Below are 113,454 nucleotides of genomic sequence, written 5' to 3'. Positions count from 1 at the left end.
AGATGAATATTGATACATTTTATTTAGGGCAAATTACAACTTACCCACTTGTGGTTTGACTGAAATTTAAGTTGCTTACCTGTAGTTTAAAATTTGACATTTTACCTACTTGAGATTTGACCAAAATTTAAGTTGCCTACCTGTGATTTAAAATTTCATGATGAAAATGTTCTAATGGATATTTTTTAATCTTGTATTTTTATGTTTATTGTGTTTTTGGAGAAGAGAGACATAAAAGTGGAGCATAATTACATATTTAGCTTTGTTTTTAATAAATGTGGGTTATAGAAATTTAACTGAGCTCACCTCAGATGTGTAAAATGTCAAATTTCAAACCACAGGTAGGTAATTTAAATTTCGACCAAACCACGTGTGGGTAAATTGTGATTTGCCCTTTTATTTATTTTCACAACTCAATTGTTAAATTTGAATTGGTTCAATAGAGGGGTGATGACCACCCCTGAAGTTCAATCACAACAAATTGCGAAATAAATTTGTGGAAAAATTGGATTGATAACTGCTTCTTCATTGAAACCTTAGACCAATAAGGTGGCATTTGGATCCACGTTGCGTTTCTGCGTCTGCGTTCCTGCGTTTCACTTTTATTTTTATTTTTTTATTATTATTTTTTCTGCAGCACGCGTTTCAGGCAGACAAATGGCTACTGTTCATGAACAGTAGCCGTATATTTATGACTTTTTAGCATTTTTCTTCCGTAAACAGTGCATTCGTGCACTGTTTATGGACCCACAAACTTCATTTTCAACCACTTTTTTTTATTAAAAATGGGTCTTACAATACTATTCACACATTTAAAAATTATTTTATTACAGTATTTTTCAGTTTTTAGTTTTTAATTTTCAGTAATAAGTTCTATACAAAGGAACCCTGAGTGTCACCAAAAAGCCAGAGAGAGAGAGAGAGAGAGAGAGAGAGAGAGAGGACAAAAATGCATTACTAGGTTCAAGCTTCTTCTTCTTCTTATTTCGGTGGCACTTCGCCGCTAAAGCCTATATTCAAAAAAAGAAAAAGGAAAAAGAAAGAAGACCTATAGCTACTCCTCGAATTTTCTTTCCAAATACCATTAAATATCAACAAATTTAGTTAGTTGTCACGTTTCAAAACAATGCTGTAAACTAGCATCTCGAGTTTTAAAAACTCGATTTCCAAGATAAAACTCGAGTTTTTAAGTCTCGATTTGTAAGCGGTAGAAACTGATGTGGAAGAAAATACACGTGGAACTCGAGTCTCTTAGACTCGAGTTTCACTTCTTCTTTCTCGCTCGGTCAAAATTCCTGCAGATCAAACTCAAAGAATCGCCTACTGTTCTTCCTCTGTTCTTCGTCCCTGTTCTTCGTCGTCGTGCAGATCAGACTCAGATCGTCCAATCGCCCACTCAGATCTGTTCTTCGTCGTCGTGCAGGTCAGACTCAGATCGTTCCTTTCTTCGTGCAGGTTGTCGTCGTGTAAGTCATCGTCGTCTCCATCTTCTTCAGTTCCAGTTTTCTCCAGGTCGTCGTCTTCTTCTTTTTGATCCGGATCTTCTTTTCCTTCTCTTCTCCGCCTTTTCTCCTTCTGCATCTGGAAATTTGCTTCCATGGAACTCGAGTCTCTCGAACTCGAGTTCCACGTGGCTAAATTCTTCCACAACAGCAGTAGAACTCGAGTTTGAGACGCTCGATTTTTGTCATTGATCTCGAGTTTTCAAAACTCGAGACGCTAGTTTCCAAATTCCTTACAAACTCTCGTTAACTTATTATATTCTTTCTCCCTACTGCGTTAGCCTGCAAATTCCCCCGCTACTCCTCCCCAACCTCGCAGGCACTCACACAAACTCTCTCTCTGTTTTTGACTTTATTGGGATATTCTCAGTGGTCACACCGCGGTCAACATCGGCAAATCGAAGGTGGTCGTGTTCGGTGGACTTGTTGACAAGAAGTTTCTCAGCGATATTGTGGTCTACGATGTTGGTACTATATATATATATATATATTTTTTTTTTTTTGCCTTTTCTGATCTTGGCTTTGTTCTTAATCTGTGTTTTCCTTAGCATTCTTTTAAATTCTTTGGATTTAGCTTTCTGGGTATTTCTAATATTACTGTTTTGTTCACTTTTTTTTTTTTTTTTTTTGGCTTTTCTTAATTATATTTTATAGGTGATCATAGGTTATTTTTTAAGAAGATAAACAAAACAAAAAAATTAGTACAGCAAAAATGAAGCCAAACTCAAAAACAAAATCACATAGAAAATAAAACAATGATTAAAAAAAAAAAGGAACTCAGCTTTGAATCTGATTTTCCGGATTTGAACACTAGTATAACTGTGGAGACATGGACAATGGTGGGAAGCAAAGCACGAGGAGAGAAAGCTTGGTTGTTGTTATTCTATATGGTGTGTATGTGAGTTAAGGGAGATCACATATCGTTTGGGCTTGGGTTGAGCGAGGAGGTGGGGAGGTTGTCAAATCACCGGTCTACTAAATCCTGTTATGTGAAGGATGCTTCCGCCTGTTGTTTGACCGACAAGATGAGTGTAACCACCTGTTAACAAGTGTTAATAGGATAGTTGGTTATCAGTTGAATCTCGGGTTTGAAGGAATCTGATATTTCCTCTCATACTTTACCCATTTTCTCACAAGCCAAATAGATTAAGGAAAATGGGGTGGAGGGTAAGTTTAGAAGAGAGGGAGAAATTGGGTAAGAATTGAGAACAAATTGGTAGAGCATAAAAAGGGGTGGAGGGTAGGCTCCTGGGTTCAATATCCCACTTGTTGTGTGCGAAAACTTACCAATAAAAAAAGGGGAGAGTAGAGGAAGACCGTCTACATGTTTGTCACTACACAGAGAGAGAGAGAGAGAGAGAGAGAGAGAGAGAGAGAGAAGAGGATTGGGTTCATCAATCTTAAATATATAATTTTTTCGCTCAGATTTGTTTAATTACCTCACACGAGACATGCCTGAAACCCCAAAGAAATTAAAAGCTACCCCCTGATGCTGCTTGCCCTGGCCCTCCAAGTCAACCACAATCCTTTGGATTGGTCTGGGTCAGGCGGCATTGGTCACGCAGCTCGTGCTTGGGTGGGCTTGACTAGCCCTAATGTGGGTTTCAGACAGACAAATTGGATATAGACATGCATTAATTTTGGGCTTCTTGATTGTATTGCTCTTCTGGGGCACCCTGGCCCCTAGGGTATTATTGTTCCCGGGAGAGAATTAGTTATGGTTCCAAATTGAAGACTTAACCTGGGGCCTGTGGGTCTCTTTCATGAATTTTTATTCACCCAAGCTACGCTATGTTAATATAGTGACTGTATTTGGGGAGTGTGCATGTGTGTTTCAGAGAAAGAGACAGAGGAGACAATAACCTACATTAATTTAGCGCTGCTTGACTTTTTTTCCCAGACTTTTTTTTTGGTAGAAGGGGGGTGGTTTGAATGTGATTCCAGATTCTCAATCCTTGGATTTGATTTTCAGATAACAAACTTTGGTTTCAGCCAGAGTGCACTGGAAGTGGGTCTGAGGACCAGGTAGGTCCAAGCCCACGGGCATTTTACATTGCTGTTGCCATTGATTGTCACATGTTCATCTTTGGTGGGCGTTATGGTAGTAAAAGGTTTGTTCACATACTCTGCTTTATGTTTGCTGTCCACAGGTTTTGTGCTTTGTAGCTCAAAATTCAGTCTTGTTATTAATGCTGAGGATGGATTTTCAGGTTGGGTGACTTTTGGGTTCTAGATACAGGTAAGAATCTTACATAGCAGCTTCAGGAAAGCATAGTAATGATGGATGTGTCACAAAATTCATATACTAGTGCTTGTTTTACGACCCTTGACCTAAGAGGATTTATGGAAGTTATGTTTATTCCAGATGTATGGCAGTGGTCTGAGCTCACCAGTGTTGGTGACTTACCTTTGTCACGAGATTTTGCTGCAGCTTCAGCCATTGGGAACCGGAAAATTGTTATGTGAGCGTCAGTATTTATCTTTGCAGCATAATTTATCAAATAACTGGTGTAGATCTTAGGTACTTGACTTATCAAAAAACAAAAAAAGCGGAATGATTTTCTATGTCTTTTCAGATTTATTTTATGTTCTCTTCCTGAAAAATTTAAGGAGAGAATGTTTTATAATGGTGGAAACTAAAATTAGATTGGATGTGATTTGCTCTGTGAAATAGTATCACTAGAATGGATGGAGCTGTCGGTATATGGATCATTACCACTATTCTGTCTGCTCACATAGGGATTAGGTTTCATAATTGCTTAGAAACAATGTTTGGTGATGAGTCATTATTGAATTTAAAATTTTCATCTTGATTAAAATTTTGCATTCAAAAGTAGCCCTTTTTTTAGGGTGCAGAGAGATGTATGTTTGATATCATTGTTATCAACTTTTTCATTTCAGATACTTCTCATATCTCTGTTACTAAAGGCATCTATGCCGTGAATTATTATAAAAAATGTTTGAATTAATTACATTTTGATTTTTTGGGTGCTGCTGTCAGAACTATACTTATACTTATTTACTTGCTTGTGTTCTTTTAAGATGTTTGTAACTGACACGGCTGCTTGTTCTTGACTTAAATAGGAGGTGGTGGGCCAATTCTGGGTGATTTATGGGGCTTGAAGGGTCTTATTGAAGAAGTTTAATAGTTACTTTTTTTTTCTTCTTATTTTTTTTCCTTCCTTTTTTTTTCTAATCCTCTTTAGTAATCCAAGCGTATTCTAAAATTTTCATCAAGATCATTAGCTTTTCTTTGCATTGTGCTTGGCAAATCTCTTTTTCTTGATTTCATTATTTCATTTGGGTTGCATATTTCTTTGTTCTTAAAAAATTATTCCTCAAGTTCCAAATTGAGTTTATATCAACATTATATTCTTACTTTCTTAGTTCCTTTACAAAACATGTGGAGGATCACCTATCTTGAAAAGATACTGTGACTAAGGGCATGTTTGGTACATGTGTTTAAACACATGTTTTCAGATTTTAAATTACATTACACGTATTTTTACACACTTTTTCACCCACACGTATTTCCAAAAAAACTGAAAACTTTTGTTTAAACACACGTACCAAATGGGCCCTAAGGTACCAATCCATTATTGTGAATAGAATGATTGCAATGGATTGCAGTTATAATTACACAATGATATGGCATATTATGAATTTCTAAAAGTAATGTCATACACAGTTCTGATGTTAGACTCTTCCATTCACGTAGTAGATATAGATCCCAATCTATGTGATGGATTTTACCTGCCAATGCTACATGGAACATGATAGCACTGATGAGTGATATATATACACAAGAAATCCAATGTGGGGCTCTAATTTGGAAATATTCTCGAAGTTACAGAGGGATTTTTCTCTGGGGTGGTTTGGTGGATGAGCATAAACTTCATTTGGTAGGGTGGGTTAAGGTGTGTTATCCTTTTGTTGATGGTGGGTTGGGATTAGGAAAATTACTACCTTTAATAAAGCTCTCTTGGGTAAGTGGTTGTAGCGTTATTGGGTTGAGGAGACAAGATTATGGAGGCGTGTGATCGCATTGAAATTTGGGGAGGAATTGGGGGGGGGGGGGTGGTCTTCAAAGCACATGGGTGTGGTGATGTAGGACAAGGGGAAACAAGGTTTAATAGGGCTTTAGGAATGAAACAAAGGTGAAAATCCAGATTTAGGTTGCTATGAACAGGGCTGTGAATAGTAACCATGAAGTAAATAAAAGATAAATTCCTAAGAATCGCTCTTAGGTTCCTTGGCATCACACCTAGGAGTAGTCAGCATCACACAAACTTGGACTTGGACTCCTTTAGCTTTAATACTAAACCCAAATTAAATAACTAAACTTAAATAAAACCCAATGGACTAATAACACAGCCCATTCCAGAAAAAATAAAATTTCTAAAATACCCCTAACTCTTAATACTAATTAAAAGTCTTAGGATGCCTTTTATATGTTTTGCACGATTGTTGCCATGGTCCTCCATCATGTGGTTTATGGCGGGGCATTCGGAAAGGTTGGGAGAGTTTTAGCAACTTCCTTTCCTTTGAGATTGGTTTGGGGAGTAGAATCCGGTTCTGGCTTGATCATTGGTGTGCAGATCAATCATTGAAAGGAACTTTCCTGGAGCTATTTGAACTTGTTGCTTATAGGGAGGCATCTGTGGGAGATATGGTGGTGAGTCACACTTTGGAGGAAGGATGGAATTGGAATATATGGTTTCAATGTGGTTTTAATGAATGGGAGATGGAGTTGGTGGGGGCCTTTACTCGTACATTGGAGTTGCTAAGTCCTCCTATTGAGGGTGGAGATAAGATGAGGTTGTGTTTGGGGTCGAAGGGGGATTTTGATATAAAATCCTTTTATGGTGCATTGAGGGCATCAAGCTCTATTACTTTTCCTTGGAAGAGTATTTGGGGTGTGAAGGCTCCATGTTGTGTGTCCTTTTTTGTTTGGACAGCTGCATGGGGGAAGGTTCTCACAACGAACCATTTGAGGAAGAGGGGCTGCACTATTATGGATTGGTTTTGTCTGTGTAAATGTAATGGGGAGAGTGGATCATTTGCTTCTACACTGTGGTGAGGGTATTTTGGTTATGGAGCTTTGCACTTGGATCTTTTGGTATTTCTTGGGTTCTACCTAAAAGAGTTATTGACTTGCTAGTTGGTTGGAGGAATTGGTTGGGAAAGCATTCTTCAAATGTTTGGAATTTGGTACCACATTGTGTGATGTGAATTATTTGGAGGGAGAGCATATTTGAAGATTCGGTGCATTCTAGGGATAAGCTCTTAGAGTTTTTTGCAAGCACTTTGTTTGATTGGTCTTGTGCGTGGGGTTTTACTTCTTCGAAATCCATTCTGCTGTTCTTAGATTCACTTTTTCCTTGTACATAAGTTGTTTTGTTTTCCTTTGTTGCTTGTACATATTTCCTTCATTTACTTCATCTCTTTGATGGAGTAGCTTCTTTTTAATACAAATCTTTCATACCTATCAAAAAAAAAAAAAAAGTTTAAAGCAGTGGTTGGATCTCAGTGTACAAAGCCATCTACCAAAACATGCGTAAAATGAACGAATCTCTTCTATAGATTAATGGATGTATCATGTAAATTTGTTTATGATAAATACTATTCAGAAACTATTCTCTGAATTTAATTTGTGGAGAAGTCCATGATTATTTGACAATGAGGTGTATTTCTGTCTTCTAACAAGTACTTATAAGAAATCCTTGCCTGCATATGCTTTTTTTGAAGTGATATTTCTCAATCAGTTTTTGAGTGTTAGAGAATAATTAAAATAGTTCTATTAGAAGTTCTTTTGTAAACTAAGTTGAATTTGTGTCATTTCTTTGTTGTGGAAGGAAGAAAATGAAACACCTGGATGGACCCAGTTGAAGCTTCCAGGTCAAGCTCCTTCTTCTCACTGTAGTCATACTGTGACCTCTGGAGGGCACTATGTAACGACCTTCAGCGGCCTTTATATTCTCCTTGTTGATTTCTGTTCATGTGTTGTGTGTCAATGCTGAAACTTTTTGCCTTATAGTTCCTTAAATGTTACTGCTAAATTTTTTTCTTCGCAGCTTTTGTTATTCGGAGGGCATGGGACTGGTGGTTGGTTGAGTCGTTATGACGTTTATTACAGTGACTGCATTGTTTTAGATTGGGGTGAGTGCTTAAAAACTTTGTTGGTTGGATTCCTAGCAGATATGCGCTGGATGTGTCATCATGATGTTAATGAACGTTCTATATTGTTCATGCTATAGATATTCTGACTATTACCTGTATAAAGTTGTTTGTTCTATTTTTAAAACAGTTTTCTTTGAAGTGTGACATTTACATGTGAAATTACATTTTACCTTTTAAATTCAAAAATAAAAAATAGTGGTGTGAGAGAGGTTATTTTCAGAACTATAGATTAAAGGACATCAATGACAACATTTCTCTTTTTTTTTTTTCTTTTTTCCATGGACATGCATCTCACAAGATACCTAGTGGGCGCTGTTCAAATGTGTTGTAGCCAAAAATGATTTTGATTATGTGACAAAAATGCATGCATTGTTTGGTTTCATGGAAAAGCCCCAATGTTGTAACATAGATTTCTCATAACTTGTTTTAGAAATAAGCAACACACGTGTAATTTCAGCATTTCATCAGTGAAATTTTGCTAGCAGGGGTGAAACAAGCTGTAGAAATTACTGTTTCATATATAGTTGTTTGTTGAAAAATTTGTGTTTCTTTTTGGCAAATAAGTGTGCACAATGGAAGCGCTTACTGACTGGCAACGAGCCCCCTGCTCCTTGGGCATACCACTCTCTGACATCTATTGGTTCACTTCATCTGTTAATTGGTGGGTTTGATGGCAAATCAACCTATGGTAATCTGTGGTGGTTGGTCCCAGAAGGTACTGGTTTGCTTTGAAATACTTAATAAATATTGAGTCATTTAGTTGTTTGATAAATGATACCTTTTTTCTTTTCAGATTTTCACTTGGATAATTTCTGAACACCCAAATCGTTAATTTGATTCTTTTATGACAAAATCTTCTTGATGATACATCAGTTTGTCTCAAACATATCTTTTGTTTGGAGCATTTACAGAATGTTGTATGCAATATAATTTCCTCTATAGATTACATTCATTTTTCTGTCATAATGATTAGCTAGAGGGGATTTTGTTGAATTACCAAAAATATGTTATGCAAGTGATTGATTTTTATGAATCTTGATTATGTCTAGTAATTTATTTTTATGTAACACTACTGTTAGCATGCATGATGCACTGGCATGTTGGGTGAGTTGGTACTTCCCTAAGCCATAAGGCTTGGGGGGGTTTGAGGACCCGGGTTCAAGTGCTCCTGGGGTGGGGAGGGGATGGGGCTATTTAATTAAGTAAATATTTCTAATTAATCTCATGATGCACTGCTTAATTAAGAATCATATGCAAACTAAAGAAAGTATTTCTATAATATAATTAAAATAAAATATAAAAAATGGTTTGATCATATAATAATCTAAACCATGATTGTAGAAACACAACTATAAACTCAGCCTTATTGACTCAAGATATTTGTTTTAGGTGTGATGTGTTAATCATGCTTTGTTCAATTTTATTTATTAATAATGCTTAAGTCAACGTATTGACATTGATTAATGCCACAAACTTGAGGACTGTGTCATATACCTATCTATGCTGGACCATTATAGGAGCAGTTGGTGACCGAGGCTCTATGTCATTGTTGTATAAATGTTTTAGAAGCATCCCTTTAGTTCATAGAGGACTAATTATTAATGTGATTTGACCATTAGTCGTATTCGTGCAGGGAGTCTTTGGATTTGAATCCGATCATTGTGAACTACATTAAACATTTGGGGGGAGTGTAAGACAATGATGTTTGTTTGTTATATTTCGATAGTGGTAGTGTGTGGTTTGTATGATGAGCACCACATGGTGATTTATTTATTTTTAGTTATTTATATTTATTTTCTTCGAGTTAAGTTGACTAGCTTTTGAAGTCTGGTTTTATCAAATATTGTATAAAGAAAGTAAAATTTACTAGACATATATTATATATATTATGGCTATTATATTATACAGGTAATTATATTAACTGTAGGGATAGACCTAAAAGCAACACAATCAGCTCAGACTTGCTTCAAGTTTCTCTGACTCTTCTCTATAGATTGACAAAGATGTGAGCAGGACAACGTTTGCCAGCTGGACTCTACCAACGGAACATCTAAGTTTTTGAGGTTCTTTGCCATTGATGAATGGTTATGGGACCATTTTCAGTAGCATCTTTGTCTTGTTAAGAGTAGATTTTGCCATGTTATGGAGAAAGCTGTGTATAAAGGTATGATTCAAGTACCGGGTTGTAATATGGCTTAAGGCCTTTTGTACTTAAAATTGAGCTCCAGAATATTCCCATTGTGTTCAATATTTGCAAATATATATATATATATATATATATATATATATATATATATATATATATATATATAAATTATTCCATGCCACACAATTTTAAAATATTATCCTTGTTTGTCACAGCAATATAATTCACATTTAAAAAGATGAAAGAGCTCTACCTACAGTGTTTTTCGTTTGGCCAAATTTCGTTTTTTGTGGAGCCAAAACAGTTCGTTTGACTGAAGTGTGAAAACAAAATAAAAAGAAAAAGAAGGCAGGGGAAAGAGAGCAACAGTGTGAGAGAGTTCCAGAATAATGAGAAGGTTATAAATCTTATGATGATACAAAAGTTTGAATTTTGGGATAGTTGACTGTGTTTTGAGAGGCACATTGGCCAAAAGGTCACGATTTTAGTGGTTTGAGAGAAATGATTGTGTTTTGTGTTTCTAATTGTAGCTTTTGCTTTTGTGCTTTGTTGGCCAATGGTAAGTTTGAGCCCTTTGTGGGAGAAGGCTCGGTTGTGAGCAACGAGGTTGGTTTTGGAAAATTTGTGTTTAAATTTGTTGTTGTTTAATGTTTTCATTTGTTTATTCATTAGTAGCTTAGGATAAAAATTGTAAATTTAAATTTAGAAGTGTAAGTTTGATTGATAACTAAGGGTTCAATCATGTAAATATTGCACGTACAAGAACTATATAAATGTGAATCATAGAGGGGTTTAGGGAACTGTAAGGATTGCAATAGCAACCGCATCAACATGTGTAAAAGATTCTGTTTATTTTACACAAAAAATCTATTTTTTCTATTTTACACCATCACTTTTACAAAATACCCACATCGGTTTATCTATTTTACAAGATTTTTCAATAAAATATTTATTCTTCATTAATTTTTAGGTTAAAGCGTATCTCAGTATTTTATATTAACCTTAAGGAGTCTCCCAAAGGTATTTATTTTATATTGCACACACAAGACTAATGTATTGTATTTTGAAAAGCAAGTACATAAAATAGAAAAAAAAAGAAAAGAAAAGAAATTTTATGCTAAAATATACATGAATTTTTTTGTCAAAAAAAAAAAAAAAACCAAATTTTTATGCTAAAATGTACATGAATTTTTGGTCCACAACAACAGCTACAAGCAAATCAAAGCCCAAATGGGTCTTTAGGTATTTCAATAAGAATGGTCTTGTCGCCCACTTGGGAGGTCACAAGCCTATAGAGTGTCCAAGATATTGAAAAACCCCTATTTAATGTGACAGGTTGCTACATAGAGGGTAACATAGCTATTTAATAATTTAATTGTCATATGGTCATATGATATTGAAAATTTTCATTATTGTGTTTAAAAAACTAAAATAAAGCCGATCAACTAAACAAGATAGATTTAACACTAACAAGACTTAATTACCTAAACCTTCCGTCCAAATTTGTGTTCTTCTTTTGATTTGTTTAAGATGTTATTGTGTTGATGGTTTATTGCTTTTTAATTGATTGTAATGTGATATGAGTTTTATTTTTTATTTTTTTTATTTTATGTTTTAAATTATTGCTAGAGGTTATTGTAGAGACACGATTTTCAGACCAAACCCAAAATGTAAGGGATCTTGGCCTTGTGAACTCAGTACAATAAATTTGTAGAGAGTGAGTCAAAGAGTTAGGCTTTAGTGCATGGATAATAGTTAATATGGTTTTGTATGATGAGCCAACAAGAATCGAACCCGGTTTGTGCGAGAAAGTTTGTCCTCGGCACAGTCCGAGGAGCTCTGTTCTAATATATATTGGATGACAATGGTTACAGGAGTTGTTGAGATTGCTACAGTGCTTTCTCTTCTCCTTTTTTCATCCTCTTTTCATGAAGGGTCTCTTCCATTATATAGTTCATTTTAGATGATCTTAATCTTACACTTGTTGATCCTTTGAGCCACCACTTGAGTGCTTGTCCCATCAGACACCCTTTCTGGCCTTCTGTGAGTTGTGGTTGCCGACGTAACACTGTTCAGGTTTCTTTTCCACATAAATGCGGTCAGAAAGTTATCTTTAGGGCATTCAATGCGGTGTAGCAGCTTTCTCTTAGATATTTTTGAGTTCTTATCCTTCTTGTATGTTCATGATACTCGTCCCTATCATTAGAGCTTCTTAGAAGGTCACTTTGATCATTAGGATCTATATCTGATCTGCGTTTAGCTTATCCGAGAAGATATTCCTCCTCGGACTTGGACTACTCACGATCTCGGCCAAAGCCCCATGCTCTCAGCCGAAGCTCAAGACCCCACAGTTATTAACACATAAACTAGCACATCATTTTGTTAAAAACTTGTAATAGAAGGAGATGGTATCCCTGGCAGTAGTCTTGGAAAACACTAATTCATTCTTATGATCCAATATGAACAATAACAACGAGGAGTCCATCAGAAAGGTAGATCAAATAGGTCATTGTTCTAAAATTATTGCTGATAATGTTAATAACTATTCATGCATAACAAAAATTCATATATTTCAACTCATAATTAAAACTGTTAACCACAACAAAACATGTATACATATTAGGTTCAACATACTGCCTTACTGTAGATCCAAAAGACTAAATCATTACCCAATATTGTTCTAAATCACGGCTTACAGTTGAACAAGGTAAAGACTTTGAAATACATAGACTTTCCAAGTCAAACACATAAAGAAGTCTCTGGCCGTTCATCGTAAAGTAGATTGAGTTTGTTTTAATTCCCAAATCTGTTGCCGAAGAATACATGCAACCAGTGCCGTTATGTTGACTTAAGAAAATAGTTCGATCTCCTATACTTTTCACTTTAACCCACCTCTTCTCTTCAAAATCCATTCGGAAGACAAAGAATCCATAGACCTCTTCCATGCGAAATCCAAAAAACATCATGTGAACTAGAAAGAGTTCACCACAAGATTCAACGATAAAAGCATCAAATTTTGGAAGGTCCAATGGTGATGGCCAAGGAAGTTCCTCCATTATAATTCGTGTAAACTGGACTGTTCGACCCACAAATTCAACTGTATACAGAGTATATTCTAATGTCAAACAATAGATTGTTTTTCCAACCATTGCAAAGTTCCATAGATGAACATCTTCAGCAAATATACCAACTTGTTTGTTAAATTCAAGGTCACCCTTTTGGCAAACCAAAAGAGATTTGTCCAATCTATTGAAGAACAAGATATGACATTCAGGATCACTTGGAGACGACGATAGAATGCAGCCTTTGTAATCAGTGGATTCCAATGATGGAAGCTGAGCCTTTTCTAAAGAGATGGGATTCCAAAGATAACAATCCATTGAATCAGGATCAGGATCAACCAAAACCAACCATCCATGAGAACAAGCATATATTAGTTTGTTGCACATCTCAGGAATATTTTTTGTCTGATAATGATTTTTTGATACGTCAAAGAAAGTTTGCCTCTGTCCTTGCTTACAATCAAGGATTACAAGCCAAGGATACAATCGAGAAGCTGTGACAGGATAGGAATGCGTATTTTGTTTCTCTACTTTTGCTACTTCCATTTTGTTTGTGCTGTTAGCAATTAAAATCACATTTAGCATATGAGATACAAAATATAATAAACCACATTAATTTAGTATATGGGATACAAAATATAAATCAAATAAGCCACTACGGACACATTACAAAGCACAACTAAAGTTTGGTATCTCGTAATTCTAATGACTTATTTTTTTAAACGTGAGACAAAAAGATAAAATTTAAAATAACACAAAAAAAAAAAAAAACTAGAACTTCGGCCACCAATGTCAATCAAACCCAAAAATCAAGAGAGTAAGGACCCCAAATAATTGCAAATATGAAAAGGGAATAAATTTAATGGAGAAAAAATATTGTAAAGAGAGCGAAAGCAAGAAAAAGATAAAAAGATAACACAAAAAATACATAAGGCTCAACAACTTAGAACAGTGTAAAACCCTGAATGGTTATATTGTTTATATAATGAAGTACAAAAAACACATAAAAACCTAACGGTGTTTAAATGGAACAAAGGTTTATTAAAAGCACCGATTATGGAGGCAGAAAGTATTGGAGAGTAAGATTTGTTCTAGCAAGAACACAAATTAAATCAGTGCACTAGTTATCAATCTAAGGCATGATTAGAATCAGGTATCATAAATCAAATTCAATATAAGCAAAAAGAGATGACAAGTGTTAAAGAACATAAATTCATTAGAGTTCAAGGCAAATACAAAAATAGATCAAAACCTGGATCCGAGGGAAGTCCTTGAATGAGCAAGAGCAAACTCAGGCAGATGCACTACTACTTGAGAGGCAGAATATTTGATTGGCGTTTTTAAATTGAAGAAACTTTGTATTCCTAGTCCAAGTGCAATTCGTATTACTATTATTCAAGGGAAAGCCACCGCCTGTTCTAACTTCTAAGTGTATTATTAGGAGTCTAAACAGAGAACTAATAAGTTTAAGTGCATTATTAATTAGGAGTCTTATTATTATTCAGGGACAAGGAAAGCCACCGCCTGAATAGAACTGAGTTCCCAAATGCATTAGGAGTCTAAATAAATAGCTTATAAAAGCCGAATAGTGCATTAGAAGTCTCAGGTTGACGACAGAAACAATTCCTTTGATAAGGAAAAGCAATCGATTTTTGGTGGTGATGATGATTCTGAGCCAAGAAGCTTGAAAGCAATCAAGGTATCATCGACTTTTTATCTGTTTTTTATTTTTAAACGAAATCAAGGTATCATGTAGAACTTTTACTATCCAGTTTCTATTGAAATTTCAATTCGTAATATTGAAGTAAAGCTTTTGTATTTTGAGAATTCTAATTGATGTGCCTCACTCTAGGACCACACTTTTAATAGGAGGACTTGTTTTTAAATTTGCCTTTGCCTTCTTTTTTTTTTTTTTTGGTGGTAAAAAAAAGTTTTGTGGCAAATTTCACTAACCTACCATGAAATTTGGGTTAATGTCAATTAGGTCCAAGATATTTCAAAACAAACCAAATTAGTCCCTAAAACCGAGTTAGCCCCTAACCATTGTTAGACCCGTTAGTTTGTGCCCTATTCTCCCTCTCCTCTCTCTAATTTGCTCCTTTGTCAGTCATCCCTCTCTTCTCTTTCTCTCATCTTAATTATTCATATACAGAGATTCAAGACAGCCAAAACAAAAGATTATTCTCTTGTACAAAACCACATGAAACCAACGTAAAAATCCTATGATTTAGTTTTGAATTCATGAACATCCTATGCCAAAAATAAAAAGCTTGAGTGAGGGAAAGTGTCAATTTCACAAAACAATTAAGATCTAAAATTTTGTCATACCCATATTTCTCAAGCAGTATACTGATATGAACAGGCTAGAATGTGGGGCTGGAATGTATTCAATGGTGGTCGAGATGCAGATTTCCCATCATCTTCTAGTAGAAATAGAAGCTTATTTTTTACAAAATCACTGCCTCACCACAAAATTGTTACAAAGCCCACTACCACAAACAAATCTTACACACACTCACTGACTTAGACACATATACACACATTCATATACATGGAGCATGCATAACATTTATATGAGCTGTACATCCAAAGCCATTTTAAAATCAACCACAAAATCTCTTTTTTCCAAACCCTAAAACACCTAGTACTCTAGTTTACAAACCCAAATCAATATCACTAAATCCCTAAAGCCAATAGAAAACCCCCTAAATTAACCAATCACAAAACCAATGACAAAAGGAGATTTTGGCCATAAATGACCGGAGGAAATAAAGAAGAGTATAAGAAAGATAGAGAGGAGAAGGTAGCAATCAGTGGTTGTGGTGGCATCGTTGAGCTCAACTACCATCTGTGGTGGTGTGGGCTTCATGGAGCTATGACTAAGCTTGAGAGAGAGATAACCATCGTAGTGGTAGTTTGTGGCGGCTATGGCCTACTAGAAATAACCATGATATTTTGAGGGATTTGATCGGAGTTTAGGCCTCGTTTGGGAGGAGGGAATGGAATGGAACGAAAAGAATAATTTTAGAATATTTTTCCATTCCCTTGTTTGGAAGTTTTAATGGAGGGAATGGAAAACTCATTCTCTTGTTTGAGAGTTTAATGAGGAGGGAATATAATGGGTAGAAGAGAACACTCATTCCTCTATATTCCCTTAAAATCTCAAATTTTCATTCCCCCCGTAATTGGGAGGAATGAGAGGGAATGAAATTAGATTTAATGATTTTTTTAATAAAACTCCCCAAATACCCCTATATATTCAACCATTTATTTTAAAATAGGGGTCTAATAGTAATGTTGTCATAAAATGATTCCATTCCATCCCCTCCATGTTGCTCCCAAACAAGATTACTTACATTCCATTCATTTTCATTCCTTTATTTTAAAACATCCAATCAAGGTTATTTAATTTCATTCCATTCCATTCATTTCCTTTACTTAAATACATTCCACTCCACTCCATTTCTTTTCATTCCCTTATGATCGTTTCATTCCATTCCATTCCCTTATGAACTCCCAAACGGAGCCTTAGGGTTAAGGAGGGGATGAGAAAAGTTGAGATGAGAGGAGAGAGGGATAGAGAATCTGAGAGAGGGGAGAGAGAGGAGAGGCTTAAATTACTAACGAGGCTTAAACGCTGTTTTGGACCAAGTTGGGTTTAGGGATGAAGTTGGTTAGTTTTGAAATGTTTTGAACCTCCTTGGCATTAGCCCAAACCACAGGGTAGGTTAGTGAAATTTATCCAAAAGTTTATCTTAGTGGTTCAGAACTCCTTATGTAAATAGATATTGCCTCTTTTTTTTTATTTTTTTTATGAATGTGAACAGACATTGACTTGAAAATTTGTTTCCTTTTTATAAATATGTTTAGCTTTTAATGATTAGGCTACATTGGACAAGAAGAGCTTTATATGATACCATAAATTCAAATCGTTTTTACATAGATATAACTCTGTAACATAAATTCAAATCGCACGGTCCAGACCTTAATATACATGATTGTCGTGAGGAGAAGTTATTCAACATTTTCCCTTCTATTGTGAACCACTAAAACTTGGGCGTTGTCTTCTTCTTCTTCTTCTTCTTCTTCTTCTTTTTTTTCTCTCTCTCTCTCTAAAACCTGGATATGTTTATTGTTTATATATTGAAATTAAGCTAAAAATCTTGTAACTTAACTAATACATTGTAGTGTTTTTAATAGAGATGCTTATTGTTCAAATCCCCCATTCCTTTTTAATTATTGAATTATAAAAAAAAAAATTATTTTGGTTAGGTTCAACATACCTCCCCTCTCTCCCCTCCAAATAAAATCAACTTCTCTATAAGGAATCACGATGTTGCGGGAGGAAGGGGTACCTGAAGAGGTGATAGAGATATGTGATTAAAAGTGTTTTCATGAGCAATGGTGTGACAAAGCCTTAGTTAAATTACCAATTAAACTTTTGGAATATGGTAAATTTAATCATTTAACCAATACTTCTAACACTCCCACTTATGAGTGAGCCGAAACTACTTTTTGATAGATAAGGACTAACATGTGGGAATTTAAATGAGTCGTAGAGTGGAGGAGACAGATATCGAACTCAGGATTTCATACTTGAATACCATGTTAAATTACCGATTATCTCAAAACTTTTGGGATATGGTAAATTTAGTTACTTAGCCAATAATTCTAACAACCTTGAAGCTTGAGTTGAGGGCTCTCAAAGATGGGTACTACTTGCCTAGAAATTGAACTTGACTGTCTGACCACTATTGATATTATTCAACCAAGCAAGATCATTAATACTTTTTTGAGACTTATTATAAATGAGTGTATGTGTCTAATAGGAATGTGAATAAAGTAGGCTTAATCATTTCTATAGAGAGGCTAATGGATGCACGGATGTCTTTTATAATCTTGTGTGAACAAGTGTTAGTAAAGTTCATTAAATAATGATAAGAAGAATGAGTGGACAATAATAATATAACATAGTTGAGCTCATTCACATTGGACTTAGGCCCTTTAGGTTAAAGTGTATCTCAATATTTTATATTAACCTTCAGGAGTCTCTCTAAGGTATTTATCTTATATTGCACACACAAGGTTAATGTTGTGTATTTCGAAAAGCAAGTACGTAAAATAGAAAAAAAAAGAAAAGAAATTTTATGCTAAAATATACATGAATTTTTTTGTCAAAAAAAAAAAAAAAACCAAAATTTTATGCTAAAATGTACATGAATTTTTGGTCCACAACAATAGCTACAAGCAAATCAAAGCCCAAATGGGCCTTTAGGTATCTCAATAAGAATGGTCTTGTCGCCCTATTTAATGTGATAGGTTGCTACATAGAGGGTAACATAGCTATTTAATAACTTAATTGTCATATGGTTATATGCTATAAAATTTTCATTATTGTGTTTAAAAAACAAAAATAACTAAACAAGATAGGATTAACACTAACAAGACTTATCACCTAAACCTACGTCCAAATTTGTGCTCTTCTTTTGATTTGTTTCAGATGGTATTGTGTTGATGGTATATTGCTTTTTAATTGATTGTAATGTGATATGAGTTTTTTTTTTTTTTTTAATTGCCAAAGGTTATTAATACATAAATTAGCGCATCATTTTGTTAAAAACTTGTAATAGAAGGAGATGGTATCCCTAGCAGTAGTCTTTGAAAACACTAATTCATTCTTATGATCCAATATGAACAATGACAGTGAGGAGTCCATCAGGAAAGGTAGATCAAATAGGTCATTGTTCTAAAATTATTGCTGACAATGTTAATAATTATTCATGCATAACAAAAATTCATATATTACAACTCATAATTAGAACTATTAACCACAACAAACACATGTATACTTTAGGTTCAACATATGGCTTTACAGTAGGTCCAAAAGACTAAATCATTACCCAATATTGTACTAAATCACGGCTTACAGTAGAACAGGGTAAAGACTTTGAAATACATAGACTTTCCAAGTCAAACACGTAGAGAAGTCTCTGGGAGTTCATCGTAAAGTAGATTGAGTTTGTTTTAATTCCCAACTCTGTTGCCAAAGAATACATGCAACCAGTCTTATTATGCTGACTTAAGAAAATAGTTCGATCTCCTATGCTCTTCACTTTCACCCACCTCTTCTCTTCAAAATCCATTCGGAAGACAAAGAATCCATAGACCTCTTCCATGCGAAATCCAAAAAACATCATGTGAACTAGAAATAGTTCACCACAAGATTCAACATAAAAAGCTTCAAATCTTGGAAGGTCCAATGGTGATGGCCAAAGAAGTTCTTCCATTATAAGTCGGGTAAACTGGACTGTTCGACCCACAACTTCAGCTGTATACAAAGTATATCTTGATGCCAAACAATAGATTGTTTTTCCAACCATTGCAAAGTTCTTTAAATCAACATCTTCAGCAAATATAACAACTTGTTTGTTAAATTCAAAGTCACCCTTCTGACAAACCAAAAGAGAGTTTTCCAATCTATTGAAGAACAAGATATGACATTCAGGATCACTTGGAGACGATGATAGAATGCAGCCGCTGTAATTAACGGATTCCAATGATGGGAGTTGAGCCTTTTCTAAAGAGATGGGATTCCAAAGATAACAATCCATTGAATTAGGATCAACCAAAACCAACCATCCATGAGAACAACCGTATATTAGTTTGTTGCACATCTCAGGAATATTTTTTGTCTGATAATGATTTTTTGATAAGTCAAAGAAAGTTTGTCTCTGTCCTTGCTTACCATCAAGGATTACAAGCCAAGGATACAATCGAGAAGCTGTGACAGGATAGGAATGCGTATTTTGTTTCTCTACTTTTGCTACTTCCATTTTGTTTGTGCTGTCAGCAATTAAAATCACATTTAGTAAATGAAATACAAAATATAATAAACCACATTAATTTAGTATATGAAATACAAAATATAAATCAACTAAGCCACTACGGTCACATTACAAAGCACAACTAAAGTTTGGTATCTCGTAGTTTCTAATGACTTATTTTTTAAATGTGAGACAAAAAGATAAAATTTAAAATAACACAAAAAAAAAAAAAAACTAGAACTTCGGCCACCAATGTCAATCAAACCCAAAAATCAAGAGAGTAAGGATCCCAAATAATTGCAAATATGAAAAGGGAACATGTTAAAGTTAAAGGAGAAAAAAATATTGTAAAGAGAGTGGAAGCAAGAAAAAGAAAAAGAGATAACACAAAAAATACATAAGGCCCAACAACTTAGGACGGTGTAAAACCCTAATTGTTTATATAATGAAGTACATAAAATATAAAAACCTAACGGCGTTTAAATGGAACAAAGGTTTATGAAAAGCACCAATTATGGAGGCAGAAAGTATTGTTAAGTAAGATTTGTTTTAGCCAGAACACAAAATCAGTGCGCTAGTTATCAATCTAAGGCATGATTAGAATCAGGAATCATAAATCAAATTCAATATATATATGCAATTAGAGATGATAAGTGTTAAAGAACATAAATTCATTAGAGTTCAAAGCAAATACAAAACTAGATCAAAACCTGGATCCGAGGGAAGTCCTTGAACGAGGAAGAGCAAACTCAGGCAGATGCACTACCACTTGAGAGACAGAATATTTGATTGGCGTTTGCCTTTTGAGAGTTCTCTTATTTGGTGGTGGAATAGTTTTAAATTGAAGAAACTTTGTATATATAATAAACTTTGTATTCCAAGTCCAAGTGCAATTCGTATTACTATTATTCAAAGGAAAGCCACCGCCTGTTCTAACTTCTAAGTGCATTAGGAGTCTAAACAGAGAACTAATAAGTTTAAGTGCATTAGTAGGAGTCTTATTATTATTTCTTGTCCCACAGGGACAAGGAAAGCCACCGCCTGAATAGAACTAAGTTCCAAGTGCATTAGGAGTCTAAATAAATAGCTTATAAAAGCCGAATAGTGCATTAGAAGTCTCAGGTTGACGACAGAAACAATTCCTTTGATAAGGAAAAGCAATCGATTTTTGGTGGTGATGATGATTCTGAGCCAAGAAGCTTGAAAGCAATCAAGGTATCATCGACTTTTTATCTGTTTTTTTTTATTTTTAAACGAAATCAAGGTATCATGTACAACTTTTACTATCCAGTTTCTATTGAAATTTCAATTCGTAATATTGAAGTAAAGCTTTTGTATTTTGAGAATTCTAATTGATGTACCTCACTCTAGGACCACACTTTTAGTAGGAGGACTTGTTTTTAAATTTGCCTTTGCCTTCTTTTTCTTTTTTTCTATTTTTTTTGTCAAAATATTTTGTGTTCAATTTATTTTTATCTGAGAAACTCTTTACTTTGTGATAGTATATGAATTCGTTTTGTATAATTGTACTTTCAATATTGAGAAACCTTTACAAGGGTGATATTGTTTCTCTTTCCAATATATAGCCTTTACGTAAAGAAGGAAGAAATCGGCGGGAGTGGAACTACACATGGCCAAACAAATTGTAAGATGTTCTACCGAAGATCAAGAAAATCAAGAAAATAAAAAGGGATTACACAGATCCTGGTCTCATCTTCCACCTGAGCTTCTATGTTTAGTTTCCTCCTATGTTTTAGCTGGGGACTATACAACCTTTCGTGTTATATGCAAATCATGGCGATCAAGCACTTCTTTTCCTCGACCAGCGGTCTCAACCTTAACTGATTCTCCATGGTCTCTATCTCCATGTTTAATGTCTGTTGGCTCTCATAAATGCACATTCTTTCACCCTGCGTACCAAAAGCACGATGCATGCGAGATCGACATTCCAGAATTATTGGATGCACGTATTCGCTTCTCAAAGTATGGTTGGTTGCTCTTGACTGGATTTGGTTTTGACAATTTAAGTGTCTTTTTCTTCAATCCTTTCACAAAGGAAAAAGTAGAACTCCCTAAATACACAGATAGAGAATCATTCATTACCATGAGTTTTTCTTCTCCGCCTACTTCTTCCGACTGTTTTGTTATTGGAATTTGTAGGTGGGATGATTTTGGCTTCATTAAACGTGGAGAAAAACGTTGGACTTCCCATTCAATTATTAAAAGGCCAGACTTTACGCCATCAACATATTGCAATCCAATCTTACACAAAGGATTGTGCTATTGTTTGGGTGAGAATGGAGAATTAGGAGTATTTGATCCAAACGACAACCCAAGTAACTGGATTATTTATCATAATGATAAAATTCCCATTATTCAAGATAAGCTTGATTCAGTTCATCAAAGTTACTTGGTGGAAAGTGATGAAGGGAAGCTTTTAGCAATATTCATGGTTGAGGAGGGTGACACTAAGACACCAATTCATGTTTTTGAACTACCTAAGTTACAAGTAAATAAAACCATGATGAAACCACGCAAGATTGTCTGTCGTATTGTGAGAAGTTTGGGAAATAGAATCCTATATATCAGTTTTGGAGGGTCTTTCTTAGAACCTGTTGCGCCAAGAGGATTGGGTAACAAGATTTACTTGCCAATTATCAAAGACAAGAAAAACATATACTACTCTCTCAGAACTGGCAAGTATCATTCCATATTTGATGATTATTCTACCAAAAACATTCATGATGTAGAGGAACCGAGAAATTGCTGTTGGATTCAGGGCGGGCCAAAACTGACTTTAAACAAAGACTTTGAATGGTGATTAAGAGAATGCCTCCCTCTCTTGTGAGAGATTTATAATTGATTATAGAAGAATTAATAGACTGAGATGTACTAGTGTTGCTTTTCTTTTTTTCCTTCCCTGTTGTTTTAATCCAAGTTCTTTTAGTTACCGAAATGATTTCTCTTATTTGGAGCTTTGGATAAAATCTATAGTGGTTACTGTTAAGGTGTTAACTTTTGATTTTATCAATATATTCTTAAAGTGATATTTCTTGCCCGGATAAAAATGTGTTTTGTACTGACTCTGTACAGATTATTAAACTTTACAGAAAATTCATCACCGAAAAAAAATAACATTTGACAGATTAGATTTTGATAACAAAACCAAACTTTTGAATGTTAATTTTAAATAACTGTGCAATAAGCAATGAATTCTTACTTCTTATGACCACAACTCAATTTAACACACACAAACTTCCGTATACAAGGACTAGAATTTGTGAAAAAATTATTGAAAATGACGATTAAAATAATGAGTCGTTTGTTGGGTGTTGATCTACAAAGTTGGTAAAAATAAAATACAATGCCAATCATATCTTTCAGCTAGATCGGTTGGTCAGGCAAAATCTTATCATTGTTGAAGCTTGAGTCCTTTTTCATCTCCTTTGGAAGTTGAGGAACTTGATGCCATGGACAATGACAAAGAAGAAAAGAAGGACAATGCCAATATGGGCCACAACAACAGCTCCAAGGAAGTCATATTCAAAGCCATAACGGGACTTTAGGTAATACTTCACTGTCAGATAACCTTGTCCAGGTACCTCAATTGGAGTAGTCTGTTCACCCACTTGAGAGGTCACAAACCCATAGAGTGTCCAAGACATTGGAGAACACCAGTAATACCACCTCCACCATATTGGAATTATCTGCACAAGTCAACCATTAGAATTTAGAAATTCAATTTTATTTTGATATAATGGACTTGAAAATTGTATCATAATCTACTTTCTTTTATGCAAATTTGTATTATAATCTTGAATGGTAAATTTTGTATCGGGAGAACATCTCTTTCATTTAAATCCTCTCATTCCCTCTAATTTTGTAGTCAGATTTGTGACATAATATTTATTTGATTTGTATGGTTTTTTTTGGGATTTTTTAGTCACATATCTCTCATCTAGCGAAAAAATTGAATTTGGGGATTTACATGTAATAGGATCCTTTCCTATATTGGTAGCACAATCACATAAATATCACTAAACCATACTATTTCCTACCACGTGGAATGTATGCATAAGACATGATCTCCCATTGCTTTTGAATAAGCTGCTTTTGTTTATATAAATGTTCAATGCTAAAAATGATTCATAGAACTATTAAGATCCTCTCCATTTGAAAATACATTAGGCAATTTCATTGCATGCTTTATCTTGATCAATAATGTATTGTTGAAGCTATTAGAATAATTAAAAAAATGTATTCATTTGACTCCCACAAGGTTTCGCAACTCCCCATCAAGATGTGCAAATCATCATTCAGCCCCTGATGGAAACTTAAGGTCATTAAGGTCTTCTACACTCTATTAATTGTGACATAAGTGAAGCCAGGATTTGACCACCAAGAGGGCAAAATTTATCTGCCCAACACTCACATGCACGTTTAAAATTTAAATTTGAATCACTTTAGAAAATGCTTCTGTGTACTATACTCCTTAGGAGGATATATCATACTATATTCTGTGTTATTGTTTGGATATTACTTACTGGCCTTGGGATGAGAAAACCAGAGAAGAGGTTCCAGAAGCTTAGGATGAAGGACATAACAATGGCAGCAATTTGGGGGCCAGGAGTCAGAGGTACAACCATCATCCCATACAATGTGAAGTACATAAAGCACATCAAGATAAATATGTAAAACCACAAGAACTTTTCAAGTCGCCAATGGAATCCAATCATTGAGTAAAGGATAAGAGTGTAGGCAAAAGTTTGGATAGCAACATAGATTATCTCTACAGCCACCTGCAGGGCATAAGATATAAATGCAAATTATTTTTGCTGCAAGTCAAGAGTACTATTATTTTTTTCTCTCAATTATTTTCTTTACCTGAGCAAGTGCATAAGGCAAGGCTGAATACATTCCCGCTGCTCTTTCGCGGTAGAAAACTATCCTTTCAATTGCCACAACAGACTGCATTGCAGCAGTGTTGGTGCTTCCAAGGAAAAGAAGAGCAGCAGACATAGCCCCCAGCAGATTCAGCAGGTCTTGTTCCTTCTGCCTGTTGACATGATAATTTCACCATTAAACAAGCACAGAAATAGTATACTTAATTATAGGTCAATTGTATGATTTTCCAACTAAAAAGAAGTATATATATATATATATATATTTTATTGCTTGTGTAACTATGCAGAATTCTACAACATGACTAGCTAAGCTCAAGTTAATAACTTTCTTGGACCATAATCTTTCCTAAGTTCATGCTTAAAATCATATAATATAAATGTGTTGTTTAACTAATCATACACTAAGGGTTTATGATCCTGTGCAAGTGGACTACAATTTACTGTAAGAGTCATAACCATAACCTGGTAGTTGAATAAAATTATCTGGATAAAGATAGGAAAATTAGACTTTTAAGACTTACGTCTTATCTCCTTTTTTCCAGAAAATTAGTCCAAATATAACACCAATGACTATTGTCATGAGGAACCGGATGGCATTGTATCGTGGGTTTCTCCAATAAGACCAATATTGCTTCCAAAAGCAAGTTTGACATTGAGTGACAAATGATTGGGAATATTTGGTGGGGAAGTAAAGGTCCTTTGATCCTGGCTGTGGTGTGCTTAGCCCTTTGATGAGTTCTTGGTTCCTCCTGTAGAAGGAATCAATGTAGAAAAACTTAGTATAGTTGAAAAAGAATTTGAAAATTGTAAGAGGAAATAAGGAGCTGGAATTTTTTGAGAATATCTAATGTTCTCCTTACTTGAACAGTTCAGAATTGGCATAAATTTCTGCAAAATCCATATCAAGTTGACCCTCAACTGCTGGAGAACTGATTTCTAGCATCCATGTTGCAGGATTATATCCATCTTTGATCTTAGAAACATTTGGGATGGCCTGCAATTGTCATATATTAGTTTGTGACTAAAATTCCTAAGAGTTGCGGCATTGATATCCTGCAGTGGCCACACACATTAGTTTGTGATAAAAACTTCAGAGTTACTGCTATAAATTACTAATGATTCTCCAAGAATTGAGAAAAAAAAAAGTGCTATTCACCTCAAAGTATTCTACGAGCTTGTGAGAATGGTGACTGAGGGGTCCAGCAAAAATGACTTGTCCACCTCTCTTCATCAGCAGCAGCTGTGGACAATTTGATATATTTAGAAGTGTCATGTTGCTATAGGACAGTCAGACACACAGGTCTCAAATGCAAAAATGATGATATTGATCTATCCCATATACCTCATCGAAAGCTTCAAAAATGTCTATGCCTGGCTGGTGAATTGTGCAGACAACAGTTCTCCCTGTGTCCACTGTGTTTCTCACTGTACGCATTACAATTGCTGCAGCTCGAGCATCAAGGCCTGATGTCGGCTCATCCATGAATATGATGGAGGGATTAGCAACCAATTCTACAGCTATTGTGAGTCTCTTTCTCTGTTCAGTTGACAGGCCATCTATTCCTGGAAGACCAACTATAGAATTCCTCAATGGATTTAGCTCAACTAAGTCCATGACTTCCTTAACAAACATCTATAGCACAAAAAATGAAACTATGTTCAGTAATACCATTGAAAAAACTTTTAGTTCCTAGACATATATGGTGAATTGAAAATTGGAAGCTAAATATTATGAGTTATATATATACTATTAATAGACAGTCATTCATGTCAAGAAACAAAGTTTCGATGGGTTAAGAAACTCCAATTTTGTTCTTGTCTTGACACCAAAATATTGTAAGCTGAATTTAGATAAAGAAAATTGAAATAAATCTAAATGGCAGAAATGAATCATGAAAATGGCTCCAAGTTGTACAAATATGATTTTGTGAAGTTGTTTCTACCCACATGACCTATAAATATGTGGCACAGCCCAAAATAAGATGTTGTCTAATTATTTTGGGCTAATTAACTTTTGGAATTAGAATATTGTGGCCTGAGGCACAAGTTTGTATTTTTTTCTCTTAGGAAGGATAAATAACCTATTAAATGGAAAGATAAAATAGAATAAGCTCATATAGAAATGACTTGGTTGGAAAATTAAATTAGATTTTGGACAAAAAAAACATGCCTTTCGAGTTTCCTGCTTAACTTCCTTAGCAAGACGCATCCAGGCAGAGTACACAAGAGATTCATAGACAGTAACATTGGGTGAATGGATATATTCTGTTCACAATAACCGCTAACCCGAGCAAAAGTTGCTTGGTTCTTCAGGTAACCAGATATGCTGATACTTCCTTCAATTTACCGGCCAGTTTTTCTTCCTGCTAGAACATCCATCAATGTGGTCTTTCCAGCACCACTTACACCAACCAATGCTGTTAAAATACCAGGCCTGAAAGCACCACTAACATCTCGTAACAGTTGGAGACGACTTTCTTCAATTGCTTCACTCTTCATTTCCTGATGAAGAAACTAGTGTTCAGCATCTAGATTTCAAAAACTCAAAGGTTTAAACTTTTGAATTGGAAAGTATTTCAAGATGTTAGCTTCATGAGACACGAAATATTATGAGCCTAATTATTAGGTCAACCTCACTATAGAATTGTTTGATCTTATGTAGCATTTGAAATATATCTTGACAACTTAGGTTGATGAGCACCTCCTAGACATTCAAGATATCACTATCATTCAATTAATAGTCTAGCAGTCCACTTATGATGCACTCTAGGAAGAATGATTAAAAGGTATAAGTGATCAGTTTATTGGGTAAATAAACCTTTTATATTGACTATTTATGGAATCAGTTTCTCTTTTTTCATTTTCTTCCAACTGTAAAGTGATTCTGCAAAATGGAAAGAGATAAATGAGAAATAGGACTTACAGCTGGCATATTGACATAGTAATTTACATGATTAAATGCAAGTGACAAGGGCTGGAATGACAACACCATTCCTCTTCTGGTAGGTGCATTCTCTGCCGCACTAAGAATTGAGTTGTCTGGAGTGTTCTTCATTGCATCAATGCCTGTACTCATTCACACGTTATCATTATTAACAGCAGGCACCTTTTATTTTCTTAGAGCAACTATATAGATGATTTCATAAAGAAATAGAACTGCAAATTATGGAACCTTGAAATGAAGGAGCGGTTGAAGACGTACTCATTTCTATGCCCTTCATCTGAAGCTGTCCATTAGAGGACTGCTTTCCACTCTTTTTATTGTCATCCTCCTCAACAATAATGGATTTAGAATCACCCAAAGCTGCGTTTGATTTTCAAAGCAATGTCAGCTTAAAAATCTTATTTCTGTAACTGAACTGAAGATTAGTATGGTAAATGATTGCTTACAATTTAGAAATGTGAGTGCTATGATAAAACAGATGTTAAAAAGCACAGAAAACCCAAGGAGTGCCCCAACACAAATCCAGTACCAATAGTCTTCCTTAAACATGCCCCTGTTCCTGAGAAGAACCTTTCCGACGGTGGGTTCAGGAATACTTGGGTCAGGATTGGGCTGTAAAAAGGAAAAAGTGAAGATAATTAAAAGAAGGTATTTTAAAGGAACAAATGACTGTTTGCAAGTTTGCTTGAAGATCTTACTGCACTCCATCTTTTGTCAAGAAATTCATTGATGGCTATGGCATTCTGTCCATACATCATGGGAGAAATGTAGTAGCCCCTTATCATCCATGGTGCAATTTCATCTAAACAAGGAGAGGGAATTAGGTGTTTTCACTATTTCAAATATAATACCATTACATGAAGAGCTGATCATCTTTCAACATATCTACAGAATCTTCTATGTAGAAAACCTAGTAGAATTTATAGTTAACTCAAAAACATAAACAGCTAACCTTTGACAACAATGAACCCACCAAGGACAAAAACCAATAACAATGTAAAGGTACCAAGTGTATCTGACACAACTTGAACTCTTCCTAGTGCTCCAATAAACCGAAAGAGAGATAGGGCCATCTGATGGATGCTGAAGAATGCCAATAATTGGCGGAAAAACCTAATAGAATTCAAGATGTGTTAATAACATACATCATAAATTCACATAGCTCATAGAAGGAAAATAAGTGACATAACAAGAAAATATATGTGCATGAAGTTTATTCATCTCTATGAAAGAACATAAGTGTAGGCACATACCTACTAGAAGCACACTACAAGAAATCTGGGTTTAGGCGGCGTTTTTTTTAGCGACGTTTTTAAATCTGCCGCTATAAGTTGTATATTGCGACGTTTCTGACTAGCGTTGCTAAAGTGTGTACCGTTTGCGACGTTTTTTAAAAAACGTCGCTATAACTCATAACAATAGCGGCGTTTATTAAAACGTCGCAAAAAGTACAGTTTCAGCGGCATTTATTTGGCTTATAGCGACGTTTGTCTAAAACGCCGCTGTAGTTATTAATAACCCCGTGCCTGGCAAGAAAAGGTAAAGAAATAAATATATATAGCGACGTTTTGAAAACGTCGCTATATGTCCCCCCCAGAAATTTCATTCCTCCCGCACAAAGTTTCACCCAACTTTTCATTTCCCACTTTTTTTTCTATTTCTATTTTCTTTTCCTACTCTTTTTTTTCTTTCATGTCTTTCTTTTCTTTGTTCATTTGTGTACCACCTCACTCTCCACATAACTCATCTTCTCACTCTCCCCTCACGCCGCCGACACCACCGCCCTCGCCCTAGCCTAGCCGCCGATCTGCCCTAGCCACCACTCACCGCCGCCACCATGGCCGTCGTCGACCTCCACCGATTCAGACCTCGCATCATCTTATTACTTTCTTCAAACCCAGTTTTCTCAAAACACTGTTTTTCCCTCAAAGCCGCTCTCCTCCTCCACCACTTCCGCTGATAAAACCATCATCTCAGACAAGGAAAGGTACAATTTTTTTCAATAAAAAGAGTAAATTGATATCTTTTGGCCTTCTATTGATATTTATGTTGTATTGTTATTCAATATTTAAATAGCTATTATTTGTTTTGTTGTAAGATTTGATAGATTTGTTCAGTAGTTGACTTGGATAAGCTTTGTAGAAATACTCATTTGGAAAAGCTGATTATTTGTCAAATATTATAATAAAGGTTTAAGAATTTTACGTAGTTAGGAGTGTTTTATTTTTGCTAGTAGTTAGTTTGGAATATTTTTTTATTTATTTTAGTGAGGTGAAAATAAGTTGGATTTGACTATAAACGTAAGATAATTGAGAAAGTAAAATGTCAATTAAATTGCCCGGCCTTAAGCAAGACACTGCCAAGATAATTGGGAAATGTTGAAATGGCAATTGGACAAATATCACAAGCAACACTAGTCTTTATATCCCACTACCTTTGCTAGATTTTTCCTTGTCAAGATATGAGCATGGACTTTGTGTTAGGATTGCCACATACCTTTAGATGAGCATCAAAATGTTAAAGTTTGGTATATCTCTAGAGGCATTCCATGCTTGTTATTCTAATGTAAAATTGTACAAGTTACATGTGGATTGTGTGTGTAGGTGTGAATAGGCAAATCTTGGGTGGTGGATATTATTTTTCTAACCTTGCCTTCTATTAGGTTTAATCAGTACCCCACGAAGATGGGCTTGATTCTTACTGGCAAAGGTGATAAGGTATTGTACCATGTATACTATTTTGCTAACTATAATGCCATCTTTAAGGTAAGGATTGTAAGAAATTAATAATTACTAGTCAACTTTTATGTTTCTCCCTTGGTGAGAGTAGATTTTTTATTTTATTTTTTATGCTTTGCATCTTAATACTGTTAACTTATTGCATGTGAATGATGCTAGGTAATGCATCTCTGGTCCCTAGAAAGCAACAAATGTGTGGAAGAATATTTTGTTCCAGACACAGTTCCTCTAGTTGACTTTGATTTTGATGAGAGCAAGGTAACATTAATAAATCAATGTTTTGAATGTCTTTGTGTATGTGAAACTTGACCTGAATGCTACCATACTCCAGCAAATTAGTTTGAGGATTCATGTTGATGTGTTTATCATTTTTTTTATAACTATGTTAATGTGTTTAGCATGAAGTGTGAATTTCAATTTGTCAATGCTTTCTATGGCATTGCATCTTTTAAAAGGAGTGATAAGTAATGAATGTGTCTTCATCTAAAGAATACACAAAATTTGCTAGTGCAAATTTTCATTGAAAGTAATACAATAGACTTCCAAGTCCTGAATAAATTGGATGCTTTTGTGTGACCTGCTGTCACAAAATGCTTATTAGTTTGATGAGGATTTATCTTTACAGTTCATGACGTGATAAGTGTAACCCCCAAATGAGTGATATTTCAGCTCAAATTGATGAGGATTTAGCTTTACATTTTAGCTTTAAGTAGATAAGAGGACAAGTTAGACAAAATTAATAAAATAGCAAAAGCTGAATATATATTGCAACCAGCAAAAGCTGTGATGTCTACAAAATTACCTATTGTTCTGATCTTAAATTTTTCATCTCTCTCTCTCTCTCTCTCTCTCTCTCTTTTTAAATGTAAATAGGCAATAAAACTGCACATTGACAGCATTCCTAAAAGTGCTCGACCTCCCATCACATGCTTGGCTGTTGGGATGAAGAAGGTTGTCACTGCACATAATGGTAGGCACATCAAACTCTGGAAATTCAATAGTTGACTTGACCTGCTGGTTTTAATGCACTGGTGGTTTAAATGTTCAATTTGAGTAGTTTATAACAAGAGAAATGCTAGGGACACACTTTTACACAATTTTGTGCCACAACTTGCCACAGGGTGAGTTGTGATTGGTTTGAGTGTATTAGTGGGCCATGTGAGGACACATTCTAACCAATCACAACTCGCCATGTGGCAAGTTATGGTTAAAGTTATGCAAAAGTATGTGTCCTTAGCATTTCTCTTATAACAAACACGTTTTCATTTTCTTCTATGCACTTATAATGTTTTTGAACTAATTTGTGTCATTAATTTGTTTATCATAGAAAAATGGAGGCCGCTATTTCAGAGCAAAATTCTATGAATTTTATAATGAGTTTCCAACGAAAAAAGTGGAAGACAAAAGCTGTTTTAAATATTTTTTAATTTTTTTATATATTCGAGGTTGAAGATCTCATCTAATAATATTAAAACTTATGGGTTAAAGAGTCTTTTAGTTCTTCTTCAGTACTTTGTAGATGATGTAGTATTGCACGGACTGCTTGGTAACTCTAAACCTCTAGTCTTCTAGTAGCTTTGCTATCAACCACTGAAGCTTGCTGTCAAGCACTTAAAATTTATTTAACCCATATTTTAATGAGCGTGCAAACCAATGTCTACCCACTCTTGTAGTTTTTTTTTTTTTTTTTTTTTTCTCTTTTTAATTTTATAATTCTCAAATGGTTGACCATTAAATGGGGCATAAAAAAGAAAATATTTGGTTGTCAATTATGCTTAAAATTTAATGTTTTTTTTTTAAATTTTTAGAATTACGTTTTCTTAGAATTTAATATACCTATTTGCATTATGAAATTTATGACATATAATAAATATTTGAAATATAAATTTTTATATTTATTTGGATTATTTTTGTTAAATTTTCAATTTTTACTAATTTAATATATTTATTTATCTTGTAAATAATTATTAAATTAATTTGATAACATATTTATTAAATAAATTAACATACCTCATACTTGCTATATTTTTTTTTCAAGATCTCCCATGCAACACTAATAACCTAATGGACCACGAGATCATTGTCGCAATTAATGTGAGAACTGGTGTTTTCTTATCAAGCAAATTGAGTTTGGCTCAACTCCTTGAACAATAAAATTTTTGTCTCCCTCTAATAATTGGTAATAAGTACTGCATGCTTGGCCTTTAGAACCTCAGTAAAGTTTAATAAAAAATTCTATTAGGCACATTTTTTATATATTATTTGTTAAATTTGATGGAAATCCTAATGGTGTGAAAACTATTTAAATTTATGATGAGACTACTTTTTTTTATCTGTATGATAAAGCCCATTATTCTTGTAAGATAAGCGAATACACATTTATTGGAATTGTTATTATCCTTTGGCCATAAAATAAAATGAAAACTCATAATGACCCTCTTCATATCGGTAGCTCTACTAATTGATATCTCTGACTCTTAGGATATGTAGAAGATCCAATATGCTTTTGTTTACCTTTTTTTAGTTTTTTATTTAAAGTGATCCAATCTACAATCAAAGAGTCTAAATCAAGATCATGTGCAATCTCTCTCACCTTTATTTGCCTTCCACATCATGTAAGTATCCTCTTTTATTTTGTAGGTTAAATACTCATTTATTGTGATAAGTTTGGATTTTTTTTTTTTTTTTGGAAAGGTGTTTGCTTGGCTTGAGCATAGTAAGTAATTTTTGCTTAAAACTTTGTAGTTGAGATGTTGATAATTGTGTTGAGGTGGATTGTTGAGTTAGAGCAAGTGGGTGGCTTGCATGATGCTATAAGACGGTTTACATTCATATTAGAAGTGTTTATTATTTTTTGAAAATTTAGATGGATATTTTTAAGTTATATTTGTTTATTACTTTTTGGACTTCAATACTTGTAAGCATTTTATATTTGTAATTATGATAATTGTATTGGATGGATTGTTACGTTGGAGCAAGCGAGTGGCTTGCATGGTGTTATAAGGTGGTTTACATTCATATTGAGAGTTATTTAATTTTTTGAAAATTTGGATATTGTTGAGTTATGTTTGTTGATTACTTATTGGACTTCAATATTTATAAGCATTCTATATTATTATATTGATAATTGTATTGGGTGGATTGTTGTATTGGAGCAAGCGGGTGGCTTGCATGGTGTTATAAGGTCATTACAATTGATATTAAGAGTGTTTATTATATTTGGAAATTTGAATGGATATGGCTGAGTTATATTTGTTGATTTTTTTTTTCAATACTTGTAAACATTCTATATTTGTGATTAAAATAATTGTATTGGGTGGATTCAATTTCCATGGTTTTTGCAAGTTTGTAAAGATTTAAGACTTAGTCCATTTCTCCCCCAAAAGAAAAGACTTAGTCTATTTGTGTGAATAAGGATATAGATAGACTTGATATGATTTGTTTAGTATATTTAAGATTATGTGTAATCCTATTTGTATGTTTATGAAACTATGTGGTTTTGAATATGTTGTGCACTATATTTAAGTGTATGTGTAATTCTACCTCCATGATTTTTGCTTAAGTTTGTAGAGATTCAAGACTTAGTCCATTTATATGAATGATGATATAGATAGATTTGATATGGTTTGTTTATTATATTTAAGATTATGTGTAATCTTATTTGCATGTTTATGAAACTAAGTGGTTTTGAATATGTTGTGCATTATATCTAAGTGTATGTGTAATTCTACTTCCATAGTTTTTATTTAAGTTTGTAGAGTTTTAAGACTTAGTTCATTTGTGTGAATGAGGATATTGATAGACTTGATATGGTTTGTTTTTTATATTTAAGATTATATGTTATCTTATTTGCAAATTTATGAAACTAAGTGGCTTTGAATATGTTGTGCATTATATTTAAGTTTATGGTAATTCTACTTCCATAGTTTTTACTTAAGTTTGTAGAGTTTTAAGACTTAGTCCATTTGTGTGAATGAGGATATTGATAGACTTGATATGGCTGTTTAGTATATTTAAGATTACGTATAATCCTACTTGCATGTTTATGAAACTATGTGGTTCTGAATTTGTTGTGTAAATGAAGATATGGATAGAAATGTATTTGGTGTTAAAATTTTAAGGATTTCATGGGCTATTACATAGTTGTTTTGAACCACCACAATTATTTTGGAACTATTGTATATTGTTTATAATATTTTCATAGTTTGGGTTTTTTTTTTTTTTTTTTTTTTTTTTTTGTAGGTAGACAAGTAGTTTGTTAAACCACATTTATTTTGGTAGTATTGAACTTTGTTTATAATATTGTCATAGTTTAGGTGGTTCTTTTTTTTTTTTTTTTTTTGTGTAGGTAGACAATTGCTTTGTTCAATTCAAGATGATACATGCATTGGTATTAAACATATATATGTATATATGAATTTATGGTTAATATGTTAGTTTGGACATTTGTTATTGTGGAATATCAATGATCAATAGGTATATTTGGTCTATTACAATATTATGTTAGTAATTGTTGAATTTTAAGTAGGTTTATATAGTATTTTTAATAATTAAAAAATTTATAATGAGCAGGTTTTAGTGACGTTTTAAAAACGTCGCTAAAAAGTAATAGGAAATCCTTTTTAGCGACTTTTTTTAAAACGTCGCAAATTGTCAATCCTATATCGACGTTTTACAAACGTCACTAAATATATTTTCTTACATTATATACAAAAATATTTTATGATTTAGTGACGTTTTCTAAAACGTCGCTAAAAGTTTTTAGAAAACGTCACTAAAAGTTTTTGAACGCCACTAAATAGGAACACATGGCGACGTTTTTCGAAACGTCGCAATAGGCCTATAGTGACGGCTCTATTGCGACATTTTTGAACGTCGCAAAATAAAACGTCGCTATAGACTATTTGTGTCTATAGTGACGTTTTTTGGGTTTTTAGTGACGTTTTAAAAACGTCGCCTAAACCCAGATTTCTTGTAGTGGCAGGAGCAAACCCAATAGTGTAATATGTTAGGCAGGTCCATATTCCTGACTCCATCAGCGAGAGGGGAATCCTAAGGAGCCAAATTGGTAAGCCAAAAGCCCATGCTGGATGGAACAAGAAATCCCGCTGCTTAAAAAATACAGGAAGCCTAAACATAGTCAATGAAAGTTCTGCCATTCCATTGAACATGACATTAATGAGACTAAAGAACAATGCACCATAATATTTCCCTCCATCTTCTAATCGACCATGCTTCATTTCAGTTCTTAAGAACACTGTCATGACAATAATTGACATTATGGTAATCTGGGTTGTCTTGAATATATATATATATATATATATATATATATATATATATATATATATATTTCTTCATGATAACTCTTCCATTTCCAATCATTTATTTCTTCATCTGTTACTATTTCATCATCTTCTTTTATCTCTATCGTTGGTAGGCTGAGCCTCCTTCTTAACTATTCTGTTTATTATTCTGTGATCATTTGTTTAAACTAACCTTTACATCCCAGTTATCTGCTTCTTCTTGTTTCTATTCTTAGCCCCAAAGTTTGTTGCAGATGTGTACTGTTGAGACTTGTGAGTCCAGATTTGTGCTGTTTGTTAGCCCAGTAAGTCCCGGTATCTTCTTGGTTTTGGTTTGGTTAGCCCGTGTTAGCCGTGTGTCAAGCGTTTAGGGTGGTCCCCATTTTGGAAGATTGTGGCATTAAGAGGTTATGTTTGCACGAGATTAGGCAATTGTCTTGTTTGTATACCCTGTTTCAGATCTAAGGTTAGATCCAGAAGCTTGAGGATAAAGGTGAATAGGTTGTAATTGTTTGCTTAAGCTTTCAATCCAGAACAATGAATAGGTTGTTTAGAAGTTACTCTTCTACCAGTTCTAGATGTCCCCAACCATCATCCCTTCCAGAGATTCCATAAGAAGCTGGAATTATCAATTCAGAATCTTATCAGTTATCAGATGTAGATCTAGATATAGGAGATTGGAATATCCCTAAAGTCCCCACCAACTAGAGCTATAAGTCCTCATGGTCTTGGAAAAAAGCTTTCAAGACAGATTACCATGTTAAGACTATAGAACAAGTCTACAATATAAACAAGGAGTACGAGACGTGCTACTTGTTAAACCCATCCACCATAGTACCCCATAGGAAGCAAGGTCATAACTTCCTACACATAGGTTTAGTCCAGGTCGGAGTTAAACCTCTTATCAGAAAAGGGTTGAACAATTCAATCCTTATGGCCCTTAGAGATACTCGTCATGTTAGGTTTAATGATAGCCTCTTAGGAACCATATAAACCAATCTTAGCAGTGGACCAATTCATTTCAACTGTTTCCCTGATTTCACAATTCACATTCATGACAGTAATGTCATCAATGCTCTTACACTCAATATCAAGACCCATGGAACCCTCATGACGCAGGGAACTAGCTAGATAGCCTTGATATACAGAGTTTACTACAAGTGCCTGAGAACAAACATGAATGTCCAAGCACTTGACAAAAGGAAAATGGGTGAGACAACTCTCATCCAAACCACTGATCCTAGAGCCAAGATTTAGGTTCTCAAAACCCTGCAATGGTCCGAGGTCACATTCCCCACTAGCTGGACTCTAGAGAATGAAAATCATCCTCTACAGATCCAAAACCCAGCCCAGAATCCAGATCTAGATTTTGTCCAACAACTAGCTGATGGCACGATTAGGCTAAGTTTTGATAGAACCAGACTTAGTACCCCTTTGGACTATGAGTGTAGAACACCTCTGGATGAATCACGGTTTAGATCCCCAATAGATCTACACCAACCCATTAGGCACTCACCTATCCTTCTTAAAGATAGGCCTACATCTCAGTGTAGCTTAACTAGACCCTTGGCACCATTCCCAAAGTCTAGAAGAGATTTAGGTTTAGAACTCCAGGGAGTCATAACCAAATCTCAAGTTAGCATACCTTGCTACACAGCCAAACAAGACTCAGTTGTCGATGAGGAAGACAACAGAGAACAATCCCCTCCATCCTTATCTAGAACTAACATGGAACAACCATTTCAGCAAGAACCCCAGTATCCTCCAATAGATCACCAGCACATGGTTATCAAGAAAGAGTTCTCTCCTGATTTAGTAGCCTTAGGTGTAGAATTTGATTCTAAAGAAAACAGAGTCAAAAGAGAAGCCTATAGAGCCAACCACACCAGAGAATAAAAGATAGAAGTCTTGGAAGGATGGAAAACATTCATGAAAGAGCTATCCAACAATGTCCCTTTCTTTGAATACTTTGAAAACCATTTTGAATGGCACAAACAGTCTTGTGTCATCACCAAAGCTTGGACCAAAGAAAGGACCAACAAAGGAAGTTGTCTGGTCTAGTCATCCACCCCTAGAAACCATAACCTTTAAACACCGCAATGGTAATGTTGTAGCCTCCCCTTTCAAGGTCCCCACAATTGAGGAAAAACCTGTCAAGAAAGAGATAGAGCAAAACAACTACACCAACCAGTGTTTACATGTTATAGGAAAACAGCTTGATAAGATAGAAGATAGGATTGAGAACAAGGTTATCCTCCAGCCAGGACACCCTAGTAAACCTATCCAAACCTTAGAGAAACCTCTAGTCAAGCTACCAACAACCATACACACAAGCCTCAGACCTAAGGACAAGACAACCTTAGAATTGTCACCCAGAAGCTAGAAGAATTAGTGAAGAATGAACCAATTACCCCTTCACCAGTTTTAACTAGTAAGAATCCCCAGGCTAATGTCTTAAGTATAACCTCTAGTAGCCCGACAGCCATAGAGATTGTTACCCAAAAGATTGAGGAGCTAGCAAAGACGAAACCAATCATCCCTTCACCTAGAAAAACCCCACAGCTCAAGGTTTTAGACATTTGTGCAGCCTCTAGTAGTTCTAGTCAAGCCTCCCAAGAGTCTGACAAAGAAATAGAGCAACTAGAAAACCAGTTCTAGGGTTTACAGGTAAAAAGGCTTTATCAACCCAAAGTAAATCCAACCAGTCTAACCAAGAATTGGTACCCTAGACCAACACCTCTTAACCTCCAGTTCGAGGAAAGGAATATTAGCAACCAGTTCTCAGTATCCTCTGGTAAACTCTATGAATGAAACATAGATGGTTTATTAGAACAAATCCTAAACAAAATCCAGCATATGACTATGGTAGCCAATAATTACCTAGACAAAGGTCGTCCTTACAAGGAAGTCATAGAAATGATGGCTTTAGGATTTACAAGAAAACTTCTGCAATGGTGGAACAACTGCCTAACAGAAGAGTCTAAAGAAGACATCAAACATGTAGTCCAAAAAGATGAGGAAGGAACCCCCATCTTTGACAGCGTTGAAAGAGGAATTCCTGATGGAGTCAATACCCTGATCTATATGATCATGAAGCACTTCGTAGGAAAACCCAGCAACATCACATATAGGATTTACAAGCAATTGAGTAACCTTAGATGTAAAACCCTAGGAGACTACCGGTGGTATGAAGATGTCTTTACTACCCGAGTCATGCATAGAAGCAATTGTAACTCTCCATTTTGGAAGGAGAAGTTCATCGATGGCTTACTTACCTACACTCTTTGGCCAGAAGGTCAAAGAAACCCTTTGCAGCCCTTCAGGTGTCATAGATTATGATAACTTAACTTATGGAGATATCTCTAGTACCATCCAAAGTGAAGGAATGAAGATGTGCAGAGATTTGAAAATCCAAAGCCAAGTCAACAAAAACAAAGCCAAGTACGAAATAGGGCATTTTTGTACACAGTATGGCTTACCCTCAATTTTTTTATTCCAAAAGGAAATCTAAGTACAGAGGAAAGGAATCCTCTAAGAAATCCCATAGGAAGAAGACAACAACCAAGTATTATAGAAAACAGAAGTACAAGACTGATGATTTCTATAAGAAAGGAAAATCCAAGAGATCGGGAAAACCCATTCCACAAGCATCAGGAAAATGCTTTAATTGTGGAAAAAGAGGTCATTTTAGAAAAGAGTGTAGAGCTAAGGCCAAATCTCTTATTAACACCCTTGTTAATGACCAATCCAGTAAAAATGAGATCTTTACGTTGTTAGAACTTGACCACTTAGACAATGAGTCATCCAATAATTCTAGTGACCAAGAGATCCAACAATTGTACCAGACATCCTATGAAACCTCTAGAGCCTCCTCCAATACCTCTAGTGGCCCGGATGAACCTGTACCATGCAAAGACAGTTGTTGTAGGAACAAAACTATCAATGTTCTCACCAAGCAAGAAGAACTTCTTTTAGACCTTATAAAGGCAATAGAAGACTTAGTCATCAAAGCTCAAAAGCTTACCCAATTTCATCAAACCTTAGTAAAGGAAACTAGTAAACCTAAACTAAGGATCCAGCAACCCAAAGTAGATTTAGAGAAAATCTACAATAGGTTCACCAAGTCCAAGAAGGAAGTTACGGTCAATGACCTTTAAAAGGAAGCTAAGGAGACAAAATCAAAAATTAGAACCCTAAAGCAAGAACTAACCATTCTTAGGGTTGATCACAATCTCCTTAACCAAAGAGTCCAACAATTGGAAAATACTTCTCATCAAGGCAATGAGGAAGGTCCCTCATATCAGAACCCCTCTAATGAAGAAGATGATGAATCTGTTAACCCTACAGCTGATATGGCCCAAGAACCATCCAGTGAGAAGTTCTTAGATACCATCAGTAGGATTAACTTTCAGAAATGGCATTCCAAAGTCAGAATTGTCATTAGCAAAGACTTTGAATTCGAGGTCATAGCCTTAATTGATTCAGGTGATGATCTCAATTGCATTCAAGAAGGAATCATTCCCTCCAAGTACTTCAAGAAAACCATGGAGAGATTGACATCCGCAAGTGGCGGAAAAATGCAGATTGAATTCAAACTCTCAAAAGCCCATGTTTGTCAGGACAACATGTGTTTTAAAACCACATTTGTCCTTGTCAAGAATATGACAGATAGGGTCATACCCTTTTTTGTGTATATTGTACCCATTCACAGTAGATAGTGAAGGCCTCACTACCCACCCATTTTTCCAGCAAGTTAAATTTAAGTTTCTTAGAGACCCTGAACCTAGAGACATTAGCAGCCTCCAAGAAGTCTCTATCTCCAAAACCCTGAACTTGATTAGTGCCAAAACCCAACATCTTAAGCACTTATAGGATGAAATGAGATACAAGAAAGTTGAGGAACAACTAGCTTGTAAAAACATCCAAGGTATGATTAGAAATTTTGAAGAAAAACTTAAGCAGGAAGTCTGCTCTGATCTACCCACTGCTTTTTGGCATAGAAAGAGGCACGAGGTAGCCCTCCCCTATGTCAAAGGCTCGATGAAAAGGATATCCCTACCAAAGCACGACCTATCCATATGAACCAAGAACTCATGGATATTTGCAGAGCTAAAATAGAGGACCTCCTTAAGAAAGGAATCATTAGGAAATCTAGATCACCATGGTCTTGCCCAGCCTTTTATGTCCAAAAAAACGCTGAGATCAAAATAGGTGTCCCTAGACTAGTTATCAACTACAAGCCCCTAAACAAAGTCTTAGAATGGGTAAGATACCCAATCCCCAAAAACAAGACTTAGTCAATAGGCTTAGTAAAGCAGTGCTTTTCAGCAAGTTTGATATGAAGAGTGGCTTTTGGCAGATACAAATCAAAGAGTCTAATAGGTATAAAATAGCCTTCATCACACCCTTTGGACATTACGAATGGAATGTAATGCCCTTTGGTCTCAAGAATGCACCATCTAAATTCCAAAATATCATGAATGAGATTTTCAATCCATTCTTCAACCATGCCATTGTGTACATTGATGATGTACTCATCTTTTTAGAATCCTTGGAACAACACTAAAAACACCTAAGGGCATTCCTACATACCATCAAGCTCAATGGCCTTGTTGTTTCTACTCCAAAGATCAAACTTGTCCAAACTTCGATTCTTAGGCTTTGATATTCATCATGGAGTCATCAAACCCATAGATAGAGCTATTCAGTTTGCAGATAAGTTTCTAGATGAAATCCTAGAGAAAACCCAACTTCAAAGATTTCTAGGATCTCTCAATTACATCTCAGACTTCTATCAGAATTTCAGGCAGCAATGCAAACCCCTTTTTGATAGACTTCGCACAAACCCATCCCCTTGGACTCCAAACCACATAGCAGTTGTCCAAGAAATCAAAAAATATGTCAAGACACTTCCTTGTTTAGGAATTCCTTCAGTCAATTCCTTCAAAATTGTTCAAACTGATGCCTCTAACATAGGTTATGGTGGCATTTCTCCTCCAACAAATCAGTCCTAATTCCCCAGAACAGATAGTCTGTTTCCATTTAGGAATTTGGACCCCCACTCAGCTTAACTATAGCACTATTAAGAAAGAAATACTATCTATAGTACTATGCATTTCAAAATTTCAAAGTGATCTTTTGAACCAAAATTTTTTAATCAGGATTGATTGTAAATTTGCAAAACATGTTTTGGAAAAAGATGTTCAAAATATTGCATGAAAACAAATTTTTGCGAGATGGCAAGCCATCCTTTCAGTTTTTGACTTTGATTTAGAATTCATTAAAGGAAGCCAGAACAGCATTTCTTATTTCCTAACTCGTGAATTTTTACAGAGTCACAACCAGGATGTCCGAGAAGAAACCCGCACAATCCCAAACCCCAAAACTTCCTAAACAACAAACCCCTGTTGGTACCACCAGTTAGGCAGAGAACCCTGACAAACTCGTATCAATCACCCTAGCTAGTTAGTCCCATTCTTCCCTAGTCAGGCAAAGAACCCTGGCCAGTATACTCCAGCCTCACCATCAGCCATTGTTAATCGTTATTTGGTTTCTACAATCCCAAAACCAAATTATGAACGACAACCCTATGGTCAACCCAGTTACAGCTTAGCCTTAGCTTCTCCAGCACCTAAGGCGATCAACCCCTACATTGTAGAAGAACCTTTTGGCCCTATCCAAACCCAAAAGCCTTCTTTCTATCCAACCAAGAAAGGAAGATCTTCTTATGTTAAGAAATCTTTCCTCCAGCATATCTCTTATATTGAACCCCACTTAGTTCATATAACAGATCCTTTTACCTTAGCCATGGAAGTTCTGCCACAGGGATGGCATTTCTTACCAAAATATTCAGAGAAAAATATCAAGTTCTATAAGAGCATCCTCATCCAGGAAAAATCTGCTTAAATAGAAAATATCTTCAACAAAAGGAACCCTTCAGTAGTCCTCTATCACAAGTTCATCATCACAGGCTTCGTCAGTTGCAAAGATTGGGGCCAGCATCCCTCTTTGTTAAAAACCCTCAAGAATTATGAGTCTCCCACAGGTTCAAAACTCCATTATAGTTATTATGACTACATGGACGCCTTTGAGAAAGTTCTCTTCTTTCAGAACCAGAACTACGACCATTCATGGTTCTTGATGTTTAGCAAAGACTTCTTTGGTCAGATTCCCTTGTGGTTCCTGAAGTGGTGGGAGATGTTTGGGTCAATCCCTCAGATTTTCCCAAAACCCTTACTGGATGTCCTAAGATACTTTGACTCAAGATATAAGACTTTAAGTCATCGTTCCCAGTTTCTAGTAATTTTGCTTTTCACTCAAAGATTTAGGATCCACTGGATTAGTAAATGGGACTATAAAATTAATACCAATCTCTTGGACAGAGAATTTTCAGTAAAATGGTGGGATAGCCTTAAGATTGAACAAATCATCAATCAGGTCTATAAGGACTATCCTCCTCCAGTCCAAAAACCCATTGCTCACAGAGCAAGATCCCAGTCTAGCCTAGACTTTGTCCAGATCGTCAGAAAATCTAGCAAAGAATTAAAAGACCTTGCCCAGTAGCTTATTGTCTGATCAGAACAGCTAAAGTCAAAAGAAAAGGTTTCTCCTGCCTCCTCAGAAGCTTCAGTTAACTGAAATCCAATTGATCCCTTCCAGGATTCCCAAGATCCATATGATAGTTACAATTTGGATAGCGACTAATTTTGGATAGCAACTAATTTTGGATAGCAACAGTCACTATTCAGAACAGTTCCAGTCAGCACATATCAGCATTGGTGAACAGTCAAAATTTCGGACAAGTTACTATTCAATGAACAGTACCGGACAAAAGTAGCAGTATAAAGACAAAAGACAGAACACTATTCATGAACAGTTCATGAACAGTAATCAGCATCACTTTCCAGCACTACATTCCAAAATTGTTGATAGCTTTCGGTGGAAAAGATTTTCACTCACGGGTAAAAGCAATTCACCATTCTGGAATTTAAGCAAATTTCAGAAGAATCCGAAGCTCCCTTTGGCTATATAAGGCAGCCTTGTTTCCCTTTTGAAGCAGGTTTTAGGAAAAGCTCCAAAATTCCTCAGAGGTTCAATTGCAGTCCCAATTACCTCACTCAGCTTTGCCTCCTATTTACAACCCAGCACTTGTAATTAGATGGCACTTTACTACATTTGTATTACCTCAGCCGGATGTAAATATATATATTTAAAAGAGTTGCGCTTCATCAATAGCAAATCTATCACATTTCATATTAAGAAAAATTTCAGGAATATGTCAAAGAAAGCAGACATAAAGGGCAAGCAAACAAGACTTCATGAAAATTTTATAAACTAAAATTTCCAGCATTACCAGCTCATTGCGCTATTCAAACAGAATTTAGCAAAACCATAGAATTTTTATTTTATTATTTTTTCTTACATACAACAAAGCCATAGACATTGTCCTAGTGAGAGAGAGCAGGAAATGACACACACCCTGAGATCCTTGTCCCTCTTCCCAGCAAGTGTCTGCAGCAATATTGTTTTCCCTGATCCCGGAGGTCCCAAAAGCAGTGTCATTCTGGAGAAAAGCCACCAAACTAATCAACAAAACATATACAAGAATTTCAAAAGGTAAATAATGTATATAAAATTGCCCTGGCACTGTACATGAGAAGCAAAACTAAATAGTTAATTCTAATTCTCAAAAAAAAGAAAAAAAAAAAGAAGGTCTTTCTGCTACAGATTGTTTCATCAAATAGGTCAGGGAGACAAACTACATCATAAGTTTTACAATAATCCAATACCTTGATGGCTTCACTATTCCACTCACTTCACATAGAATCTTGACAGCCCGTTTCTTCGATGGCAAAAGCTTGATTAACCCAAGAACCGCCTAAAGATCACAACAAAACATTTATCAATACATATACCAATCTGTAAAACAAATAGAAGTAACATTTCTACTATGATGCTTCGATAAAAAAAAATTACTTTCTCAGTGATGCATTGACAACTTAACTGAATTTATATCTCAGTCTCAGACTATCACTGTCAATATGTAAATAAAAAATCTAATTAAAATCTACTCTGAATTTTCATTTTGACATACTTGAAAAAAAAAGAGCGGGATTATCTTTTGTCATTTTGCAAACCAGGCTATGAAATCAGTCTTAGAAACCAATTAACATGAGAGAGAGAGAGAGAGGTACTATATTTTTCTTAAAATTCAAGAAACTATTATAAGCCTTTGAAACTTTGACTACCCTACCACAAACCAAAATCCTCTCTATGGATCTGCACTAGATTTCCAAGCTAAAATTATAAAGAGATGACAGAAGCAGTAAAATTGGACTATGAAAAAAATATAAAACTCTGTTGTGGTAGAAAGCATACGTATAATTGGGGGGGGGGGGGGGGGGGGGGGAAAACCCAATATATGGAGAGAAATATACCTCAATTGAATTCAAAGATGAATTCAGCAGAGTTGGGAGTGCCCTGGTGCCAACATATGCATCTCCTTCAATTGATATATGCTCAAACCGGACTTCAATCTTCGGAATGTCAATTCCCACCCTGAAAGTTAACAATGATATAAAATCAAAATTAATAATAGAACTTGGATACAACCAATTAAGAAAGGCACATACTAACACAATACCATAAACATTAAAAAGAATCTTTACCTATCAGTCCTGCCCCTTATCCTACGAAGGAGCTTCTCATTATCTTCTTCAGCAACCTTGAGTACACTCTCAATGAGATGTTTCTTGTCCTGCACTCCAAGATTGGTAACATCAATCTCTTCATAACCAATTCTCCCATTATCCAAAACCTGCTTCAGCATTCCTTTCCTCAACGGCTCAACCTATAATACGTTGGAAGCCGCTCTAATGCCGCCCACATCAGCTCCTCTTCATCATCTTCCCTCCCACTCTTCTGAAACACATCACCTTGTCCTGCCCAAGCCTCACACAAGCTCGATGAGGCCCAGATTCTCTTGCTGCTGGATGACCGGAAACTCATCCTCTTGCTGCTCATGGACCTTACAAGTTCATCTCCAGCTACGGCAGCCGCCATAATGAAATACTATATTTATTTTTAGCTCTTTAAGCACCTGACTATTCCTCGAGTATATATGTGTAATATAATACTTAGCTTTTCTTTAATGCTCTACAAACTTTATGTTGCCATAGAAATTCAAAAGAGAACTAAAAAATAGTGTGTGAAGAAGTTCAAAGAAGTTTGTATGAGCTTATGAACATTTAAATCTTGAACAACAACATGGAAAGTTTTGAGCTTGGAAAGATGGGTGTGGAAGAATGTGATCAGGCTTGGTGAGTTTGGAGGTGGTTAATTTGGACATGGTTTATGTAGGAGAAGATGGGGAGTTGGAAGAGCCTGGTACTGACTACTGACAGAAATGAGTATTAAAGTGTTTGGAAAAGGATGAAAGAATTTGCATGACATTGTCCCAAGTTTTGTCCAGGTTTTAGGGAGTCTGAGTCTGAGTATTTAACTTTTCCAAGACCAAAGAGAAGTAAGACAAGAGTTCGAATATTTCCAATTTGGGTCGTCGTTTCCTATGAATCGTTGCCGGATTAAGTAGTGCAGGACATATAGAGATTCTCCTAGGAAAATATTCCCTTATTTTATCGCCACTATATTATACACTATCCACAATTGATGGCTTGATATAGACATTCGAGTGAAAATGAATTATCTATATTTAAAACATAAATGTGAAAGTGAAATTATTATTACCCATAATAAAAGGATGAAGAATTGAAAGGATAAAAAATGTAGTGTATTTTCTACCATGTGTATTGGGTAGATAGGAGGGAAAAGTGGAATGATAGATATTAAATTATTATTATGTCATTATTAAAAGTACAAGGATAGAAAAGTAAGGTTAATTTTGTAAAAAATGTTATGTTCATAACACTTTTATAATAAATTCTACGTTACAAACTGTTATTAGTTATAATTTAAACCTACAATTCAAATTACTCTCTATTCCTTTAAATTTAAGGGGGGGAAAAAAATTTAAGCATGAAGGTTGCGTTTGACATTAGCTTAAAAAACTAACTTTTTTTACTATTCAACTTATTTTTTCTACAATTCATGGGTTCTATTGCACTTTTTGGTACTATTCATAAATCATACTGTACTATTTCATCTACTTTTTAGTTTTATCTACAATTTTTTCAATAAAAAGTTTTCCATTTCAGCTAAATAAACTGTTTCCAAACGGACTAAAAATAGACTTTTTCTATAATACTTTGTTCCATTTAGCAGGGGTGGAACTATGTTGATATGAGGGGCCAGGTCCCCTACTCCTAACACAATTTCATATTTTATATGTACTATTATTGAAATTAATTTTTTTTAGAGTTTGGTCTCTCACAAAATATAAATTGGCCTCTCCTAAAATTAAGGGAGATTCTTTTAAGGAACTTAAAAAAAAAAAAAAAAAAAAAAAAAAAAAAAAAAAAAAAAACATTGTAGTATCTCATAAAAATAATAGCATTAAAAATAATTTTTATTTTATTTTAATTTATAAAAAACTCACTCAAATTTATTATTTTTGTGAAAAATAATACGAGACAAATCTTTAGTGGTTCTAATATATTTAAGGCACATAGATAAAGAAAATTTATTATCAAATTCAACATAAAATACTTATTTAGTATGAGTAATCTAGTATTGTCTAAAGAACATTAGGTCTTATCAACCCAGTTCTAAAAATGTGTTGTTTTGTGTTCAATACTTCAATATTATTAGTTTTGTAATTTTCTTTAGTACTCAAAGATCCCCCCCCCCCCCCCCCCCCCCCCAATTTCGAGTATTTTGTTAATACTTGGGACTTGAAAGAGAGTAAAGTCACAAGAAATGTCATTTGAAAAGAATATTGAGTTTTCTTTTTATAAATTTATTAAAATAAAATTATTTCTTAAAATGATTATTGATTGGTGTATAATTTTGGATCAAAATTTTGTTATATACTTTAGGAATCGAGTGTATTTTACAAATTTGTTAGTATTGTGAGTGATAAATGAAATTATTTTTTAAAAATAAAATTTAAATGTGTAAAAGGGTAAAAGATTCCATAAAACAAAATGATCTCATAACAAGTTAATAAAGGTAAAAACATATTATAGATGCTATATAAATACTCTTTTTAAATTTATTTATTTTTATATAAAACTAATAGATCTTTGAATTACTCAGTAATGTGAAATATAGTTTCTAATCAAATAAAAAATATGATGATGTCAAAAAATCTATATATATATATATAAAGAAATTGAGAACTAAGAAAGTATAAAATTTTTCACTCACATTTTCATACATGTGTCCATTTGTATAAGAAAAATGTTAGTGCCATAAAAAATATCACAATTTTTGCTACAATTCGTCATGTAGCTAATTGTGAGTGGTACAGATGTAAACCTCCCATGGACCCGTTATTTTTTCTCCACCACTTACAACTCGGCACGTGACGAGCTGTAAAAAAAGTTATGATATTTTTTTAAGGCACTAGCATTTCTTTTTGTATAACTTAAGTTTCATACAAAGTTCATTTTGGTATTACAAGTTTGACTATGCAACATTCATTTCATATATAATTAAGGGTATAATTTTGTTAACATTCTTCATATTTGGGTTAATGTTTGTCAGGTCTAAAATGTTTCAAAGCTAACCAACTTAACTTCTAATCATCATAAAAAGGAAGAGAAAAAAGAGTAATAGTTTAAGAGACCAAATTGATCAATTTTGAAATATTTTGAACTTAGCTGATATTAGCTCAAACCCAACATTGACTCCTGTAATTAAAGTTGGACTTCTCTGCATTCTATAAAAAAAAAGAAACTAAAATAAAATAAAAATGGGACTTCTCGGTTTATTTATTTTCCACATAAAAATATCATTAAAACTGTTTTTTATTTTAAGGACATTTTTTGTTCTTTTTCCTTTACAGACATACTACACACACATCGGAAAGTGGGGACCAAAGTTTTAACATCACACAGGTCACGACATACAAAGTCAGCAACTCTTGAAAGCTGTGTGAAGGCTTTAAACCTGACTAGGATTACACAACTGGACGAGGCTCTTGGTTTCTGTATCAATATATTTTGAGTCTTTCATTAACATTGATTCCATTTCTTTTCTTCAACCTATGCTTCTTCTCAGTTTTTGAATATGTTCTTAAACTTAAACCCCTTCAATTTCATCACCCACCCCTCTCATAGACATAGTTCTCAAATTTTCTTTAAATGTCTTTTGCTCACCTTCTACGCCTTTTCGGCGACACCCAATGCGTCCTCAAAGGCAGAGCAGTCCATGGCAAGATTATCACATCTGGGTTTTTCCTCGATGCATATACATATAACCATTTGATGTCGTTGTACCTAAAAATTAATCGTATAAATGATGCTTGCAAAGTGTTTGATACAATGCCTGAAAGAAATCTTGTTTCATGGACTGCTCTAATATCTTGGCATTCCAGAATGGGTATGCCAGAAGAAGCCTTGAATTGTTTCAGATTAATGGCTAAAGATGGTTGTGACCCCAATAATTATACATATGTCGGTGCTATATCTGCTTGTGCTAGTTTAGGTGATGCAAGAGCTGGTAAGGAGATTCATGGAAGGATTTATAGGCATGAGCAAGAGTTGAATGGTAAAGTTAGTAATTGTTTGGTTAATATGTATGGGAAATGTGGTTTGTTGAAATCTGCCCGGCTTGTGTTTGATGCGACTTTGAAGCCGGATTTAGTTTCTTGGACTTCAATACTTTCTTCTTATTGTCAATGTGGGGAGAATGTAGAGGGTTTAAAGATTTTCATGAGGTCACAGGAGGATGGAGTGGAAGTTAATGAATTTTCTTGCGCGAGTGTGTTGGGAGCTTGTGCTTCACTTGAGAACTTGAAGGTTGGGATGCAAGTGCATCCCCTTGTCATAAAGTGTGGACTTGGATTTGACAACTTTGTTGTGACAGCATTGATAAATCTTTATGCGAAGTGTGGTGAATTGGACTATGCTCATCAGGCATTTATGGAGGTGGATAAGCCACAGTTGCAGGCTTGGACTGCACTAATGGGAGGCTGTGCTCAACAAGGAAAAGCAATAGAAGCTATTGATCTTTTCCATAAGTTCCATTCTTTGGGTTTGAAACCTAGTGAAAGAACATTCTCATCAGTACTTGGAGCATTAGCAGATACAGTGGACGTTGAAGTTGGAACACAACTCCACTCTTTGATCATTAAAATGGGGTTCAATTCCTTTATATTCGTTGGCAATGCAATTCTGGATTTTTACTCAAAATGTGGGCTTCTTGAGGAATCATCAAAAACTTTTGAGGAAATGCATGAACATGATGTTATCTCGTGGAATGCGCTGATTTCCGGGCATGTTAGATATGGACATCATGGAGAAGCTATTGAGCTTCTAAAGGATATGTTGATTGAAGGATTTGAACCAAATCTTCATACATATCCTAGCATTTTTAGCATCTGTGGCGATATCCCAGCAATCGAGTGGGGTAAACAAACACATTGCCACATCCTAAAACCTGGGTTTGACTCAAATGTGGTTGTAGGGAGTGCTCTTATAGACATGTACGCTAAGTGTGGAAGACTAAGTGAAGCTAGGAAAGTTTTTGACATTCTAGTTACAAAAAACTTGGTTTCCTGGAATACCATACTTGTGGGATATGCCCAACATGGATTTGGGAGGGAAGCTTTAGAGATCTATAACATAATGCGTAGTAATGGGATCAAACCTAATGGTATTACTTTTCTTGGAGTCTTATCTGCTTGTGGGCATGTGGGACTGGTAGAGGAGGGATGGCACCACTTCAATTCGATGATCAAAGACCATGGCATTTCCCCAAGAACAGATCATTTAGCTTCTTTAGTCAGCCTCTTTGCCCGTAAAGGACAGACAAAAAGAGCTTTTGAACTCATAAGGAGTTTTCCTATGGAGTCTAATAAGGTGGTTTGGCGGTGTCTCTTGTCTGGCTGCAAAATTCACAAGGATGTAGCTCTGGGAAGATACGCTGCTGAGAAAATTTTGAGTATTGATCCAGAAGATACTTCAGCTCATATCATGCTTTCAAATATATATGCTGAGGCCAAGATGTGGGATGAAGCAGCACAAGTGCGAAAAATAATGAAGGAGAAGGTATTAAAGAAAGATACAGGATATAGCTGGGCTGAATTGAAGAACAGTATATATTACTTTTCTGCGACTCATTACACACAATTACAAGAAACAAATCTCCACGAGGTATTGGATGGGCTGACAGCCCAGTTGTTTGACACTGGATACATGCCTGATGCCATGTTTGTATTGCACTGTGGGGAATAAGCTAGGGATATTAGATGAAAAAAGTAATTGCTCATACATTATAGTCTTTTACATGTGAGAAAATAAGAGAAATGAATCCATGATCATCTGAGATGATCGATATTTCTATGAGATGATATTGAAAGAGGACTAAACAGTATAGAAAGAATTGAAAAGTAAAGTGATGTTGACTTCTTATAGTAACTTGTAAGAAAGACAGTCAATCTAAGGTCACATTACCACACATAAAGTTGTAATTGAACCAAGAAAAACATCAAAGACTGATGGTGTGGGAGGATCCCTTGGTGAGAGGTTAACAAACTCAAGGGCTTGAAGCCTTAGTTTCAGAGGGTAATCCGCGACACACCCAATTCTTGGGCCTGCTCCAGTTGACCATTTCAATGACAGCTGATGCCCTAGTTGATATGAACTTACTTCCTTTATTGACTTGATCCTCTGCAATATCTCTTTCTTTGGAAGACTTGTTCTGGTTCTCTGGAGATTACTGGATGAGGTTCTCTTATAACTGTGTGTTCGTATGCTTTTTGTTTGAGCATAGGTACATGATTCAGAGGGTCTGCTGTTAATCTCACTCTCCCTAGGAGCTTGGCAGGGTGGTTCATAATTTGTTAGTTCTCCAAGTTTACTCTCTTCTTGAACATTTTTTGTTGAATAACTTCCTTCATTAACTGATTTGCGGCTATTGTAGCTCTCATGATCTTCCGTAGGGGAAAATACCTGACTAAAATAGATAGAGCTCAGAGGAAATGTGGTAGAAGCAGTACATTAGGCATATGTTGGTTACATTGTACAAGTTTTGGATTATAAAAAGAAGTACAAAAGTGAACAATGGCAGAAAAAAGTTCATATATATCAAATTGTGACCCACAATATCCTAAAATTTTGAAAAGCTATTTTCATGTCTCCAAATGTTCTATCAACTGCAATTAAGTGTGCATTTGGGTAAGAATGAAAAATGAAAATTATATTACTATTCAGTTTATTTTTGCTACTATTCATGAGCCCACTACACTTTTTGACATTATTTATAGTTCCCACTGTACTATTTCAACCAACTTTTACCTTAATCTACAATACTTTCAGCAATAATTTTTCAGTTTTAGCAAAATAAGCGGTATTCAAACATACCCTAAATCAATGTAAAATTAGAAGAGGGGTAGCAGATTTGTGAAATGACATTATATATAAGTTGCATACCTGAACTTCATCAAGGTTGACCCCATTCTCATCAAGGAAGGCTAAGAAGCTGCCAAGGTTCTCCGCAGTTGGTCTGTAATGTCCACTGTATGCCGATACAGACTGGAAGTCATAAGGACATGTTCAGAATTTGGATGCAAGAAACAGAGACTTTTCAAGTTTATATACAAAGTACGTTGGTAAACTATCTCCTTTGTTAAAATAAAATTAAAAGAATAGATTCCTTATAAAATTATGTTTTATTATGTTACCCAAAAAGAATAGTGTTTTATTATCTGTAACTGGAAGCTTTTATTGATCCTACCAGAGTTAATATGCTGATGTGTGTAGAATATTTAGCACATAGATGGTACTTACCAGTGCGTTTCCTTTGATACCAAATGAATGGGTTTAATGTGTTAACTACTAGAAGAATTGATCCCCCCTCCCCCAACTGTTGAATTAAAAAAAAAAAAAAAATTAATAAAAAAGCTGAGAAGAATTGAAATGTGAGAGCTCTGGGATCTATATAATGGGACTTTGCCATATGCAAATTATGTTGATTTGACATATAGTAATCTAGAAGAATTTATGAGATCTGCCGCTGCCAGCATCAACTTGTCTTAAAGAGCTTGGGATTCTTACGCAATTAATTGCATAAATTTATAAACAAAAGATGGTCCTGTGAGCTCATTCAAACTAAACTGAACCTCACATCAGCTTTGAGTAAACCATATAATCAAGTAGTTAACTTAGTCTTGCATTTTGTTGACATCTATTATTAAAAGTAACATTTGAGCTAAACATTCATATAATTCAAAGTTCACCCTTAATAAGGGTAAAAAATAAGATCTTCTAAATTCAGAAGCAATTTTGAAAGATTAAAGTCATTAATACTTTTTTAATTCTTTGATAGGATTTGCTTGTATCTAAATTAAAATTCTACAATTATATGCTTCACTAGAGGATGATAGTGTTGCACTTTTCAGGTACAAGCAACTGTTTCAACTCCTCCAACCCCATACACCATGGGAAATGTGAAATTAAGATATGCAGTTCCCTTCCATAGCAATCATATATTTTTTGTGAAAGCATCTGTACTTAGTATCTACAGCAAGTTGGATTTGAGGGCTGTTTACTAAATAGAGGCCCAGAACGAACAAGATGTTAAGGTCTGGCTTGTTTGTTCTTGGATTCCATGTGCCTGGCCTACTTGTCTTTCTTTCAATAACAGTGGGGTCGTTGAGCATATTTTTCTTTGGTTTCAGTTTCTGGTGAGCCTGGAAGTGAGAGAGGAATCCCAAACAGGTTGGGTGTGTGCTTGGTTGTATATGTAATTGTTGGGCCTCTCCAATGATAGCTTAAGCTTTAGGTTGAATACTTTAATGTGTAGATTAGAGGTATGGAACATTTTTAGTTGTATGTCTCCATAATGAGAACATTGAATTATACAAAAATGTCATTAGAAAATGGCATTATGGAAACATTATAATAAATGCTTGCTACATGCATACCTTGAGCTTGCCACTTTCTGCCTCAAGTCTTCCAGCAGCCAAAGTGGCCCCTCCTGCAAGGAAGCTGGAATGATGAAATGATCCCTTCCTTTTCTGATGGGAAGGAGACAAAGCATTAGGCTTCAGATGATGCAAACTAAAGTGGCATCTTAGATCTGAGAATACGGTCAACAAATTGTGTGGTGTTTGTATCAGTTTTTACCTCACCAGCATAAAGTTTTTTGGAGGTACTCATAACAAAAATCCATTTTGAGCCTTGCAATTTTTGACTTGTATCAAGGAGACTTCCCGTTTGTTTATGCACCATCATCCCTTCAGCAATTACGTATTCATAGTATTCCCTTTCTTGCTTGTTCATGGTGCATATCCACAAACAGTGTGAGTGAAGTTAGGAAAGCTTAAGTAGAGCAGGTGTTAAAGAGCATCTAAAATCCAATTGAAGTTAATTCATTCCCATAAGCTTTCTAGTATGCAAAACACAAAGCTATTTTGTAGGTAGAGTTTTAGTGCTTCCTGCTTGTAGAAAATTAAGTAATAACCAGAAACGGCACTTATTTTATTTCTATCATGGTATTTCATGATACTCTGAAATGCATTAGACTCATTAATGGCTATTGATATAATTGATTTCCACGGAACATACAAAGTTGGTGTTCCAACCATAGTAATAATCCGACCCCATTCTGATCTTGGTTTATGATTTATGAACTGTGATACTAGGTTTCATATTAAAGGAGGAGCATACTGTTAAGAATCTAAGAAGAGCATCACAGAGCATTACTCAAAACCCAACTTCAAACTCCAACGGCTAGTGCTTCAACGGCTAGTTCCAGGACTTGAAGAAATGTCGCGGAACGGTGTCGTTATTTAACAGTTGTACGAGTATTTAAGTGAAACGATGCGTTTCATTTATGAGGAATTGGACTTACGAAAACGGTGCGTTTCATGTTGTGCATCAGCTCCAGGTGGTTAGGCAGTTTACAGTTAGTTAGTTAGCTCCTCATTTCCCTCCACATTTCACGGATCAATTCCGTGAATTTAGGAGTTGTTAATCAGGTGGTTACTGGTGCTTTGGATTATAAATACTGTACATGGAGTGTAATAGAAAGTTAAGCAATTCATTTCTTTTCTCTCAAATCAATCTTGTTTTCTCTCTCGCATCTCTCTCTGTCTTTTATCTCCTTCACTGTGTGTGTGTGTGTTCATTGCTTCACATTGAATCTTCCATAGTGTGAATGCCATTGTTGCATTCTTGAAAAGCTTGCCTATAAATTCTTTTCATGGTATCAGAGCATACGATCTTACCTTCAATGGCAGAAACTACCTCAACTTCAACCTCAACAACCATACCTTCAACTTCTACATCTAACTCCATCAATCTCACAAATCAACCACTGCTATTGCTGTCAAATATGTCCAATATGATGACAGTTAAACTGGATTCTTCCAATTACATCGTTTGGAAACATCAGATTTCCATGGTGCTAGAAACTTACTCCATGATTGAACTTCTTGATGAAGCTTCACTTTTCCTGAGAAATTTCTCAAGGACTTATCTGGTGCTACAACCTCAGTACTCAACCCAGATTATCTTATCTGGAAATCAAAGGAAAAGGCACTTCTTACCTTCATTAGCTCAACCCTCACTCCCTCAGTTCTGGCTATAACTGTTGGATGTACTTCAGCTCAAGAAGTCTGGAAGGTTCTTGAAAACAGATTCTCATCTATCTCAAGGTCACATGTGATGAATCTGAAGGGTGAGCTCCACAATGTGAAGAAAGGATCTGATACTGTGGATGCATATCTGCAGAAGATCAAGGTGATAAGAGACAAGCTTATGGCTGTTGGAGTATTCTTGGATGATGAAGAACTACTACATGTAGCAATTAAAGGTCTTCCAAAGGAGTTTAGTGCATTTAGGTCTGCAATTAGGACCAGAAGCACCAAGTTAAGCTTTGATGAGCTTGCTACTTTGCTAAATGCAGAAGAGGAATCACTGAATGAAGGAATGGAGGTCAAGGACTCCACCTTTGCAATGGCAGTTAACACTGCACCAAGGTTCAACAACTCGAGTGGGTTTCATAACCACAACCAGCCTTACAACAGAGGAAGAGGAAGGAATCACAATGGAAGAGGTAGAGGCAGAGGTCCATCACCCAATCAATTCAATCAATTCTCACCACATTCTCAGTTTTCTCAAAGCAGCTCCAATGTCAAATCAGAGAGGCCTATATGTCAGATATGTGGTAAGGCAGGTCATTTGGCATTAGACTGTTACCATAGGATGGATTATGCCTACCAAGGCAAACATCCACCCACAAAACTAGCTGCAATGGCAACTTCCTCAAACTCAATGATAACACAAGAACAACCATGGCTGGCAGACAGTGCAGCCACAGATCATGTCACCTCAAGCCTCAGTCATTTGAACTTCCCTAAGCCTTACACAGGTCAGGAACATCTCACAGTTGGCAATGGCCAAAATCTACCTATTACTCATATAGGTAACTCTTCAATTCCAACTTCCAATAATTCTATTCATCTTAGAAATGTGCTTAGGGTTCCCTCAATTGCTTCTAATCTTGCTTCAGTTCACAAAATTTGTCTTGATAATAACTGTGGGTGTTATTTTGATGCAAACACCTTGCTCATCCAGGCCTTGGCCACGGGGAAAACTCTTTACAAGGGCAAGAGTGAAGGTGGTGTGTACCCCATCTATCCTCACAAGGCCATTGATCTTTTGCTTCCCAATAAACTGTGTCATTCTGTTCAACTTTCCTCTTCAAACTGGCATCTGTGGCACAGCAGAACTGGTCACCCAAACTCTCAAGTCCTTAGGATTTTGTTACAAAATAATGGATTGTCTGTCAATAATAATGTTAGCTTTGTCAACTCTTGTGTACATTGTCTTCATGGCAAAATGCATAGATTACCCTTTCCTAGATCACAATTTGTTGCAAATTCTCCCTTTGAACTTGTACATACTGACCTTTGGGGTCCTGCACCTGTCAATTCAATAAATGGGTACAAATATTATGTGATTTTTGTTGATCATTTCACTCGTTTTACTTGGCTATATTTGCTTTCTGCAAAATCTGAAGTTCACACTAAGTTTGCTATATTTCTTGCTATGGTTAAGAATCAGTTTTCTACCACCATTAAAACTCTTAGATCAGATGGTGGAGGGGAGTACACTTCCAAATCTTTTGAGTCATTTCTCTCCTCAAATGGAATTCATCATCAAATCTCTTGTCCCTATACCCCACAACAGAATGGCCTAGTTGAAAGAAAACACAGACATCTAATTGAAACCACTATCACACTCCTATCTCAAGCTGACTTACCTACCTCATACTGGTCTTTTGCAGTTCAATCAGCTGTATCCCTTATCAATTTACTTCCCACAACTACCTTAGGTTTCAATTCCCCTTGGTACAGATTATATAGTCAACATCCTGACATTTCTTCCCTTAAAGTTTTTGGCTGTGCCTGCTATCCTTTTCTCAGACCATACACCAAGCACAAACTTAACCATAGAACCACTGAGTGTCTTTTCCTAGGATATTCTACCAATTCCAAGGGTTACTTGTGTCTTGATCTTAACACTCACCATCTTTACACTTGTAGACATGTGTTATTCAATGAGGTCAAATTTCCTTTTTCATCTAAACCATCCTCTTCTTCAGCTTCTTCTACCACTAAACCTGATGTTTGGTTCTCCAACATACTTTACTTACATGCCTCTAATCAACCTTCTGTTCTTGGTCCTTATCCCACCACCACTACAAACTCTAGTCATTCCTCCCCAAATTCTTCATCTCCCTCATCTCCTGCTTCAATCCATTCTGTTACTCTACCTCCATCTACTTCTCATACTCATACTATTCCTACACTTACTTCAACTTCACCCAATCCTCCTTCTTCACCTCCTGTCCAGTCTATTCCCATTAGCACCTGTTCTACTTCCTCTTTACCACCCACTGAATCTGCTTCTGTCATTCCTCCTGTGAATGTTCACCCAATGACCACAAGATCCAAGAATGGCATCTCTAAGCCAAAATTGTGTTACAAGGCTATGGTTGATTACACTCACACTGAGCCCCCTTCATATAAAATTGCTTGTAAATTTCCTCAGTGGATTCAGGCCATGGATGAAGAATTTTCAGCTTTACAAAGACAGAAAACTTGGTCTCTTGTCCCTGTAGTACCTGGCATTAACTTGGTAGGTTGCAAATGGGTGTATAAGCTTAAATTACACAGTGATGGCTCCATTGCTCGTTATAAAGCCAGGCTGGTTGCAAAGGGTTTCCATCAACAAGCAGGTGTGGACTACACTGAGACATTTAGTCCAGTTGTGAAACCTGCTACTGTCAGACTAGTTCTTTCCATTGCAGTCAATTTTCATTGGCCTCTTAGGCAGTTGGATGTCTCCAATGCCTTTCTCCATGGGTTTCTCAAAGAGGAGGTATATATGGAACAGCCTCCTGGTTATATTGATCCCCAATTTCCTCATCATGTCTGCAGATTGCATAAATCTTTGTATGGTTTGAAACAAGCCCCTCGTGCCTGGTTTGACAGATTTACCTCCCACTTGTTGCATCTTGGTTTTGAAGCTTCCATGGCTGACTCTTCCTTATTTGTGTTCTCCTATGATTCCACAGTCATCTATCTTCTGGTATATGTTGATGACATTATCATCACTGGCAATTCTCCTTCACAGATCACTCATCTTGTTACTGCACTAAGTAAGGCATTTGAGCTTAAGGACTTGGGTGCTCTCTCCTACTTCTTAGGCATTCAAATAGTGCCTTCAAAGTTTGGCCTCACTCTTTGCCAGTCAAAGTATGCCTCTGATGTCCTTCATAGGTTTCATATGGAGAATTCTAAACCTACCAAGACTCCTTGTTGTCCTAATATTCGCCTTACTCCTTTTGATGGTTCTGCTCTGGCTGACCCCTCTGAGTATAGAAGTATGGTGGGTGCTCTCCAGTACTTGACCTTCACTCGTCCCGATACGTCCTTTTGCTGTGCAACAATTATGCCAGTTTATGCATCATCCCACATCTATTCATTTGGAGGCTGCCAAACGTGTCCTTCGTTATGTGCGAGGCACCTTACACTTTGGGATTCACCTTACTCCTGGTCCACTTACCTTCTCTGCTTTCTCAGATGCAGATTGGGCTGGTGACCCCACTGACAGAAAGTCCACCACTGGTATTTTGATTTTCCTTGGTTCGATCCCCATCTCTTGGTCTTCCAAGAAACAATCCACAGTTTCTCGTTCTTCCACTGAGGCAGAGTATCGCGCCTTAGCTTCCACTGCTGCTGAAATGACTTGGCTTCGCGCTCTAATTAAGGATCTCAAACTGTTTCTCCATCATCTTCCCGTTCTTTGGTGTGACAACAACTCAGCGATAGCTTTAGCCTCTAATCCTGTTTTTCACTCCAGAACCAAGCACATCGAGGTTGATTACCACTATGTCAGGGGTTGTGTTCTTCGTCAAACTTTGGGGATCAAATTCATTTCTGGGCGAGACAATTTCGCTGATATTTTTACCAAACCGTTGCCTGGTCCCCATTATCTGGTTCTGCGCAGCAAACTCTTGGCAGATACTGCCTCGTGTTTGAGGGGGGATGTTAAGAATCTAAGAAGAGCATCATAGAGCATTACTCAAAACCCAACTTCAAACTCCAACGGCTAGTGCTTCAACGGCTAGTTCCAGGACTTGAAGAAATGTCGCGGAACGATGTCGTTATTTAACAGTTGTACGAGTATTTAAGTGAAACGATGCGTTTCATTTATGAGGAATTGGACTTACGAAAACGGTGCGTTTCATGTTGTGCATCAGCTCCAGGTGGTTAGGCAGTTTACAGTTAGTTAGTTAGCTCCTCATTTCCCTCCACATTTCACGGATCAATTCCGTGAATTTAGGAGTTGTTAATCAGGTGGTTACTGGTGCTTTGGATTATAAATACTGTACATGGAGTGTAATAGAAAGTTAAGCAATTCATTTTCTTTTCTCTCAAATCAATCTTGTTTTCTCTCTCGCATCTCTCTCTGTCTTTTATCTCCTTCACTGTGTGTGTGTGTGTTCATTGCTTCACATTGAATCTTCCATAGTGTGAATGCCATTGTTGCATTCTTCAAAAGCTTGCCTATAAATTCTTTTCACATACCAGTCCGAGATATTTAATGCATTCTTGTCGAAGCCTTGATCTTGGGCAATCTTTGAGATCAACATCTTTGCCATCTCCAACGTCCAACCTACACAAGGAATATATTAAGCTGTTTAGTGACACATTGATTTTATTGACACAAGAGATTCTTTCTTTTTGCATGGGACATCAAGGTATGAGAAAGTATATAATTATCTCCATTCTTGTGAGGTCTTTGTATGAGAGGTATTCTGCAATTTTGAAGATACCCCCTAGCATTGAGATAAAGCTTCAAGCCCTTGGCTTGAAACCTATCATGCTAGCCCACTAACATTCAATAATTTTTTGTTTTTGTTTTTCTAGCAAGAAGTTAACATTCAATAATATTCCAGACATTCTATTTTTGCAATGTACTTTGATACCATATCTTTTAACTATTTCCCCTTTCTATTTAGTTTTACTATTCTTGACAGCAATTAAATGGACATTGGATACATGATGAAATTACGGAGATGGAGATTGAGATGCATCTTTGCATATGAACATGTATTTTTAGAAATCAAGAATTACACTTTAAATACTAAAACAGTTTTTATTTTTTATTCTTTTTTTATTTACTGATTTAGTTACGTTTATCATGTACTTAGATGAAAATTAAAAGGAGAGAATGCTGTGAGTTACATGTGTGTCATGTTTCCATTTATAATCTTCAGATTGCTGTCTTTGTGCCTTTTCTTTTAAGTACTGATTTAATGTATTTGACTATTTTCTGCTTTTTATTGGATAAAGCTTTAGTCCTTGAAAAAAAAAACATCTATTGCATTGTATAATGATTTTATGAATGCTAGAAATTATTGAACATAGTAGATGACATAGTATTCATTTCTTATATGACATTTCCCAATAATTGGAGGCTTTTATTTAGAGGTGATGCATGACCACATCTTTGCGTATGCACTGGCATGCAAACAAGTAGTAACATAATGCACAGACGTGCAAAGGCTACATATAAAGGGTAAAAGAAAGGCTAAACTCGGTGGCTGCCAAATGAAAGATAAAATCCATATCAAATTAGGCTGTGATGAAAATGATTGCAGAGCTTTCTTTGATATTCCTTAATTTAAATCCCTCTCAAAAGGTTTTCTGAGATTTTGAGCTCCTGATCAGTCTTTGGGTAAGTGTAGTCTCCCATATCTAATTGAAAGAATAAATTGCAAAGGGCAGTTTAACCAATCCTTGAATGGTTTTGTTTACATCAATAATGATTTAGGCCATTGCAGAAAATGTGGGGTGATTTTAGGGATCTGAAACTTTGGCATTTGAAGAAAAAGAGGATCATGATGTAGATGCAAATGCATTGTCATATAGATCGCTTGGTCTTAGTGTTTGACATTGACATTGCAATCACGTCAGCATATAAACATTTTCCACAATAGATGAGATTACTGTTATAATCAACCCCATCTCTCCCATCATTTTCTCAGTGGAAGGCAACAACAATCAGATAAATGTGACCTTTCTTATAAAGAACCCTAGCAACTCTCATGGCAGAATGTAAAATTTACACAAACCAGACTAGAATGTAATGCTCTTGATGTTATTTGACAACCAACAATAAGAGTCATTGAAGGCATTAGCAGTTTCATAAGCAGTCTTAGTGACAGAATAGTTTTTATTGAGACTTTCACGTACATGTGTTCATACTTTCTTTTTTTATCACTTTAGTTGCATTTGGAGTCAAATGCTGAAGCCAAGGCATTAAGTGGAAATGTTTGACATTCGAAGCATCTAAAAGGAAACATTGTGCAGATATTTGTGGGCCCATATAGCACTAGAGGCAGAAAAAATCAAAGAATCAACCAAGAGAAGTTTTTGTACCAATGAAAAAATGGCTGCTCTGTATCACCTTTACCCCACTCTTCATAGTAAAAGTTGAGATTATGACCATAACGATGTCTTGGATCAATCTGCGGAACATAATAATAATAATAATAATAATAATAGTAGCAGTAGTAGTAGTTTTTTAGCTTAAAATAACAGGCTTACAGCTTCAATCCAATGTTGGAAAGCCAGTTTTTGTGCCTTAGCGTCTTGATACAACCCTTTTCCAACCTGCCAAAATTATCAAATTGCATGAAACCATTATTATTATTTATTAAAGCATGACACCATTATTTATTCCATTTTAATTGTAATGTTAATGTTTTCTATCATTTTGCGTGAATGATAAAATAAGAGGCCAAAAACAGAATAGTCATTGGAAATCATAACAAAATATGTTGCAAATACAATAATGAAGATGTTAATGATTGTGTAAGCTACATGCCTTAGAAGCAATCAAGCTGATCCTACTCCAGCGTGAGGCAGCTGTTTCTGCTTTGTGAAAATCGAAGAAGGAAACCGTGCTGTGATTCAGCCTTGCATAATCTATAGCTTGCGACCTCCAAATAGTCCCATAACTTCTCAGAAAAAACACAGTCACATTCTTAAAGTAAATGAAATGAAACATACATTGACACTTACCACAGCTCTTCAGCAACAACAGCTGAATCTGCTAGCCTGCGCCGGGTACGATAACTCCTGTAAACTTTTTGCAACCTCACTGCAGCTGTTGATACAAATGCTATTTTTCTGTCCTGTGAATCCATTGACATTGATGCAAGATCATGGTCATGGCAATCCACAGAAAGTGCCATTAGATAAAAAAGCAAAGTGTTTGAAAGAGATTGGAAGGAGCATAACCAACCTAAAAATGTTTTTGTCTAGCTTTTCTATCCAAGTGCATAATGTAATTTTTTTTTGTTGGTTGGATTTATGAGGTTAGATATAGAATTGATTGTATCATAAATAAGTGGTAGTACTGCAGGGACAACTAACACATTTGGTTGGATATTTGAAGAAGAGCCAAGAAAAGTGGTCTCCACTCTTCCACCTTGCTGGGTCATGTCAGCACGCACCAAACTATTGAAGTGCTCTCAAATCTAAGTCTATTAGCATACCATCAGTTCAAGATTGATGGATTTGGCTCGTCTCTTATCTCTTTTGAGACAGTAGTTAGCACTAAAATCGTGTTACATATGTAGTTCTTCATTGACATTTGAAAGAATATTTAGCTCGTCACATAAAGATGTTATTGTTACTATTTTATGCTGTGTATTAATTAATGATGATAATGAGTACATTATCAGCATGAAAATTCAGGTTGAGTTTTGAGATTGGCATTGCTTGCTTTTTGTTAGCGTATTTGTTTAATTTTTATTTCACATTTTCAATAATAATCTAAAGAAATAATAATAAAGTAAATTTATTTGTTTAAAGCCATATTTTGTTTCACATTTCAAAAAATAATTAATGGGAAATAGGAATGTTAGACTCACAATAAGCCCCCGTTTAGATACCAATAAAAAATAAAAATTATTTCATTATTCAGTTTATTTTTGTTACTATTTATAGGTTCCATTGCACTTTTTGGTACTATTAATGGGTCTATTATACTATTTTAGCTACTTTTTACCTTTATTCACAGTACTTTCAGTAATAAGTTTTTAGTTTTAGCAAAATAAACGGTATCTAAACAGGCCCTAAAAGTCACACCCTTGTAAACTCACCTTTCACCTTCTTTGGATTGAAATTCAATACAATACCGAAGATTGAGTTTAAACTTAAATTTTTTTTTTTTTAGAGAAAACTTTAAAGTTAAGAAGTTAATGGCCCGTTTGGTACATATATTTAAACAAATATTTTCAATTTTTAAATAACATTACATATATTTTTATATATTTTTTTACCTATACACATTTTCAAAAAATACAAATAACATTAATAAACTACCCTAAAACTTTTTTCCCAAGACCTTAGATTAGAAAAGTTTTTAATTTCTTAACTTTTCTGAGCCAAGGGTTGGAGCAACAAGTTGCTTTTTAATTTTGAATCTTGACAAGTTACTTTTCAATTGGATAGTGTTGCACTCATGCCGTACCTCCGGATCTCAATCCACCTTTTTCCTTTATCTGCATATGATATTTGGAACATAATGTTTAATCAACACAATCGTTATGAAATAAGCTATATATTTCCCACTAAAACACAGATTCTCTGTCCTTAAAGTAAATCATTTCTATTTCTTAATCCCCTGTTGCAAATTCTCTTGTGACTTCACAGCCCTGTAATTGTGAAAAGTTAGAAGAGTAATAAAGAGATAATACTTTGTCATCAAATAATAGGTGATAAATTGTTATTAATTTTAATTTGAACACATCATTTAAATTAATTTTTTTTCATTAATATTAACTAGTAATAAATCATTACTTAAAATTTATTTAAAAAATATTACGAAAATATTGTAATAATATTTTTCAATTTTTATTTTATATTTTATTTTTTCTATCTCTTTAATTTTTTTTTTCTTTCACACGTTTCTTTTATTTATTTATTATTCCTCTTTTTTTTTCCTCCACAGACGTAACTCTTTGAATACGTTTGGATCCAGCGTTTAGCTGCGTCCACGTTTTTTTTTTTTTTTTCAATGCGTGTTTGTTACTGTTCATTGGCCATGAACAGTGATTTTAGGCCAATGAACAGTAACTTTTGGAATGAACAGTGTTTTTTACCTCTTTAAAAATTATTTTGCTACAGTGTTTTCAGTTTTCAGCAATAAGTTTTATCCAAACGGACCCTTTATCTTCACTTTTACTTTTGCTTTTCTTTTCTACCATTGTCCAGTCTGTCCACTCTAGAACATATCAGTACCAGAAGCTCTCTCTCTCACTCTCGTTCTCACTCTCACACAGTCACACACACACAGATCGCCGGCAGATGTTCACGCATGCCTGTCCTCTTCCCCACCACCGCTTGTCCTCCTCCATACCACGGCTCGGATGGGTCAGATTTGCTTTGTCTTTGTTTTTTTTTTTTTTTTTTTTGATTTGATTAATTTTGAAATTGTGATGTGTGTTTGTATTTTGATTGAGATTGAGTTTAGAGATGTTTGAGAGAGAAAAGATCTGAAATGATTTTGTTGTTAGCCGTCGTAAATATTGAGTAAAAATTAAATATTTTAATCATTGTTTTAATTTTTTATTCCAAGATTATTTTGCTCATGAACAGTAATTTAGAGACTGTTGGAGTACTATTTTGTGGGTTTACTTTCTAAATTTGGGGTTTAAAGAGTTTGTTGGAGATAGTAAAAGTGAAACAAGCCCAATGTCTCTTTTCCCCACTTTGTACCCACTTTCTCGTCTCTTTTCCATTTCTAACTCAGAGGGCGTTGGGATTCAGCTGCTGCATTTCCACGTTTCAGTTTTCGCGTTTGGTTTTTTTTTTTTTTGCAGAGGGACATGTGTGCAGTGTGCATACTGTGCGCGTACTGTACAGCACTGTTCATATACTTTTTAATCAATTTTTTATTAAAAATAGTCCCACATCACTATTCACATATTTAAAAATTATTTTACTCCAGTGTTTTCAGTTTTCAGCAATAAATTCTATCCAAACAGAACCCAATGTCTAATCTAAAGCTTGTTCCTTTTTCAGCTATCAACAGGGCACGACTCAGAAGCTAGACTCAAAGAAAAAGCAAGAATGGCAGGGAAAACAGCCAACAAGTTCAAAGTTCAAACTTAAAATGCGTAGCATTTCTTTCCCCTTTTATTTAGCAAGCTAATGTTCAAATATCTAGATTTGTACACGCAGATACACAGAACATGTTCAAATCATTTTTATTCACACAAGCATGCATTTTTGAACATAAAAGCTCATACCTTTCTGTCAGTTTTGCTCATACATGCCTGTGCTTGAATACATTCTGTTTACACAGGCTCAGATTCACATTTATACATGAACACAGGACATACACACCACGGCCACACAACCCAGTAAACTCATTTTGAAATGTCCTCAAAACCCAACCCCTGAAAATACCCACTCGAAACAAACCCACAAATCAAAACACAAACACCTTTTGGCCATACCCAATAAAAATCCCACCTTTGAAATCCAAACCCAAATCTCCAAACACACTGACCAAAAAGGAGGGAGCTTTGAATAGAAAAATTAAGAAAAAAGAAAATAGAGAGGAAGAGGAGAAGACCACCACCTTTGGTCATGGTGGTTGGCGGTGGAGCCGTGGAGCTTTGGTTTAGACAACGGGTTTAGAGAGAGAAAAAGATCCGAGTGAGTTTAGTGTAAGATGTTGAGAGGAGAGAGCTTCAGCTAAGAGAAAGAGAAGCTTCTGTAGTTCTGTTGATTTTGAGAGAAGTGAAGGATGTGGGATTAGAGAGAAAGAGGGTGCTATGGGTTAGAGAAGATTATGTTAATTTGATGGGGGAGATTTTAATTTGAAGATATAAGAAGAGATTAAAAGAAATAAAATAAAGACTCAATTAAATCCAGTCCAACATGCCCACACACTTAAATAAATTTAAGCCCAATCCGTGTGTGTGTAAAGTAGGCCCAGTCTGAAATTTATTTAAGTGAGAGTTTAGATACACGTTTTGAGTTTGCCCTTTTTTTTTTTTGTTTTTTTTTTTTTTGGCACGACTACTTTTTCACTGTACCGGTTATGGTTACTGTTTATAAACAGTAGGTAATGTTCAGCACTGTGCGACGACAAAGTTACTGTTTATCTCTGTTTATACCATGTTCACACATTGTTCATGAGATCTACAAACACTTTATTTCAGAAAAAATATTAAAAATGAATCTCATAGCACTATTTATATATTTTAAAAAAATTATTTTGCTACAGTATTTTTAATTTTCAATAATAAATTTTATTCAAATGGAACTTAAGCATAGGCACTTAGCCCATCAAATTTCCCAAAGCTTTAGCCCAACACTTGCAAAACCTCAACTTAAGTCCAAACATTCAGCCCAACCCGTGGGTCCACAAGCCCAAACTCAACTTCTGAAAATTACAAACCAATCCCAAATCTTTTCAAAATTACCCCTTTGACCCAAGACTTTTCCAAATCACAACTTCAACCCAAAGTTTTCAAAATTGCATTTTAACCCTTCAACTTCACAAAATTACATTTCTTACCCTAATCTTCATGAAATCACAAAATGGCCCCAAAATTTCTCAATAATTGTACAAAGGCCCTTAAGGTCAAGAAAATGATTTTTCTCGTTTTACCAAAAAAAAAAAAAAAAAACTTCGAGATCAATAATTTGTCAAATGTATCTCCAAAAAAAAAAAAAAAAAAAAAAATTGTCAAATGACATTGTTTTTGCTCTTCTAAAAATTTAACTTTTGTGTTCATTGTTATTTCTTCGTGTCCACTTTTGCTTGAGGTAAAAATGTTTTGTAAAAAGGAATTGCAAGATTGCACTTGTGGATGCTATATTATGGCTATTCAATGAGGAAGTCTGTCAAATTTATCATTCAATTTATTTTCTTAGTAAATGCCATGTAATCACATGTTTAGTTATTATACATGCCATGCATCCGCATGTCACTTTAGGGTAGATTATCATGTCATACATTTACATGCCATCATATGATAAATACATGTCATTTCTCACATGTCATCTTAGGATGGATACATTCCATTTTTCACATGCTATCTTAGGATAGATACATGTCATCTTAGGATGGATGCATGCCATTTTTCACATGTCATCTTAGGATAGATTATTCATGTTATTTTTACATGCTTAATCATTATCTTATTTCACATGTACATGCATATCATTCTTTTTAAAACCACATGTTAAATATTTTAAGTTGTTCTTTAAATGGTGAGTTATAAGATTAATTTGAAACAAGGTACTATTCTTTTAAATAGGTGTTGTGAGGTGCCTAACACTTTCCCCAAACGTAATTGAATTTTTGAATTCATGTCTTCTAGTTCAAGACATCTTTTTATTTTCTGGTTTAGCTTAGGAACCCTAGGGTTTTCTTAGTTAAAATTAGGAAATAAATATAGTTAGACTTAGGTGACCAATCACGTATTAGAATTCTAATGGTTGGTGGTGAGTCCTGAAAATGAATATAAGTAAGAAAGTTCATTTGCTCAAACCCCACATTAGTGTTCTGTACGTTACACACATTGTGCATTTTGCATGTTGCCAGGTGAAAAACCCTTAATGGTTGGGGGATAATGTTGAACGTGGACCGAAACTCAAGTACGACAGATGGGTTGGGGTCGTGTTGGTGGGTTTTGTAATGTTTTATTTTTAAAAATTTTATAAATACTATTATTTTAATGAGTTGTTGATAATCTTTTAAATGAAATGGTATTTTTTGGTTGCTGTCCTCAAAGTAAAAATAGTATACGTCATGTATCTTTTTTTTTTTTTAGACTGAATATGCTAAGATGCGAACACATGTTCAAAATGTTTTGGACACGTATTTGAATCGTATCGTGTCCAGTGCAAAAAGGCACCAGACACAAACTATATCCTCTTAAAGTGCACACATAACGCGTTATAGATTTTTACTTTGACAATTGGCAGCAACTAAAAAATATATCTTCATTTAAAATAATATTAACAACTCATTAAAATAATAATAAAAAACAAAAACCACCACAAAAACACACTAACGCTAGAACAATATTTTTTTTTCTTGAAAATCGAAACTAGCATTCATATAGTATCAACAAATGAGCTATCGTTTTAATTAAAAAAGTTGTCAGCAATTGAAAAAACACAAAATAGATGTTTCTTAATACATTGCAATACAATCTATCAAAATGGAACTTGGCTATTTTGATTTGGTCAATGAAATAAAATATTTTGATATTGGTCAATAATTGTATACCGTATTAGTATGACCACTATTTTTATAGATGATATATATATATATAGGGCAATTATTGGTTTTACATTACACTATCTTTGTAAGATTTACATGGTAAATTAAACAAATTTGTATAACATTGTACACATTTGTTAAAAGTGTATAATGTTGTACGCATTTCTTTAGTCTACAATATAAAATTATAAATCTTATATTAATAGTAAAATATAACCAAATAATTTTCCTTTTCTTTTTCTTTTTCTTTGTCACATAAATTTATGTCTTTTACAAAATGGTCCAATTCATCACCGATGTTAAAAGAGTGTCCCAATCAGATGGGGAAAAAAAAAAAAATCCTACTCAAGTCAAAAGAGTCAAAACATCCCACCTAGCCTTGCGGTGCATTCTAACAGAATTCATGACTAACATACCTACACATCACTCTGCTGTTTATACTAAAAAAAAAAAAAAGAAACGTACCTACACGTCACAGCCACACATTTTGAATATAAGATAAGAAAAGAGTCTGCTGCTGCTAGAGAGAGTAAAAGAGAGTAAATGCATAGGGCTTGTTTGGTAGGAAAAATGAAAAAGTAGAAGAATAAAAAATGAAGAGTGGTTAGAAAAGTGAGAAGATAGAAGAGATTTTAATTTTAATTATTTGTGTTTGGTAGGAGAGATGAAAAATTAGAGAGATGAAAAACTTTTTTATTTGGTCGAGGAAAAAAATAAGATGATAGAAAATGTAGTTGGTATAAATTTAATCTCACATCCTTATTTCATTATATATGAAATAATTTTTTTGATAAATTATTACTTATTCTATCAATTAAATATTTAATAAAAATTAAAATATTATAAATTTTTTCTCATTATTATTATAATTTTTTTTATAAACCAATAAAAAAAAAGGAGAGCACAAAGATTGATAAAAAAAAATAAAAATAAAATAGAAGAAAGAGAGAGAAAATTGGAAAAGAACAAACCACAAAGAAAGAAAAAAACTAAAAGGACAAAAAAAGAGAAAAGAATAAGAAAATATCAATGTTGAGACATTACTCTTTAACATTACAAGAATGGGGCAAAAAAGTAACTAAATGCTGCATTAAATCAATTGTGTTTTCCTTCTAAAATTGAGAGAGAATTTTTTGGCGGACCTGAAGAGAAAATGTTTGGATTCCACAAAAAATTTTCCATCATTCCTCTCCTTATCAAACAATGCTAATTCCTATTTTCTGTCATTGTTCTCCATCTTTCATATTCCACCTTCAACCAAACACAACCTAATTCTAGTAAACTACGAGATACAACATAGCAGATATAGGTAAACTAAATCACATCACAAGAACACCATCAAACTTTGGCTCAAAAAGCAGGGTGAGAAATTCCACAAAAACTACAAAACACTCTACTTTAAAAAAAGTAACAAAAATATACTCGATATTCAATTTTACCCTATATATGTCCCATCTAATTCTGTAAGACAAATTAGAGGGAACATATAAAGGATATAATTGAATTTCGAGCAGATTTTTGTAACTTTGGTTAGAACAAAGTGTTCTGTAGTTTGATGGTGTTCTTTGTGATGTGACTTGGCTACCCTGTATCTTCTATGTTGTATTTGATAGTTTGCTAGAGTTGCTGTGTTTGGTTGGATGTGGAATATAGAGAATGAAAAATAAATGAGATAAATAAGAGTTAGTGTTGTTTAGTAAGTAGAGGAAGGATGAAATTTTTTTGATGGGGCCAGGCATTTTCTCCTTGGCCTACCAAAAACTTATCTCTCAATTTTGGAGATAAAACACAATTGATTTTGTTGCATCCATGTTAGTTACTTTTCTTTCCTGTCTTGTATCGATAAACAGTTTAACATTTGATATTTTTTTATTCTTTTTTCTTTTTCTTGACCTTTCCCTTTTTTTTTTTTTAATCTTTCTTTGTTGTTTGTTCTTTTCTAGTTTTCTCCTTCTTTCTTCAATTTATTTTCTTTATTTTAAGTTTTTATTTTTATTTTTTTTCCCATCTTTTGTGTGTGTTTAGTATCAATTTTTTGCTCTCATTTTTTGTCCTATTGGTTTATAAAAAAAATAATAATAGAGAAAAGATTTATAAAATTTTAATTTTTATAAAATATTTAATATTAAAATAAGTAATATTTTATTAAAAAAATCATTTCATATATAATGATGTGAGAGTAAATTTATACCAATTATATTTTCTATCATTCCATTGTGTGAGTATGAAATTTTTCTTTTTTCCCCTCAGGTTCAACTTTTAAATTTCAGCCACGTGTCCAATTGAAAAAAATAGATGGCGTTACACTTTTGGAAGGACATGTGGAATGGCGGCACTAAGTAGGTTTTGTGAGTCGTTCATCTGATCCAAGATTGGTAGTGTCAAAACTTTTATCTATTGAGCTTAATTTCCCGGTCAATAATACAATAGGGGCTGTTAAACAACATTGAAAAACAACGAATAGTAACAGAAATAAATAGCAATGAAATGAAATGAACACAGTTGAAGGATTATGAACAGTACTGAAATGAAACCAACACAGTGGAAGGATGAACAGGTACCTCTTAAAGGCGGAAATTTATTAGATACTCTAAGAGTATACTCCCTCCTTTTCACATGAGGGTGCCCATGGTGGGTGAGACCTACTCTTGTGTGAGAGAGAGGTAATATACTCTCAGATCATCCAATAATAACCCTTAACAGCAATGAGCAATGAACCGTAGAAAGTGGAAAAATGCTTGAATAGTGAAATGAAACGAAAGAGGAATGATTTTGGGAGAATGAAATACTAAAATGCATCCTCCATATTCCCATTAAAAAAAAAAAAAAAAACTTAGCCAAATAGGGTGCCGTATTACCAAGTCAGATTCCAATTAAAAAGACCGAGTTACCACCTGAAATTTTTTTCAAAACCCTGCCATTGATTCTCTTTCTTCTGTTCTCTCTCTTTCTCTAACCCAAACTCTCTCTCTTTCTCTCTCTCTCTCTAGGTGTTCACTTTGTGGTAATTTTCTTTTTGAAAATATCCACTAGCACTGATGGCCCTTATGATCTCTGCCTCCAAAATTTACTCAACGTATAGAGAAAGAAAATAGCAATTTGTGGGTTGGTTCAGATTAAGCCGAAATTTGAAGTTACTATGCTTATTTGTTATTCAATTGAACTTAGTGTTAGACTCAGTTGTGGTGTAAAAGAAAAGGTGGTTGCTAAGGAAGTTTTGACATTACTTTTGTCTTATTTTTACTGTTGGTAAATGGTATGATATAATAAGACCTAAATGTCGTTACTCTAAGCATGTTAGATGTTCTTAATTGTCTCTTCATCATCATTGTTGATGTTCTAAATATATTTTTTAATGACTGTTTTCATTTCTTTTTAGTGAATTTATTCATTTCATTTACTAAAAGGTTGGGCTTTAATTATTCCCAAAATGACTGGATGAAAAACTATTCTCTTTCTTCGTATTTGTTTTCGATATGATCAGATTTTTTTGGAAATTTGTAATGGCAAAGCTATTTATATATTTGTGTATTTGAAACTGTTCTCCAGACTTGTATCCATGAAGAGTTCATTCTAGTGTTGTGTTGTATAACTTCTCCAATTAACCAATTGGATATAATTACTGTATGCGCACAATTGTACCCGGATCTAAAAACGAGTGATGAGTTCAGGCTCACTGAGTCTTATACAATGAAATTTGTAGAGTATGGGTTTGAAACCTAGGATTGGGATGTTGGAAGTTGATTAACAAGCTAGAGTGCCACAATCTATGCAAGTAATAAACAATATGACAAAGGGACTTCCTTGGATGTAAGCCGAGAACGATTTGTATAAATCTTCTCTTTCTATGCCAGAGTTTACAATTCTTAGTTCTCTTTTTTTTTTAGCCCTTTTCTTTCTTCTCTCATCTTCTTATATACTTCTTCTTCTTCCCTGTTTCATCCACGTGTCATACAAATCTTCCCCTTAGATACTTGTCTCATTCACCACCTTCTTGAAGTCTTCAAATAGTAGCAGGAAGGCTGAACTCTACTGTTCAGAAATCATTTCCCCATTAATGCGGCCAGGGAGGTAGATACAGGGTCTTTAATATGGTGGTAGCAGCTTTTTCCTCAAATATTTCTTCCACGTTCCTGCTTCTAAAGGGTTCTTAGATCATACCTTTACCCATCAGTTCTTCCAGGATTCTGCCTCTAGGCCGTTTAGCAAGTCCCAGGGCTTTTGCTGGGCCTGTCCGAGGAGATACTCCTCCTCGGACAGCCCCTCGGACCACTATAGTGCGAACTGATCTGTGGGCCCAAAGACTCTGACCAAACAAACTTATACCAAACATTCAGGCCTAAAGCCCAAACGTTTATTCAAACAAATTTACCCCTCACAATAGCCCCTTAAAACTTTATTTTCCCTCTTATCCGAGGAGAGAAATAGAGTTTTGAACCAAACAACGCACCCCCCACACACTTTGCAAACCGTCACACGTGTTGGGGCCCTTTGTTCCCTGAAAACGTCTTTGACGCTTCGAAACCCAGAACGCACGCATTTATGACCGCAAGTTACATCCTATTCCCCACGTTCAACAGTGGGATACGTATCCGACGGCCCAAATTGACTCTGAAAATTTGAGCGGGAGAAATTTAATTTCAAGGCCGCCTCCCGCACGTCAAAATGCCTAGGAACCCGTACCTTCATTAATTCTTTCAGAAATTAATCGCATCTAAGTTTCAATCATTACCTTTTCTCTCCAGAAGCTCATGAAGAATCGTATAACCACCTCCCGTAAGTTTTCACTCTTCTTTTTTCATTCCTTCTCGGCTTCTGTCCTCAGCCACCATTTAAACCCCTTTCCTTCTTTAAACTTTCATTTTCGCTCCCACCAAATGGGTAGATTTAAGTGTTTAATAGATACTGACGCTGGTATGGAGGGTTTTAGGGCCAAATACCAAATTTTCGATGATGTAGGCTTAAGATATTGCCCAGTAGAAGCCGCAGGTAACGCTAGGAGAGAGGAGAGAGGAAAAAGTCATCATTTCCATGATTGCCTTCATAGAAGGTGGGATGACTCTCCTCATGAAAAACGTGACCAGTGAATACCTTCGCAACCATAGAATATGCCCAGATCAATGCACACCAAACGTGTTTAGAGTCTTAGGTAGTGTCGATACTCTAAATGAGCAAATGGATCTGAACCTCACATGGCACGACGTTGCCTATATGTACGAGTGCCATAAACTAAAAAACGTAGGATATTACATCAAATTCAGGTCTAGCATCGTTAGACTGATTTCCTGTCTTCCCAAATCCAACAAAGGCATGAAAGACGACTATCGCATCGCCTCAGGAAACTGGTTTGACGGTCCTCACTAACTAGTCGAATGGGGAGAGTCAGGTGTGACTCCTTAGGAGTTAGATTTCCTAACCCATAATTCAATCCCGTTGCCTTTATCGCTTTTAATTTTATTGCACATTATTGCTTTTTGCCTTAATGTTTATCACTAGTCTGACCATGCTCGTCTTCTCGGATGTTTCTTCTCGCAGATAAACAACACGTGCGCCCACGTCTCAGCCTTTGCAACGTTGCTAATTTGACCATGTCCTTCACTCCGAAGTCTTCGTTAGTGAAGACCTACAAGTGAGAGCTGCCCACCTGATACTAGGATACGACCCTATATCAGTGGACTTCCAAGAGATCAACAACGTGATCATTGCGAGAGACAAACGACACAGGAGGATAGACATGGCACGACCCAGCTTCCTTTCCAACCGCGAACTCCCCGACGATCCCTCCATCATCCTATATACTCACCCTATCGCAGCGATTCTTCTCTCGGCACATTCCCAGACAACTGCCGTCCGAGAAGAGCAAGCGTCCTCGCAACAATCGTTGGATGAGGAGATAGACCAATTTCAACTCGAGGACGTTGAAAGACCTTGAGGAGATCCACTTGTCATTCTCTCGGACGAGGAACACGTGCCCGCCGAAACTTCAGGCATACAAGGTCTGTTAATTGCCCAGCCTGACTCCAGCTCCGAAGAAGAAGAAGACATGGACGCTCTACGGCAGTTGATGCACAAGAGGGGCGTGAGAGTCTCTCAAAAGGGAATGGGTGGGCCACAGGTCCCTCCGTCCTTGCCACCACCCCCTCCTCCCTTCGATCCTAAGCCTCCCATTTCGGAGCCTAAGAAGAAGAGGAAGACTGAGGCCAAGGAGGCAGATGCGGAGAGGTAGAAGAAGCTGAAGCAACAACAACAACAACAACAACAAAAACCTAGCAAAGGCAAGGGACGTGCCTCTTCAGTGGAAAGCGGGGAGAACAGGGACCTTGTTGAGGTACGCCGTGCACTGGCTAACTGGTCTCCTGAGCTTAAGCTAGACAGGGCACCAATCTCCTGCCAGTCTAGTATTAGGGCGTTCCAACAAGGTCACGCCCACCACCTATCCGACGCCTTGGAACGTCCTCTTCTTCTGCCTAAGGACATGGAGGCCCTAGAAAAGATGAGTCAGCCGCATTTGTTCCTTTCGCTAAAAAGGGACTTGGCTTTGGTGAGTATCTAAGTATTATCTTCACTTTATCACTTTCATTATACCTTAACGAAAGAAAACACTCTTATGTACTCTAGAGTCGTGCTACTAATAATGCATTTACTTTGATATTTCACCACAGGCCATCCAGGAAGTCTTTGCTGCTGAGAAGTGGATGGAGGATTCTCGAAGAAAGCTGGACTTGAATTGGAGCTTAGGCAGGAGACCGAGAAGTTCTTAGGTCAAGCTCTTGCACAGAACGAGAAGCTAACCATTTAGTTGGCAGAGCTGAAGAGGGAAAAGGACGGTGCCGAGGCTAGCCTAAAGACAATGAGGACCCAGGTGGAGGGGCAACGTAAGCTTCTTCGTCAGAAGGACAAAGACTTAGCCAAATCTTAGCAAGAGAACTCTGACCTGAAGAAGGAGCTTGCAAAAATGAGAGATGAGGCTCGTATCTTCAAGGACTCCATGGAGGCTGCAAAGAAGGTGGCTTACAAGGAAGGGGTGGAGGCGACAGAAAACCAATTAACCGAGGAGTTCGCTGAGCTATGTCGGGAATACTGTTAGTAAGTGTGGGGGGAAGCTTTGAATGTGGCAGGGATTCCCTCAACCTCCGAGTTGAGGAAGCCCGAAAACATCTAGCTCCCCCAAGACATCTAGGTGATTGAAGAACTTCCTTCTGTCGCACCTACCCTTGAGACATCATCTTTCATGCTCCCTCTCATGATTCCAGAGCCCATTCCAACTCCTACAGAACCTAAGAGTTCCAACAAAGAGAAGGACATGGTGCCGAGGAGACTACGAGCCAAAGCGCTGAGCCTAATGTCCTTCCACCGGTGACAACAGATAAGGGAAAACAAGTCTAGTTCTCATTTGAAATTGAGTTGAAACGCACAGAGGCTGCCAGCACTTCCGAGCAGAACCCCCTTCTAAGGCTTAGGTTTTAGGCCATTAGGACTTCTCTTTTTGTTATGTAACAACTTTTTAGATTTTTTGCTTTGAATGTACATTAACAGAAATTAATGAGAAACTGTATGGTTTGATTTTCATTTGACTTTCAACTTTTTAAGTATAAAAATACTTATCAACACAAAAATGAATGAATGGAACAACTAACTCCACTTCCAATATTTCAATTTGTCATAACTTTAAATAGAACTACACATACTTAGCTTGTACTTTGCAAATCATGCCTGAAGAGCGCAACATATGTGACACAACAATACACAGTCAAAAACTTAACTTAGAATTCAATTTAGGGCATAAAGCAATCCAAGTGTTTTATCAACATCTCAACACTAATGTGATATGGTTTTTGCTAATGTTCTCGAAGTAGAGGATTCAAGGACCTGACATAACCAAACTTTCTTCCAACAACAAGTAGGATATCAAGTTTTACAAGGCATATGGTCCGAGAACCATGCATGTCCAAGTTTTTAGTTGGTACTTAGAAACAGCAACTTGAAACATTAATTTCCCCAAAGTAGAAGGTCCGTGGACCCGACATAACTAAAATTCTGTTTAACAAATGATAAGATATTAATTTCCACAAGGCATGTGGTCCGAGAACCATGCATGTCCAAGTTTCTGTTTGATACTTATAACTTGTAACTTGAAAATTTTTCCAAAGTAAAAGGTCTGTGGACCCGGCATAACTAAGGTTCTGTTTAACAAATGATAAGATATCAATTTTCACAAGGCATGTGGTTCGAGGACCATGCATGTTCAAGTTTCTGTTTGATACTTATAAATTATAACTTGAAATGTTAATTTCCCCAAAGCAGAAGGCCTGTGGACCCGACGTAACTAAAGTTCTGTTTAACAAATGATAAGATATCAATTTCCACAAGGCATGTGGTCCGAGGACCATGCATGTCCAAGTTTCTGTTTGATACTTATAACTTGTAACTTAAAATGTTAATTTTTCCAAAGTAAAAGGTCTGTGGACTCGGCATAACTAAGGTTCTGTTTAACAAATGATAAAATATCAATTTTCACAAGGCATGTGGTCCGAGGACCATGCATGTTCAAGTTTCTGTTTGATACTTACAAATTGTAACTTGAAATGTTAATTTCCCCAACATAGAAAGTCTGTGGACCCAACATAACTAAAGTTCTGTTTAACAAATGATAAGATATCAATTTTCACAAGGCATGTGGTCCAAGGACCATGCATGTCCAAGTTTCTGTTTGATACTTATAAATTGTAACTTGAGATGTTAATTTTCCTAAAGTAGAAGGTCTGTGGACCTGGCATAACTAAGATTCTATTTAACAAATGATAAGATATCAATTTTCACAAGGCATGTGGTCTGAGGATCATGCATGTCCAAGTTTCTGTTTGATACTTAGAAGTAATGAGAGATAAACCTAAGTACATATCGAAAATTTTGAGCAACGAGCGATAAGAGTACTTTTTATTAATAATACCTTCGTAGGTTGTTTACATTTCAGGGGCGTTGTACAATTTTTTTCATCTAGATCAGCTAATCAATATGATCCTATGCCCGCTACAGAGATGATCCGATAGGGTCCTTCCTAATTTGGTGCTAGCTTTCCCCATGCTAGGTTTTTGGCAGTACCCACGACTTTCCTCAACACCAAATCTCCAAGCGTTAGTGGTCTTAGCTTCACATGAGCATCATACCCTCGTTTAAGCTTCTGTTGATAATAATTCATTTTCAAGGAGGCCATCGTTATTTTTCGGGCTAAAAGAACTTGTCCTTAGCGTGGAAAACCCAGATTCTAAAGGTATCACCGCCTTGGCCCTATAGGTCATGGAGAAGGGTGTTTCTCCAGTGGATCTGCATGGCGTAGTCCAATACGTCCATAAAACATGTGATAACTCCTCTACCCATCTACCCTTCACGTCATCCAGCCTCTTCTTAAGTCCACTGACTATGACTTTGTTAACGGCCTCAGCCTGCCCATTTCCCTGAGGGTAAGCTGGGGTGGAGTATCTGTTTGTGATGCCCATGTCATTGCAATATTTTCTGAAAGTTTTACTATCAAATTGGACCATTGTCTGAAATAAGTGTGTGAGGTACCCCAAATCTAGTGATAATATTCTTTTAGATAAACTTCTTGGAGTCAATATCCCTAATATTTGATAAGGGCTCAGTTTCGACCCATTTGGTAAAGTAATCGGTTCCCACGAGTAGCCATCTTTTGTTTTCCACAGCCCTCGAAAAAGGCCAAACTATATCTAGTCCCCATTGAGCGAACGGCCAAGGACTGAACAAAGGATTAAGGACTCCCCTAGGCTGATGAATGTTGGGAGCGAACCTTTGGCATTCGTCACACTTTCTTGCGTAGTCTTGAGCTTCTCTCTGCATATTGGGCCACCAATATCCCTGAGTTAGAGCCCTATAGGCTAGGGACCTTCTCCTAGTATGGCTTCCGCAAATTCACTTATGTAATTCTTCCAAAGTGTCTCTGTTGCCTCAGGATGTACACATAGCAAGTATGGTCCAGAAAAAGGAGCGTTTATACAATTTATGGTCCTCGGACAACCAGAAACAAGGCGCCTTTCGATGAATCTTATCTGCTTCAGACTTGTCCTCGGGAAGAATGTCGCTTTTTAGAAAAGAGACCACAGGGTCAATCCAGCTAGGTCTAGGCCTTATTAGATGGATGCAGACGGCACTTGCAGTGGTCAAAGTTGGTTTCAGCAAGTCTTCAACGAGGATAATCCTAGGCAAACATAGAGCCGATGATGTCACAAAAGTGGCCAACGAGTCCACATGTGTGTTTCCACTTCTAGAAACGTGAGAAAGGATGAAAGAATCAAACTCGGATTGTAAACACTTGACCTGGGTCAGGTACTCTTGCATTCTTGGATCCCTAGCCTCCATGATCCCTGTCACTTGGCCCATAACTAACTGAGAGTCCGAGAACATATGAACTTCCTTTCCCCCCATTCTATGTACCATATTCATACCAACCAAGACCGCTTCGTACTCGACCTCGTTATTAGTGGTCGAGAATGCTAATCTCAATGATTTTTCAAAGACAATTCCCTCAAGGGATACCAAAACAAGCCCAACACCAGACCCCTTCTGGTTGGCTACCCCATCAACGGACACTTTCCAAATCGGAGGTCCTTCGCCTGCGATCATGCCAACTGATTTTTCGTCCATGTGTAATTCTTTCGCAATTTCTTCTAACGATGGCTTGGCGAACTCTGCCACCAAATCCGCGAGGACCTGGCTCTTCACCGAGGTGCGTGGCATATATTTGATATCAAAAGCTCCCAGAATAGTTTCCCACTTGGCTACCCTTCCTGAGTAGTCAGCACTCCGTAACACTAACTTGAGAGACAGTTAAGTCAAAACCACAATGATGTGGGATTGGAAATAATGAAAGCAGTCTTCTCCTGATCGCCCAATGTCAATGGTATTTGGTGATAACTTTAGAAAGTATCTAAAAAGCTCATCCGAGGATGCCCGACCGTAGCATCCACAAGCTAAACGATGCGTGGCATCGGGAATGAGTCCTTTGGGCAGGCTTTGTTTAGATTTGTGAAGTCCACACATACTCTCCACTTTTCGCTCTTCTTTTTCACAACTGTATGCGCCAACTACTTCGGGTAGAAAACTTCTTTAATAGCACCAGCCCTTTTGAGCTTAAGCACCTCTTCCTTTACAGCCTCGAAATGCTCTCTCGAAGAACGCCTAGGTGGTTGCCTTCTAGGAACAACGGTAGGGTTGACATTCAAATGATGGCAAATGAAGTTTGGGTCAACCCCCGGAGCCTCATAGGGGTCCCAAGCAAAGACATCGATATTATTTTTTAAAAACTTCACCAATTCCATCTTCTCTTGGTGTGGTAACCGTGTCCCAACTTGGAAGAATCTTTCGAGATCATTGGTTATGAGAAATCTCTCCAACTCTTCACGCATGGAATCCTCGGCTGTCACTGCACTAGGCGCATCCAGAGTTGTTAATTGCTATAAGTCTTCCATAAACGAAGCTGAGGACTCTGATTTGGCTTGATACAGTATTGCAGCTGATATGCATTGCCTTGCCACCGATTAGCTACCAAGAATTTCTTCGATAAATTCCCCCAAAGGGAATTTTACTTTAACATGCAAAGTCGAGGAGACAGCACCCAAAGCGTGCAGCCAAGGCCTGGCAAGGATGGCTGTGTATGGAGAATATGCGTCAACCACAATAAAATCCACCTCGACCGTTTCCGAGCCAGACTGTACAGGCAATCAAATCTATCCCTTTGGTATAACAGTCTTCCCTTCAAAACTTATTAGTGGCGAGTCATAAGGGGTGAGATCCTCAGTTTGAATTTAAGCCTCTTGAATAAGTCAGGATACATAATATCCGCACCGCTACCTTGATCGATCATTACCCTTCTGACGTTGTAATTCCCTATCCTCAACGTGACCACTAAGGCGTCATCATGGGGTTGGATAGTCTCAATCTTATCTTCATCAGAGAATCCTAAAATGGGCACATTTCCTCTAATTCTCTTCGGCTTCGAGCCTAACTCCTTGGCCTAGGAGTGCGACACCACCATCACCCTGGTAGGACAAGAACCGGTTCTGCCAGGTGCAGCCATGATGACGTTAATCGTCCCCAAGGGTGGTCGAGATGAGTTGTTCTTTTGATTATTTGAACCTGACTGACTATCTTGCCTATTTGGTTGATACAGGTGCTGCTTCAATTTTTCCTCGCCAACAAGGTGCTCTAGATGGGCTTTCTCCAGCAGTTGGTGCACTGGTTCTCGGAATACAGTGTTAGCTGCTTGAGGAGTGGCTGAGCCAGATTGCCTAGAGTAATCTCTCCTTGGCTTATTGTTATGGTACTTGTCCGACCTGAAATCTCTTCTCTCCTGCGGGATAACCTTCGCCTTACCCTTACCTTTACCCTTACCCTGCTGTTGATCTTCCTCAACCCTTTTGTACTCGTCAATGCGATCCATGAGGTGATGTACACTCCGTACGGTCCGTACGGGCTTCTTGGTCAAGGATTTCCTTAAATCATGATCAGTGGAAAGGCCCACTTTAAAAGTATTAATCGCAACTTCGTCAAAATTTCCATCTCGTTGAACATCTCCTAATACCTGTCGGAGTATGCTTTCAATGTCTCACCCTCCCTCATGGCCATAGACAATAGTGAGTCTAACGGTCAAGGAACCTTGCTGCATGTAATGAATCGAGACGTGAATGCCCTAGTAAGTTCCATGAACGAATCGACAGATCCCGACTTTAGTCCATTAAACCATCTCATAGCAACAGGTTCCAAGCTAGAAGGGAAGACTTTACACATCAAGGTTTCATTGTGAGAATGCATCGCCATCCTTTGATTAAAGTGGCTCACATATTCCACTAGGTCTGTCTGGCCATTATAAATGGTAAAGGTGGGCTGGGTGAACCATTTAGGGAGCCTTCCCTTCTCAATCTTGCATGAAAAGGGCGATTTAGAGAGTTGGTGTAACGCTCGGCTCATAGCATCATTTTCCAAGCCCCTGAAGGGAAGCTTCCTATGCTTATGACCTGGTAGGTCATCTCCTTCGTAAGAGAAGGTTTCGCTAGGGGGAGTCCAGGACCTTGAACTGTAACTGCTTTCCCGGGATCCCCTCGAGGAAGGATTGGATGGGGGTGAAGCCCACCTTCGTTTGACACAGCGTAACTTTTTCTTGAGGTGGTCAATCTCCCTCTGCATGGCCTTGGCATCATCCTCATGGGTGGTACTACCTCTACCACGCGTATGACTCGCGCCAGGATATACGGTATGAACACTTCCCTCCCGATTCCTTCGACGCTCAAGATACTCAAAAAGATTTTCAGGCTGGGATCCTTGAGATTCTGCATGATGCGAACCTAAGTCTGCCATGATGTTCCAATTTCTTTAACGCTAGATTCCCACAAACGGGGCCAATTGTATGCGCACAATTGTATCCAGACCCAAAAACAAGTGATGAGCTCAAGCCCACTGAGCCTTATACAATGAAATTTGTAGAGTATGTGTTTGAAACCTAGGATTAAGATGTTGGAAGTTGATTAACAGGCTAGAGTGCGACAATCTATGCAAGTAATAAAATATGACAAAGGGACCTCATTGGACATAAGACGAGAACGATTTGTATAAATACTCTTTTTCTTAGTTTTCTTTTTTTTTAGTTAAGAAACCCCCCATTTTCTTTCCTCTCTCGTCTTCTTATATACTTCTTCTTCTTCCCTGTTTCATCAACGTGTCATACAAATCTTCCTCTTAAATACTTGTCCCATCCACCACCTTCTTGAAGTCTTCAAATAGTAGCAGGAAGGCTGAACTCTACTGTTCAGGGATCATTTCCCCATTAATGCGTCTAGGGAGGTAGATGCAGGGTTTTTAATGTGGTGGTAGCAGCCTTTTCTTCAGATATTTCTCCCACGTTTCTACTTCTAAAGGGTGCTTGGATCATACCTTTACCCATCAGTCCTTCCAGGGTTCTGCCTCTAGGCCGTTTAGCAACTCCCAAGGCCTTTGCTGGGCTTGTCTGAGGAGATACTCCTCCTCGGACAGCCCCTCGGACCACTATAGTGCGGACTGATCTGTGGGTCCAGAGACTCTGACCAAACATACTTATACCAAACATTCAGGCCCAAAGCCCAAACGTTTATTCAAACAAATTTACCCCTCACAATTACTATAAGTGATACTATATGAGATATACTACCATTAATATTCATAAGCATGTAATGGAGAAAGTTTTCAACTCAAATGTATGTCAATATGCCAGCTATAAGTCACATTTGTCATTTATCTCTTTCACTTTTGCAGAATCACCATGCATTTGAAAAAAAGAAAAAAGAAAAGAAGAAGAAGCACTTTCCATAAATAGTCAATATAAAAGGTTTAATTACCCAATAGACTAATCATTTATACCTTTTAATTTATGTTTAACAGATTAGTGAATGTTGAAGAAGTAGAGTTCACAACAAAAACTAGAACTTACTCCTACAAGGGTGACATCCTTGAGTACATGTTTGGAATTGACCTCTCATGCAACAACCTAGTAGGTAAAATCCCACTAGAACTCGCGCCGGTAGGATGAGCGGCAATATTCGTGCATTGAACTTGTCACACAATAATCTATCCGGACCAATCCCACTAACATTCTCAAATCTAAATCTAATAGAAGTCTGGATTTTTCCTACAATAATTTGAATGGCAAAATTCCACCCCAGTTGACCAAAATGACCTTTCTAGCGGTTAAGACTGTAAATGAACCAAGCCAATCATGAACAACTTGGGCTCAAATCGATAAAAAGCTTATTCATGTTTGTTTGTTTGTTTATAAATAAGCCAAGCTTGAGCTTTACTTTTAAGCTCGTTTAATAAGCAAGTTGAGCCCAAGCAAAAATAATTGTTCATGAACAAGCTCGTGAGTGATTAGGCTTGATACACAACAATTCAAGTATAGACTCATTTATAAGTTTATATGTGTTAGCTAAATATACTCATTATGCATATCTTAATAATGACATGGCTAACATGAGACCACTACCTATATTACCTTAATTTCCCTTTAAACTACTCAAGAATCACTTTAAACTATAGTTACATTTAAAAATAAATAAATAATTAAGTAGACCACATATTCTTTCCTATCAATCATCTAAAGTAAAGTTATGAAACATGTTAATATTTTCTCTTTCATAATAGTTACAAACAGACATTTTTCTAGTCCTTTACCATCTAACGTGAATGTAAAAATTGTATTTTGAACAATTGCTGAAACTGTAGATAAAGAATGATGAATGAATGAATTTAATTATGTAAATTATTAATCTAAATAATAGCTAATCATAAGTAAGACTAAATGCATGATAAAGTGAGTGTACTATTTTTTTTCTTAATTTTAGAGATTTAAGCATTTACTAACATAATTATTTTAGATCTCAAACTCAAAAACTTGACCTGAGCTCGAGTTTGAGTTTAATATTAAGTTTGAGTTTGGCTTGACTAATTAATCAAGTCAAGCTCAAACTTTTTGGTTTTCTTATGAGCTCAAGCTCAAACACTATTTTTAGGCTTGTCACAAGCTTAAGCCAAGCTCGAGCTTTTGATTTTTCTTGATGAGCTAAGCTTGAACATGCACTACTTTACAAAGCTCGGCTCGTTTATAGCCCTACTAGTGGTCTTCATTGTGGCACACAACAACTTATCAGGAACAACACCCGACAGAAAAAAATCAATTCATTACTTTTGATGAAAGAAGTTATAAGGGGAACCTCTCCTGTGTGGACCTCCATTAAATAATCATTTCACCAAAATGAGACCATTGTCTACAATATCAGTGGATATTGAGGGGGAAGGTGGTAGTTTCATGGACGTGAGTGTCTTCTACATAAGCTTTGCGGTGGCTTACTTAACTATCTTGCTAGAAATTGTTGTAATTCTCTACATAAATCCATACTGGCATAGGGCGTGGTTTTACCTCATTGAAGTGTGCATTGACACTTTCTACTACTTTTTTGTGTTTCATTACCATAAGTTGTTCAATTTCAGCCTTGCATAGCCTTGTATTGCTACTATTTTGTTGTGGTTTATTACTATAAGTTGTTAAATTTCAGACTTGCATAGCCTTGCATTTTAATGATTACATGTACGTGTGTCTCTTATTTTGAATCTAAAGATTGAATGTTAATACTACGTTGTGCAAAATCTGTATTTGCTGTGTAATTTTATAGGACTAAGATTTTATTTTTGCATTGTTGCTTTAATTGAATATGTGGTTTATGCAAAGACAGAGAAATACAGCTACCCCTAAGGGGCTAGGGGTCTAGCCATGGAGTGCCATGTAACGGCAAGAAAATATTAAATCTTGCAAATTATTTCGAAATATTGTCTAACTCTTTTTCTACTCGCCTTAAACTCTGCCAAATCACATAAAACATGCTCATAAATTCACAATGTTCAAAACTAGAATATGGGGACATCCAATCCTATGCACAAGCACTTGTCTGATCTGATAGCTCCAAAGAAAACCAATAAATAGTGTTTTTTCTAAATGCTTCAGTAAATATTGAACCATTTATATATTCAAAAGATTTATTCCAAGTGACATCAAAATATCCGTTTATGTGACATTATTTATAACATAATACAAAAATAATAGATAAACTGACTTGACGTTCTTGATTGTGAAAAATATTAAAGAACAATAAATAATATCTACAATAACAACTTAGATACTGTAGATGCAAGTGATCAAATGTTGTCGCCTCAAATAAAACTACCATTGTGATTTGTAAGAATTAAATTACACACTCCTAACAAATGATGCTTTTTCTTTGGTTGCCCTCATCCTTTTTTTTGCTAAGAATCAGTAAACAAATGACGCCAATTGGTCTACGTTTTACCCTGATACTCCAGCAGTAGCACGCTTATCATATTCCACTTGCTCTTTTTATGGCAAACTCTTCAATCGATTCACATTGCCTTGGGGTCAAATTCCTACACAAATCAAACATTTTAATCTACTATAACAATTAGAGGCTGCAAACACATTCTTATATGATAATATAGTTTGTATCTCTAGCATTACTCTTAGTGCTAAAGTCACTATAAAATATTTTCCAAGAGAGTACTACATATGAATTAGGAATTAAAGCACCATGAACGCATAAACATGATTCTACATTCCCAACAAATAGGAGTAAACAAAATTACCTTAGTTGTCAACAATCTAAGGTAATTTTTAGCTGGAAGCACATTTCATCATATAAGCATTGTTTTAAAAACCGGACAGGATTGGTCGATTTGACCGATTCAATTAGGAACTGGAAGCCAATTTGGTTCAGTTAAAAACCCTAAAACCGGTGAAAACCAGAAAAACCAGTCAAAAATTGGGTTGAACTGGGAATTTTGAAAAAAAATAAATGGTTCGGCTCTCGGTTTGGTTTTTAAAACCATGCATATATGCTAATTTGTCAAAAAACAAAGTCGATAAAAGTCATGGTGGTTGGTAAAAACTGGAAAGACATGAAGTTTTCACCTATTGTAGTCGAGCTAGGTCTTTTACAATAATGCAAAGATTATCCAAGAAAGTGGAAAATAAGGTGCAGGGAAAGCACCATTGACCCCCAACAAATAGGAGTAAACAAAAGCTCCTAGCTGTCAACAATCTAAGGAAATTTTTAGCTGGAAGCCTGGAAGCACATTTCGGCATCTGTATATATATATATATATATAAAAGTTGAGACATAGAATTTAATGTTGTTGTACTTCTATTGAGCCACCTCATCAGCCACGTCATATTTTTTTTTCCTTTATGATTTTTTCTATTTTATTTTTTATATAATAATTAAATATAGTTAATGGACAAACCTGTTAATGCAAATATTTCACTATTTAGCTATCCAAATTTATTTCAACTTTTCATTTTCTTCTTTCTAATTTCAAGTAATTGTAAAAATTGAATAATTCATTATCATTTAGGGGATATATGCACATGTTTACTATTTCATTAGATGCAAATGTTTAACTATATTCAATGTTTTCTTTTTTCTAATTTCAATTAATTGAATATTTAAAACTTTTCATCTTCTTATTCTACAGAAAAGAAAAGAAAAGAAAAAAAACTCTTCTTCGCTTCCTCCAACCTTTCCCCTCCCTCTTTGCCTCTTTATCCCCCTACTACTCTTTACTTTATCGTTAAACTTTCTTCATCATTTCTTCTTTCTTATATTTTAACTCTTCTTCTCTTCATCTTATTTTGTATAAATTTGATATCATATATTCAATTCAATCCATATTTTTTTTTTCACACAAAAACTGTGAGTTCTCTCTCTCTCGCTTGATTTTTGTTCTTTCTTATAACTCTAATTTAGGTTGATGGTTTTTTTTATTTCAATTTTTTTGTGTTGTATTTTTTAAATTTCCTATCACGAATTACTCTTATAACTTTGGTTGAATTTTGGTTTGAGTTAATATGTAGTCTTTTTTTTTATAAAAAAAATAGAAATTTGAGTTTATATCAAAACAAAATATACATTGCTACGAATTTGAATGTGCCTACCAGTGGACGTCCACTAAACAGAGATGTATTCACAATGTTTTTAGCTTTTACATACTTCTTTGGTAATGTAAATTTGAGAAAGAGAAAAGGGTAGGCAAATGATGTATTGTCTTTCATAATCTCCTATGTCTTGAAGAAAGTGAAGGGCCTATTAGTCTCCCTTCTACTAGAATTTTGTATAGAAAGCCTTTTGCTATAAGTTTTTAGACTTTTTGTTATTGTGTAATCACTCTATAGTCTATACTGTGACAAAAAGTGAATAAAGTTTTTTTTATTTGTAGAGTATAAAAAAAGTAAAAAAAATATTCAAGATAATAATTTTGTATTGTTGCATCCATGTGTTTGGTAAAATTTCTTTTAGAAATCTTATATGTTTTTCTCAAATCTATTTTTTATTTTTATTTTGGTCATTTTATTACAAATAATTAGCATCTCCACCATCAAATTTTTAGTTAATATGAACTTTCTTGGTAAGCTTTTACTTTGTTTAGTTGATCAACTTTACTAAAAATGCCAAAAAGAGAATAAATAAAATATAATTTACTTTATAGCATCATTATGTTATTAATATTTTTTATGTATAGATACTTAAGGAACTTTTTCTTTTTGTATTTTATGGTTTATTGATAATGATTTATTGCATAATTATCTTTATTTACTTTTTCACTTAGTTTCAACTGTGAGGAAGAAAGAGGCATGGATCTATGTTTTTGAGAAAAATATATCTACAAGAGTTAAATCGCATACATCTGTATAGTAATAAACAAAGTATACATAATTACAACTTGATCTAATAGTTCTCAAACTATCATTTTTATTTTAAATAAAATTATTGCATTGCGTTTACATACATATCTCACTATATATATTACCTGACTACAAAATATATTTTGTTACACTACAAAAAATTTCTAATTTAAAACATAATTTCAAATAACACATATTGAATTTTTAATAATATACAATTTAATATATTAATTCAATAATTATCCAATGAAAAATAATCATATCATATTTTCCTACACATCGCACGGGTCTGCAACTAGTATATGTTAATTTGTCAAAATTCTCGAATAATGCAAGTATTATACAAGAAACTGGGAAGACACAAAGTTTTCAACTATAATATAGTCTAGTGGTTGGTAGAAACTGCCAAGTCTAGCTAGGTCTTCTCAAATAATGCAAGTATTATCCAAGAAAGCACAATATAAGGTGTAGGGAAAGCACCATTGACCCGACGTCCTTGGCGTCTTTGTTAAGTTTAGCTGTTTAGGTCTTCCTAAATAATGCAACATTTGTATATTACTAGTGGTGGATGCAAAATTCTCTCTCTCTATCTTGCTAGTGGTAATTTGAGATGTGGTAATTTGATATGGTCATTCATGTAATTTGATAGACATTGGTAAGCCCCGCGGAAACCAATTGAACAAGATTTACCTTTGTAAAAGCTTTACTGCGTATTTATCCATATGGCCAATTTGAGCTGTGTCCTGCACTATTTATCATGAACTTGATCTGAACTTCATGGACTCATTACATACCAAATTTGCTAGTTACAAAGTCATGGAATTTGCCAACACAAACACATTGATCGTAACAAAATTTAATGTTATTTTGTTATTTGATTTTTTTTCTACTCTAAAGGTTCTTTAATATCACCATGTACCTGTGCCATTTGAGCTTGAGCTCATTGGCTTTTTCCTGATCTCTTTGCAACTTCAATATATGTCCTCATCTAATGGCTTTTACCCATCAGATAATGTAAAGCTAGTAGAATCAATGGTATAGGCTAGTCTTTACTATGAAACATTTTCAAATAGCGTGATAGATATGAAATACGAAAGCACAATTGACACTCCAAGAGCCTTGTAGTTCAACTAATTGCCATATTTTAGTGTTTTCAATATAGACATCCAAGATCAAAATCTCTCCTACCCTTAACTATCAAAAAAAAAATCGACTTTAAAGTCCTTGGCCTCTTCTTTGGTTCAGATTTTTCTTAAACAATGCAAAGCTCATAAACCAATGGTATGGGTTAGTCATCACTAAATATTTTCCAAGAAAGTACTAGATACCAAATTGGGAAAACACCATTGATGCTGAAGTTGTTAGCCTCTCCTGAGTTTAGGCAAAACTAAAGGCGAAAGAATACATATAATAGGGTTAAGTCAATTAAACTATTTATTGACCAAGAGAAAATGGATCATCTTCTTCCACCTTTTTATTTTATATTAGCAAAATAAAAAGAAGATACCATGATTGTGGGTGGAAAGACACCATTGATGCGAAGTCTTAGCCCGGGTCTCCTCAAATAATGCAAACTTTGGAAAAAAAGCACGAGATACAATCTGGGAAAGGGCCATTATACCAGTAGACACTAGTGGATGTAACTTTTGACAATTCCTTGGCTTCTTTGTTAAGTTTAGCTATTTAGGTCTTCCTAAATAAGGCAAAATTCGTACATTACTAGTGGTGGATGCAACTTTTTTGCCTGTTGAATGAAGACCATCTTTCCAAAAAAACAAACGAGTGTGTAATTAATTAAGAGATAGAGAGGAAAATGATAGAATGGTTAGAGTCCTTGAAATACTAACACATCATCTCATCAAGGACTCACTCTTGGAAACGCGCTTTGCATTATTATTACAATATATTAGCACCATTTATGTTTTAGAGCCCATTTGGATTGAAGATGAGAGAGGTGGAGTAGAAGGGAATAGAATAAAGTTAGCAAGAAATTAACCTAATTTTTTGCTAACTCTACTCTACTCTCCTCCACTTTCTCTCCCTCACCCTCACCCTCAATCCAAATGCGCCATAAATCTCTAGCATCTTCTTGATTTTAGGTATTCTCATATAATGCCATGCTCATAATACCAAGGACATAGGTTAGTCATCACTAAACATTATCTATGAAGAAAGTATTGAATACACTGACAACGTCTTTGGTTTCTTGTTGGGGAGAAATTATTAGGTCTATTAGGAGGGCTGCTAACATGGTCCTCCCTGACCTCTCAATTGATAAAATGTTATTATTTATGCAAATTTGACATCATTTGGTAATGTCTTTATATGTTATATTAAATGCTCAATTAATGACTTTTCATGATATTATCTTCCCTACAAAAACAAATAATGGAAGTAAGTGAATTATGATCGCTACAAAGAACACGCTTTGCATTATTAGACTAATTGCAATACTATAATGTGGACCGTTTAATACAAGTATATATGTAGCATGCTTGTGGCTATTTTAGTTGAAGACCACTTCGTTTGGAGAAAACTTTGTCTTATTTTTGTCACGGAAATTCAGGAAAAGAAAAATTAGATGAGTTGAGATGTTTTTGCTTTTTAGTGGTGTTAATTTTTGTTCAATTAGATTTTAATAGGTGATTTGGTTGATGGGAGCAGATAGAATAGTTCTTTTACAACTCAAAGCTTCCATGATCAAATTCAAATACATAGATGATAATAATTTTACATCTTGGGACACAAGCAAAAACATTATGAAATGATTTTGAAATCAACCTAAAGTCAAATCTCTTTCATGAAAGTGTATCCACAAGGCCATTGGTTGTTTTTTATTCCCTCAACGAAAGTATTCATTCATCAAAAGAAAAGAAAATATCTTCTTGCACCTTCTCTTTTTAGTAGAAAAGGTTGCCATTGTATTGGGTGGAAAGATACATCGATGGGGAGTTTTAGAGTTTGTTTGACATCGGCTTTTAGTATTAGTTTTTAATTTTTAGATTTTATGTAAACTTTTTAAAATTTCATTTTTTTTTCTCGCATTTTCTCACTTTTTCAAATTTTTTTAAGGTACAAGTATACTTTAACACATTTTCAGCAAAAAATTTTCATTAAAAAACTAGATAAATTGTTCCCAAACTAACACTTAGTCTTGGTCATCATGTTTCTCACATAAAAAAAAAGGAAATAAAATAAGTCTTGGTCATCACAAATAATGGATGTAACATTTCTGCTTTTGAAAAAAAACACAAATATAATATGAGAAAGCTCCTTTGTATAGGGATGAAGCCAGGTGGGGTCCAAAGGGGCCCGGGCAGAAAGGGAAAAAATATGTTCTTCACAATTTTATATTTGACTTCCTTTTACAACAATATTGGCCTCTTTTTCTTATATTTTTACATTAATTTCATTATAACATGTAATAAGAAACAACGGTATTTTGTGCCTTGTAGTGTATTCCATACATAACAATATTGTTGTGTCTTTGTCTTTGTTACTATTCTGTTAAAACTAAATGAATATTTGATTAATTGGAATTTTATAATTTCCTTTTCTTATACTTTGCCTTCGTAACTCAAAATTCTAGATCTATCCTTGCCTACCTTTGTATTAGTAGCGGATGCAGCCTTTCTACTTGTTGAATGGATTAGACAAGAACTAAGATAGCGAGGAAAACGTGAATGAATTAGATGAAAATAATAATAAATAAATGTCTTATTTTTCTTCTATTTTCTTTTATTTTTCTCTCTCATGAATCTAGGAATTTCGTAAATTTCTATAAAAGAGTGCAACAACATTACGAGATCAAACAAAAGTCAAATTTCATTCGTGTGAAACTATATTAGTAAGGTTTACTTCCCTCAATCAAAGTATTTACTCATCAAAAGAAAATAAATTATCTTCTTGCACCTTTTTCATTTAGAAAAGATCGTCATCGTAGCAAAGTCTTAGTCTAGGTCATCTCAAATAATAAATGAACATTGTTTTACACCTTGGGACCCAGCCGACAAAGAGAGGGATTGCTGTGAGTGGGAAGGTGTCAAGTACAACATCACTACTGGCCGTGTAATCGATTGATGCCAATCACTACAAAGCATTTTGCAAACAACGTATTACATTCAAATTATGAAAACACCATTGTCCCCAAAGTTTATGGCATCTTCTTGAATTTAGGACTTTAGGTATTCTCAAAAAATGCAAAGCTCATAACACCAATAGTATGAACTAGTCATCACTACGAAATATTTTCTACGAAAGCACTATTGAAGCCAAAAGTCTCTAGCCTCTTCTTGAGTATGTTGTCTTCTCGAACCAAATCTCATAATATCAGTGTTATGAACTAGTGTTCACTTTAAAAATACATTTTAAGAAGGCACTAAAATACGAGTTGACTTGGTGAAGCACAATGGATGCCAAATCTTAGGCCTTTTGTTCAGTCCAAATCATCTCAGATAATGCAAATGCAGCAAAACTCATAAAATGGTATGTGGGCAAGGCATCCCTACCAAACATTTTCCAATAATCTGCCAGAGATGAATTAGGAAAGTACCATTAAGGCCTAAATCTTTGGCCATTGAAGTGTTTTAAAATAGCACGTGACAGACAGCGAGAGTTAGTGAGAGAGACAGTAACATAAGAATAAGATCAAGTGCTCTGTTCTCTGTTGGGTGAAGCTAACGGCAAAAACACATAGGAAAGATTAAAGATAGGATCACAGATTGAGATTTGAGATTGAGATTGAGATTGAGAACAATGGCAACGACCTTCATAGGAACAACGCCGTCGTCCTGGATGAGGATTAGTATAAATCCTGAGGTTGCTTCTCCTTCCATTTTCCGTCAATCCTGTCTCTCTTTTCACAAACGCTTTCGCAGGAGGAGTTTCTCAATCTCGGCGGCCACTCCCACTGCAGAGGAGGATAAAGAACAAGTAGTAGTCCGTGTGCGTTTTGCTCCTTCGCCCACGGGGAACTTCCACGCGGGTGGAGCTCGAACTGCGCTCTTCAATTACTTGTTCGCAAGGTCCAAAGGTGGCAAATTTGTGTTGAGAATTGAAGACACTGACTTGGAGTGATCCACTAAACAATCTGAGGATGCCCTCTTGCGAGATCTCTCTTGGCTCGGTCTTCACTGGGATGAAGGTACCCCCTTTTCCCTTTTCCCAATTCTTTGCTACTTATACTGTGCAGCAGCAATACAATCAATTTGTTAACTTGACACTCATTTGCTTGTTTCATCTATGCTACTTTTATTACCAATCATTCATTTCTGTTCTATTTTTCATTATAGATTTTAAGCAATGCTAGAAAGATAAATACTTGGCCCGCCCCTGTCTCTGCATAGTGTCATATATTTTGTTTAGACACTCTATTATGAATGTCATAATACATTAGATGGCCCGCCCTAAAATTCTGAGACTAGTAAGCTGTAGTTGTTGCAGCTAAAAACACAAAAAAGTTTGCAACTTGTTGTGGTGTCAAGTTTCCATGTGCCCCATGCTAAGATGCTGACACCATTTTTATTATTTACCAATTACAACTTGTCACCTTAACAATTGTGAAAAAAGATGATTGAATTTTTTTTTTTTTTCACAAGACTTAATTGTATTTATTTGTTATATTGCACACATTCTTGGCTATGATAGACAGTTGGATACTGAGATGGAGTTGGAGTTGAGTGATAATTCTCTACTCATAATTAGCATTTCTTAGTAATACTGTGTTTATACTTTGAAGGTCCTGGTGTTGGTGGAGACTATGGTCCATACCGACAATCTGAAAGAAACTCTCTGTACAAGCAACATGCTGAGAAACTTTTAGACTCTGGTTATGTTTATCGTTGCTTTTGTTCCAATGAGGTAATCGGCATTAAACTTTGAAGCTTGTGTTGGTATTTCTTATGAGTTATGACATTGGAGTAATGAAAAAGTTGTTTTTGATGAAAAAATGTACTTGTAATCATCATTAATAAAGACTTACTGTTGATAAGTTTTTTTCTATAATGTATAGCATGGCTAAAATCTTGATTTTCATTCTTAGCTCTCTCTCTCTCCTTCACTCACATTGGTTGAGAGAATAAATCTTTTTTCCCCCCTTTCATTATGCTGTTTCAGCAAAACTAGTACCTTTTGGTTTTAATTGTCAGGTAGTCATTTATTTGGACTACAAGCCTTATTAGCACAATCTTTTTGCATTCTGGAATGCATGTTTTTCCATTTTTTGTAGTTTCCATCTTCTATCTCAACTTATCTTTCTGGTCAAAGTTTAGGGCGTTTTGTGAAAATGTATTTTCTATTTATAGGATCTTATCATTATTTTCTTCAGGAACTGGAAAAAATGAAGGAGATTGCAAAACTAAAGCAGCTGCCTCCTGTATACACTGGGAAGTGGGCAACTGCTACTGATGAAGAAGTACAAGAGGAGTTGGCAAAGGGAACCCCTTATACATATCGGTTTCGTGTGCCAAAGGATGGGAGTTTGAAAATTAATGACCTTATTCGAGGCGAAGTTAGTTCTTTACATTTTTTGGGCTCCCTGTAGTCTTCTTATATTACAATAATTTTTTTTTTTTTCATTTTCCTTTTTCTTTGGGGCTTTTCAAATTATCAGATGGCTTTTGCCCTGCCAGCCATCAACTTTAAGTAAATAATATAGTGGATGTATCTAATAACATAATGTTAAATCATGTTGTGTAGGATGTTAACTTTGTTTGATAGTGAAATGAAGGTTAGCTGGAACTTGGACACACTTGGAGATTTTGTAATTATGAGGAGCAATGGGCAACCTGTTTACAATTTTTGTGTCACAGTTGATGATGCTACCATGGCTATATCACATGTTATAAGGTATTACGTCCAACCTCCTTAAAATTAAGGGAAATTTGCTATTTACCTGTCTGTAAATGTAGCAAGTTTACCATCTCGAATTTTTAATTTTTCTTTACCCTGGTCATGGTCCATGTTATGTTAAGACATCATATTCTTTCAAAACTTGCATTTTCAGGGCAGAGGAACATTTACCAAATACTTTAAGGCAAGCACTGATATATAAGGTACTGTTAAAAATCTGAACCTTTTTCCTGCTTTTCCTTGCTTTTGGTTTTTTTTTTTTTTTTTTAACAACAGAGAGAAACTGATTGTGGTCTCTATACATTATTCTACTACAGGCTCTGGGTTCTCAATGCCTTCTTTTGCACATGTTTCCTTAATTCTTGCACCTGATCGGAGTAAGCTGTCAAAACGGCATGGTGCAACTTCTGTGGGTCAGGTAATTAATCTTTATTGCTGTAATTTGTACTTCATGTAGAAGTTGGGGTATGAGTTGTTCTTGTGCTCTCCTTTTTGGTCATTAGGCTTTTCTTGTTAGCCTATATTTTTATAAGGGTAAACATTTCCAGCTTTACTACCATCTAACAGTTCAGGGAGATGGGGTATCTACCCCAAGCAATGGTGAACTACTTGGCACTTTTAGGTTGGGGAGATGGCACTGAAAATGAATTTTTCACCCTTGAGCAACTTGGTTAGTGATTTTGAATCCTCTCTCTCTCTCTCTCTCTCTCTCTCTAGAACCATGCTGATAGGCTCATGTGGATAAAAAAAATCTAAAATTTTTGCATGTGCATTTATTTTTCTTTTGATCAATTTCTTACCTAAATATCTTTTTTGCAATTTACAGTTGAAAAATTCTCAATTGGTCATGTCAACAAAGGTGGTGCTATTTTTGATTCTACTAAGTTAAGGTAAATATGGCTTTTCGTTATCATATGCTGAGAAAACCTATTTGTTTGTTATGCCCAGCAAGCAGTCCCTTTGATTTGAAGATGTAGAGTTTAAAAAATGTTATGCAATGGATTTATCAAAAAAAAAAAAAAAAAACGCAATGGCATGTTTGTTTACATTTTCTGATGGTTGCATATATTGTGTAATATTCCAAATTCAAATTTTTATTTCCACAATTTGATTTTGATTGTTTCTCAATAATTTGGGCTGCCTGTCACTAAAAACAAAAGATGGTTTATTATATTTTTGAATGAGCGAGACTATTTCTAAATTGTGGATGTATTGGAGGTTAATTGTCTAATAGTGTGCAAGTTATTATTGTGTATAGTAGCTACCTAATAGCTTCTCGTTTATGTTCAAATTAAAGGTGGATGAATGGTCAGCATAGCACTACCATCAGAGGAGTTGACCAAGCTTGTTGGTGAGCGCTGGAAAAGCACTGGTATCCTCACAAAGTCGGAGGGGACATTTATCCTAGTAAGACTTTAGTATTAAAATCTTTTGATTGCATTGAATTATAATTATAAACTTCAAGATAGAGAGTTAGAGAGTTAGAGAATTTCTTTTTTCTGTTTAGATTTAAGGTGATCTTGTAATCCTTGGTATTGTTGTGGATTATACTGTTATTTAAATTAAGTATGGGATTATGTGGTCTGCTGCAGAAAGACAGGTTACTGTAGATAATTTATTTCATTTTGGTTATATGATGTTTTAATATCCTATAATCAAGCAAAGCAAGCATGTTTTAATAGTTGAAACATAATTTTGTATAATAGGAAGCGGTTCAGTTGCTCAAGGATGGGATTGACTTGGTAACAGATGCAGACAAAGCACTCTCAAACTTGCTATCTTATCCTTTACCTGACACTTTAAACAGGTTATATACCTTGCACTTAATTCTGTTGTTTTATGCTGTCATATGTCATCATTTTTTCGGCCTGATAAACTCTTTCTTATCTTCTTAGTTGAATACACATTGTGTCATCTATAAATATGCTTTTCTACTGGATTTTATTTCACTTAATTATTGCTATAAGTACCTTTTGGGGGAGAATGTTAACTGTAATAAAAAAAAATGCTTCAGAATAGTTTGGCCCCTAAGAACACAACCATGTCTAATTACAAATTCTTTTGCTCTCTGCAGTCCTGAAGCTAAACCTGTCTTAGAAGATAAGCTTTCTGAATTTTCAGCCGACCTCATAGCTGCCTATGACAGTGGTGAACTCCTGGGTGCTCTTGAAGAAGGGCATGCTGGCTGGCAGAAGTGGGTGAAGAACTTTGGCAAATCGCTAAAGTGCAAGGTGGTCTTTAATTAGAGAGTGATATGTTTATTTCACTTAACAGTATCTGGCCATGAACTGAAAATCTGCCTACTTCCATCCTTATCACAGGGGAAATCACTCTTCATGCCTCTGCGAGTGTTGCTAACAGGAAAACTCCATGGCCCAGATATAGGTGCCAGCGTGCTTTTACTCCATAGAGCTGAAACCTGTGGTGTTGTTGCTCCAGAAGCTGGGTTTGTGACATTGAATGAGAGGTTTAAAATGCTGAGGCAACTTGACTGGGAAGCATTAATAAAGGATCAGTTTCCTTTGGAATCTGCTGCTGCTATATCAAACTGAGAATTCACAGTTTTGACCAGCTATTTCTAAAAATTAGTTCATCCATATATTTTTTCAGATTTTTTTTTTTCCTGTTGTCAAGAGCACTTGATTTGATTATGAAGGTTCCATATTTAGTTTACTATCTACAATTTTATAGTGATATGAATGCAATAAGTAAGTCTCTCTTCGTTTCTCAAAAAAAAAAGTCTCCCTTCTTTGGATTGGTCGTAGAGCACCTATTTTCTGTCATTTAAACACATGGAATGGTTATGAATTTGAATTATTAATACTAGTACCTATAATTGCTCATACTTGTTTATTTTTCCGCAAACAAGCCTAATTTAGCTAGAAGACCAAGGATGAAAATCCACCTCATGGCACTAAGAAGAAGAATGATCGTCAAACAAGCACCTTAAAAAACCTCTAATCCATCTTCTATCGTGTTCCTTTATGGTCTATTTGATTTGAGAAGTGGAGTAGAGTTGGCTTAAATTTAGCCTAATTTTAAGCCAATTTTATTCTACTCCCTTTTGCACCTTCATTCTTCTCCCTCAATCCAAACAGGTCTTTAGTAAGAATTAAAGATGAATCAACAGTTTAGCCTCATTGGATCAAATTTCAAAAATCAAATCAAGAGAGAAAATTTATGATGATTAAAATGAATGCCTTAAATTTCTCATGGAAACAATATCAAATCAAATATACAAATGAATTTATATTCTAAGGAGATAGAAAGGACTGAGAAAAAAGATGTTAACGTCATGTACTAGCCAAAATCACCATAGGAACTAAATTTAGCAAAAATGGACAGGAGTGGAGAAAGGAACTAGATTGACTAAAATTTAGACTAAGATAGAATAGAGGGTTATTCATACCCATTAACTAACAAAAATGGAAATTTTCAGCTATTCTGAACAAAGAGGAAAGACGTTGCTAACTTTGAAATATAAATAAGAGGTATACAAAGATTTAAAATCATTTGAAAAAAAAGCAAATCACATAATTTATGAAAATAATTTGATTCAATATTAAACAAATAGGAATCACACAAACTCTATTTAAATATTGTATATTCTTTTCTATAACCTCTAATTGAATTTATTTAATAAAACTTTAGTAAATAAATATGTATCATTAATAAATAACTAGTGTGCGATGCACAGATAATGTTATAATGTTTTATGTAAGATGATTTTGAAGAATGTTATACATGTATTATAGCATAATTGTTATAGAACTTTATTAATAATGAGTTTATAATAAAAAGCAACAATTATAAATTGTATACATATATTTGTTATAATTATTGAATTGAAATAATGAGAAATAAAAAATAAATATAAAATATAAAAAAACACTCCTATTTCAACGTCAATGTTTAATCAAATCCTATTAAAGTTCAAAATTAAAACTAAAATTCTAGTGAGTGCAGTTAGTGCCAAATTTGCCAAGTTTAGATTTGAAAACACTCTGTTATTTTTTGTAAGTATCCCAAGCTAATATCAACATGACCAATTGCAATATGCAGTAATTTGAAAGTCACAAACCACAATGGTTAAAAAGTAATTATAACATATAAATTTGGATGATCCCTTAAAGCTTTCAAATCTTCAAATCTTCATCATACATAGAAAACTTCATTAATTTTGCATGCCTTGAAATTATAAATTATTATTAATTAAAAAAGAAAAATTCCTTCTAGTTGAAAACATTAAAAATAACATCTTAAAGGAAACAACGGGGTAAAATAAAACTGGTCTTAAAGGAATACTCCAATTCTGATGATACATTTGTGATTTTGGCAAATGTGCAAACTGTGGAGAGAGAGCCATTGGATATGATTGGATCATTTCCAGACCGGCAACAACATGACGTGGGTGACAATGGTGGAGATTTGGGCTATCTGGTGGCGGTGGTAGGTGGTTTAGGATTTCAATTTGGCTAAATGGTGGGTTTTGGGTTTTTAGTTTCTGCTATGAAATTTTTTCAATTTGGCTCAAGAGATGATGGTGAAGTTGTAGATTTGTTTGGCGATGTTGATGAAGATATGGTGGTGATGTTGCAGAGTGAAGAGGAGAGGCAAGAGAGATGAAAAAATTATAGAAATTGTTAAGATTTTTGTTAAAACTCAGGGTTGGAAGTATGGTAAAGCTTAAAATGTAACTTGGATAATTGCAAGGGGTAGGCAAATGAAGGGTTAGACGCAGGGCTGAATTAATGGTATACTTGAAAGTTTAAACATTAGAGGAGTGATGAGTAATAACAAATGAGGTGTAAAAACTTTAAAAAAAAAAAAAAAAAAAAAAAAAAAAAAAAAAAAAACCAAAAAAACCAAAAAAAAAAATGGATGGATTAAATAAAAGAGCTATAGAAAGCGCCACTTGGCAAAACCTCATGTTCTCTCGCATGAGACCTCTGCTTTTATATATATATTGATGATTTGTGTATTGCACAAATTACTAACTACTTTACATGTATACTACAAGGGTAAAAATTACCCAAAGTGTATAATGATGCTCTACATTACTGTTAAAAGAAAAAAGAGAGCCACTATACAGAATGTACATAACACTGAGGTTACACGCATTTTACATGGGAAAATATGACCTAAGTTTATTTAAAAAGGTAATACTGAAGCCAATGAGCTCAAGCTTAGATATCACGTCAGTCCAAGGGAGATGTGGTGTGTTTAGTCCAATTGGGGGTGTTTAATCAGCAACAAAAAGGCCCCAAAGGAACCCTTTTTTTTTTTTTTTTACAGGTGCTCCCTCGCTCACTTTGGATTTTTTTTGGGGGGGGGCAAGGTAAGGGTGGAACTAGGTGCCAGGACTTCTAATGAATCCAATCCTTCAGGGCAGAAAATGAATGTATTCCAGTTTTTGGCTATTTGAAATTACCCTGATGCAGGAGATGCCCATAGCCCAATCTCACTCTTTCCGAAGTTCAATTGTTGTCAATAATATCGGTAACAAGTTTTCTGCATCTTCCTTGCTTGCCAGGCAAGGGTAGTAGCAGAAGCCAGGCCTTGTGATGAATCCAATCCTTCAAATCAGTAAAAAATGTACTCCACTTTTAAGCTACTTAATATTTCCTTGATGCAGGAGATGCCCATAGCCCCAGCCCGCTCTTTCCCAAGTTCAATTGTAGACAACAATATTTGTAACAAACTTTCTGCATCTTCCTTGCTTGCCAGTTCCAAGTTTGTCTGGAAGAGTAGTAGGATTGCTCCATCGCACTGTCCTTGTACCAACACCTTTTCTGGGATGATGTTGGTTTTGCCTCAGTATGGAATCTGGACTGCTTCCAACAATATGTACCACTTCTTGGTCCGAATCAGCATGTATAACACTCTCCAAACCAATTTCCGATTCTATCACCCATTCTGGATCAGCAGAAAAGCCTCGAAATTCAGGCTTACCCAACTCGACCAAACTAGGGCAACTAATAATCAATACAAATCTCTGTGTGATGATGACAAATTTACCAGCTTGTTAAAGTGCTTTGTACATGACTAAGGCCTCATCCTAGAGCTTTAAATCATTTTCAGCCTTCACAAGTACTGATGTTCCAACTGCTTCTTCCCAAGAGTAAGGTCTTAGAGGAAGTTCCCTACTTAGTGGCCTTGGAAGACAGGCCCTAAAGCGCTGCAATCCCATTTGGTATAGCCTACTTCTATTTCTGATACTCTGTGCAGTTTTTCCAGTAACTTCAAGGATACTAGCGGCTGGTTTTGCCAAAAGTCCTGTGACTCCCAATGCTATACCTGCACTAAGGGATATGAGCAAGAAAGCACAGTCAATTGCTATGCAAACACCACAAACCATCTCTACATCTTAAATGACAATGTTCGTGTTGCTGATCCCTTAAATGCTCATAATTTTGAGGGAAATTATGCTAATCATAATGAGATGTATACAATTTACAGCATCCTAGTTGTTGATTATCTGAGAGGACACCAGGAAGGCCATGTTTCTCAGCTGCTTTAATTGGTGACTGGAGAAGACCAGTGAGTCCCTGGAATTAAACAGGTTACACAATTCAACACATTAAAACATAAATAATATAGTGCATATAATTTCCCTTCAAAAGAAAAGCATGATAACACATGTTTTCAAGTTATGCGAAGATTTAGCAATCCCATACATTGGAAAACACAACATATACATTGCCTGTCTTAGAATTTGACCTCAGTAACAAATACATATCCCCACCCTGGGAAGCACGGGTGCGGCGTTTGGGCCGCCGCACCCGCATCCAACGCGGCCTGACGCGGGGACGTGCAGGCGACGCCGTTGCCTGCGCATCCGTGCCGCGTCGGGCATTAAAAAACTAATATTTTCGGCGCGATTCGCGCCAACGCGCGCGAAATCGGGCCGATTCGCGCTGATTCGGCCCGAATCGGTACGTATCGGTCGCAAACCGATACCGGCTGAAATTGAAAAAAAAAAAATATTGCTCTTCAGCTAGGCTCTCTCCCATTCTCTGTAGTCTAGTTATTATTTACTATTGCTCTTAAATTTGGTATATATTTATATAATGTGAAAAAAGTATGTTTAGCAATATATTAAAAATATAAATAAATAATATTTTTAATAATTTTTTAATCGCCACACCCCGCCGCACCCGCACTCTACTTTTTCAAAAATTGCCGAGTCTCGCACCCGCTCTCACACCCACACCCAAATCCCGAAACGCACCCGTGCTTCATAGTCCCCACTCCACCCCCACCCCCACACACACACACACTCGGGGTGGGTTCAAGTCAATTAACACATGGTCGAACACTTGAAATTTTGTCAAGATTACACCTCAATAAATTTCTAATGGAAGAGTCTTTAGAAAAATCACCATTAAATAATAGTCTCCTTATACCTTCCACATTTGCAAAATAGTAATATGATTAATAATCATCTCATCTATGAAATGTTTAAATTTCATGACTTCAAAATTATACACAAGATCGATCTTGAGTTTTCCAATCAAAATACTTTCTAACTGATTTTTTTTTTTCTTTCTATATCTATATTCTATAATATTATCTTCAATGAGTTAATTATTGATAACAGAACCTCCCATCATATCAATGATTTGCTAGGCGTATTGTAATTATAAGAAATCTCTTGGTTTATTTACTTGTAATGGAATTCATAGAACAATAATATCAATGAACTAGATACATGAATCACTTTTAATATAGGAAGATGTATAGATGGATTGGTCTAGATGAAGAGGAAAAAAAAAAGGATTGAACTTATACATCAATGAGAAGTTCTTTTGATTAGTTTAATAAATTATTATATATATATATATATATATATATGTGTGTGTGTGGGGGGGGGGGGGTAAAAAGTAAACAGGCCAGAACTTATCTTTCCTTCAAAAATGGAATGAAAAATTTCTAAAAAAAAGTTAATAAAATATAAGGAGAGACCAAGTGGGTGAGTCCAAGAAAAGAAGAACTAGAGGGGGTCAAATTTGCCTTGTAACACCTTTTTTCAAACACTTATTTTAGTTAACATGGTTTCCAAACTATTAAGGAAACTAGTATCTCGAGTCTTTCCATGTTCTGGCCATGCTGATATGGAGTTTAATCCACGTGGAACTCGAGCTTATGAGGCTTGAGTTCCTTACAGAATTCCTTTTGTTCCCTCACCTTCAGTTCCTACCTTCAACCAACTCCAACAAAACTCACATTCAGTTCCTACAACCAACTCCATCAAAATCTTCCTCACAAGTTTGATTTGATCCAAGTAAAATCTCCACCACCTCATATCGATCCAATCAAAAGCTTCCTCACAAGTCCTCACAAACATCTCACCAACAAAACCAAACCCAACAAAATACACAAAGCCAATCGAAACCCTGCAAACCCAAACCTAACTAACACGCCACCACCTCATACCAATCAGATCCTACAAACCCAAAACCAACAATCGCGCCATCACTTGATCCTGATTGAAACCTACAAACCCAAACCCAACAAATGCAATACCACTCCATCCTGATTAGAGGTGAGCTTTAGTGGGGAACAAGAGATATAGTATGAGATAGAGTGAGAGAGAACCACCTCGATGATGAGCTTCAGCCTTGGAGGCCTGATTTGGGCTTTGATCTAGAGAAAAAAAAAACTAGAGAGAAGAAGGTTCAGAGAGAGAGAAGAAGAAGAAGAAGAAGAAGAAGAAGAAGAAGAAGAAGAGATTCAGGGAGAAGATCGGTCATTTTTTTATTATTTGGTTTTCTTTTTAAGTTCCACATGGATTAAAATTCTACATTAGCATTCCAAAACATGGAACTCAAGTCTAATGGCATGTTTGGAAGTGTTTGGAAGTTTAGAGAGGGAGGAGAGTAGAACAGATTGATTATCCTCCACCTTGTTTGGATGTTTTTAAAATTAGTTAAGGGGAAGAGAGTAATTAACTCTTCTTCTTCTTTGGATGTTTTAAACATTAGGATGGAAAGGAGAGGAAATGATTTAAATTGACAAATTTACCCCTATTTGAAAATGGACTTGCAACATGGGTTTATAATTAATTTATTAGATTAAATAATTATTTAATTAACATTCTCATTCTATCAAATACCACTAATAAAAGTATAAAACTACTATTAACTATTATAAAATAACTTTTATAACCTCAAAAATAAATTATAATAAAAATAAAAATAAATTCTATGCCCAACTCTTCCAGTAACAAAGAAACACACACACACACACACACACACACACACACACACACAAACTCTGTTCAAATCAAATCTCACTTCGTTTTCCATTCCTTCTTCAACATATTATCGGAGTCTTTATCATCATTGTCGTCGTCGTCGTCGGAATTGGAGGTGTGTTGCTTCGGGGTGCGGAGGGAGAAGAAGTAATGCGAGCGGTCAAGCTTGACGGTAGCTTTGTCTTTCACCAAAGGTCATTGGATCTCATCGGCGACACAGGCGAGGATGGCGACGATGTCATCGCCTTGGTGGAGATAGACGACGATGAGATCGCCGCAAGCGAGCTCGACGCTGTAGTGCTTGTTGATAAGGTTGAGAATGGCGCCGAGGATCTTGATGAGGACCTCTTCGATGGCCTTCCGCGGCTTGATCTGGCCTTACCAGTCTCTCCCCTGAGAACTCGTGGCTCAGTAGCCAATGGTGCACTCACTTCAAGCTCTAGCTCTAGCTCTTCTGGCTCAGCTTCTGCCAAGAATAGCAACAACACCCAGTTGGCAAGCAGATCCGAAACCAAATCAAACAACCACTCTGGAGAGCTCTCGGGCTTGTCCGAAACCAGCCCAATTCCCCAAGAGCCTTACTGATCCAATATTCTAAACCGGGTCATATTACTCTATTTGGTTGCCTAGAAAGTTGGAGCAATAAAATTCAAAATTTTCAAGTTATTAGTTGATTTTTTATTATTTATTTTTTCATTTTCGTGGTTTTTCAATGGTTTTTAGCGAAAATGACATGATTCTTTAGCTTTAGTGTCAATGAAATAGTGAGATTCAATTTTTTTTTCATTCACCTTAAATTTTCTCAGGAAACAAACAGAGATTATTTATATAATTGGTTTGTAATTTTGTTAATTTAGAAAGGATAAATTAGAGAATTGATTTGGTCAATAATTTATCTACTCTACTCTACTCTCCTTCCAAATCTCTCCAATTTGGGGAATTAAAAATGAAGGGTTAGAGGTAGAAGAAACCGCTCCAAACCCCTCTCCCTCCTTCCTTAAAAAACTTCCAAATAAGGTAATTGAATTACTTCCCCTCCCTTTACTCTACTCCCCCTCCTTTTTTAAACTTCCAAACAGGCCATAAGAGACTTAAAATGTTAGTTTTCACAATAGTTCGGAAACATGTCTAACTAACCACTATGTCTGAAAAATTGTGTTATATGGCAAAATTTTCCCGATAGAGGGAGAGATCAAGGAGACCAACTTAATGGTGGTTGGTGGTGGTGAATGGCGACGAATGAGACCACAACCACCAACAACAACTACCGATCTGGGGTTTCGAACATCACTGCCACCAACCACCGATCTGGGGTTCACAACACCACAGCCACCAACCACTAGTCCATGTTTCACAACACACACAAGGGGGAGAAGCCATGTTGCCTACCATTTTCTCTTATTTGTGTTGCCCATTGTTTCACAACACACAAAGGGCAGAAGCCACCAACCATTGATTTGTGTTGCCCATCATTTTCTCCACATTAAGACCCCATGGCCTCCGTGATCAAAACCTTAAAGATCAGCTCCTTGATTTGATTGTTGTTGGTCGAAGGAGAAGGTGAAGAAGGAGAAGCCAAACCACCACCGACCGCATCTCTCTCTCTCTCTCTCTCTCTCTCTCTCAACCCAAATATCTCTCTAAATTTATGGTTAAAAATTTTCAGATTGGTGGTCTAATGATAAAAAATAATACTTGAAAAATAGTTTTAAAGTGAAAGTTGAAAACAATTACAGATTTAAGATTAAAAAAATTAATTTAAAAATTAGAATTTTGTTTTTAATTTTTTATGGTTTTTTGTAGTTATTTAAATATTGACATGGATGTTGACATGGTATTTTTTTATTAATTTATTAGCCACGTCAACATTTAACATAACAACGATGCACTCCGTTTGTCATGTAGGCAATTTCCATTAATGAGATGACAGCAGAGACCAAAATGGAAATGGTTTTTCATTTTCAAGGACTTAGGTAGGCGTGTTTAAAAAGTAGAGACCAAAATGAGAATTAGCCCAAAATATAAAGATCAAAAGTGCATTTTCACTTTATATGTATGAAATGGGGAAATTCTTATCTAGTCCCGAACTACAAGGTCACCAAGTTGACCTTGTAGTCCCAGCCAATAGAAAAATACCACCTCAATAAAAATTTGGCTGACATCATTTAATGAGGACAGCTCATCAACAGCCAACATTCATCCTCAAAAAAATAAAAAATGTCCCAAACATTAGTCATCGGTTAACGTTAAGTTTAATAAAAGAATAAAAAATAAGAAGAGCTAGCCAGCTGTGCTCCAATTTAGCTTAGGACAAAGAGAACCTTTAGGGTTCTCACTATTGTAAACAAAAGCCACAAGGTTTACTCAGTGCCGACAAAAACCAAGTGCATTGTGTGACCCCACACAAATGTTACTATGAGTGATTTGTAGTGAAATCAAGTGAAAAGTTTTAGTGTAAAGAGATAAAATCTTGTTCACATAAGCATGGAAGAACCCAATTTTCAAATTAATGGACGTATAATTTATTTTTTCTTGTTGTGTTTTGTTTCATTTTTTAAAGAATGTATTATGATTTGTTGTGATATGTTTGCCCCTAAATAAAATATATAGAAATGTAACGAGGCATGAATTTAATGCTTTTTTCTTTTGTGAAAAATTTAATGTTTTGTTGTGATATGTTTGCTCCCAAATAAAATATTTAAAAATGTATTGAGGTATGAATTTAATGCTTTTTTTTTTTGTGAAAAATTTAATGCTTTGTTGTGATAGTTTTGAGGTATGAATTTATTGCTTTGTTGTGATAAGTTTGCTTCCTGCTCCCAAATAAAATATATAAAGGTGTTTGCTCCCAAATAAAATATGTGTAGTGATATTGGTAACTATGTCTAATTTCTAATTATATTTGTGCCTAGAAGTAGGGAAGCTTTGTAATAAAGCATACCATAAGCCTTTAAGAACACATAAAAAATTGCACACATAAGATAATTATTGTATTATAAATTCCTTAATATTTTATTTCTAACAATTATATTTTTCATAAAAATTATTGTAGTTTGCAATTCAAGTGATATTGAAGGAATTGAAGATTGTTTGTTTGTTGAACAACTACTAAATAGTGATGACAATTTGTTGGACAAGGTGGCATATACTGAAAATGAAGCATACAATTTATACAATAATTATGCATTACAAACAGATTTTAGTATACAGAAAGGAAAGCCTAGATATTTTAATGGGACAAAGAACATAAGGCAACGTGAATTTCTATGTTCAAAGGAGGGTTTTAAAATAGATGAAGATCCTTGTGAAGAGAAAAATCGGAAGAAACTAGAGACTAGAACTGGCTATAAAGCATTTATTCGTTTCACAGTTGAAAATGATGTGTGGAGGGTTACTACATTTAATCCAGAGCATAATCATGAACTTGCACTACCATCAGAGAGACATTTGTTTAGATTAGGTCGTTGTATTTCAAAACCTAAGGCAGGTTTAATTGATTCCATGGTGAATACTGGTATACGTACAAAGAATACTTATTTGTATTTAACAGAAGAAATTGGAGGGAGTGAGAATGTGGGCTTCACTGAAAAAGATTCTTAGAATCATGTGAACACAAAAAAGATGTCAACGATTAGTGCTGGAGATGCTCAAAGCCTACTGAATCATTTTAAGAAAAGACAGATAGAAGATCCCATGTTTTTTTACACAGTTCAAGTAGATCAAGAAAGTCACATGACGAATTTTTTTTTTGGAGAGATGGGAGATCAAGGGTTGATTATGATTGTTTTTGAGATGTTGTGGTATTTGACACTACTTACTGCACCAATAAATATAATTTGATTTGTGCTCTATTTGTTGGTGTTAATCACCATTGGCAGAGTGTAATATTTGGATGTGCATTTCTTTTGGATGAAACTACTGCTTCTTTCAAATGGTTGTTCAAGTCATTCTTAGACTCAATGGGGAATCGATCTCCAATAACAATTGTTACTGACCAAGATCAAGCCATGTCAAATGCTATTGAGGAAGTGTTTTCGAACACACATCATCAACTATGTTTGTGGCATATTTCAAAAAATGCACCTTTCTACTTTGGAGAGTTAAATTCTAATTCGAAGTTTTAGTCCTTGTGGAACAAGTGTAAAAAATATTGTGATTCAGAATTGGAATTTCAAAACACATGGGATAAAATGATGCATAAGTTTAATCTTGAAGATCATCACTGGCTTAATATGATGTACAAAATTTGACATAAATGGAGCACTGCATTCACTAAGGACAGTTTCATTGCTGAATTTAAAGCTTCTTTGAGGAGTGAAAGCACAAACCATGTTTTGAATAATATAGCAGATACAACAATAAGCCTCACTAACTTTGTAATTGCATATGAAAGTGTGTTGGCAGGTATGTATTATTCAGAGTTTAATGAAGATTTTTTATGCAAGCAAGACGCATTTTGATCATTTCAATAGCAACATTTCTTGTTCTTGCAAGAAATATGAGTCATTGGGAATTCTTTGTTGTCATGCATTGCGGGTCTTCAATTTAAAAAATTTGACTAAAATTCCAAGCCAATACATTTTGAAACATTGGACAAAGGAGGCTAAGAAAGGGATGATGGCTTATGAACAAGACAATCATTCAAGTAGCAATGCTAAAGAGGCTGAGATAGTGTGGCGTAATAGCATGTTATGTATAGCTAATACAATTATATCCAAAAGCCAAGGGGATGATAGCCTTAAAAGCAGTTGTCAAAAGATACTATTGGGACTTGATGAAAAAATCGAAAGAGAGTCATCAAAGTTGGGTTCAAATGCAAATTTGGAAGAAAATGAAGTTGTAGAGCACACTACAGCTGATGAAATGCTTGGCTTATCAAATCATGTGTTAGTTTTAAATCCCCCATGTGTGAGATCAAAAGGCTTACGAAAAGATAGACTTAAAGGCCACTTTGAGAAGCGCAAGGCAAAATCGTCGAAGGATGCATCATCTTCACATAAGAAATTCTTTCTTCTTTTTTACTAAATATATGCCATATTTTTATTTTTAATAAAACTTTTTATTTACAGCTATTATTATGTTTGAGTTTTTTAATGTGCAATTTTATAGGAAAAGCAAAAAAACAAGTTTCCAAAAAAAATTCAAATGTGTCATTCGGTGGCTCATACAATCCAGCTATATACCAACCATCAAATCTCTACTCTCATTTAGGATTTACATGTGATAATGCACATGGTGAATCTTACATGTCATGGACAAATCATTCTCAAGTATTCAGCATCCTTTAATTTACAAATTTAGAATATTTATAATGTGTAATCATAATTTTGGCCATTGACGTAATATGTAAATATGAATTTTGTCTCTATATAGGAAATGGAGTAAATGTTCCATTTACAACTATGTTGCAAGGTACCAATGTTATAACGCAACTTAGTCAAGTAAATTGACACAATTGATTATTTTTTTGAAATGGAATAAAATATTTATCATTTATGTATTATAATGTGTACATAGCTTTGTTTTGAAATAATGTTTTCTTACATTTTGATCTCTATAGAATCCAACGACTTATATTCCCTCACAAATAAACTCGTTGATGTATAGCTCCAAACAATCAAATTCCACACATATACAAGAGGTAGATTGGAAAACTAGTTTGGAAAACTCGTTGATGTTTGCATTATCAATTTTATTCCTTATTTCTTGTTCCTAAGGATGACTTCCTTTTATTTTATTTTATTTTTTTATTTTACAAAAGATGGTCAACAATGTAGAACAGCAAGGTTGGGGCAACCCAAGAATCTCTAGATAAGAGAGTTCCAAAGGTATACTTCATTATTGATTATTTTAATTGGGGTTTGGTTTTTAAGTGTGATTGTATCAATACAAAATCATTAGAACGGTTTTTGTGAATGTTAATGTATTCATTTTTGTTCCATTCAATATGCTAATATGATTTTTATATGTTTCTAGGTGGGAAGACCGAGGATGTCTTGCAGCCAAGAACTCTAGGAACTTCACAAATCCGGCACAAATTATTGGCTTGGAGCCAAGGGACATTTATCGTGACAGCAAGTTTCTTTTGTTTGTTATTTTATTTTTGAGGAATACATTTGTTCTCTTTGGATTTATTTTGACTTGTTGCCAAGTGAAAGTTATGTATTAAGGAAGAATATCTTTGTGAATGAATGACAATTGCAGAGTGCAATTTTAAAGATGGATTGCGAATTCAAATAGGACACACAAACTCTCTGATAACAAAAAATTTGAGCATTCAAAAGCTATCCTCAGTCCTCACTGCTAGTGCTAACTCTTGCCTTGATTGAAAATACACCTACCTATTTTATTAATGTGTAATAAGTAAACAAAGTATACAACTTTAAAAAAGGTCCCAATAGAGGCTAAGAATTTGGCATCAAGTTTTTCCTTCTATTTTCTCTAGAATCGAACAGAGGCTAAGAATTTCATTGATGATTCAGAGCACTATAATCTGATATGCAAAACAAATAACAAATAATAAAGAATTACATTTGAAAAATAATCCTCCCAAATCTCTTTCTTCATTATGATAACAACAGCCAACAGACTGGACTTTTTGAACAACATTTGTTTTGCATTCCAAGACTAAATGAGCCGAACCAAGACTCCTTTAACCACCTCTAGGCAACACTGTCAAATTTCTAACAGTCAACAACCTTCACACAAAAAAAAAAAAAAAAAAAAAAAAAACTTCAAGACCAAAATTTCAATTACCGTATCAGCAAAGAATTTATTTTAAAATTGACAAACATAGCAGCAAGTTGTTTGCCAAGCAAAGATAGAAGCTTTATGTTTCTACATGTGAAACTACAACAAAAATCCAACTGTTATCTAATCCGAAAAAACATTTAAAATAATAATAATAATAATAAAAACCCTTTACAAGGTAGTATACATTTTGCTGATAAATAATAATAGTATGAGAACAAAGGAATCTCCATCTTCATTGAGACATTTCATCAAACATGTACATGTTTCCTTTCTACACTAACTTATGGGTTAGGATTTTTCTTACAAATGAAATTTCGGGGAAAAATGGCACACAAAAGGAAATTAAAAAAGAGAGAATAAAAAGTCTTCTTGCAATGTCAGGAGTTGGAAAGAGAAGATTTTGGAGGTTTGAAAAAGAACAAATCAACACAACCCCTAAATTCGACAAATACTTTCCTTCGTTTTCCCAGCAACCACTACGCTTATTGGAAAAAAATCATTAAAATGACAGAAACAGATAGAAATTATAATAAATAACTAAATAAAAAAAACTTACTGGAAATTCCGGCAATGTCAGCGTCGAGTGGGAGGAAAGGGCAACCGAACGGTGGTGATGATGAACAAGGAAATCTGAGAGAGGGGAAGGGGAATGGGTGGAAATGAAATAGAGAGAGTTCCAAAATCAGGATATGGCTGGCTCCTATTTTTATATTTTAATCTCTTTGTACAAAGCTAAATTGGAGTACATTTGGCTGGCTCTTCTTATTTTTTATTCTTTTATTAAACTTAACGTTAACTAATGACTAACGTTTGGGACATTTTTCATTTTTATGAGGATGAATGTTGGCTGTTGATGAGCTTTCCTCATTAAATGATGTCAGCCAAATTTTTATTGAGGTGGTATTTTTCTATTGGCTGGGACTACAAGGTCAGGGACTAGGTAAGAATTTTCCTATGATATATAGACATACACTAGCACATAGTTATGTGTTTTCTTTTTTACTTAGGAATGCAAGTGAAAAGTTTTATATTTGGTGACAGAGACTAAAGAACCATAATCAGAAAAGTTAATGACGTACTTAGGCATTGGTTTAGGAAATATTGTTAGAAACTCTTTATGGATAAATAGAAAAGCAATTTACTTTTTTGACAGCTTTTTATATTTCTTATAAAACTATGAAAGTAGTATTAAAACTTTCTTAAAATGATCCATTAACTAATACCTTAAGGGCATAATTTTATATAACAAAAACTTAGAATATAAACATTCGATTGATAACATAACTGTTGATTTTTTATATTCTAGGAATTTTCGTAAGCATGAAGGATATATATAAAAAATCAAATGGTAGATTTTGTTAAAAGTCACTTCCAATAAAAAAGACATTAAGTGGAGTTGTAGTCTTAAATTATAACTAAGTTTGTAATTAAACTTTCTCTGTATTCTTAATTTTTAATTTCTTCATATATATATATATATATATATATATATATATATATATATATATATAGACACACACACACACACCAATCAATTATTGAGTAATTCAAAGATCCATAAGTTTTATATCAAAATTAAATTTAAATTGAGCATTTATATAAGAGAAGTGTTATATTCACAACATTTTCACAATACTTTCACAAAATATTATAGGTGGTTCGTTATTATTGGTTTTAATTTAAACCTACTAATCAAATTACTTTTTTGTTCAACCAATAATAACCCACCATTTAGAATTTATTGTGAAAGTGTTACAAAAATGTTATAGATATAACATTACTCCTTTATATAATATTTATAATATATTTTTAGCTTTAGTAACTTGTTGTGAAATCATTTTTATTTTATTGAATCTTTTACCCTTTTATACATTTGAATTTTATTTTGAAAAAAAAAAAAAACTTCATATACCACTCACCATACTAACAAACTTGTGAAATACACTTATTCTCAGAATGTATAACAATTATTTGATCTAAAAATATACACAAATCAATAATTATTTTAATAAATTTCTTTGTTTTTTTAAACTCGATATTCTTTTTGGTTGACATTTCACGTGACTCTTTTCCCTCTTTCAAGTCCCAAGCTTAAAAAAAAAAAAACTAGAAAATAAGGGGATAAAAAGTCCTTGAGTACGAAAATTACAAAACTAATAATATTGAAGTATTTAACATATGCTCCAAACAATGCATTGTTAAGCATTAGCATTAGCATTAGGGTGCGAAAACCCCCAAATTACTATTTTACCAACATACACTCCCAAAATGAGCTTTACCTGAGTATGTATTGCTAAATTTTTTTAGTAACTGTGGATAGTGAGTTCTCATCTATACCAACTATTGTAGTTGTGTAAGTAAAACCAAATATATTATTTTATTAAAAAAATATCTTCTCTTTCTCTCACTTTAAATGTAAATAAAAAATAAAAAATTTTCGGGATAATTACACTTTGTCCACCTGTGATTTACCTCTAATTCGATGTGCCTACCTGTGGTTTAAAGTTTGACACTTTACCCACCCGTGGTTTATTTCGTTTATGCTCTGTAACCCACCTTTGTTAAAAAGAAGGGTAAATATATATTTTTGCACTATTCTTATGTCTCTCTCCTCCCAAAACATTAAAAAAAAAAAAAAAAACATAAAAATTCAAGAGAAAACAAGATCAAAATGTGCTATTGGTAAAAAAAATTATGCAATTTCTTAGATCTTCAACTTGTATTTGAACCACAAGCAAATTTAGATCC

General features: G+C 35.2%; 6 protein-coding genes and 2 pseudogenes across 6 annotated transcripts; 4 read left to right on the top strand and 4 right to left on the bottom strand.

Moving 5' to 3' along the window:
* Nucleotides 1-2,331: 2,331 nt before the first annotated feature.
* LOC142616528 (protein GLUTELIN PRECURSOR ACCUMULATION 3-like) lies at nucleotides 2,332-7,759 on the top strand. The gene is made up of 7 exons (XM_075789363.1): nucleotides 2,332-2,392; nucleotides 3,475-3,613; nucleotides 3,713-3,741; nucleotides 3,868-3,964; nucleotides 6,069-6,474; nucleotides 7,358-7,453; nucleotides 7,577-7,759. Exons 1-7 carry the CDS (start codon nucleotides 2,332-2,334, stop codon nucleotides 7,757-7,759), a joined length of 1,011 nt encoding a protein of 336 aa, XP_075645478.1.
* A 4,726-nt stretch (nucleotides 7,760-12,485) lies between these two features.
* Nucleotides 12,486-13,436, bottom strand: LOC142616527 (putative F-box protein At5g66830). Its single transcript, XM_075789362.1, has one exon. The coding sequence runs from the start codon at nucleotides 13,434-13,436 to the stop codon at nucleotides 12,486-12,488; it is 951 nt and encodes a 316-aa protein (XP_075645477.1).
* Nucleotides 13,437-18,778: 5,342 nt separating this feature from the next.
* Nucleotides 18,779-19,723, bottom strand: LOC142616526 (uncharacterized). The gene has a single exon (XM_075789361.1). It carries the CDS (start codon nucleotides 19,721-19,723, stop codon nucleotides 18,779-18,781), a length of 945 nt encoding a protein of 314 aa, XP_075645476.1.
* Nucleotides 19,724-21,344: 1,621 nt separating this feature from the next.
* Nucleotides 21,345-22,535, top strand: LOC142616525 (F-box/kelch-repeat protein At1g57790-like). The gene has a single exon (XM_075789360.1). The coding sequence runs from the start codon at nucleotides 21,345-21,347 to the stop codon at nucleotides 22,533-22,535; it is 1,191 nt and encodes a 396-aa protein (XP_075645475.1).
* Nucleotides 22,536-23,151: 616 nt separating this feature from the next.
* On the bottom strand, nucleotides 23,152-45,665 carry LOC142616524 (pleiotropic drug resistance protein 2-like; annotated as a pseudogene).
* A 3,011-nt stretch (nucleotides 45,666-48,676) lies between these two features.
* On the top strand, nucleotides 48,677-50,970 carry LOC142614860 (pentatricopeptide repeat-containing protein At2g27610-like). Its single transcript, XM_075787505.1, has one exon. It carries the CDS (start codon nucleotides 48,866-48,868, stop codon nucleotides 50,957-50,959), a length of 2,094 nt encoding a protein of 697 aa, XP_075643620.1. The 5' UTR covers nucleotides 48,677-48,865; the 3' UTR covers nucleotides 50,960-50,970.
* A 134-nt stretch (nucleotides 50,971-51,104) lies between these two features.
* LOC142614861 (IQ domain-containing protein IQM3-like) lies at nucleotides 51,105-62,568 on the bottom strand. The gene is made up of 9 exons (XM_075787506.1): nucleotides 62,329-62,568; nucleotides 62,132-62,246; nucleotides 61,852-61,917; nucleotides 61,684-61,772; nucleotides 59,827-59,914; nucleotides 53,852-53,998; nucleotides 53,650-53,742; nucleotides 52,157-52,258; nucleotides 51,105-51,676 (listed from the first exon to the last, which is right to left on the bottom strand). The coding sequence occupies exons 1-9, from the start codon at nucleotides 62,499-62,501 to the stop codon at nucleotides 51,170-51,172; spliced, it is 1,380 nt and encodes a 459-aa protein (XP_075643621.1). The 5' UTR covers nucleotides 62,502-62,568; the 3' UTR covers nucleotides 51,105-51,169.
* Nucleotides 62,569-92,295: 29,727 nt separating this feature from the next.
* On the top strand, nucleotides 92,296-97,415 carry LOC142615441 (glutamate--tRNA ligase, chloroplastic/mitochondrial-like; annotated as a pseudogene).
* The last annotated feature ends 16,039 nt before the right edge of the window (nucleotides 97,416-113,454 follow it).

Source organism: Castanea sativa, chromosome 11, assembly GCF_040712315.1.
Source record: "Castanea sativa cultivar Marrone di Chiusa Pesio chromosome 11, ASM4071231v1".
NCBI lineage: Eukaryota > Viridiplantae > Streptophyta > Magnoliopsida > Fagales > Fagaceae > Castanea > Castanea sativa.
Note: the sequence above shows the minus strand (reverse complement) of the source record. Positions and strands in the feature narration are given on the sequence as shown.

Coding starts and splice junctions, on each gene's coding strand:
- LOC142616525 (XM_075789360.1), top strand. CDS start 21,345: ATGGCCAAACAAATTGTAAGATGTTCTACCGAAGATCAAGAAAATCAA.
- LOC142614860 (XM_075787505.1), top strand. CDS start 48,866: ATGTCTTTTGCTCACCTTCTACGCCTTTTCGGCGACACCCAATGCGTC.
- LOC142616527 (XM_075789362.1), bottom strand. CDS start 13,436: ATGGAAGTAGCAAAAGTAGAGAAACAAAATACGCATTCCTATCCTGTC.
- LOC142616528 (XM_075789363.1), top strand. CDS start 2,332: ATGGACAATGGTGGGAAGCAAAGCACGAGGAGAGAAAGCTTGGTTGTT. Junction 3,742..3,867: donor CTTTTGGGTTCTAGATACAG/GTAAGAATCTTA, acceptor TGTTTATTCCAG/ATGTATGGCAGTGGTCTGAG. Junction 7,454..7,576: donor TGACCTCTGGAGGGCACTAT/GTAACGACCTTC, acceptor TTTTCTTCGCAG/CTTTTGTTATTCGGAGGGCA.
- LOC142614861 (XM_075787506.1), bottom strand. CDS start 62,501: ATGGCACTTTCTGTGGATTGCCATGACCATGATCTTGCATCAATGTCA. Junction 61,773..61,851: donor TCCAACATTGGATTGAAGCT/GTAAGCCTGTTA, acceptor TATGTTCCGCAG/ATTGATCCAAGACATCGTTA. Junction 53,999..59,826: donor GCATTAAATATCTCGGACTG/GTATGTGAAAAG, acceptor ACCATGAACAAG/CAAGAAAGGGAATACTATGA.
- LOC142616526 (XM_075789361.1), bottom strand. CDS start 19,723: ATGGAAGTAGCAAAAGTAGAGAAACAAAATACGCATTCCTATCCTGTC.